General features: G+C 43.7%; 1 protein-coding gene across 1 annotated transcript; it reads left to right on the top strand.

Moving 5' to 3' along the window:
• Positions 1–25787: 25787 nt before the first annotated feature.
• On the top strand, positions 25788–121995 carry ISM1 (isthmin 1). Its single transcript, XM_022594126.2, has 6 exons — positions 25788–25992; positions 84266–84505; positions 93501–93765; positions 101692–101835; positions 105676–105765; positions 111511–121995. The coding sequence occupies exons 1-6, from the start codon at positions 25861–25863 to the stop codon at positions 112026–112028; spliced, it is 1389 nt and encodes a 462-aa protein (XP_022449834.1). The 5' UTR covers positions 25788–25860; the 3' UTR covers positions 112029–121995.
• The last annotated feature ends 11015 nt before the right edge of the window (positions 121996–133010 follow it).

Genomic DNA, 133010 nt, shown 5'->3' with positions numbered 1-133010 from the left:
GCTAGGCTCACTGAGGGGTCAAACATGGCCTGACTCCAGAGAAAGATGAAACACAAGCAATGGTCCCCAGATGTATATTTTACAAAGTCCTGTCCTGAAGATAGATAATGCTATTAGAACGCAGAATCTATAATTAGTATATTTATCAGTAAAAGACACACTAGACTGTGATGAATTTGCATGTTTGAAGGCAAAAGAAAAAAAAATATGTTCAATATGCATCCACTTACCCATTACTATTTTTTTGAAAAGTTTTGTTTTGCACTGAGTTCATTTTTATTATAATCAAGTGATTAAACTGAGCTGAACAGACCATTTCATTTAGACTCGTAAGAAATGATGGCCTGTTGTGTTATGTGAGCATTTTGAAAAAATAACTTGGTTTTAAACCATTTAGCAGGGCTGCATACAAGTGTTATAAATTGAATGTCTAGCTATATTTGTTTTCTTATTTTTCAGTTGAATTCAAATTTGTTTCAAAACTTAACCCTGCCTCAGGGCCTTTGCACTTTCCTTTTTTTTTTTTTGCGGTACGCGGGCCTCTCACTGTTGTGGCCTCTCCCGTTGCGGAGCACAGGATCCAGACGCGTAGGCTCAGCGGCCATGGCTCACAGGCCCAGCCTCTCCGCGGCATGTGGGATCCTCCCGAACCGGGGCACGAACCCGCGTCCCCTGCATCGGCAGGTGGACTCTCAACCACTGCGCCACCAGGGAAGCCCCTTTGCACTTTCTGATCCCTCTATCTGGAGTGTATATCTCTGCATGGCTGGCTCTTTCTCCTTATTTAGGTGGTAGAAAGTCCCTCTTCACCCACTATCTACTACTACGCTGTCCGATATAGTAGCCACTAGCCATATGTGGATGCTGAGCACTTCATAGGTGCCATATACGTGCCATATACAGAAAACATATGCTGAATTTTAAAGACTTAGTATGAAAAAAATCTATAAAACATCTCATTAATAATTTTTATATTACTTGTTGAAATGCTATTTTGGATATATTGAGTTAAATGTATATTATTAAAATTAATTTCGCCTGTTTCTTTCTACTTTTCTTAATGTGACCAGAAAATTTTAAATGTCATATGCGGCTTACATTTTGGCCCACATGATATTTCTGCTGTTCAGTGATGACCTAAAGTCAGGCCCACACCAACCTCAGCACTCTGCTTTATTGTCATCACAGCACTTTATCACTCTTACACAAGCCAATTCTAAACTAGTTACTTGTAAATGATGCCATTTGCAGCAACATGGATGGACCAAGAGATGATCATACTAAGTGAAGGAAGTCAGACAGAGAAAGGCATACCACATGATATCACTTATATGTGGAATCTAAAAATGTGATACAAATGAACTTATTTACAAAACAGAAATAGACTCACAGACATAGAAAACAAACTTATGGTTACCAAAGGGGAAAGGGGGGGAGAGATAAATTAGGAGCTTGGGATTAACTGGTACTTACTACCATATAAAAAATAGGTAACCAACAAGGACCTACTGTATAGCACAGGAAACTATATTCAATATCTTATAATAACCTATAATGGTAAAGAATCTGAAAAAATTATATACATATATAACTATATATGTATAGTTATATATGTACTATATAAAGTTATATGTGTGTGTGTGTATATATATATATATATATATATAACTGAATCATTTTGCTGTATACCTGAAACATTGTAAATCAACTATACTTCAATTTGAAAAATAAACTATTTATTTGTATACTAGAATTATACAAGTACATTGTAAATTGTTTACTTGTATACTGTAAGCTCCGAGGATTTTTGTCAGCTAAGCTTACCCTACACCAATGCCTAGAATACAAGAGAATTGAAAACATACTTTATGAAATGAATAGATGAAGGAATAAAGGAATGAGTGGACCAGGCACTCTGTTGTCCTGAGAGTTCCCCTGTGAATAGCAACCCAACTTCATTCAGTCCTTACCAGGTTGATGAGCTAGACCAGATCCCCCTGGAGAGAGAGAAAGGGCAGGCACACAAAAGAAACAGAACTTGCTTGCTGGCCATTTCTCAATTCTATTTTGTGGTTTTCTTCATAAAATCGCAATCAGAAATACAAGACCATTTGGCTCATCTGGTAAGAATGACCAACACACCCAAGTTAGACCTAGCTGAGCAGAGGATTTGCTCGTTATTAGGAAACTAATGACTCAGTAACTAAGGTTATTGACCGGGATCAAAACTACTTTAACTGACCTTCTGCTTAGCGAACAATCATTACAACAATCAAGAAACTGGAGGTACTTCGTTGGGCTAGAAGTCACCGTTAATTGCTGGCCTCTAAGTCCCATAACTGCCATCAAATGACTGCCAGTGATATAATTAAACTTCATAGTTGACAACCCCATTAGGATGAATGGGAAAGTTCACATTTTACTCACTACTATTATTTTTAGATTTACCTGTCTAAAGACTCAAAGACTTTGTCCAGACCAAGTCAAACCTACTTATCCTTTGTTCACTGAATTGGCTCTGTCCCGTACAGAAAGTCAAGAGTTAGGCAACCATCATGCAACCATCATGCTCTACAAGTTACATGATAAATTGAACTTTTTCTCCTTATTACCCTAGAATAGAGATTTCTATATTCAAAGAACAGAGAAGGTATGTAGTTTTCAGCTCAGATCCAGAGAGTCTAGGGTTCAAATTTTATCCTGGCTAATGATTTACAGGAAGGTTTTAAACACATTTTTAACCCCTTTCTGTTTCTCTTTCCTGATTTTGGATATGCCCACACCAAAATTTGGGTTGGCCAAAAAGTTCGTTAGGGTTTTTGCGCGAGACCTTACTTTAGTTGCCATGGGAAAAAAAAAAATTGATTTTCATGTAATAATTATGCCTTTCCTAAGATACAAATTATTTCCAAAAAATTAATTGAAAATATCATCTAGTATGAATATATAAATAGCAAAGCCTGGAAAATTTTCAGCCTAATTAATATTTTGATATTATTCTCCATATATCACAAATATGCAGTTGCTTGGGAATGTCTGAATTTTTTAATTTTTCGGTTTTAATTAGATTCTCATTATTAAGTAGACATGACCTAATAAAGTGCAACTCTCTCTTCCTACGTCATACCTAAATGCCTGGAACTTGGGCCCATGCTCTCTTTTTGGGGGGGCAATAACTCCACCTCATCCACAAATCCACAAAACTACATATTAATTTTCATTCCTTTTCTTGTCATTTTCCTCCACTAGAATGTTCTTCCTTTTCCCATCTGTTTCTCCATCCTGCCATTAGATGCTTATTCATCGCCTTCCTCCTTAGAAACCTGCCCATGTTAACTGGCTTCTATTTGAATAACAACAGCATGGAATGGATAGTTTAATTCATTTCTTCCTTCCTTCCTTCTTTCCTTCCTTCCTTCTTTCCTTCCTTCCTTCTTTCCTCGCTCCGTTCCTCCATGCATTCAAAAACATATGTATTGAGCTTCTACTATTCACTAAGACGCAAACTGAGTGAAACAGACCTGGTTCCTGCCCTCCTGAAGCTCCTCTAGTGGAAGAGACAAACATGAACATATTTATCTCAACTCCATAGCTCACTCACCAGCCCCTTGAGGCGAGGAACGCTTTTCATGCTGTGGGACAGAGGAGATCCTGAGGAATGCCTCTTAAATCCTTTTCATTCCGTGGGACAGAGGAGATTCTGAGGAATGCCTCTTAAATTGACTGAGATCCTGTAAGTGAATTTGATATTTATGTTGATAACTGACATGTGTATTTGCCTCTATAACTCTAACTCTGGTTTTCAGTGAACAGTAGCCCACCATCCCCGAGGCAGCATCCTCAACCTTTCTGGGGGATACAAAGGAAGTGAAGAGGGGAGAGGCTGTCCTCAAGAAGCCGCCAAGATGGTGCCCAGTCTAGGGATTCACAAGTCAAGACATTGCTTGCACTCCAGTTTCGGGGATTCTTCCTCTTCCGAGCGAGGGTGGCCTGTGCTGTAGATTAACTCCTTTAACCAAAGGTGTTAAAGGCCACCCTGTGCACGGCCCAGTCCCGAGGCCCAATTTGAGAACTCTTACACTTAGGTAGCTTTACCGGCAGTGATAAAACCCAGTTTCAAAAGCATGTGAATTTATCCTTACAAGATCCTTTTAAACTCCATTGTCCCTCTTCAAAATGATTGCAAATAAAGCAGCAAGTTTCTCCAACTTGTACAAATGTGAGTTGATTTCCCAAAACTCAAATAATAAATCATTTTAAAATAAATTCACAAAGGCACGGTGGCTCCTTCACTGACGTTTTTGCAGTTGCATCCTTCCTGATCTCCAAAATCAAGCAAAGGAGCTGAGACATAAAGAGAAGAAATGAAGAGGGTAATTTAAAATTTTCATTTGCACCATAATCTGTGTTAAGGAAACAGGGCTCCTTGTGAATGCTGTTGGTTGTTGAGTTTCCCACTTGGAGATGATGCATCTTTTCCGTTAAACTGTAATTTTCCCAGAGTAGAGACCTACTGAGGGTGTCTTCTCTAGTGCAGTGAGCACTAAATATGTTCCCAGAAGTTGGTCAACCCCAAGACTAAACAATAAACCTCAATATGATGAGAACCATCATTATAAACTCCAAGTCACCTTCTAGTAAAAGCTTCTCTCTCTGTCTGTCTCCGTCTCTCTCTCTCTCTCCCCACCCCCCCCCCTTCTCTTTCTCTCTCTCTGGCTCTTTGGGTCTCATTTCCCAACCAAGGAAACAGTGGAATCACAGGGTCTGAGGCTGGAGAAAAGCACTGCGTTTAGAACATGTTTTGCTTATTTTACCATAAACCCAGTTAGTCCAGCTACATCCAATGCGTACTTAAAAAAAGAAGAAAAAAAACCTAAAAATACTAATAGAGTGACCAAAGAAGGAAAGTGACATTTGAGTTAAATTGCCACCTTCTCTGGATTATGTTACCAGGGCAGCTCTCCACGCCCCCAGTGAGGGGGAGGGGTTGGCATGGAGCTTCATTAGCCATAATGATAATTACATGCACTTTCAAAGAAGCTTTTATCCCCAAAGCTTGAAGTGCTCTATAAACATTAATTAATTTAAGCTCCTGGTAGCTCAGTGCCATTATGTCTTTTGTAAAGAAGAGTAAACAGAAGTGCAGGAAGTTAAGTGGTTTCACTAGGCTCCTTTGGCCGGGGCCAGCCGGTTGCATAGCTGTGAACAAAATCGGGTCTGAACGGCAGCCTCCCAAGCCAGTCTCAGGCAAGGCAGGCTTGGGGCGAGAGGGGGCAGTGTAGGGGGGAGGTAGGAGAGATTCAGCAAAATCAGGGAAAGTGAGGAAATGGCTAAATTTTAAACAAAGTCACAGGTAAGCAGTGCAGCTCAGCTGATAAGATGGACATCAGCATTTAGACCACTGGCCCTCATCTTTTTAAGGCAGGGCTTCTCTAAATTTAATGTGCAGACAAATCTCCTGGGGCACCTTGCTGACCTATGGATCCCGATGCAGCAGGTCCCTGGTGAGGACTGAGTGTCTTCGCATCTAAACAAGCTCTCAGGGAATGCTGATGGATGCTGCTGGCCTTGGACCACATTGTGTGATAATTGCCTCTGTAGGTTTTTTTTTTTTTAATTGTTAAGTTTTTTTCTTCATCCCATTCTGTACTACTTGACTAGTTTCAGTACCCATGTGTTATCTTTTTTTTCTCCTTTTAAAATTACTGTATGATATTTGAAAGGGGAAGTACATAGGTCTTGAAGTACTTGATTCTATGAGTTCTAACAAACACGTGCACCTAGGTGATCCACAATCCTATCAGCATGGAGATCATTGCCATCACCCCAGGAAGTTCACAGCCCCGTTCTTTGTAGCCAAGGTATAGGATATTTCTGTAAAAGGTCAAAATAAAAAGGGATATTGGAACTTCTAAAATGAGAAGCAAGTTACTTTTCCAAGCATTTTAAGTTAAGACAATGGAGTCACACAACCCCACTCATTTCACGGTGACCTTCTTTGGAATTTGGAGGCAGAGCAGCAAACACATTATGCTGTAAAAATCAGGCTGGAATCTAGGTCACTTGCCCTTTGACCCTGACATGGAGAGACTGCCAGTCCTTTGAGCAGGTCTGCCTTGGCTCTTCCTACAAAATGTGCAAAAGGAATTTCACTTCAGGACATTTATTATTCAATGTTAGTATTTGTAGTGTTTCTCAGCCTTTCCTTAAAGAGGAAACCCTAAATTTTTTAAAGATGGTTTTTAAAGAGGAAGCATTAGACTGAGGCAAATTTGTGCTCCTGGAGCAAGGGAAACTGAAAAGAAACAAACCAGGGGACTGTGTTTAAACAGCTCTAAACCACCAAGATGAAAAGGAAAGACATCTAATCATTCATTCAGAGTTTTCTTTTTTTCTTCCATGAAGATAAACACCTGGACATTTGGAAACATTTGGGTAATTAACTCAGTTTTTCAGTTTTTCATCATAAACAAATTAATTGATCAACTTTTACTGAGAGCAGGGTTATTTACAAAGCGTGCTGCTGGGTTCCTCGGGGATGTAGGGTTGTTTGGGCTCTGGAAAAGTTTCTGGTCCACTTTACAGTTGCATTCAGCAAGGTAAGAGCCTTTAAGAAGGCACCAGAGGGAGGAGGAAGGTTCGATAAAGGGCACACCATCAGGGAAGACCAGGGGAATGCTCATGGAGGTGAGCTCACGGGAAAGCATTTGCGACGGGACCTTGTGGACAGCAGGGGGTGGAGCGGCAGCCGATAAGTAGAGATATAAAAGTGGGAAGACATGCATGCAAGTGTTGGGAAACAAATTCTTGTTATCTTGTCAGAAGAGAAAAAAGTAAAATGAGGGTTATTTTCATTTGAAAGTGGTAGTTACAGTAACATGTAACTCTGGGCTTAAAGAAATCTTCACACGTGGCCACACTTCCATCTTTCATTCAGGAAGTGTTTCTGAGAGCCCACCGTGCTTCCAGCACTGTGCTCAGCTTTGGGTGGGCTCGGATGGAACGGACGTGGCCCCTGAGCTCACGGGGCTTACAGACTAGTTAGGGAACCATACAAAAGACAAGTAAGTAAACTAATACACATTGACAAATGATGAAAACTGCTGTAAATGAAGGAGACATAGACTTCTGGTGAAGACATATCAGAGGAGGGACATATTTTATACTGAATGATCAAGGAAGACCCCTCCGAGGAGGTGACATTTCAGCTCAGATCTGCAGGACTTCAGAATTGAGAGTTTGAAGTATAGTGGCTTTTCATTGGCTGGGTTGTGACAGTCTCATTGGCTGAGCGCTTGCCAGGCAAGGAAAGGAAGTCTTTCTTCTTTCTCTTGGGCTTGGTTACTGTTGTCCTAGGGCATGAGAGCTCCCCCTTCTGGCCTCCAACTCTATTTTAATTGAAGTTTCTGTTTATTAATTTTTACAGCCCTAAGACAGAAGAGAATGGATGTATTCCAGGAACTGTCAGAAGAACAATGACCCTGGAGGTTAGAAAGCCAGGGGGAGAATGGCCCAAGATGAGGTGGGGCAAACAGGCAAAGATCAGATCTTGTAGAGTCTTGTGGGCCACGGCAAGGAATTTGCATTTTATTCTAAGTGCAATTCACAACCCCAGTGGGTTTTAAGAGGGGAGTGACATGGTCCGATTGGCATTCCTATAGCTAAGTCCTAGAGACCTACTATATAGCATAGTGCCAATAGTTACCAATACTGTATTGTAGACTTTAAAGTTTGCTAAGAGGGTAGATCACAAGAGTGTTCTTATCAGACACACACACACACACACACACACACACACACAAATAATAAAGAGGGTGGGAGGAAACTTTTGGAAATGATAAATATGTTTATGGCATAGGTTGTGGTGATGGTTTTACAAATGCATACTTATGCTTTTTTGTATGTCAGTGATTACTCAAAGTGATTTTTAATGGAAAAAATAGGATTAATGTATTCTGAAAAAAATAAAAGGTCATTCCTACTATGAGAGAAGGGGAAGAATGAAAATGAGGTCAAGACTGTTGGAGGAGCCTGGATGAGAGCTGATGGAGGTCTGGCTGAGGGTCTGGCATTGGGGGTGAGAAGTCAGTGGATTTCAGATGTATTTTTGGAGGTAAAGAACCAGCAAGGCTTGCTGATGGATAGGCTGTGGAGGGTGAGGGGAAGGATAAATGTGAGTACCTGGGTGGATGGTGGTGTTTAATTTGATGTTATTTTGTATTTGTATCCAGGCCATAGCTCCCTGTATTAGTACACAGCTTTAAACATTATCAATCAATGAAAAAAGAAAGAAATGTAATATCCAATTCTCCTCTGAATTCCTAAAATGCTACTCACATGCTACCAAAAGCTAACTATCTAAATGTTTATGTGCAAAGAAAGAAAATAAGGGAAAATACATGCAGATTTCACTCTGAGTTATCAGAAATATCACGATATGAGTTCAGTTTTCCCTGATGTAATGACCTGTGAAAACTTAAATGTGAAGAAAAATTAGGGATGAAGCAATAAAACATTGTAGACTCTTTTAGATGATAAACTTTTTGAAGATATCCACCCCTCCCAATTCCCCCTGCAGCCCAGACAGAGTCAGTGGTGTGCTGATAAATATTTATTTTGGGGGGAAGGAGGCTTGATGGGGAGAGTAGAGAATGAGAGGAGCCCTGACTTGTATATTTGCTAATTTCTATGGTATAAATATGCCCTCCATGGCTGATTTCAGTTACCAACATAAATAATGTCACTGAACACAGAGTTGAGAGGAGATGTACAAAAGCACACCGTTATATAGTATTTCCACCATATAGCTGCAACAGACAGGAATAAATTCAAGACCATAGGTAATTGTAAAATGGAAAATAATGAGGAAATAAATTTTGAGCATTACCTTTGCTTTTAATATAACTTATTTAATTGTTCATTTGTGTAATTAAATTCTTAAAAATGGCCGTGTTTAAAAGCAAGCTTACAAAATTCCTGGAAATTTAACACTTGACTGTCGCACGTCAGTCTGTCTTTCTCCAACACAGCACTGATCGTTCACTGTAACTCGTGACACATACCAATGAATGTGTGTTGAATGACCACTGGCCTCCCTGGACTAAGAAAACATCTCACTATCTTCTCATTCAAATTCTAGAAAAGATCTATCCTAACTGAATATTCATTAATAAGCCGTTACTAAGCATTAGCTACATGCTCAATAACTAGGGGATGGAGAATATAAGTGGCATATATTGAATGTTACTGTGCATAGATTTTTAACTGAATTAATACCTGCAACCGTAGTAACTACAAGCAGATACTATTACTGTCCCCATTTTATGAGGAAAATTGGAGCACAGATGTCAGTAGATTGAAAACATGACAGTTTGAACCCTTTCTCTAAAGTTAAGATAAATAAATAAAAATGAAGCAAAATCTCTCCTTCAGCAATCTCAGGATGATCCATGTGCATATGTATCTATTTCATATGTAAACACTCATCTTAATGTCCACGGATCAAACTTTCCTATCTTGTTCAGATACTGGAAGTGTTTTTGCATCTTTAACTGCCTCGGTGCTCTTGAAATAGTGGTCTATTTTCATGAAATGTGCCTTTACGGATTGAAAAAATGAGTTTAGTTAAATGACAATATGAAAAAACAATTATTGGATTCAGTTAACATGGCCAATACTTGCATTTTTAATCAGCAGCGATTTATCATACATTTTTTATAGCCTTTGACTATTTCTCTTCATGCCACAACTTGTAGAGATTTAGGTTATAAAAATAGTTTATATGCCTATAAAAACCAGAAGCTCTGTTCCATGGAAAACAAAGAAAGTAATTTGTACTGTCAAACCATCCTTTTAAACTTCAGAGTAAGGCTGGGGGCTGGGAGCTTCAGACTAAGAAATGCAAGAACTACAAGGATAAGCTCACCTTTTAAAACAATTTCTGACCCAACTCTTTAAACCCATTTTGAAACGACAATAAATGGGTCTCTCAGAGGGAAACATAGTGTTTATCCAAGTGCTTGTCACTTTGGCTCACACCAAAAACAGCTTTGCAAAATCATTTCGCATAAACCTTAACAGCGTCGTAAGGCTTCTCAGAACCCTCATGAATACAATAACTCAAATAATATTACCCCAGCATCTATATGTTTAAAGATAGATTTAATCCATCTTTTGAGTACTGATTGGTTTTGGATTTCCATAGTTTTATTTTAATTTTGAGACGTCTTATTTCCAAGTCTTGAACGACCTAATTGCTTTCATAACAGAATTCCCCACCTTGGAAGGGAGTGGGGTGACAGAGGCTCCCCTCAGAGCACTAAGTCGGTCTGGGCCACTTTTAGTCAATTATTTTACGTCTACAGCTCACAATTCCCCCCTCCGCACCTCCCCCCCCCCGACCCCCGCCATCTCCAGGATCCCTTGTTGGAGTTTTCAAGGGCCCATTCTGTCGACCTTTGTAATAGAATTCTTCCCCTGGGCATGAAAATATGGCCGGAGCCTCCTTTAATAATTTTAACAGGGTGTGGTACAAAAAGATAATTATGTCTTGTGAGGCCTAGCGTGGGGGAAATGCCTTTTTAATCATGGCTCACATTTTCTTCCCCATTGAATTGAGTCCACTTTGGATTTGGTATGAGGTAGCTTGCAGTTCAAGGGGCTTAAAACAGAAGAGGGCCCAAGGTATCGGGTTAGAAAGCAGTTGGGGTGTCTTTGCCCATCCAAGGCCACTTTTACTGCCTATTCTGGCTGGAAGGAGCCCCAGACAGACCGCAGTGAGCATGGCAGACAAGGAACAGGGGGCGGGGGGCTGTCAGTATGTGTGGAGCTGCAAGTGACGGCTGCCTCCCCATCAAAAGGGCCAGTGCCTTGGGTCCCACATCTTCTGGAAAAGTCTGTCACTGAACTTCAGAAACATAAATCAAGTTAAGTGGCTCCTCTGCTTGACCTGAGGAGCTTTGCTGGCTTCCCATCTTTCTTAGGGCACATTCAAACCTCTGTGCAGCAGTCTAGCCCATACCCACCTCTCTCAGAGCTCCCCGCACCGTCCACCCGCTTGCTTCTGCCATACAGGCCCCCTTGCTAGGCCTTGGGTGTGCCAGGCCCTTCCCACCTCCAGGACCGTTTTAAGTGCCTGACACTGTCTCTCCTCAAATTCCCGACTCTGTTCAAAAGTCACCTCCTCTGAGGTGCCTTCCTTCATGCTGTCTGCCAGGGCCTGTGGGGAAGGGGGGGTGAGAGTGAGGGCAGGGCGTGGAGAGTGGTGTTAGAGGGCAGTACCCCTGGGGGCTGCGGGGGCTCAGCCCCTCTGAACACCCACTGGGACACTGTGTAGAAGAGACCTCGAAGGAAGGAAGTGGTGGTATTTGCCCACCACCTCCTGTGTGTGCTTTGGTGGAGGGCAGCTCCCAGAGACACAGGGGATCAAAGCGGGGAGTCCCCGGCATCTATCAGTGGCACCAAGGAAATACGGGGCGTCGGCAGTGTCAGTGACAGTGACCGACACTTCCCTAATCCTGAGGAGACTAAATCCATGGACAGCGTTCCTGGAATATATCCAGTCTGCGACTTGAGCTCCTGCTCTAGCTCACTGTGCATGCTTGGGCGGCACCTTCCCTCTCAGGGGCTCAGTTTCTTTGACTGTCAAAGGGGGATTTGGATCAGAGCGGTGCTTCTAAAGTGGGGCATCTGGATCACAGGTGGCACAGAGGTAAGCTTAGGTGATAAGTGGATGGATATGTTCTCATTTTAAGGGTTATGTATTTTTATTAGATAGGTACCTCTAACTGCTAAAACAAATACCTCCTGAATTCCCAGTAGCTTAACACAGTAAGCACTCATTTCTCACTCCTGGATGGTCCAGGGCAGGCTGGTGGGGTTGGAGGAGGGGTGGAAGGGATGTGGGAAGACCTCTGACCTACAAGGTGGTTTAAAAATCAGGGTTCCTTCCCTCTACTGACTCTGCAATTTTCAAGGACCCTAGAGTCCTAAACTACATTCTTTGCATCCGGGCAGTACACAAGAAAAGAGAGAGAGATAGTGCAGGAGATTTCGGGAACTGAGTCTAGAAATGAATAAATCAGTACTGCTGACCCTGACTATTCTTGATCTAAGTATTCTTGGCCAGAATTCAATCACACGGCCCCAGTTAGCTTGGAAATGCAATCTTTCTATGTGCCCAGAAAAATAACAAATGAGCTTTGATGAATGCACACATAGAATGATAACTGCCACAGTATGTATCAACAGATACGTATACACATATAGATACAGGTACCGATAGAGATATGAAAAATTTAACACATCAAACTTTAATTTCATGAATGTTATTGCTTGGATATGGGTAGGTGGAAATACTGATCTAAATGACTGATTTAAAATTAAGTCAAAGAAAGGGATTAGGTTAATACTAATGGAGGAGTTATGTAGATGTGACAAATTGTAAAGATGGGATACCATTATCTTCCAGCTATACAATTTTACATATAATTTGTTTATTCAATTTTTTTTTTTTTTTTTTTTTTTTTTTTTGCGGTACGCGGGCCTCTCACTGTTGTGGCCTCTCCCGTTGCGGAGCACAGGCTCCGGACGTGCAGGCTCAGCGGCCATGGCTCACAGGCCCAGCCGCTCCGTGGCATGTGGGATCTTCCCAGACCGGGGCACGAACCGATGTCCCCTGCATCCACAGGCGGACTCCCAACCACTGCGCCACCAGGGAAGCCCTATTCAAATTTTGTGTCAGTAATTGTGAACCTGAGTCAAGGACAAACAATTCGGGTCATTTTTCTGGAAATTTTAGGAATCAGATAACTAGTTCTACGCTAATGCTGGATAACAATCCCCCTAAAATTCAGTGGCTTAAAACAATAATCAACTATTCACATGTCTGCAGAGCAGGTGGGGGTTGCGTGACTTACGCAGGCCTAGCTGGCCCTGGCCCCAGGGCTGCTCTTCTCACATCTCTCACCCTCCTTAGGGCAGTAGCTGCCCCAGGGCAGAAGCACAAGAGGGTGAGAAGAAACACACAGTATCTCTTAAGGCCCGGCCTCAGAACTGACACACCTCTGCTTCTGCCTACATGCCACAAGCCAAGGCAAGTCGCACGGCTAAAGTGTGTGTAATAGAAAAAGAAATTATAGACTTTTAGAAAAAAATATGCTATTTAATTCAAAATAGCATTTTTTTAGAAATTATGAGATTACTGTATACTTTGGAATTTATAAGAAATGTAGTGCCAACCTATCTTCAAAGATGTATCACACAGTATTTTTTTTCCCTATGTGTGTTAGTAAACCTTTATTGTTTAAGCTATTTATTATTTATTTATTTGTGCGTGTGCCTGGCTGCACCGCACGGCATGTGGGATCTTAGTTCCCTGACCAGGGATCGAACCCGTGCCGCCTACAGAGGAAGCACTGGAGTCTTAACCACTGGACTGCCAGGGAAGTTCCAGTCACACAGTATTTTCATTCTTATTTCTGTTTATAGAGGTACAACTTATCAGCACCCAGATCAAAAAATAGAAGACTTCTAGTATTCTGAAGGTTTCCTCGGGCTCCTTCCCAGTCTACACTCCTCCCAAGACACTATTCTGATCATTCATCACTTTAGATTAGTTGGACCTATTCTTGAATTTCATATAGATGTAGTGATATAGAATGCATTCCTTTGTATCTATTTTTCCAATTAATCATCATGTCCGTGAGAATCACCCATATTGTTTACATGCAGCAGCCAGCCACTAATGCTATTCCACTGTATGGATATATTGAAATTTGTTTATCCATTCTAAAATTGATACACATTTGGATTGTTTCCAGTTGCAGATTATTAGGAACAAAGCTGCTATGAATATTCCTACATACATCTTTTTGTTGATATAAGCGCTTATTTTGTTGGGTATATCTCTCTTAATGAGCATTTTAATTAAGGGGATTTTGTACAACATGTGTCCAAAACTAGAAGTTAGGCTAATTAAATTACAATATATTCATACAAGATAATACGCTGCAGCCATTAAAAGTTTTCTTTTAGAGGATTTTTAATAACCATATGCAATATGGTTTCAATCATGTCCCCAAACTATGTATAAATATCTAAATAGGCAGGCGGGCTGTGTATATTTGTGCGTGCATATATATGTATGTGTTTGGTGTGTGTATATGTGTGTGTAAACAGAAAATATCTATACCAGAAGGCTAACAGTGATCATATTTAGGTGACAGAAATGTACCTAATTTCAATTTTCCTTTTTTTATAATTTTCCACATTTTCAGCAGTGAAAATATATTACTTTCATAATTACAAAAATGTTTAATAAAAGACATGATTAAGAGTAAAACAGAAATCTACTCATTAGTAAAATCTTGTACTACAAACCACATTTTTTCAATGCTCTTTTTTATGTATTACTTTTACTTAATCTAAATGATATATAAAATCTTAGCCGTTAGCATACCAACTAATGAGTCAGAATAGATGTGGTCAAGCCAAGCAGACATCCTCCTCCGTGGCTCATCCTAGACTATTCTGTGAGTCCAGATTCTCATTATTTATTATACAGTTGTATAATAACCAGGAAAAATAACTACCTTAACACCAGGAGAGAAGGAAGCGCAAGAAGAAAGGCAACATCTGAGTGCTTAATTGAGATCACAGATTAGTAGATGAATCTCAATAAACATAGTCATTACAAAGTGCCTAGAAAATCTTAGCATGATATAACTGTGCATTATGTTACAGAAGCAAACCCTTTTATACTGACCTACAGGTTTACTATATTTTGAAATATAATCGAGTATTTCCTATTATTATCCAGTTTAGAGTAAATTTTTTTTAACTGCTATCTCCTGTAACTGTTGTCACACAAAACTGTTGTTTAATTCTGCCTAATCTTCATAACCTCAATTAAGTCTATATTCTCCTATAATTTGCCGTAAAAGGTTATCTGAAAAACTCAACTAATGTCAAAATCAGCTTAGGAAGAATCTGAGAAACAGAAAATCCTGCAGTGCTGAATATTTCCTTTTAGAATTTATCTAGACCAGGGGTCAGCAAACTATGGCCCACAGGCCACAACAAGCCCACACTGTTTCTTTTTCTACTGTCCCTGAGCTAAGAATGGTTTTCACATTTTTAAGCAGTTACATTTTAAATGGTTATAAAAGTACATACATAATGTACTTAATATTTCTTCTTTTCCCACAAAGCTGAAAATGTTTAGTATCCAGCCCTTTAAATAAAAATGTTAACCCCTGCTCTATCTAACCCACCCATGACACTACAAGCTTTTGTTCACATACTGGTGAAAATGAGTGGTATCTTGGCAGAGATAATTCTATATGGAAACAGCACCATGCATTCAACATAGCCATTTTATTTTTCTCCTAGACATACAGGAATTCTACATTTCCCAGCTCTTCTTGCAGTTAGGTGGAGCCATGTGACTGAGTTTTGGCCAATGGCATAAGGTCTGGCCCTTAAAGCTTCCTGAGCGATCTTCCATGTATCCTTTCTCTCTTCCCTTGTCTGCTGGATAAAGGTTCTAGAAAATGCATAGCCACCAAATAGAAGGAGCCTGGGCCCTTTAATCGAAGGAAGGTATTCATAGTGTTCATAGTATCGAATACCAAGGTATTCATAGTATTACAGTACAAGCAAGAAAATAAATTTTTATTGTGTTAAGTCATTGAGCTTTGGGGCAATGTTTCTTACAGCAGCCAATGTTACTTTGGCTGGTTATACCTGGCTGGAATACGTAGATTTTTTTTTGTTTTTCAATATTGCTGGGCCTGATATCACCGTATTTACTCACATACACACACATACAAATGTGAGAATAGTTTATCCTTCAGTCTTTGTCAGTAACCAAAACATCCCTTGAAAAGATTATTTGGCTTTCATATACCCAACAAATAAAAGCTTTATTCCCAAGTGCTACTTTTGTCGCATGGATAAAACCGAACTACAATTTGAGAACCAAATTAGACACCAGGTAAATAAAGGAAAAATCCTGATCTTTGTAAAATAACAACCGCCCCAAATTTGATCTCCAAAAATGTGTAAACAGCTTTTCCATGCTTATTCCTCCACAGGGCCATTTCATATCTAACTTTCATCATCCTGTTTACCAAGTGAGAATTTTCAGATTTCAGTTTAGACACATCTGGTTCACAAATGAGCCACAACATCCCCAGTCATTGTGAAATCCTGGCCGCAAGCATTAGTGATGAGCTCTCGTGTTTATTAGTAAAGATGTGAGAACCAGTCGGTTGCAAAGCTGTTTTGAGTGGAGAGGGCTCTGATGTGGCTTCTTAGAGGTGTCAGCTTGATCTTTCTCTGCTGAAGAACTGCTGTCATTAAATTCACTTCTAAATGCAAATTAACCAGTTTTAGCTTTCTTGCAGATATAAGCTCACCTGGAGCTGTTGAAAAAATATTTCAACTGCTCTTTAGTTGTTAAAAAAGAGTTAACATGACCAATCTGTTGGTGTTTTCTTCATTTCTTTTAAACTTCCCTAGGTATTTTTAGATTCCCTGCAATTTTTTAAAAGATGCATCATAAAGCTAAGTCATCACTGAAGTCAAGGGTGATGAATAATAAGTATATTTATTTTTTGCCTTATATCAAGTCTGGCTTACTAACAAAAAGAAAAGGAGAGAGAGGGAGAGAGAGAGAAGAGACAGAAAGAGAGAGAGATTGAAGCTAAACTATTAAGAATTAATTGATAATGACTTTTGATCAGAGCAAACAAAAAATAACTGATTCAAAAATAGATATATATCTATATATATATATGTATAACGGAATCACTGTGCTGTACACCTGCAACTAACACAACTATAAATCAACTATATCTCAATTAAAAAAAATCAAACCTGTACCCCTCCCTGCAAAAAAACCCAGTCAACATTACTACATGAAGAAGTTCTTATTTTATGTAGTTTCCAAACAAGCGTCTTTATATTCCACAGAATTTCCAAGATGTTTGATTATGATCGTTAAAGGGCATATTTTGACTAAATAAACAAATACATAAATAACTGAGTCATATAGGAAAGTCACCTTCTAAAATGGTCACAAGGGGGCTGGACAAGGTTAACAAACAATTTAAAACAAAGTGGAGTAGGTTCCCGGGAAATTAGATGAACTCCCTTTCCACATAGGACAAATATAACATAAGTAACACACCAACAGATTCTCATTCAGGAACTCTTCCCATTTAATCAAGACCACTGCATCTTGAGAGGGATTCCCCAACAACCAGGCAATTAGGACGTGGACCCTGTGATGTGACGTACAGAGACGAGGACACCACTGGGGCAGTATTCCTGCCCAAAGTGCAGAATTGGAAATTAATCCTGAAGAAATAACCACACAAGTATAAACTGAAGGCCATTCTGCAAAATCAACTGACCTAGACTTTTTAAAATGTTGATGACATGGGACTTCTTTGATGGCGCAGGGCTTAAGAATCTGCCTGCCATTGCAGGGGACACGGGTTTGAGCCCTGGTCTGGGAAGATCCCACATACCGCAGAGCAACTAAGCCCCTGTGCGCCTCAACTACTGAGGCTGCACTCTAGAGCCCGCACGCCACAACTACTGAGCCCACGTGCCTAGAGCCTGTGCTCCGCACCAAGAGAAGCCACCGCAACGAGAAGCCCACACACCGCAATGAAGAGTAGCCCCCGCTTGCCACAACTAGAGAAAGCCTGTGCACAGCGACGAAGATCCAACACAGCCAAAAATTAATTAATTAATTAATTAATTTTTAAAAATGGTAATGACACAAAAGACCAAAGAAAAAGGGGATGGGGAGGAAATGGGGATTGTTCAAGACAGAGATAATGAGACGAAATGGAATAAGGAATTCTCACCTGAGTCCTGAATAGAAAAATATGAGCTATAAAGGCTATTGTAGGAACAATTAGAAAATTTTGAATATGGATGTGAATTAGATAGTATAATTGTATCAATGGTAAATGTCCTGAGCATAATTACATTGCAACGATGTAGGAGAATCTCTGTTCTTAGGAGATATGCACTGAAATATCTGCGGTAAAGGGTTGTATTGAGCATCTTTGTGTGTGACAAACCACCACAAGAGCAAACATGTATTTAGTTTATTTTTCCATTTAGACTCACCTCCCCTGGGGGGTTCCTGTGATCTCTATTGGGGTCCCTTATGTGATCAGCAGCCAACCAGTTGGGTGGCTCTGCTTCTGGGACTAGGCTGGTCATTGGCTGCAGTGACTAGGACCCTGTCCCTGTCCCTCCAGCAGGCTCGTCCTGGCTTATTCACGTGGCAGAGGCAAATTCCAAGACAGATAGAGAGAGAGAGAGAGGAAGCCTGCAAGGATTCTTGAGGCCTGATGGCAGAACAGACATAGCCTCACTCGTGCTGCATTTTCTTAGTCAATGCCAATCACAAGGCCTTCACAACAGAGTGGGAAAAGCTGAGAAGTCACATTGTAAAGGGCCTGGATATGATGAAGGGAAAACTGTGGTTGCTTGTGCCATCTACCACAAGGATGGACCGGTTGTCCCTTCAATGTTCCTATAGGTTTGAAAGTTTTCAACATAAAAAGTTGGAGAAAGTTGAAAGTTTTCAACATAAAAAGTTGGAGAGAGGGACGGAACATAGCACAAGAAGCCAGATGCCAAGAGAATATCCTGTAAAACTAAATTTATATTAATTGTCTAAGTCAATTCAAATGTATGGTGATGGAAGTCAGAATACTGGTAACATCTGGGCTTCTGGGGTGCTGGTATTATACTGTTTCTTGATCTGAACAGTAAAAATTCCATGGAGCTACATACACTTAGGATATGCACCCTTTTCTGTATGTATGTCATACTTTCATTTTTTAAACTTTACTTTGGAAAATAGAAAGAGCAATGGCCTTGGGGCTGGGAAACCTGATGCTGCCACCAAGTCCCTCTGCAATACTGAAAATGTCGATTTAATTCCCTGGGCCTCAGTTTCCTCATCTGTAAAAGGAAGCTGGATGAACTCTGGTTGGCCCCTTCCATCCTCTAGACTCTGAGACTCAACTCTGACTGAATAGTTTGCTCTCTTTTTGCCTGGAAATTATTTGTCAAGATATATAACATCATAATTATACAAATTATATATTTTCTCCTCCAGCTATAACATGTCCCTGAGATTTTATTTTGCTTTCCAGAATTTGCACAGAAATAATTATAGCAAAGCAGAAGTACTAAAGGGGTCTCTTTTAAGTACAAATGAGAGCTACAAGGGCTAGCTATTTGCAGAAGAAATCAGTGGACAGGCAGGACATCACATTTTAATATCACGCTGGAAATGCAGTAAAGGACCCTGCCACATAAGGAAGAACCATCATGAACCCTTTCAAAAAGCAACCCTGTTTTGCCACCACTCCTGCCCGTGCCTGGGAAGGACAGCCCTCATCCGGGAATGCAGCTTCTCCACCTCCTAGGTCATACACTCAGGGGAGTCATGGGTCCTTTGTACATAGGGGCTCTTATGATGAAGTGAAGAGAGACACAAGCATCCCCTTGGTTCTCACATGTTATGTGTGTGTGTGCGTGTGTGTGTGTTAGAGCCTTAGAAATTGGAACGATGCTGGAGGTCCAGGTGTCCCACCAGCCTAGCTGTTGCTTTAGCGGGGAGAGTCCCCAGGAGCACCTCTGAGCCTCTGAGGGTGGTGATTTTCTCACTTGTGAGCACTGTGACCCCTGCACAGTTCAAAGGACTCTAATGGAACATTTTGGAGTTTTTGTTTGTGTTTCCTCTAGGGATTAGAGTTTACCTCTTGGGCTCCTAACGGCTACATTTTTCAGCAGTTTTCTAAAAGTTGCCTCCATGGAACAAATATTCATGAAGTGATGTGACTTCAGAAGTGAATGAGACAGACCAGCTCCCTGCCCTCATGTCCTTCGTCTATTGGACAGAGAGACCTGGAAGCACTCATCTTGTCTTCTGTGGGAGTGATAGTGGAAGTTCACAACAGCCCTAGAGGAGGCATTCTTAGCTCCAATTTACAGATGAGGAAACTGAGACTCAGAGAGCTAAAATAACTTTCCTGAGACGTTACACGGCTAGTAAGTAGAATCCATTCAACCCCATTTTGCTACAATTCCTCCATGTATGGCTCCTGAGACGAGGTGGTAAAGTACGCCCATCTCTTAGAACAGGCACTGGCGAACTAAGTCACGTGCTCCAGCTGTCTGTTTGTGTACACAAAGTCTTATTAAAACACAGCCACACCCACTCGTTCACACATTTTCTTTGACTGCTTTCCCACTGCAACAGCAGAGCTGAGTAGTGGCAACAGAGACCCGACCGCCCACAAGGACAAAAATATTTGCTATCTGGCCCTCCAAAGAAAAGATTTGTCACCCCTCCTTCACAGAACGTATTAGTCAGGGCAATGTAAGCACATGAAGCAAACCCTCCAATTTTAGTGGCTTAACATATTTTTCTAAAAGTTTATCTCTCCTTAAAAAACTAAAAATAGAGTTGCTATATGATCCCGCAGTCCCATTCCTAGGCATATATCTGGAGAAAACTCTAATTCGAAAGGATACATGCACCCCAATGTTCATAGCAGCACTATTCATAATAGCCAAGACATGGAAGCAACCTAAATGTCCATCAACAGATGAATGGAAAAAGAAGATGTGGTACATACATACAATGGAATACTTCTCAGCCATAAAAAAGAAAGAATGCCATTTGCAGCAACATGGATGGACCTAGAGATTATCATATTTAGCAAAGTAAGTCAGAAAGAGAAAGACAAATACTATATTATACCACTTATATGTAGAATCTAAACTATGATACAAATGAACTTATTTACAAAACAGAAACAGACTCACATAGAAAACAAACTTATGATTACCAAAGGGGAAAGGGGGTAGGGGATAGGAGTTTGGGATTAGCAGATACAAACTACTATATATAAAATAGATAACCAACAAGGTCCTACTGTATAGAAAAGGGAACTATATTCAATATCCTGTAATAAACCATAATGGAAAAGAATATGAAAAAGAATATGTATATATGTATAACTGAATCCTTTGCTGTACACCAGAAACTAACACAACATTGTAAATCAACTATACTTCAGGTTTTTTTTTTTTAAAAAAAGCATATTTCTAATCACAAAATAGCCTAGATAGGGTGTTCTGGGCAGAGCTGGAATGGGATGCCTGTTCCAACTAATCATTCCTCTCAGGTCATCCCGGACAGAAACATCCAGCCGGCAGACAAGGGAAAAAAGAGAGGCTCACACACACAGGAGATTTTTATGGGCTAGATATGAAAGTGGCATCCATCACTTCCACCCACATCCTATTGGCCTGAACCCAGTCACGTGGCTGTATCTAACTGCAGAGGATATTGGGCAATGTAGTCTACTGTTAGGTCGAGGAAGAAGAGGAAACAGGTTTTGGTGAACACCTAGCAGCCTCCACCACAATCCCTAAATGCTAATTATTCTTACACCCAGAAAAAGTCTCTTGTTTTGACTTTGTAAATCTGTTTTACACCTCACATAGAGTATGCATGTGTTTAACATTTTTTTGATTCAGTCCTTATCTTTTTGGGATACATACTGAAATATGTACCAGTGAAATGATATGATGTCATGGATGTGCTTCAAAATAATCTGAGAATAGAGAGTGAGAATACAAATGAGACAAGAATGGTCATGAGTTTTGTTGAAGCTGGGTTATTTATTATAGTCTCTTTAGTTTTGTATATATTTTTTAAATTTTCCATAATAAAAAGGTTTTTTTTTAAAGAGTACACTAAAACTACTCTTTGCTGTCTTCCAACAGTTTTTAGAAAAAAATACATAGTAAAAACAATAAAATCCTGACCATAATAGACTACAAGATTGTCTTCAATGACATTTACTATAGGTACACTGGCTTATTAATTTCTCTTGCTTTACCCAACTATTCCAGTAAAATAAGCTTGTCTGCAAAAGAAATGGACCAATAATAAAAGATAACGTCTGTGAGATAATAGTATAATCAAGACAGAAGAGTTAATATTCCTAGGTCAGCTACTTATAGTAGGAACAGCTTAAGAAGAGTTAATTTACTGGGTAGGGTCTGTATAAAAACCACATTTGTTACATTCATTAAATAAACATGGATTTAGCATCTACTCCATGCAAGGCACTGTGCTCAGCACTAGAAATATAATGATGAGGAGGCAGCCGTCCCTGTCTTGACGATTGTACTTGTCAGGACGGGTTGAACTAGCTGCATAGCAAACATCCCCAAATCACCCTGGCCTTGAACAACAAAGCGTATTTCTCACTGTGCAAGGTTAAATGCAGGTGTTCCTGGTAGCTCTCTTTTGAGCAGTAACTCAGAGATTTGGGCTCCCTCCACCTCAGAGTCCTCTGCCACGTAGAAAGCAAAGAGAGAGTGTGATAGACGATCACTCGGGATGTTTTATGGCCAGACCTGAAAGTGACAGAGCTCTCCACAGTCCCATCTAGACCCAGTGTTGCTGGAAAATGTCCTCTAGCTGTGAACACAGGAAGAAGAAAACTGGATACTGGGGTAAGGGGGATGCACTCTGGAATGTTCTACCATAAAGGTGACACAGGTTTAGTGAAAATGCAAACATGCAAACAGACCCATTCTACTAGGGCATAGTAAGATCAATAATAAAGATATGAATAAGGTGCTGTGGGAACTCTGTAGAAGGAGGTAGGATTTTAAAAACTTTTATCAGCTATTGGTATATGATTTCCTAAATGTGCTTGAAACTTAATTTGCTTGGGCTACTAAATTTGTAATTCTTTTTTCCCAAAAATTACAATCCAGTTTTCCCTAACTCCTCAAAAGTGGAGCACTGCTGGTAGCCTGTTTGGCAGTGGTAGTCACAGAGCATGGAGGTTTATCAATACTAGTTATGTGTACTTACTAGAACATAAACTCACCTGGAATCTGGATCTCACAGCATGTAAGAATTTTAATAGGATTCATTCATACATTTGTTCAACATTTTATAAAGACTTCTGTCCCCAAAATTCAATTTACAATTTTTACAACGTTTTACAAAGACTTTGATCTCCAACCCTCCTTTTATAAATTTACAAGAATTTACACTCACTGCAAGGATTTCTTTCCAAGGTTTTTTTAAAAGTTATTTTTCCTTGGGATAGAAAAATGTTAATTTTAGATGAGAGTAGAGGTCGTTGAGGCTCACATGTGGGGACTGTGTGTGATGGAAATGCAGGATAACAGCAGTAGCACCTGGATTCTAGTTTAGACCAGCCTGCCTCAGGCAACAGAAAAGTCATTTGTCCCTGTGTGCCCACATCACAGTCTGGCACAACTGGGGGTTAGAGCCAGCATTAAACTCTCTCTGCATACAGGATTCTAGTTTGCCATCTTAATTTATATATTCCATCCCTGTGCTGATTATCCTGCACTCCCCCACCCTTTTCTAAGTGATTCTAATTAGAAAACACGCAGGAGGAACTTTGTGGGATCGCAAAACCGCTGCGATCTCCTCTTTGATCTGCCATCTGAACCAGGGACCGCGTATTGTTTCAAATTCTTCCCCAGCGCTGCAGTTGACAATTATTGGCATCTTAGAGCCTGGGGATTGCAGTAAGATGCCTGACAGGACCGGCTGCCTAAACATTTAAAGCACTCACTCCCTCCAAACATCTCCCCCTTCCCAACGTCCCCCACAAAAAAAAAATTACTGAAAAGGAAAGAAATCGAATGCTTTAAAAAGCTGTCCATTTCTTAATAAGATGCTAGGGTTGGTTGGGATTTTAAAGATGCTCACAACGCATCTCTAGAGTAGCAACTAGCCCTTCTTGACCCTGATACAAATAAAACCAACCAGCATACCATACCTTAACCACCGCCACGGTGGCCCGAGGAACTTTCGGAATGATGAAAGTGTATTTTTGTCTTAATTTGGGTAAGAGTTGGGTGAGGTGCCTTGCGTAAAGACGTGAACTCGGAAGGTAGTTGACTTAAGAACCTTACTTCAGTTTGTAGGGATGGGGGCGGGGGGAGGGGGCGTGCCGGAGAGAAAGGTTTGTTTATTTATTTAATTTCAGTCCCCAAGGGAGAATGGAGAGGATCCATTCCGGGGACACTGGATTCCAGAATGCGAGATGGGCTTGGAAATTTGCGAAATTTGTGAATGCCTAGGTTGAAGGCTCCGCTCACGGGGAGGAAAGGACTGGGCGGGCACAGGGGAGGAGAGAAGGAGGAAACCGAGGGGGCGGTGGAGGAACAGCAGTATAAAAGGCCCCAGCCAGAGCGAGCGCCAGCCACTCCGAGCCTCCTGGAGAAGGCGGGAGCCCGAGCAGGACACGCCGGTGCCGCTGCGGTGATCTGAGCCTGGCACTGGACCCGGTTCTCTCTTGCATCCGAGGAGAGGATCCCTTGCCCTCTGCTCGACCCTGGAGCCCTTCCACTCGCCGGCTGCCCCCTGCAAGGCATGAGCTGCGCTCGGGAGCCCGAGGCTTCAGCGCGGTCATGAGGCGCTGGCCCGGGAGCGGCGGCTGTGCGACGGCAGCCCCCAGGTCCCCTCCGGGCGCGGCGCCTCCGGGATGAGACCCCCGACACGCGACTGCCTGAGCTGAGATTTACCCCCAGTGCCCCACCTCCGTTCTGCGCGCCTGAGCCCGCGGGCACTCGGCCCCTGCAGCTTCCCGCCGAGACACCTGCGCCCTGGACCTGACGGACGCCCAGCGAATCGGACTCGCCTGCCTTCCCAGGCTCTACCCCGCGCCGCGGACGCCTGAGCAGAGGTGCTCAGAGAGCGGGCGGCCCACCGTGCGGGAGCGAGTGTCAAGACCTTTCTGGAACGAAACTTTATCTTCCCCCTAATACATACGCACGCCAGCTTGAGGGAGGGGCGCACAGTCGCAGACAGACACCTGGCTGGTCCGGCACCCTCTCCGTCTCCAACACCACAACTCCCAACTCCACCTTGTCAATAAAGGTTTCTAAACTCGCCCAGGCACCCCCCCCTCCGCCCCGCTACCCACAGCCCCGAAGCGCAGTGCGCACAGGGCTCGGCCCTCACCGCCCACAGCGACCTCGGCAGCGGTGGCGCACAGCCCAGCAGGCGGACGCGGACTCTGGAGGGGCGCGCAGGTCACCTCCAGACAGTGACAGCCCCCGGGTCCCGGAGCCCCCATCCAGAGCCGGCTCACCCTAGGACTCGGCGGCGGGGCGGCGCGGCCCGCGGCCCGAAGGAGCGCAGGGAGGAGGGGAGGTGGTTCGTCGGGTGAGTGGCTCCGGGCGGCAAGGGCGGGGGAGCCCAGCGTGGAGGTAACTCTGGGCCGCCACTGAAGCCCTCCTCCTCCTCCTTCTCCTCCTCCTCCTTCTCCTCCTCCTCCTCCTCCCCGCGCTCCTCTGGCGGCCGCTCCCGCTCCAGCTGCGGCGCCGCGGCCACATCTGGGGCGCCCATGTGCGCTCGGGGGCTCGGCTGCGCCCGCCCCGCCGCCGCCCCCGCTGCCCCCTGCCCGCAGGGTGGTCCCCGGCCCGGCCCGGGCCCCTGGCGGCCCGTCGTCCCCACCGCCGCCGCCGCCGCCGCCGCCGCCGCCGGGGAGCGCCGGGGTTTGCTCCGCAGCCAGTTTGGACGCCCCCGGCCCCGCCGTGGCTCCGCCGTGGTGCGGCGGCGGCGGCGGCTCCTGCTCCCCCGGCCCGGCGCGCCCCGCCGCGCCCAGGGCCAGCCCCGCGGGCTCGGGGAGCGGGGCCCCGGCGGGGGCCGAGGCGGGAGCCGCGCCGCCGGGCTCCCGGGCTCCGACTCCTCCTCCCCCGCCGCCGCCGCCCGCCGCGCCGGGTCCTAAAGCCGCGCGCCTCAGGAGGATGGTACGCCTGGCGGCCGAGCTGCTGCTGCTGCTGGGGCTGCTGCTGCTCACGCTGCACATCACGGTGCTGCGCGGTTCGGGAGCCGCCGACGGGCCGACCGCGGCCAACGCCAGCCGGACGCAGCTGCAGGTGAGTGCGCTGCCGGAGAGGGGCGCGCGTGGCAGCGGGGAGCCGGGTGGCGGGGAGCTGACCTAGCTAGCACCTGATGGTAGCGAGGAGGCGGGTCCCCGCCCCACCGAAGAGCATCTGTTTTGGCAGCAGTTTTGCCGGGGCCACAGATCTCCGGCTGAGGCGGAGCGGGGTACGTGCCTGGAGCCTGGGCCGCTTTGGAGGCCTGGCAGGCACGCTCCTCCAGGTCGTCTGTCACCAGGTACCTGAGGGTGCTAGCTTGAGATGGGCGGAGGAAGTGTGGAGTATGTCTGCGTTTGCTTTGGGGTGCTGCCACTCTTTGGTTACCCTTTAGAGGCTGAGTAACGTTACTCTGGGAGGAGGGGGGAGCGGAAGGAGACTTTAGGATAAATCCCCAAACTGGGTTTGGGAGGAAGAACCCCAGTGAATCTGCCCCCTCAGAAAGCTACGCAAAGATCAGCAAATAATTTCCCCGAAAAGAATGGCCAGACATCCCCTGTTCGCCCACGTGGTCCCCATGCCTCCCTTATACCTCCTCAGCCGGGCGGAGGGCGTGGAGTCAAGCCACCGGTTGTAGTTTGGTCCGGCGTTACCTGGGGCTTTTAAACTTACAGCAAAGACTTCTTCCAGCGTTCTGCCCCTGTTGAAGGTCTCCTTAGGAATGGAATTCTGATGGTCTGTGCAGCTCCAAGGCAGGGGAGGGGGTCGCAACTGGGGAGCGGGTAGTGGGCGTCAGACACAAGAGGAATTCTCTGGTTTCCAAATAAAGGATTGTCCAGGTAGGGATTTCCTGCCATTGTCTTGGGAAGAAGCGCCTTTCCTTGGCTCTATCAGACGTGTGACAACTGTCAACTTGGGGCATGGGTAGAAGTCAGCAGGGATTTTCCCAGGAAGCAGCGGGAATTCTCCCCTAAAATCTCCTCCTCAAACAAGCCCCTCTAAAACTCTTTATGTCGAGATAAGCATTATTCATTGTTCCCAAAGGGCTTTAAGACCATTGCCCCTATTAGTTCATTTCTCACATCTTTATGTAATTTGTTGCCTGAAAACCCTACTGTTGTAGAGAGAAGGAATTCACTTAAACACTTCCACAGTGCTTACCATGTGCTAGTTTTAAGTGCTTTACAGAACTTAACCGATTTAATGATGTACTATGCTGTTAATATCCTCCCCTGATAGATGCAAAAACTGAGGTACAGAGGTTAAGAAACTTGCAAGGTTTACACATTCCAAACTCTTGATTAGTTACATCATGTTTTCTCTCTGCCAGGATGTTATATAGACTAAAGCAAGGTGATCCTTACACACAAATGCAAAACCAGGAATGAAAAAGTATGCACCCCAGAGCCTAAAGTTCTTTTAAATTGGGAACATTTCCGAAAATGTCCTAACTTTATGAGGCCCTCTTCTCTTCTCCTGTGGGCAAACAGGTACAGTGACAGCCTGACGGGATTCCTTTGGGGAAATTGAAGACACCCCATTCTGTAGATGGTGGTACACCGACCCACTCTAACACTGTAAGAACAATTCCTAATATCTTCAAGATTTCTGGAAGTCACATTTTATACATGATGCTTTCTTTCCTCGTGGACTCATGAAAAGCTGTAAAAATGATGTTCTATGGAAAAGTAAATTTGGCAGATTCCTTTATGAGGTGTTTGCTATCATTAGAATAACCTAGGCTTGGCCTTTTCTGTTTGACTGGTAAGGTGATGAGAGAAGCAGCTGGTGGAAGTGGCAACTGCAAAGGGGAAGTGGATTAAATTCTCAAAAGAGCGTGTGGCTGAAGAACTGTCCCAAGAGGGCAAAAGAAATGGGGGATTTAGAAAGAGTAACGCTCCCAGGAGTATCTTGGGTCCCAAGTAGCTGCTAATCCATCAGCTTTCAGCTTGTTTTGTAATCGTGTTTGGTTATTCTGTCCACTCAATGAACTTATTCAGGCAGAATGATGAGTTTAACAGTTTAGTTCATAATTTTACTCTCTTTTGTAATTTGTTATTATAAAAGTTTTATATTCTTCCTGACTAAAGTTATTTCTTTGGCCCTCTGACACTCCAAACGTATTATGATTCAAATGGAGAGAATATATTCCTTCAAGTGAGGAGGTCTGCAAAAGACATTTATTAGTTTATCGTTTTCAGGGCCCAGGATGTGAATTAGCTAGTAGCAGGTGTATTTGAAAACAAAATTGTGGGTGCCATATTCTTTCTGTTTACCAGTCATGTTTAACCTATCTTTTTTTTTTTTTTTTTTTTTCCCGCTTCATTGGGTCTTTGTTGCGGCGCGCAGGCTTCTCATTGTGGTGGCTTCTCTTGTGGAGCATGGGCTCTAGGCGCATGGGCTTCAGTAGTTGTGGTGCTCAGGCTCAGTAGTTGTGGCACCCGGGCTTAGTTGCTCCGCGACATGTGGGATTTTCCCGGACCAGGGATTGAACCTGTGTCCCCTGCATTGGCAGGTGGATTCTTAACCACTGCGCCACCAGGGAAGTCATAACATATCTTAACTAACTACATTTAAACTTAAGTTTGCTGCCTCTGGGTTATCTTAAGCTGCTAAAATCATTCTTTGTAACCGGAAAGTTCATCAATCCTTATATTACATTATTTGTGTTGTTATCTCTGCTTAAAATATTCTGAAATATGAGGTTGGAGTCAGAAATACACAATGGTAGCTTTCTTTTCCCAAATTGTAGTATATTTGGGAACATTTAAAAGAGAATGCACCTTTATTAGAGATCTGGCATATCAAGGGCACCCAACAGTAAGAATAACAATAGTAGCTAAGATTTGTCAAGTGCCTTTTATGTGTCAGACACTGTTCTTAGCACTTTTCATATATTTTCTTTTTAAATCCTCACAAAAATCTCGTGAATTAGGCATTATCGTTATCCCTGTTTCAAATGAAAAAACTGAGGTTGGGAAACTTGCCCACAGCTGCAGAGCCAGAAGCTGCTTAATTTGTTGTTGTTATTTTATAAGTTTAAAAATCTTTGAAGAATATTTGTATTCCAAGTTCTTGAGAAAGTCATCCTGCTGGCTAAAAAAGAGAAAAAGTCTTTTAAGAATTTACATTTTCTTTCTTTTTTTTTTTTCAGGGCTTAGGTTTTGGGGGGTTTATTTATTTTTATTTTTGGCTGTATTGGGTCTTTGTTGCTGTACTCGGGCTTTCTCTAGTTGCGGCGAGCGGGGGCTTCTCATTTGCGGCCGCTTCTCTTGTTGTGGCACACGAGCTCTAGGTGAGCGGACTTTAGTAGTTGTGGCTCGCAGGCTCGAGAACGCAGCCTCAGTAGTTGTGGCGCCCGGGCTTAGTTGCTGGGTGGCATGTGGGATCTTCCCGGACCAGGCCTCAAACCCGTGTCCCCTGTGTTGGCAGGCGGATTCTAACCACTGCACCACCAGGGAAGTCCCTAACAATTTACATTTTCGAACACATCTTGACAGTCTTAGTGTGTCAAATATGAGCACATCTATCTATCTATCTATCTAAATTATATATACATACATAAACACACATATATAAACATGATCTAACATGATTTTTTTGGTAGTTTCAACATAGTAGGAGATATGTTTTTTGACTCTGTAAGTGACTGTCCCTGTACTCTTAGGTATACTGTTATGAGGTGGTAGTAAAATGCTTTGAACACACTATTTCTAGTGGTTATGTGGCTCATAAAAATAATAAATAATGATGTTAGTCTTTGTACTGTTTTCAGTATTTTAAAACATCTAATAAGAAATTTTACAGTGGTCTGCAACAGCTGTATAAAAATGCACAGAAAAATCAACTTTTTTCACTTTTGAATGAAATCTTATCTCCTCTGGTGTCATGTTGATCAGATACTCAGCTTAGTTCTTTCATATGTCTTTAATTGATAATAGTAAGAAAACAAATATATATATATTAAAAAAGCAGTCTGGAAGACAGAATATCCCAAAATATAGAACCACAGGCAATGATATGAATAATGATAATAATAGTATCCCTTTTACTTGAAATTCAAATGAGTGTCTCTCTACTAAATCTCAGATTCAGAAGCATGAATTTCTACAGATTTTACATAGTAAAGCTAGAACTCATTAAAACAATGAGATTTAAGGAAGTGTTAGAAATCATCACATTGATCATTTTTACAATAACATTAAAGCAAACCAAACTCTGAAATGTAACTAAATGTCTTTGTTCTCTAATTCCTAACTACCATCTTTATCAGTACATTCCTCCTTCATCCCTCTACTTGCCTTCAACAAAACTGCTCAGCATCTTGTACTCACTGCTTCAGACTCACAAGTTGATCTGAGCTATATTAATAACAGTAAAAGCAAAAGCAACATTTATTTGTACTTAATGCTACTGAGTTTCCTTACAATGACCCTATGAGATAGATAGTATTTATATACCCATTTCACAGATGATGAAATTGAGACCTGGAGAGATTTGAGTAACTTGCCCAAGGCCACACAACCAAGGTTGGCAGGGCCAGGATTCAGACCCAGGGAGGCAGGAATTCTTGTTCCAGTTCATCAACAAGATGCCTCCAGCTCTGATACAAGTCAACAGCCATTGTGTTTCTCGTTTCATGACTTGCCTTGCCCATTTTCCAGGCAGGCTGTCTGCTTTTATCTCAGGTATTCTTTATAAATTATGAATAACTGTCCCACTTAGCTATTGCTATATAACAAACCATCCCAAAGCACAGTGGCTTAAAACAATCACATTTTATTTGCTCATGACTTTGTGTGTTAGCAGTTTACCCTGGGCTCAGCTGGGTGGTTCTTCTGTTGATCTTGCTTAGGTTTATTCATGTGGCTATAGCTTTCTGTTGGCTTGACGTGGGCTAGATGGTCTAAAAGGGCCTCACTCCAGACACTATAAAACTCTTAGAGGAAAACATAGGCAGAACACTCTATGACATAAATCACAGCAAGATCCTTTTTGAACCACCTCCTAGAGAAATGGAAATAAAAACAAAAATACACAAATGGGACCTAATGAAACTTAAAAGCTTTTGCACAGCAAAGGAAACTGTAAACAAGACGAAAAGACAACCCTCAGAATGGGAGAAAATATTTGCAAATGAAGCAACTGACAAAGGATTAATTTTCAAAATTTACAAGCAGCTCATGCAGCTCAATATCAAAAAAAAACAAACAACCCAATCCAAAAATGGGCAGGACACCTAAATAGACATTTCTCCAAAGAAGACATACAGATTGCCAACAAACACATGAAAGGATGCTCAACACCACTGATCATTAGAGAAATGCAAATCAAAACTACAATGAGATATCACCTCACACCAGTCAGAATGGCCATCATAAAAAATCTACAAACAATAAATGCTGGAGAGGGTGTGGAGAAAACGGAATCCTCATGCACTGTTGGTGGGAATGTAAATTGACACAGCCACTATGGAGAACAGGATGGAGGTTCCTTAAAAAACTAAAAATAGAACTACCATATGACCCAGCAAACCCACTCCTGGGCATATACTTTGAGAAAACCATAACACAAAAAGAGATATGTACCACAATGTTCATTGCAGCACTATTTACAATAGCCAGGACATGGAAGCAACCTAAGTGTCCATTGACAGATGAATGGATAAAGAAGATGTGGCACATATATACAATGGAATATTACTCAGCCATAAAAAGGAATGAACTTGAGTTATTTGTAGTAAAGTGGATGGACCTAGAGTCTGTCCTACAGAGTGAAGTAAGTCAGAAAGAGAAAGACAAATACCGTATGCTAACACATATATATAGATCTAAAAAAAAAATGGTTCTGACAAACCTAGGGGCAGGACAGGAATAAAGACACAGATGTAGAGAATGCACTTGAGGACAAGGGAAGGGGGAAGGGTAAGCTGGGACGAAGTGAGAGTGGCATGGACATGTATACACTACCAAATGTAAAATAGATAGCTAGTGGGAAGCAGCCACATAGCACAGGGAGATCAGCTCGGTGCTTTGTGACCACCTAGAGGGGTGGGATAGGGAGGGGAGGGGGAGATGCAAGAGGAAGGAGATATGGGGATATATGTATATGTATAGCTGATTCACTTTGTTATAAAGCAGAAACTAACACACCATTGTAAAGCAATTATACTCCAATAAAGATGTTAAAAAAATAAAAGGGCCTCACTCATATGTTTGATGGTTGGTGCTGGCTGTCACCTATGCTCTCTCTTCATCCTCAAGGAAGTTATTCCACATGTCTTTACGTGGTGGACTCAGAGCAGCAAGAGAGTAAATCAGAAATTGCAAGGTCTCTTGATGAACTTGTACAACTTCAGCCACATTCTACTGGCCAAACATACCACTTGGTCATCTCAGATTCTAGGGGACCAGAAATAGACTCCTCTTGATGGGAGGACCAGCAAAATAACATTGCAAAAGAGTGTGTATTCAGCGATGGGAGGAGTCATTGTGGCTGTCTTTGCAAAATAGCTACCATATTGACCTTTTATCTCATATACTTCGCAAATGTTGAACCAGTCTTTCACTCATTTTTTAATTGTTTATGCTACTTTTGGCCATGCACAAACTTTCCACTCTAAATATAATCAAATCTGAATCATTTCCATTATGACTTTTTGTTTTCTTGCCTTACTTGAGAAAGGGTTACTCAAATAAGGATTGTCAAAATCTTTAAATATATTTTGTTCTAACAGTTTTATAGTGTTTTTGTTGTTGTTTAGAACTACAATCTACTTTGAAGTTATTTGTGGGTTTTAGGTTTAAGATAAAGATATAACTTTGTTTTTTGTCCGAGTAGCCACTTCTCCTATCGTATTTGGTAAATACTCCATTCTATATTTGTTGGTACAAAATACCAGTTTTATCACATGTTAAAATTTTCACATGTTAGTCTATTTCTTTACCTTCATTTTTCTATTCATGTACAAACACCACACTTTTATTTCATGTAGCTTCACAGTATTTTTTAATAGGGCAAATGCCCTGTCATTAACATTCTTTTTCTTTTTTTATTTTTAAGTATTAAAAAGCATGTATTCTTGAGCAGTGATTTGGATGGAAGTAGTATTTGAGAAACTTTTTTTTTTCCCTTAGGATAATGAAGCTATTTTAGTATTATTTAAAATAAGAACAACCTTTAAACCGTATGAAGTGGGCAATAGGGGAGAAGCACGCCTTCCTGAGAAGGGTCCTCCGAAAAGGGTCTTCTCAGGGGCAAAGGCAGCAAGGGTGGGTGAGCAGGAGGGAGTGCAGGCCTGGACGTCAGCGGTGCTTCCTCGGGGTGGGCTCTGCAGGTAAGAGAGGTGGCTCTGGGACTTGGCAGCTCCTGGCTGGAGTGGAGGGAGCTGGCCTGGCGGTCCGTGCCAGTGACTCAGGCAGGGGTAGGGCAGGAGTCAGCTGGGTAAAAGAAATGTGGGTTTGAGTGTCAGGAGGAGGTGGCCTTGGCTCTCAGGACTCAAGGGGGACATCAGGCTGCAGGAGGCCTAGGCCCAGGAGTGCTGATCCGCCCCCCAACTCTCCAGCGAGGCTATGTGACTGTGCCCTCGGCGGGTGGGGGGTGGGGGGGCCTCACAGCAGGGTGGGCGGCAGACAGGGAAGGCTCAGGCAGGGCTGCTGGTCAGGCCGGGGCTCAGTGTCCTCTTCTCGGAGGCGCTTGCACTCGGAGCAGATGCTTCTTCTCAGAGGCCCCGGCCTGGGCACAAAGACAGGAACCACTCCATTCCTCACCACGGGCCGGAAGGCCGACAGCCTGGGCTCGGGGCTCTCAGACCTGAGAGGCCCGTCGAGCCGCCTTTGTCCTTCCTCGCATCGGCTGAGGGCCCTCAGCTCGGTCTCCTTGGCACAGCGGTCCGGGGACTCCTGGCTGGGTGGACACGTGGACAAGCTGCTTAGGCTTTCAACGGGGGCGGTACGGATGTCCACCAGGCTCTGCGTGTGGCAGAAGAGGCGGGCGTTCCACTGGGACCTCATCGTGAAACCGTTGCCACATGGCCGGAAAACCCCAGGCCTGAGAAGGTACGGAGGGGCGGCCCGCTGGGAAGGCGCCTCCAGCCTTGGGGCACCGAGGACCCGTGGACCGGGTAGTACTTCCAGCTGCGCAGGGCGGCGGGGAGCGGCCGCCTGCTGCGGAACCAGAGCCCGTGATCCTGGTGGCGGCGGCGGCAGCACAGGATTTGGCACCCGTCCCGGCCCATCGGGAGGCAGGTGCTGCGGGCGGGCCCGGTCCATGGGAACCATGGGGACCAGCGCTTCCGGGCGTGGGCTGGCTACGTGGCCTTGGCCGTGCCCAGGTACATGCTCAAGTAGCTGCCCATGCTCGCGGGTCAGCGGGGTCGGACCTTCGACGGGCTTTGGCTTCTGGGCGGCCCCGAAGTCTGTAGACGCGAAGCTTACGGCGCTGAGGCGACCGTTGGCATCGGGGTGTGGGACGGTTCGTGGGGCGTCAGAACCTCTGGGCACGAGGTCCTGCGCGCGCTAGGCCGGGGCCTCACGGACTCACTCGGGGCCTCGCGGACCCACCCGGGGCCTCGCGGACCCGGGGCCTCCCGGACCCGGGGCCTCGCGGGGCACCCCTGTGTTCTGAGCACAGGGGATCCTTCAGCTCCCACTGCTGGCCCAGGCGCTTGGCTCTGGGTGGCGGGGGAGCCCTCCACATTTTGCCCTTGACATTTAAAGGGAGAAAATATAATAATTTGTACCAGGTCCTGAAAATTGACTGAAGGGCACTCTCTTTCATTACTGTAAAAATGAACAAAATGCACTTGAATGCTCCTTTAAGGAAAAAGAGCGAATTTACTTGTATTTCTACAGAGGCTGTGTGCTTCTTCTAGAATGGTTGTTAATGTCACTTTTTGTAATTTTATTCTTTTTTTTTTTAACATCTTTATTGGGGTATAATTGCTTTACAATGGTGTGTTAGTTTCTGCTTTATAACAAAGTGAATCAGTTATACATATACATATGTTCCCATATCTCTTCCCTCTTGCATCTCCCTCCCTCCCACCCACCCTATCCCACCCCTCCAGGCGGTCACAAAGCACCGAGCCGATATCCCTGTGCCATGCGGCTGCTTCCCACTAGCTATCTACTTTACGTTTGTTAGTGTATATATGTCCATGCCTCTCTCTCGCCCTGTCACAGCTCACCCTTCCCCCTCCCCATATCCTCAAGTCCGTTCTCCAGTAGGTCTGTGTCTTTATTCCTGTCTTACTCCTAGGTTCTTCATGACATTTTTTTTTCTTAAATTCCATACATATGTGTTAGCATACGGTATTTGTCTTTCTCTTTCTGACTTACTTCACTCTGTACGACAGACTCTAGGTCTATCCACCTCATTACAAATAGCTCAATTTCGTTTCTTTTTATGGCTGAGTAATATTCCATTGTATATATGTGCCACATCTTCTTCATCCATTCATCCGATGATGGGCATTTAGGTTGTTTCCATCTCCGGGCTATTGTAAATAGAGCTGCAATGAATATTTTGGTACATGACTCTTTTTGAATTTTGGTTTACTCAGGGTATATGCCCAGTAGTGGGATTGCTGGGTCATATGGTAGTTCTATTTGTAGTTTTTTAAGGAACCTCCATACTGCTCTCCATAGTGGCTGTACCAATTCACATTCCCACCAGCAGTGCAAGAGTGTTCCCTTTTCTCCACACCCTCTCCAGCATTTATTGTTTCCAGATTTTTTGATGATGGCCATTCTGACTGGTGTGAGGTGATATCTCATTGTAGTTTTGATTTGCATTTCTCTAATGATTAATGATGTTGAGCATTCTTTCATGTGTTTGTTGGCAGTCTGTATATCTTCTTTGGAGAATTGTCCATTTAGGTCTTCTTCCCATTTTTGGATTGGGTTGTTTGTTTTTTTGTTATTGAGCTGCATGAGCTGCTTGTAAATTTTGGAAATTAATCCTTTGTCAGTTGCTTCATTTGCAAATACTTTCTCCCATTCTGAGGGTTGTCTTTTGGTCTTGTTTATGATTTCCTTTGCTGTGCAAAAGCTTTTAAGTTTCATTAGGTCCCATTTGTGTATTTTTGTTTTTATTTCCATTTCTCTAGGAGGTGGTTCAAAAAGGATCTTGCTGTGATTTATGTCATAGAGTGTTCTGCCTATGTTTTCCTCTAAGAGTTTGATAGTTTCTGGCTTACATTTAGGTCTTTAATCCATTTTGAGCTTATTTTTGTGTATGGTGTTAGGGAGTGATCTAATCTCATACTTTTACATGTACCTGTCCAGTTTTCCCAGCACCACTTATTGAAGAGGCTGTCCTTTCTCCACTGTACATTCCTGACACCTTTATCAAAGATAAGGTGTCCATATGTGCGTGGGTTTATCTCTGGGCTTTGTATCCTGTTCCATTGATCTATCTTTCTGTTTTTGTGCCAGTACCATACTGTCTTGTTACTGTAGCTTTGTAGTATAGTCTGAGATCAGGGAGCCTGATTCCTCCACCTCCGTTTTTCGTTCTCAAGATTGCTTTGGCTATTCGGGGTCTTTTGTGTTTCCATACAAATTGTGAAATTTTTTGTTCTAGTTCTGTGAAAAATGCCAGTGGTAATTTGATAGGGATTGCATTGAATCTATAGGTTGCTTTGGGTAGTAGAGTCATTTTCACAATGTTGATTCTTCCAATCCAAGAACATGGTATATCTCTCCATCTATTTGTATCATCTTTAATTTCTTTCATCAGTGTCTTATAATTTTCTGCATACAGGTCTTTTGTCTCCTTAGGTAGGTTTACTCCTAGATATTTTATTCTTTTTGTTGCAATGGTAAATGGGAGTGTTTTCTTGACTTCACTTTCAAATTTTTCATCATTAGTATACAGGAATGCCAGAGATTTCTGTGCATTAATTTTGTATCCTGCTACTTTACCAAATTCATTGATTAGCTGTAGTAGTTTTCTGGTAGCATCTTTAGGATTCTCTACGTATAGTATCATGTCATCTGCAAACAGTGACAGCTTTACTTCTTCTTTTCCGATTTGGATTCCTTTTATTTCCTTTTCTTCTCTGATTGCTGTGGCTAAAACTTTCAAAACTATGTTGAATAAGAGTGGTGAGAGTAGGCAGCCTTGTCTTGTTCCTGATCTTAGTGGAAATGCTTTCAGTTTTTCACCATTGAGGATGATGTTGGCTGTGGGCTTGTCATATATGGCCTTTATTATGTTGAGGAAAGTTCCCTCTATGCCTACTTTCTGCAGGGTTTTTATCATAAATGGGTGTTGAATTTTGTCAAAAGCTTTCTCTGCATCTATTGAGATGATCATATGGTTTTTCTCCTTCAATTTGTTAATATGGTTTATCACATTGATAGATTTGCGTATATTGAAGAATCCTTGCACTCCTGGAATAAATCCCACTTGATCATGGTGTATGATCCTTTTAATGTGCTGTTGGATTCTCTTTGCTAGTATTTTGTTGAGGATTTTTGCATCTATGTTCATCAGTGATATTGACGTGTAGTTTTTCTTTGTGACATCCTTGTCTGGTTTTGGTATCAAGGTGATGGTGGCCTCGTAGAAGGAATTTGGGAGTGTTCCTCCCTCTGCTATATTTTGGAAGAGTTTGAGAAGGATAGGTGTTAGCTCTTCTCTAAATGTTTGATAGAATTCACCTGTGAAGCCAACTGGTCCTGGGCTTTTGTTTGTTGGAGGATTTTTAGTCACAGTTTCAATTTCAGTGCTTGTGATTGGTCTGTTCATATTTTCTATTTCTTCCTGATTCAGTCTTGGCAGGTTGTGCATTTCTAAGAATTTGTCCATTTCTTCCAGATTGTCCATTTTATTGGCATAGAGTTGCTTGTAGTATTCTCTCATGATCTTTTTTATTTCTGCAGTGTCAGTTGTTACTTCTCCTTTTTTATTTCTAATTCTGTTGATTTGAGTCTTCTCCCTTTTTTTCTTGATGAGTCTGGCTAATGGTTTATCTATTTTGTTTATCTTCTCAAAGAACCATCTTTTAGTTTTATTGATCTTTGCTATTGTTTCCTTCATTTCTTTTTCATTTATTTCTGATCTGATTTTTGTGATTTCTTTCCTTCTGCTAACTTTGGGGTTTTTTTGTTCTTTCTCTAATTGCTTGAGGTGCAAGGTTAGGTTGTTTATTCGAGATGTTTCCTGCTTCTTAAGGTGAGCTTGTATTGCTATAAACTTCCCTCTTAGAACTGCTTTTGCTGCATCCCATAGGTTTTGGGTCGTTGTGTCTCCATTGTCATTTGTTTCTAGGTATTTTTTAATTTCCTCTTTGATTTCTTCAGCGATCACTTCGTTATTAAGTAGCGTATTGTTTAGCCTCCATGTGTTTGTATTTTTTACAGATCTTTTCCTGTAATTGATATCTAGTCTCATGGTGTTGTGGTCGGAAAAGATACTTGATACAATTTCAATTTTCTTAAATTTACCAAGGCTTGATTTGTGACCCAAGTTGTGATCTATCCTGGAGAATGTTCCATGAGCACTAGAGAAAAATGTGTATTCTGTTGTTTTTGGATGGAATGTCCTATAAATATCAATTAAGTCCATCTTGTTTAATGTATCATTTAAAGCTTGTGTTTCCTTATTTACTTCCATTTTGGATGATCTGTCCATTGGTGAAAGTGGGGTGTTAAAGTCCCCTACTATGAATGTGTTACTGTCGATTTCCCCTTTTATGGCTGTTAGCATTTGCCTTATGTATTGAGGTGCTCCTATGTTGGGTGCATAAATATTTACAATTGTTATATCTTCTTCTTGGATTGATCCCTTGATCATTATGTAGTGTCCTTCTTTGTCTCTTGTAATAGTCTTTATTTTAAAGTCTATTTTGTCTGATATGAGAATTGCTACTCCAGCTTTCTTTTGGTTTCCATTTGCGTGGAATATCTTTTTCCATCCCCTTACTTTCAGTCTGTATGTGTCTCTAGGTCTGAAGTGGGTCTCTTGTAGACAGCATATATAAGGGTCTTGTTTTTGTATCCATTCAGCCAATCTGTGTCTTTTGGTGGGAGCATTTAATCCATTTACATTTAAGGTAATTATCGATATGTATGTTCCTATTCCCATTTTCTAAATTGTTTTGGGTTCGTTATTATAGGTCTTTTCCTTCTCTTGTGTTTCTTGTCTAGAGAAGTTCCTTTAGCATTTGTTGTAAAGCTGGTTTGGTGGTGCTGAACTCTCTCAGCTTTTGCTTGTCTGTAAAACTTTTAATTTCTCCATCAAATCTGAATGAGATCCTTGCTGGGTAGAGTAATCTTGGTTGCAGGTTTTTCTCCTTCATCACTTTCAGTATGTCTTGCCATTCCCTTCTGGCTTGCAGAGTTTCTGCTGAAAGATCAGCTGTTAACCTTATGGGGATTCCCTTGTGTGTTATTTGTTGTTTTTCCCTTGCTGCTTTTAATATGCTTTCTTTGTATTTAATTTTTGACAGTTTGATTAATATGTGTCTTGGCGTATTTCTCCTTGGATTTATCCTGTGTGGGACTCTCTGTGCTTCCTGGCCTTGATTAACTATTTCCTTTCCCATATTAGGGAAGTTTTCAACTATAATCTCTTCAAATATTTTCTCAGTCCCTTTCTTTTTCTCTTCTTCTTCTGGAACCCCTATAATTCGAATGTTGGTGCATTTAATGTTGTCCCAGAGGTCTCTGAGACTGTCCTCAGTTCTTTTCATTCTTTTTTCTTTATTCTGCTCTGCAGTAGTTATTTCCACTATTTTATCTTCCAGGTCACTTATCCGTTCTTCTGCCTCAGTTATTCTGCTATTGATCCCATCTAGAGTATTTTTAATTTCATTTATTGTGGTGTTCATCATTGCTTGTTTCATCTTTATTTCTTCTAGGTCCTTGTTAAATGTTTCTTGCATTTTGTCCATTCTATTTCCAAGATTTTGGATCATCTTTACTATCATTATTCTGAATTCTTTTTCAGGTAGACTGCCTATTTCCTCTTCATTTGTTAGGTCTGGTGCATTTTTATCTTGCTCCTTCATCTGCTGTGTTTTTTTCTGTCTTCTCATTTTGCTTATCTTACTGTGTTTGGGGTCTCCTTTTTGCAGGCTTCAGGTTCGTAGTTCCCGTTGTTTTTGGTGTCTGTCTCCAGTGGCTAAGGTTGGTTCAGTGGGTTGTGTAGGCTTCCTGGTGGAGGGGACTAGTGCCTGTGTTGTTGTGGATGAGGCTGGATCTTGTCTCTCTAGTGGGTAGGTCCATATCTGGTGGTGTGTTTTGGGGTGTCTGTGGACTTATTATGATTTTAGGCAGCCTCTCTGCTAATGGGTGGGGTTGTGTTCCTGTTTTGCTAGTTGTTTGGCATAGGCTGTCCAGCACTGTAGCTTGCTGGTCGTTGAGTGAAGCTGGGTGCTGGTGTTAAGATGGAGGTCTCTGGGAGATTTTCGCCGTTTGATATTATGTGGAGCTGGGAGGTCTCTTGTTGGCCAGTGTCCTGAAGTTGGCTCTCCCACCTCAGAGGCAGAGCCCTGACTCCTGGCTGGAGCACCAAGAGCCTTTCATCCACACGGCTCAGAATAAAAGGGAGAAAAAGTAGATAGAATTAGTAGAAGTAGGAAGAAAGAAAGGAGGGAAGGAAGGAAGAAAGAAAGAAGAAAAGAAGGAAAGAAGGCAAGAAGGAAAGAAAGGAGGGAGGGAGGGAGGAAGGAAGGAAGGAGGGAAGGAAGGAAAAAAGACAGAAAGAAAGAAGATACAGTAAAATAAAATAAAGTATAATAAAGTTATTGAATTAAAAAATAATTATTTAGGAAAAAAAAAAGGGACAGATAGAACCTTAGGACAAATGGTGGAAGCAAAGCTATACAGACAAAATCTTACACAGAAGCATACACATACACCCTCACAAAAAGAGGTAAAGGGGAAAAAATAATAAATCTTGCTCTCGAAGTCCACCTCCTCAATTTGGGATGATTCGTTGTCTATTCATGTATTCCACAGATGCAGGGTACATCAAGTTGATTGTGGAGCTTTAATCCGCTGCTTCTGAGGCTGCTGGGAGAGATTTCCCTTTCTCTTCTTTGTTCTCACAGCTCACAGGGGCTCAGCTTTGGATTTGGCCCTACCTCTGCGTGTAGGTCGCTGGAGGGCGTCTGTTTTTTGCTCAGACAGGACGGGGTTAAAGGAGCCGCTGATTCGGGGGCTCTGGCGCACTCAGGCCGGGGGGAGGGAGGGGTATGGCGTGCGGGGTGAGCCTGTGGCGGCAGAGGCCGGCGTGACGTTGCACCAGCCTGAGGCCCGACGTGCGTTCTCCCGGGGAAGTTGTCCCTGGATCCCGGGAACCTGGCAGTGGCGGGCTGCACAGGCTCCCCGGAAGAGGGGTGTGGATAGTGACCTGTGCTCGCACACAGGCCCCTTGGTGGTGGCAGCAGCAGCCTTAGCGTCTCCCGCCCGTCTCTGGGGTCCGCGCTTTTAGCCGCGGCTCGCGCCCATCTCTGGAGTTCCTTTAAGCAGCACTCTTGATCCCTTCTCCTCATGCACCAGGAAACAAAGAGGGAAGAAAAAGTCTCTTGCCTCTTCGGCAGGTGCAGACTTTTCCCCGGACTTCCTCCCGCCTAGCTGTGGTGCACTTACCCCTTCAGGCTGTGTTTAAGCCGCCAACCCCAGTCCTCTCCCTGGCTCCGACTGAAGCCCGAGGCTCAGCTCGCAGCCCCGCCCGCCCCGGCAGGTGAGCAGACAAGCCTCTTGGGCTGGTGAGTGCCAGTCAGCACCGATCCTCTGTGCGGGAATCTCCCCGCTTTGCCCTCCGCACCCCTGTTGCTGTGCTCTCCTCCACGGCCCCGAAGCTCCCCGCTCCACCTCCCGCAGTCTCCGCCCACGAAGGGGCTTCCTAGTGTGTGGAAACCTTTCCTCCTTCACAGCTCCCTCCCACTGGTGCAGGACCCGTCCCTATTCTTTTGTCTCTGTTTTTTCTTTTTTTTCTTTTGCCCTACCCAGGTACGTGGGGAGTTTCTTGCCTTTTGGGAGGTCTGAGGTCTTCTGCCAGCATTCAGTAGGTGTTCTGTAGGAGTTGTTCCACGTGTAGATGTATTTCTGGTGTATCTGTGGGGAGGAAGATGATCTCCGCGTCTTACTCTTCCGCCATCTTCCCAGCATCCCCAACATTCTTTTTCTTAGAAATTTTTATAAAATGTTTTCTTTCAAACAGACTTTAGAATTATTTTGTTTAAAAATTCATTGAGCTTTTAATAGGAATTGCTATATATATTGGGGGGGTAAGTTTAGAAGAATTGAGAATTTTATAATATTTAATCCTCTTATTAAGGACATGGTTAAGGTATCTATTTCTTGAGTAAAGTTTTAGATTTTCTTCATCTTTTCACATTTCTTTTGACAAGCTCTTTTCTAGGTTTGATTGCTATTGTGAATTTTCTGTTTTATTTTCTGTTATATTCTCCAATTTGTTAGTTCCAGAATCCAGGAAAGCTATACTTAGCAGTATATGCTTACATTTTTCTTGGTGTGTACATGAGAACTAACAGTATCCATTTCAGTAGTGATATCATTATAGTTCCATGGCATTAATTGAAAACCCTTCTTTTTCCACTTTTGCACTTTAAATAATAAGAATTATCTGTTTCTTATAAGATTGTTAGAATTCACTCATTTTAGCTGTCTTGGGCTTGGTACCTCTTTGGTTGAGACCTCTGATTAATGTTCTATGTTATTCCATGGTCAGTAGCCTATTCAGATACTATAACTTTTCTCTAGTCATTTTTGATAATTTATATCTTCTCAGAAAATCATACATTCTACTGGAGTTTTACTTTATCAGTATAAAGTTTGTATGTAATACAAGCATATTTTAAAGCTATTTCATGACTGCATATTGTTTATGATGTACAGTCTTAAATCTCTTTATAATACCTGTCAGATCAAGATGGTTAATTATATTATGAAAACCCTTCAAATCTTGATTTATTTATTGTTTACTTAATCTGCTGATTCCTCAAAAAACTTAATTGCATTCTGACACTACCATTGTGGGTTTGTTTGTTTCTCCTTATTATCCCCTTAATTTTCACTTTACTTGTTTAGAATACATGGTGTTAGGGCATAAAATGTCTTTTTTTGATGGTTATATTTTTATCAAGGTGAAATTCCTTTATATATATCTTTTTATTGACATTTGTCTTGAACACATTTTTTTGTTTGATAGTAATTTTGCATCTCCTGTTTATTTTTTTTTCTCTTGCCATTAATTATGTGTCTTTTTCCAACCTTTATTTTCAACTTTTCTCTGCCTTTTTTGTTTGAATATCTCTCTTATTAATAACCAATAGCCAAATTTTCTTTTGCCATGTAATAGGTCAATGAATATAACCCATTTATACTTATTGATTACTAATAGATTTGAAGGTGTATTTTCAATTTTATTTGGTGTTTTCAAATTTCCAATTTTCTTCATTTTGCCTCCCACCTTCCAATTTATTATCTCGTACTTTGGCAAGAGAGTTAGCCTATGTCTAAACTTCCTCATCTGTAAAATAGGTATACAAAGACTATTTCCCAGTGTTGTTGTAAGGGTTAAAACACTGAATGCATGTAAGTGCTCTGTTAGAACTTGGCACTTAAACATTTAATAAGTATTTAAATATTATTTACTTTGCTCATAACCCCTCAAGTTTGGAAATTGTTCTATTTCTCTAACTCTTAACATTTTAACAAACAGATTTGAACTTACACTTTTCTTTCAATGCTGAGAGCCAGTCAGTATTTATAACGTAAACCTCCCCAAAACAAAATTCCAACATGCTTTTTCTTTCTCCTATCTCTATCTCTCAAATTTTAATCACATTATCTGAACATTTAGTGCTAGATCATTCCTTCTTCTTTGTTTCTTTTTTTCTTCCTTTTTTCTTTCATTCTTTTTCATTATATCTATCTTAGGAACAATTTCTTAGCAGTAGTATATTCTCCCAATAATTATTTAGACTTAACTATAAGATTTATTTATTTATTTATTTATTTATTTATCTGCTGCTGCTTCTGGAATCTCATATTCTCATCTTTTATTTTGCTAGAATACATTCTCAGTAAGTTCTCTCAGAAAGGTTTTATCAAAGGATAAGTTCTCTGAGATCCTAAATTTTTAAGCACACCTTTATTTACTTCTCACATTTAAATGCTAATTTGGCAGTTGGCTATGTTCTATCTTGTTTCCCCTTAGAATTTTGAAGATATAATGCATTTTTTTTTACACCGTCTCATGTTTCAGTGAAAAGTCTGATGATATTTCTTTGCAGGTGATTTTTTTTTTAAGTGGAAGACTTTAGGATTTTTCTCTTTATTCACAATGTTCAGAAATTTTATCTGTTTGTGTTTAGATTTAAGGCTTTAGTTGTTAGTCCTGTTCAGCACTTGGTGGACCCTTTCATTCTGAATCCTCAAGGTGGTCTTCAGCTTAAGAATATTTCTTCAGTAATTTCTTTGCTTATTTCCAATATCCTTGTCCTCTCCTTCTGGAACTCCTGTTAGACTTTGAAACTAATATTGGGATTTCAAGATCTATCAGTCTTCCATGTCTCAATTTTTTTCTCTTGTAGTTTTATCTCTTTGCATTTTTCTAATGTGTTTTATGTCTTACCTTAATCTTCCAGCTTTTGCCACCCTAGTACTAGCTTTTTCACTCTTTATCAGTTTCCTGTCCTCATCCTTTTCACCCAGCTTCTATAGCTTCTTCTCTTTTCTTCCCTTCTTTTCTCTTCCTTCACCCCTCCCCCTCCTCTCCTCCTCTTCTTTTTTCTCTCTTTACATTTTTTAAAGTTTTTTCATTATGAATAATTTACATACAATAAAATGAATGCATCTTAAAGATTCAGTTCCAGTTTTTCACAATTATATATACCTATGTAGCACCATCAAAATTAGAATATAGAACATCTCTATCATCCCAGAAAGTCTTCCAGTGCACCTTTGTATGCAATTTACTCCTCCCACAGGCAACCAGTCTCTGACTCCTATCACCATGGATTAGTTTGCCTCTTCTAAATCTTCATGTAGATGGAATCATACTGTGTGCATTTGTGTGTGTGTGTATGTGTGTGTGTCTGGGCTTCTTTTTCTTAATGTAGTATTTTTGACATTCATTCACATTGCTGTGTACATCAGCAGATTTCTCTTCTTTATTGTTGAGTGGTATTCCATTGTATGAGTATGCCACAATTTATTTGTCCATTTCCCCATTGATGGACATTTGGGTTGTTTCTAATGGTTTGGATATTATAAATAAGATCATGTTAACTTTCTTGTACAAGCCTTTCTGTGGACATAGGTTTTTATTTCTTGTGAGTAAATACCTGCTAGTGAAACTGACACAGGCTCAGTTCTTTATATTATTATGGGAATTCCTCTAAAGAAACTCATGTTTTTGGTGATCTTTCTCTCACTTTCTCAGTTCTGTAATGTTTCACTTTCAATTGGTTACCGTTGGTTTCATATCTACCAGAAATCATTCCTTCTTCTGTAGATGTTCCCCTCTCAGCTTTCCACTTCTGTTGGGGATTTATTTTCATATTTCATCTCCTTTTTCAGCAGAATTTGGAGAAAGAAAAGAAGTAAACAAAAATGCTTAGTCTGCCACCTTGAACAGAAACACCATAATTTTATTCCTTCCTTTTATTTTCCTGTATACAAACCAGAAGAAATTTCTATTATTTGTGCAGCTGCTTCATTCATTCTTTTCCAGCCATGTTCTAAAAGGCATTGATTTTTGAGGCCTGGGGACACCCTCAGAAGTCATGAGAACTGTCCATTCAGTAAAGAAGAATCTATTGTGGTTTTAAACCCTCCAAAGGAAAGAATCCCACTTGTATTGATTTGGCCAAAAAGTTCATTCGGGATTTCGGAAAAACCCGAGCAAACTTTTTGGCCAAGCCAGTACCTGTACAAGTACTTTTTAACAACCTTCAATGACAGAACGTTTTTTTCTCTGATGTGTCCTTTAAATCTTTTATGATACATCTTAATTTCATGTTTGCTTTTTTTCTTCCCACTATTCATTCACTTTTCAAGAAACATCTCATGCAGGACTTGAAGATTATTATTTAATAGTTCCTCTGTCTTCTCCAGATTTAATTATCTCAGTTTTTAAATTTGTCTTCACTGATCTTATTTTACAACGTTTTAATGGTTTCTGTGGTCCTCTTATTTCTCTCTCATCTGAGAACATCTTTCTTCTGCAATCCTTGGCTCAAGATTTTATGATTTATAAAGAAAGGATGGTGATGAAGCCCCTTTCTTCAGTGACAGCTAAGGGTGTCCCTCTGTCTATACGCATCCCCCAAGAGACAGAAGATTATTTAGGGAGTGGGAATGGGGTTGTCCATTTAATTCCTGGGACTGTATGCAACGATGTTAAAGAAATAGCAAGGGAGTGTGTTACTGAAAAAGTCTCATTCTGCATTTTACTTAAACTTTGTCTGTACTCCTCTTCCATAAGAACTTCATAAGAAGCCCTGAACATAAAAGATATAAAGCCTAATTTCTTTCTTTCTGTGGTGTATCAGTGCAAAGGTTGGATGGGGCACAATGCTAATAAAATGAAGTCAACATGCTAGTGCCCAGTGTTCCCCTTGGGATTAAGCACTCACAGCCCACTCTAGTCACAGACTTGATAACATAAACTTATGGCTCTTTACCTTCCCTACCCTCTTTCCCTTTCTCCTACCAGAGCTTCCTGGGGGCATCTCCCAAGTATACCACTTCCTCTTTGTCCCAGGGTTTGATTCTGGGAGAACCCAAACGAAAAAAAGCACTACTCAAACATTTGCCGTGGGAACATGGCCATTTCTCTAGGTAGTGATGACGTAGGAAAGGTACAGGGTGGAGTTTCCATGAGGCACCTGCTGCTTCTTGTCACTGTTAACAAAGCTGAAGTCTGTTAGCCTCAGAAATGGATGTGCTGCAGCAGCAACAGAATCAGGTTATGCCATCTTCTCCCAGAGCAGCTGGGAAGAGAGGAATTCCAAAATTGTAGGAATGGGAAAGTTCAGGCCTAGGGAAAGCCTACGAATTGCTGGTGTTTAGAGAGATGACTGTTGTTTTTCTCCTGAGAGCCTCGTCCGTCCCGTGCTTGTTTGCTATTTTAAGTGGGAGGATGAGCGACGATGGGAAGTCATCAGTGGTGTGTGGGACTGTCTTCTAACGCCTAAAAAAGGCAGAGGCTAGGGTGCTTTGATAAATGTAGCTTTGCATCAACTCCCCAGGCACAGACCAGCATGTGTCACTGGAAAGTTGTTTCTGTAAACTGAGTAGAAGTAAAAACAGTAGGTTAACTACCCCTTCTTCCTGTTGACCTGACCCATGCACATTTTAGTAAACCAAGTCATCTCACAGAGAGCATTGTCTATGGCTGACATACCTCCATTAGAGAGCAACACCCCTGGGCCCCCTGAAAGGAACAGTGCTGCAGGGCCAATGGAATAGGAGAATTCCAGCTTCGAGTATGGGGCTCTGGGCTGCGAGACTCACAGTTTGGGACACCCCGATCCCCAGATGTGCACCAGAAGTGACCTGGAAAAAGGAAGGTCAACTGTGAATTCAAGAGGCTACTTCCTACTGGATACCTCATCTCTATTTTTAAAAATAACAAGGTGTGGCTAGAATCTATATGAAGGATACAGGGAGGCTAGAAATGATGTCATAGGCCACCCAGATGTTACCTTACTCCCACCAGCATCCAGAGAGAGTATTTGTGCCAAAGCCAATGAAGCAAATAAAACACATGCCTTGGCTCCCAGCCACCTCTTAGAGATAGCGATGGGGAGACAATGAGGGGGGAAATGTGTTATTATTTTTTAAAATACAGCTTTACTGAGGTGTAATTGATATACAATGAACTGTGCATATTTAAAGTGAATAGTCTGAGGAGTTGACACCTGTGAAACCATCACCACCATCAAGATGATGAATAAATCTACCATCTCCAAAATCTTCCTTGTGCTCCTTGGGGATTTCTCCTTCATTTCCCATAAATCTCTACCACTGATCTGCCTTCTGTTTTTGCATTTCCTAGAGTTTTATATAAGTAGACTCATACAGAATGTACAGTACAGTGAGCTCCTTTGCTCACCATAATGGCTTTGGGATTCATCCATGTTGTTCGGTGCGTAAGAGTTTGATCCTTTTATTGCCAGTTATTGTTCCATTGTATGCACATACAATATACTTTTCCATTCACCCAATGAGGCACATTTAGGTTGTTTCCAACTTGGGCCTATTAAAATAAAGATGCTACCAACGTTCGGGTATAAGTCCATGCATGAATATATGCTTTCATTTCTTTTGTGTGAATACTTAGGAGAAGAATGGCTGTTTGTATGTTTACCTTATTAAAAATTGTGGCAATCTTTTAAAGGTACTCACATAGCATGTTTAGGATCTACGACAACCAAAGACACTGTTAGAAAACTTCAGAGAATTTGGAAGTTGAGTGTTAGGATGATATCTTCCTACAGCTAATACATAGGTGTATAATCGATAATATATTATGAAACGCTGAAGGAAGCGGGGAGAAGATACTGTTTCCTTGGAAAGAATTCTCCTATCTTTTCAGGATTCTCCAAGTACAAAAGTCTTATGGGGCTCAATTCTCCAGGTGATCGTGGTGCTGGTGGTGGTGATGGTGATGGTGGAAAGGAACGTAGTTGCTGGACTATGTTTGGAACCAGCTGGAAAAGTCTCCCAGCAGAAGACTCAGCTTCCTCCGTAAGCTGCTGTCTGATGTCCCAAGCCCTGCCTGACTGGAAATTAAGAAAACCAGAAATAGATTTTGTATCTCTCCTGCCTAGAGACACAATTACATTGTGACCTGGAAATCTGGTATTGGTTATGAGCCCAAAATTAATTGGAAGCCAGGTTTATTGCTGGGAACCTTCAAATTCCAGGAGGGGCAAAAATTACAAAGGGGAGATCTCATTAGTTGTTCCTAATCCTTAGCCCATGAAACAGGCTGCAGAAATGTTAACATGAGCTGACCCCCGACCACACTAGATATGAGAAGAGTGATGATTATTAGAAACCCACAGAGGATTCTCACCGGAGGGCAAGAACTGTCCTTCCCTTACACTTAAGGTGGCTCATCCACTGCCCCGAGTTCACCAGTCGTGACCCACAGGTACAGATGAGAAGCTCGGGGTGACTTCTCCGCACTTGCACCCACGGTGTGGTCCATAGAGTAGCAGGGGCAGCATCTCCTGGGAACTTGTCAGAAAATAAGAATCTCAGGCCCCACCCAGAATGACTGAATCAGGATCTGCAATTTAATCAGGGTCCCAGAGGAAACATATACACAGGTTAAGAAGCACTGGTTGAGATGCATGCTTTTCTTGCAAGTTACAAGTCCCAGAAAGCACTCAGTACAGATCGGGTATTATTTAGCTATCATCCAATTATGCTTCACAACAAACTATCCCAAAACTCAGTGGCCTGTGACAAGAAACACATATTCTCATGCTTGTGGGTCTATGGGTGGCTGGGTTTCAGTAGATCTAGGCGGGCTGGGTTCCAGGCTGAGGTTTGGGTCTGGGTTTCTTCCATGCATCTCCCAGATTACTGCAACCAGCAGGCTACCTGTCCTGCATTTCTCTCACGGTGATGAAAAATCACAGAAAGGCAGAGGCAAGCCCGATGGACAAGCACACCCCAGCCTTTGCTTGGGTCACACCTATTAGCATCCCATCAGCCAAAACGAGTCACAAGGCCCAATAAAGTGGCCAAAGGCATGGGCTTTGGATTTGTTTCAACTCAACATCTGTTTCTTATGTGTGTGCCCTTAGGCAAAAGTCTCACACCTCTCTGGGCCTCTGTGTCCTATTCAGAAAAATGAGATAATGAAAGTTATATCCCTGGGAGTTTATAATGCTGTAAGGACCATCCTTGGTGCATAGGAATGGTTTAACTCACGGATGCTGGTATTACAGAGCAGTAAAACCTTGGACAAGTCACTTCAACTCTTTGCATTTCATTTTCCTTATCTGAAAATAGACATCCTAAAAAAATAAAATTAAAAGAGACATCCTAATGGGATAATTCTACTGATTTTTGAACTTCACCTTCAAACCTGGTGATAATGATGGTGATGGTGATACAAAAGCTAACGTTGAGCCAAGCACTGCTGTAAGAACTTTAAATGTATTTGCACCTTTAATTCTCATTATAGCCCAATGAAGATTCTCTTCATTGTGCAGCTGAAGAAACTGAGGCAGAGCAATGTCAGGAAATCAAGGTTTAATGTCTGATTGTTCTGAGCACCTCCTATGCGGGGAAACATATCACAGAAGGGATGCAGTCCAGGCTGGCTCCATGTGCTGACACACATTGTGCCTCATGCCAATCAGCGATGCTTCTAAAAAGGTTATTCCTGGCTTCTTCTCTCATGTGGGAGAAGGAAAGGAAAGAGCAGGGACAGCTAAGGAGAAGAGACTGGGAAAGAGCTGGCCTCCTGGTTAAACAGCCCCTCTTCCCACCCCACCCACCATGTGGCCACGTCCAAGTCCACGTCCCGGGAAGCGGATGCTGGATGGACATGTGAACATCTCCAGTGGGAGCCAACCATTGCCCAAGGCTGTGTTGTGGAGCTGCTTAGCCTGACTCTGGGCTGCAGTCGAGCTGAGGGGAAGGGTGGGGCCCAAAGGACCCTGCCTCTGAGAAATCAGACCCAGAAAAGCCATGGGTTGCTCTGTCAGCACTGGATTCCACCAAAGGTTGTTTCTGAGTCAAGATACACACGTCGGGCTTCCCTGGTGGTGCAGTGGTTGAGAGTCCGCCTGCCGATGCAGGGTACAGGGGTTCGTGCCCTGGTCTGGGAAGATCCCACATGCCGCAGAGCGGCTGGGCCCGTGAGTCATGGCCGCTGAGCCTGTGCGTCCGGAGCCTGTGCTCCGGCAATGGGAGAGGCCACAACAGTGAGAGGCCCACGTACTGCAAAAACAAACAAAACAAACAAACAAAACAGATACACACGTCCCTCTCCTTCCATCTTCCTTCTGAATGGTTTCTCTTGTGCAGTGTTACTGCTTAAAAATCGCGTGTTCCATGGTAGGGATGGAACCGTGGCCGCAAATATGTTATTCATCACCCACTGAGCTTTAACAATCGAAGCCTGCAACCACTTTCCCTGACGAAGGGGCACCCTTTCCTACCTTCCTTTCCCAGACATAACAAGAGAAACAGGACATGCTTGGGGACAGGAGTTTCACAAGCTCTCTGAGCTGTATATTCTGCTTTCTAATTATGGTTGCTGGCCAGGAGAATCTCTTCCTTGTGACTAATCAGATTTTCCCTTTCCTCAGTGTGTCACAAAGTCTATTTCCTCAAGGTCTTCCGAGGAACAAGTGGTCAGGGTTTTTTAAATGTTTCCCATAGTTGAGAGGAGTATCATATTTCCTTTTTTGGTTATGGCATTACATTGCTAATATCTGATCAGCTTGTGGGTGACTCTGGTTCTAGATCTTTCTCTGTCATTCTTCCCAAGTCTCTGACTGCCCTGTACCCCCAGTGAATTTTATCCTTTCTTTTGCTTTGGTTCTGACAGAACTTGTCTCATACTTTGGATATGTTCTATAACACCCTCTCTCTTCTTCCTTTGCTCCCTAAATGTTGAGTTGGGACCAGTCTCATTTCAACGATCTTAATAGCTTATTAATTTTGTGATTGTCACAGGGGTTTGAGCACTGACTGGGTAGGTCGCTAAAATAGAAAAAATAACTTTTAATACCATATGACTGATAGAAATGTGAAATCACTATATTATCCCACCAGAATGGCAAATTGAAAACAAAAACAAAAACTGAAGACACCAGATGTTGGCAAGAATGTGGAGCACCCACAGTGAATATAAACTGATATGAACACTTTAGAAAATTGTTTTCCAGAGTAACTACTAAGACAGAATATATACATACCCTCTGACCCAGCAGTCCAATCCTGGGTATATACCCAATAGAAATGTATTCATCTGTGGACTTAAAAACTGGAAAAAGAATGCTCATAACAGTGCTAGTTAAAATAGCCCCAGACTAGAAACATCCAAAATGCCAATCAACAGTAGAATGGATAGTAAGGCAGTAAGTGTAAACACTGGGAAAGAGCAAACAACTGCACACAACATGTACAACTTCACAAATGTAGCGTCGAGTGGAAGAAGCCAGCCACAAAAGAGGACATGCAGGATCATTCTGTTTATGTTGAATAACCAGGAAAAGCTAATCTACGCTATTGGAAGAGAGGACGCCGGCTTCCTTGCCAAGGAAGTAACTAGAAGGGAGTACACGGGGGCCACCTTGGGGCTGGTAATGTTCTGTTTCTTGATCTGAGTGTTGGTTACACGGGTGTGTTCAGTTTGTGAAATCTCATTGAGCTCTATGGTTATATACGTGCATTTTTCCGTATGTATATCATACTTCAATTAAAAATACAGCAAAGAATGCAGCAGGCAGGGTAGATAGTAGAGAAGAGATGGCCATTTTTCACTGAGAAAGGCACCCGGTAGGCTGGAGTTCACTCCCTGTGCTCCCTCATGTGTGCTACCCCGCAGACTGGTCTCCAAATTTTAATGAGTGTGGACTAGTTTCGGTGTTAGGGGGCATCCTCCTCTGCCTCCGTAGCCCAGGGCTATTGTTATGACATCAAAGACCAACTGCTGGCCAAGATACAGTCCGTATGAAAAGAGTGACCAGCAAATTTACTGCTTGACTTCACTCCCTTTAAATGGAACTGGCCCCACGGTCCTCTTTCAAAGCTCAGTTGTGAACATATATCTTCTTTATAGGACACCGTGTACAATAAAGCGAGGCAGTAACTTAAATTTTTTTTTAAAAGAATACCTTTGAGAGCACTGCAAGATGGGCATTCCATCACTGTGGTTACATATGCCCAAACACTCCCCAAAGTCTAACCATTGGTCTGAGAGCCTTCTATTCAATATGGTGACTTTTTTGACTAATTGAGTTATATTTTTATGCTCCAACCCTTTCCCTAGGGTCTGCAAGGTCTTGGGAAAGTCATTCAAGAGAGGGGATCTGCCTCAAATCAAATCAGAGGGCCACCTCACCCAACTTGGGCAAAATGGCAAAGTTTATATACTGTTACTCATTAACTTATTTGAAGTTATCCTTCATGGAGTAAACATTTTTTAAGGACTGAGGCCAGACTAAGCTCCTGGATCAGTTCTATGCAGTCCCCCAATATCTACACGGACAGCATTTCTTTATATCACCCTGGTGCGGAAATCTCAGGGAGTTGTTAGCATTTACACATACTAGAACTGGGCGAGGAAGGAATGGAGCTGTTTGTACGACTCTCAGAAAATGAAGCACCTTATTCCCTAAGAGGGAAATATAGAGGGAAAATAGCTCCAAGCATACAAGTAAAATGACTTATAATTTAAAGGATGTCTTTGGCTTGACTTGGAGTCTTTCTCCAGGTGGTGGAGACTGAGGCACCTGCAATCAACATTACCAGCCCAAGCGGAATCATCCAGAACGGACCTTCCAATATACGATCACTTATTACAGCAGCGAATCCGTCCTCGGAGGTTACAGCATTTTAAAGAGTGGCCAAGTCAACCTGGCTCGGAGCTTCCCCTTCTGTTTAATCCATTACTCTTGAAAAGTTCAGCACGCCACACTTTGCTGGAAAAAGGCTAATGACTGGGCAGAACCTTTGCTTTCTGCTCCCCTGGCTGGCACGTTCCGGAAGACACACCAACCGTATGAATGGCTGCAATCTTCCTGCTGAGATTTTGATGGAGGCCAAATACTCAATTCCAAAGACACCTAGGAAATGAGATCAGTCTCACCTTTAAATAAGAATGAGCATCACCTGGAAGACATTGGAAGTATTTGGAGAGGCCGTGGAATCCCAAGAAAGTGACTGCGATATTGAACTTCAGGTGGGAGTGATGGGAGCCAGGCTCCCTGGAAGGCACCTGCGCAGGCAGCTTTCCTGTTCCAGGTTCTCCCCGCTGGCCTCGCCACCCTGAAGCACCATCCAGTGTGGTCCCCAGGCCCCACAGGGCTTCTGTCACTGCGTATTCTCTGCCCCGTGCTAGGCTCTGCAATAACCCCCAAATGAACGTCAATATCCTTGGCCTTAAACTTGCTCAGAAATGGGGAAGGAGGGGAATAAGAGAAGGGAAGTGGGCCTGCTCAGACCCAGTAAACTCAATTACAGAATGATGTGGCCCCAAGTCAGAGGAGACATGTGTGCCGCGGGGCCAGGAAGAGCATGATTCACATCATCCTCATGTGAATGAAGGACGGGGATGTGAACACAGGGGAAAACAAAGAGAGAGAATCACAGCTTCAAAGAGCTACCCTCTAATTAAGGAGACGCATCTTTTCCCTGGGCCTCTGAATGGTTGCTCCAAGATTGCTCAAACCACTAACTCAATTTACTTTGCTCGGAGGGCTCCCGGGTGTGTCCATTGTTCCTTTGGGTTGGGGTTCTTCGTGCCACTTAGGATGGGGTATACAAGAAGCGCCGTGGAAACCTGCCAGTGCAGTGGGGGCTGCCTGGATGCCGGGAGCTGCCAGAACACTACACAGACTCCCTTTAAAAGAAAAATTCGGCGCCCACAAAACCCCACGTGTTCAGCCTGGAGTGACCTCGGGGGGCCATCTGTGGGCTCCCCCTGGAGATCCAAGGAAAGCTGGATGCTGGCAGGGAATGGCTATGGCTGTGCCCCTGGAAGTTTCTGTCTTGGTCCTACAATATGACTAGGATGCCTTTTGTGTCTACAGGATATGTGGGCACATGGCAGGTGCTCGTGTATACAAGGCTCACTACACACGGCTGCGCACATGCTCAGTGCCCTGCTCTCTGGGCTGAACGGGCTCCTCTAAGTTCAACGCCAGCCCCACAACCACGGTGAGGCGCTCTGCTTAGGAGGCAGGTTGCAGACACTCACCAAATCCTAGAATTTCACTGTTGGCAAAAACCTGGAAAACTGAGTCCTGACATCTCTTATATACGAGGAATCAAAAACCCAGAGAAATGAAAGGACTTGCCCAAGACCATAATACTCATTCCAGGGTGACTGACCCCGTTCCTCCTTCACAAAGCTGCACAACCCCATTTCTGAACATCTGTAAGAGTTTTCATGGTCTTTTTTTGCCAAAGGGAATTGCAGCAAATGTCCATCTCAGATGCCCAGACTCTGCCATGTTACAGCTGCTGTTTGATTGTTAAGGGTGTTGAAAGGAAATTAAATGAACATGAATTGTGTCTCTTATTTCAGAGACAACCAGACGGCAGTCAAGTAAATGAAATAATGTACATATAAGTATAGGACACGACCCAACCGTATAGTAAGCATTCCACGATTCCGTTCATTCATTCAGGACTCACATACTGAGTGCCTACTGTATGCAGGTGTTGCACCAGACGCTGGAGATTAATAGAGAGCAAGCTTATGTTCCAGATGGGGAGATTGAAAAAAAATTAATTCATAAATAAAGTAATTATTATAGATTGTGATAGGTGCTTATCAGGACATAAATGGGAGCAAAGATAGAAAATGCCTGGGGGTACCTACTAAAAGAGGGTGGCCAAGGAAGGACTTGGTTGAAAAGTGACACCTAAGTCCTGAGCTGGGGAATAAGAAAGAGCCAGATCTTCAAAGAACAAGGGGGAGAGCAGGTCAGGCAGGTGGAATCACAGGTACTGAAGCCTTAAGGTGGAAGGGACTTCAGCTTGACTAATGGACAGAAAAGAGACTGAAGAACACTGTGTTAGGAACTTGCAGAAGAGTGTGGGGCCTTGTAGGCCACGGTGAAGAATCTGCCCGTTCTTTTGAGATCAGCAAGAAAGGAGACATTCAAGAGATTTTGAGTGACGGCTCTGTCTGCTTTGTGGAGAAGGGAAGGAAGGATGCAGACATGTCAGTAGGCAAGAGAGGAAGGGACATGGACCAGGGTGGAGAGGGGTCGATGGCTAACAGAGGCAAGATACAGTTCTCATGCAGAGCCAGCAGGATGTGATGATGAATCGGGACTTCAGAGTCCCAGACAACTTCCAGTTTTATGGGGGCGGGGGCGTACATGTCAGTGGATCTATATGGGACATATGGCATTTGAGATATCTGTGGATGTCTAGGTGAAGATGATGAGCAGCGAAGTGGTCAAACGGACCAGGAATTGAGACTGGGACGTCATGACCAAAGTGGTAGGAGGAAAACCAAGGGTTGTGTCACAGAAACCAAGGGAGGAGACTGCCTTCAGTAAAGAGCCCTCCCTTTGAATGCTGTTGTCAGAGCAAAGAAGCTGAGGATAGAGAGGTGTCCGTGGGCAGCATGGCCATGGCTGGTGTCCTTGATGAGAGCGGTTTCAGAGGCATTATGGGACGAGATGTCAGCCTCTCCTGGGTAAAGGAGCACATGGGAAGTGAGGAAGTAAAAATAGAATCTAAGGGAAAGTCTTAGGAAAGTTTTGCTATGAAGGGGAAACATATGGACATGGGACTGAAGGAGGGGGTTTTGGTTCATTTGTTTTAAGATCAGAGATACCAGGGCATCATTGATGCTGATGAAACTGAGCCAGTAGAAAGGGAGAAATTAATGATGCCATATAGAGAGAGGAGGACTGGGGAGTAAATTCCTCGAGAAGGCAAGATCGTGAGTGTGGGAATTGGCCTTTGATAGAAGCAGGGATGATCATTCCATGTAACAGCTGAGATGAGGGAGAAGGTGAGCATGCCGCTGGGAGTGCAGACCTAGTGGCGGGAATGTGAGCATTACCATTCAATGGGTGACTCCTGTTCCTTCAGTGAATATGCAGTGAGGAAAAGTAGGAAATTTGGAGACAGAAGATATTAAGCCGTCATCTTGGATACTGGAGAAGGCGAGGTTCTGAGGAAAGGGCAGTGGGCTTTGCAACAGTCCTGAGTGCTCACCTGAGGTCTGAGAACATGAATCCAAAATGGACCGAGGTTTTCAAGTTGGGCTATTTTATTTTTCCCATCACCCATCTACTTGCCCACTAACCTAGAGAAGTTGAATAATTGGGTTCAACCAGAACTGAAGTTTTGCTGGTGAATAGATCAGAGGGAGAGAAGGGGACAAGGAGAGTTGAGGGCAGTTGCAAAAGAATGGTTACAATGAAAGAACATGTGTTGTATAAGCACAAGTAAGAGAAAGCTGAAGGATGGTGAGAAAATGGTAGTGGAATGAGGATCTCATTGAGTTTGAAAACTAGGGAAATGAGCTGATAGAGCCTCTGATGTCTTCTTAACCATATCAGCTCAGAAGGGACACACATCACTTCTGCCCGCATCAATCATACTTGAGGCAAAGTTGCTGGGAAATTCATTCCCTGGGGGTTGGGGCAGGGGGCTGCCTCTACTTTGGAGCAGGAGTGCCTATGTTTGGTGGACAATTGGCCCTCTCTGCCGTATTGCTCACGGTGGCTCGTGCTTTCAGGACTCTGTATGTATACTTCTGGGTACCATACCTGGGCCTGGACTGTCATCTGTTTGCCTTCTGACTGCCTCACCTCTCGGTTCTCTCATCACATGACCAATAACTGACCATTACCTGCCATGCAACCCATCACTTCTCAGAAAACAAAGCCTGAGTCAAGAGAAAACCTAGTCCTTCCCCAGTGCCAAAACCCAGGGAAGAAATTAAGCACGCCCAGAATTTGAAGCCATATTCATCACCTGTAAGCATCTATTTGCACTGTGAATATTTATCCAGATACTAATCAGTGAAACACAGTTTGGGTAGGACTTGTTATAACCTATCTGATAGGGAGTACAAGACTTAGAAATTCACGTTATTTCTGCAGTTAGAGTAGCAGGTGCAGTTTCCCTGAATTAGTCAGGTGTTTGAAGGAAAGATGGACTTATTTCCTCAATTATCCAGATAATAGGTTTGCTTTAGTGGAATGGACAGAAGCCTCAGAGCTCAAGGTGTTTGCAGAAGGGAATGTTTATCTGTTACCACAGCTGCAGTGGAGGCAGTGCTCATCCCACACAGGTCAGGAAGAGAGATACACCCTTAGCCAGTTTTAAAAGGTAACACTTATGAACAAGCGCAAACGGGGTGCTTTTCTCTTTTCCTTCACTCACGGACAGGGGAGGTAAACTCAGGCAGAGAGAAAATTGGCCTCAGTCTTGGACTAAATGCAAAGGTCTGCTCGCCCTTTCAAAGGCTGAAAAGTCTACGTAGCAGGAGATGATTCAGAACAGCTCACCTCTGAATGGTTTGCAAGTGACAGTCCCTCAGCACTGAGAGGACCACCAATCTCACTGAGGTGTCAAGCTCAAGTACGGAGGCTCTGTTTTCCACTACCATGCAAAACCAGCCTTAGCTGATAAAAAGAGTGTGGTTAATTATTTGGACGTTACATATCTTTAAGTTCTACAAACTATGTGGCAAGAGAGTTCTTCAATTTCTTTTACTCACAGCAAAAAATGGGTGAAAAGAATTTAACTACAACTAATTATGCTTCATATAAAAAACATAATAGAAAGGTTAGCATGGAGGTTTATCTCACAGGCACAATATTTTCTAAATATGTCTATAATTCAAACATAAATGAAGAGATAATGAGATTTCTTAAAAACCCCTTGGCCAAGTTTTTTTTAACTATCATTCAAGTATTTTGGTGCCACTCATGCATTTCTGGAATGAGTCATTTTATATTGAAAGGATGTGTCCCCCTTTCCCAGGCCCCCCAAAACAAATACCAGTGTAAAATCAAAAGAGTGTAAGATGTGTACACAGGAAAGGTGTGCTTCACCTACGTGTCAGCTTCAGAAGCATCTGCCTTGCCTGGTGTGTATGGCATTAATTTCCTGACGCTTTTCTATTGAATGCCCCTCTGAGTCGCTTGAAATTGAAAATCAAGTCATGTTTCTTTAATCAGCCCTAGGAAACAGTGAAAGAAAGGGGTGGTGGAGAGGTTTCTTTTTATGAAAAGTTTCTAAAATCAACAAAGTCTAGAAGAAAGAGTATGTACAACTTCGGCCCATGAGTCTGGGATTCTAATCTCAGAGAGCATCTGTTCCTCAACATCCAGGTCAGTTAAGTATCTTCCTCCCTGTATTGGTTGTCTCTTGTTCCAATATTTAGCAGCTTAAAAAACAGACACTTAGAATTTCTGTGGATTGGGGCACAGCTTAGCTGGTCACCCCCGGTCCAGGGCCTCTCCCAGGCTGATCCAGTGTATCAGATAGGGCTGCAGTCATATCCAGGTGTGGCTGGTGGAAGACTGGCTTCCGAGCTCACTCGCTGGGTGAGGACTCCGTTTTCTCCATTTTCTTGAGGGCTGTTAGCCAGAGGGTACCCTCAGCTCCTTGCCATGTGGACCTCTCCATGGGGCAGCCCAACTATGGCAGCTGGCTTCATCAGAGCCAGAGAGTACTAGCAAGATGAAATCCATGGATTTCTGCTGCCTAATCTCAGTGACCCCCAATCACTTTTGCCTCATTCTGTTTATTAGAAGCAAGTCACTTGCTCCATCCCACACTCAAAGGGAGTGAACTGCACAAAGGTGCGAATTCCAGGAGATGGAATCACACTCCCCTCCAAACAGACATCGGTCCCTACCCATTTCTGTTGTCCCGATAGTGACAATTCCCCTTCGCTCTCTGGCGTGGCGACCTGTGTCTTTACTTTCTCAGATCTCCTTTTCAATTCCAGTGTCTCTCTTCTCATACTCATCAAAATATAATAAATACTCAGCTTCATCTTCTTAAAAGTTGTTGCCCTCCCTGCTTAAGAAGTCCAGTGGTTCCCCCCACCCCATTTCTTGCCTGAAAACATGTATTGAGGAGCTGTGTATCTGGAATTAATCAACTTTTCTTGCCCTTTGCTTTATACGCTGTATTTGCAGCCAAATTAGACTCTTACTAGACTTTGTGCCCTCCCCATGCTCTGTTGCCTCTCTGCTCAAGCTACAACTAACTTCTCCCTCTTTCCAGCTGCAAAAATTCTGGACAAGCCACAGAAACTTTCCTGTGAACTGTCGACGTAGAAATGGCTCATTTCTGAACACTTACAGCATTGCACATCCATTAAGCGAGGGTTACATTCCTCCTTATATACGGTTATCTATCTAATCTATATCTATACAATGCAATCATAGATATATGTGTATATATAGTTGTATATATACATATGTATATATGTATATACATATGTATATATACATATATATGTGTATATATAAAAGATACAAAACATCCCTACTCCCCACTCTGCCTGCCAAAATGGAGTAAGGGAACAGGATGGTAACTTACTTCTCTTTCATACCCCACGGCATATACTGTAGCCCCTGGCATATAGCACCTGTTTGGTAAAATCAGATATGTCACTTAGTGTTGTGCTTTCCAAAATGCCTTCCCCACATTTGGGGAGTGGATATTGTTATTTTCATTTTATACATGAAGAAACTGAGACCTGGAAGGTTTACCTATTTGCTAACAGCAGACAGCGACAGAGCCCTGATTAAATTCCCGAGTTCCAAGGTATCGCCCAATCTCCCAGTGGCCTGGCCTATAAGCAGGAAGTGACTGGTTTGGGCTTCTCTGTTCATATTTGTTTTCTTCTTCTAAATGTAAAACCACCTAACTTGACCTGATTTTTTAATGGAACAATTCAGTCACTCACCAACCCCTACACTGTAATGAATATGCTACTCTTTGATTTTTTTCACCACTCCAGGGCAAAGGATGGAGTAGAACAGAGATTTTTTTTTCAATAAATAAATAAAAGACCATCAGGGCAGGAGGAGGGCCTGGATCTGCAATTCTTGTTCTTCTGTGAATTAACCATTTCAACTTACCCAAAAAAGCAATGTCAGGAAACATCATGTTTTAAAATGTCACTTTGTATGTCTCTTGCTGTCCCCTGATTCACTTCTGACCATGAGATGAAGTAAGGTGTCATGCAGCTCGTAGCCTGCACAGGTCAGGAATGTTCTAGTGACTTAGGATCTCTTTGCCAGATGCCTTGGCAGGAACCACAGGCATTTTTGTCAGGAACGTGGTGTGTGTGTGTGTGTGTGTCTGTCTGTCTGTTGGTGTGTGTGTGTCTGTATGTGTCTGTTCATGTGTGTGTGTTTGTGTGTGTGTGTGTGTGCGTGTGCATGCATGTTCACAGAAGGAAGAATAATTTAAAAGGGGGACTAAGGCATGAGGGATAATTATTTCTTTTTTTTTTTTTTTTTGCGGTACACGGGCCTCTCACTGTTGTGGCCTCTCCCGTTGCGGAGCACAGGCTCCGGATGCGCAGGCTCAGCGGCCATGGCTCACAGGCCCAGCTGCTCCGCGGCATGTGGGATCCTCCCGGACCGGGGCACGAACCCGTGTCCCCTGCATCGGCAGGCGGACTCTCAACCACTGCACCACCAGGGAAGCCCAGGGATAATTATTTCTTAAACCCCACTGTCCAGACTCTACGGGCAACATTCTGAATTCAAAATGACTTTCAGTCAAGTCATCTTTGCACCTGGGAACTGTGAAAAGGATTGAAAGCTTCTAGAGGAAATGAAACTTGACCACGACAGGAAGTGACTTACAGCCCCAGAGGCTCAGATGTATTGACATAAGGTAGTGAAGTAGGAAAGAATTATGGTTGTCAAAAAGAAGTCGCTCTTGGCCTTTCTTTTATTGCAGTATGATGTGTGTGTCCTAGAATAAAACCCTGTAACCACAGTGCAAAATTGACATTAATGCAGCAGGCGTGGTTTGAATCCCTTGCTTTTGTGCATCTGACACTGAGGAAAGTCGAAATTTCCTCTACGACTTTTTCATCCTGTGTCAGTATTGTGGTTTCCAAACACTGTGTGAATCTGATTTTCCAAGTTGCAGGTGGGCGATGTGTTGCTTATGGCAGTGGCTGAAAGAATTATCTAGAGTCGCTGGGTTACTCGGAGACTGAGGCTGTGGCTGCCCAGTCCATATTAGAATCTTTTTTTGTACATGAATCGTCAGAAACCTTTATTCTCTAACATTTCTTCACTCCATTCTCCTTCAAGAACATTTCTTATTGCTCCACTTGAATTAGGGGCCTGATGTCCAGTAGCAGGTGATTATCCAAAAAGCTGAGCGTGAACTGTGTAGCTGGTATATGAACTGACTCAGAGTGGCCATGGCCAATTGGCAAATTAGATATAATTTTGACAAGTGGGTGGATCATTCATCTTAGCAGTGAGACATCTACATGCCATAGGAAGCTATTTTTATGTTACCTTTTGCCTGACATACTGCTGAGGTCTGTTTCAGGAGGATCTCAGGTTTAGCGAAAGTATGCTCCATCATTTCCTGGCGGGTGACTTCATGATACACGACACCATTGAACTTCACCTATTGAGCCAGGTCCCGTAACCCTAATAATTTCTACCACTGTTCTTCTCATGCTCCCTGGGTGAACTGCACTGATTCTGTTTCCCCTTTCAGCCCACTTCTTTCCCCCTCCTTCACCCAATCCCAGTGCTAGAGGAAAAACTTCTGATATCTTAAAGGGATGTCACATGATGACTTTTGATGCCACCCCTTAGATCCCACAAGATGTTTTCCTGTTCTGCATTACCAGCTGTTTGGAAGGAAAAGAAAAAAAAAACTGTAGAATAAATATATTTTCATCTACAAAGCATAGCACTGGCTTTGAATTTGACGTGAAGATGCAAATGGAAGGCAGGTTAAAAGTATATGATGTAAGGGAGAGGGTTGATAAACATGAAAATGGTAGCAAACCTTGTTATTTCTTAATCTGCTTGTATAGGAGAGAAAGCTATTTATATTTGGGTGAGATTGGCTTAACACCATGGGCCAAACTCTGGTCCCAAGTACGTGTGGCAAGCCCATGAGCCCTGGAAAAAAGCTGGCTTTGCCTTTATCCAAATATTAGTCATTTCTGGGTGGACGTTTTTAGGATGATCTTTTTGGAAAAGATGAATAAAATAAGGATGCAAAGACCTGGAAGAAAAGCCAAGTCTCACAGGGAACAGGGCTCCTAAGGCTCTTCCCCTCTCCCCACCACTGAGAGGGATGGGAACAGGCCTGAGTGGGAGCCAGCGGTGAACCAGCCCATTTCACAGATGGACCAGGACTTGGGAGTGGGTGCAGCCAGTTGAGGCGCAGCGCCTCCTGCTTCCCCATCCCTGGTTCTGTCCCCTAGACTGCTGCCACCAGACCAGACGTGAAGCAAGAGTGGGCCTGCTTGAACCCCTCCATGCCCCAAGTGGATGGACACGGAGGGACCACACAGAGTCCATTCTTCCCCAGCAAAGCAGTGATGTGTTCCAGGCAAAAACCCAATCTGGGATGTTTTGGCCCAAAGGAAACATTTACAACCAAATCATACACCTCAGAAAACAAATGAGCTTTCATTTTGGAAGGAAATCCGGCCAGGCTCTTTATTATTTGCACCACAATCATAAAGTTGGTTTTAATCTCTATAGTGGAATGCTGCTGAGTTAGCCAACTGGCAGCTCTGGTGGCTTGAGTGCAGACCACTTCACCCTTAAGAAGGCGCGATGGGAAGCAGGGGGACCTCCTTCTCCTAAAACATTTTTCTCAAGATCCATATTTGTTTTGTTTTGTTTTATTTTGTTTTCTGGCATGGTCATTGCAACTTCAAAGCAGACTCCTCTTTTCTTTCTCTTTTCCTTTATTCTCATTTTTGAAAACTCCTGGGGACTTCCAGAAAAAAAAAAAAAAGACTTATTGTAACATTTCCTTTCTAAATTGATGAAAATCCAGGAGTAGGTCCAAGAAAGTCTATAATGGATTTCCATTGGTCACTTGAAGGACATCAAAGCTCAGAGAGAACGGAAGGCAAAGGCTTAAGAAGCAAGTTCCCTTTTTCAAACTTAACAAAGAAATCGTGTGATTTAAGCCTGCTGGGAGTCTGCTCCCAGGATTCATACCATGAAATGACCTTGTCAATACAGCAACCAGGGGACTTAGGGCTTCTGGGATGGCCTGGGTTTCAAATATTTTATACCATGATCATATCAGGTGCAGGGTAATATGTCCTGATTTGGGGTTTGGATTAAGGAAGTTTCTCTACCAGCGTGTGAGGATGTGGCTAGTCCTTTCAGTTAGGAAACTCCCTGGGAAGAGATCCGAGAGGATTGAGCTTACAGAGAATTTTGTCCTTGCACCGAAGATGTTAGGATGCAGTCTTTGCGGCACGTGTCATTTCACAGAGCTGAGGAGGAGCTGCCGTGGGCCAGGCTTCCACGCCCACCATTCAGGCCAATCGTGTCAACACAGTTAAAACTCCTATGTTGTCCCCAAACTTTGCTGCACATTGGAGTCCCCTAGGGATCTTTTAAAAGTGCTAGTACCTGGATCCTACCCAGACACCTTGATTTAAATGGCGTGGGGTGTGACCTGGACATCAGGAGGTGAGCAAAGTTTAAGAACTGCCGCTGGAGACTGTAAACCCCATGAGGGCAAGGACTGTCCCTGTCTCCCCTCTGTTGTATTCCCAGCACTTGGAACAGAGCAATTGGCTCTCAGTAATTATATGTTGCATGAATAAGTGAGTAAGTGAATAAGGTTTCTGATGCTTATCTGCCCACACACCATCAAAATAAATCCCAGCTAATTAGATGATTTCAGCACATAAATATTTGACATGGTTGAGGGTGGAGTGTGGCTGCAGTTCAAGGTCTTCCTTGCCTCCATCTATTTCACCCTCTGCTTCCTCCTACTTATAGCATCCTGAGAATGATTGTATAGCCTCTTCATGGACCACTTTTAATTTTTGCGATCTCATAACTTAGGACCATTGATGGCTTTGTGTTTTTCATAGGTCAGGAATTTATACCTGAGCTACCCTGCTCCTTGAATTTCCCTGTCTCTCCCTGTAATCCTTTAACTCTCCAGGGATGGATCCATGCAGGTCTTTGGCAGCCACACCATGGGGGCATCCTTCACCCAGCAGCTGGACGTTCAGCACTTGTTCTCTTGTTCTGATGCTCAGGGTTTCCACGTTCCCCCTCCCACAGACACTGAATGCTGGCACTGGATAAGTCGGCTTTTACTGTAACTATGTTTATGGAGACTGTCAGTTCTTAACCTTAAAACTGAACCATGCTGTTTGTATTTTTCCAAGTGATGGAGAGTGTGAAGGACTAATGAGAATGGAGCGTGAAGAGATCAAACGTGTGCCGGGGAATCTTTCTTCAAGACCTGGAACGAGCGAAATTCTGCTTGGGGGCGGGGGCGAGGATTCCGAGGACAGGAATCTTCTATTCCTGGGGCTTTAGGCCTGAGATCATGATCCGGCAGAGAGAGAGCAAGGTGTGAGGGAGGGAGGGAACCAGGACCGGGCAAAAGATTCTTCCTTTCTCTTTGGAAAAGCTAGAAACTATTTCCTTTGGTCAGAGAGGGAACAGATCCACTTGTAACAAACTGTCTCCTGACCTTCTGGAGGCTGCTTTCAAAATCAGGATTTTGAAAGAAGCCATTCATAAGTTCATGAAATGGGCCAAGGTAGAGAACTTTCTGCCGACAGCGTGCCTTTTCTGTAGGCCCTGGGGAGGGTGTTTGGAGCTTTTAGTGACTGAATACCCAGGGCTCTGGTTAAAAATGGGTTTGGCTCTATCTAAAAACCAGTGCTTCTATGTGCAGACGTGGAGAGTGAATAGGAAAGATTTGGAGTTCAAGCAGACACATGGCGTTGTCAATGAACGAGGGATAAATTTGCTAGCGGAGAGCAAAGCTCTGGTCGCTACATGAGCCTTTCCAGTTGGGGCCTGTGTGACTTGTTTGAAGAGACCATTTTGTAGGGGTGGATTCCTGGCAGGAGTGGACACTGCCTACAGGGACTTCAGACCCCCAGGGTGAAGGCGTCCATCAGGCTTCTGTTTGCCGGAAGATCACCCTGAAGAACCAGGAACAGGTGTGCAAGTTGGTGACTGAACGCTGTCCCTTCAAGAAGGAACCTTTGGCTTAGACGGTGACTGAGGTGGATGTGTTGGGGACAGATAGATTTTGCTTCTTCAACTTCACACGAGTCTTTGCTTAAGTCTCCCAGAAAACTGCAAGTTAGGGGTTGGATGGTCTCTGATTGATCCTTGCCAATGGGTTTGCGGGTGGAAGGGCTTGATGGGCACCATGGAGCTCTCAGGTGAAAAAGGAGCCATCTGCAAACCATGGGAACAGGCACCTTGGCATCGGGACACCTGGAGAAACTCTTTGTCCGACTCTCTACCTCCCACCATCTCTCTTCCACATATCTCAAAAACTGATGGATAATTTCTCTCTCTTAGGCCTGCCTGAGGGCCCCCTTCCAGGCCTTGTTTAATCCTCTGCCAGCCCCCTGAGCTAGAAAAGTTTATCCAGTTGCCAATCAGGACACAAGCCTGTCCTTCCCCACGGACCCATGCAGCTTGTTCGGAGACAGACACACAGTGAGGGAGAAATCAGCCAGAAACCCTCTGGTGCCCCATGGGGGGCACTTGCTACCCAAGCGAGCATGATGAGACAGGAAGGCACGGATGCCGGGGAAAGTGGGAAGCCAGTCGAGTTGTGTGGTTCACCCTCCATCTTCGGGGCTTGGTCTCTTCACCTTGTGTGTTGGTGTCGAATGTCACTTGACTCAGGGACCCTCACAGTGTCCTCATCGTGGGGGTATCCCTGACTGCTCAGAGGGTCTCCCCAGGCTAGACTTGGTGCTTGGGGCTCATTTGCTGTTTCCCTGCTTACATTTCCCCTAAGAAAAGTACACCAACCCTTTGAGAGCCCTTCGTTTTCTGGAAATCTTTCCCTTTGCCAAAGTGACCCTCAGAAGAATAGCTCCTAACTACTGCTCAGCTGCCCGTTCCTCATCTTCCCCTGGTTTGAGCTGAGGGTCTCAGATGTTGGCCTGCGTCAGAATCACTGGGAGAACTTGTTAAAACACAGGCTACTGGGCCCTACCCCAGAGACTCTGATTCTGCAGGGTGACGGTGGGTCCTGAGAATCAGCATTTTTAACAAGTGGCCAGATGCTGCTGTTCTGAGGATGGCACTTTGAGAACAACTACGTTAAAGTGATAATTTTGCATTATTACCATATTTTCTCTGAGCTTGGTTAGGAGAGAGTGGGCTACTTAGGATACCTTTAAATTAAAAATTAAAATTAAAACACACCTATCCATATGTGTATGTATAAATATGTGTGTATATTTATACACATATATGTACTTATATACATGGTTATATACACAAATAGATATTTATGTACACATAAGAATGTGCATTTATAAATAAATATGTATATAGATATACATCTATATAAAGTCTTTGAATTATTTGACATTGAAGAGAAGCAAGTAGATTCAGAGAATGTTCAGGGTCAGAAATGAGTTCCAAAGAGCAAAATACCTGGGTCCCTGTGCTTCGTCTCCTTCAGAGTCTCCTTTTGGCCCCTGCTTCCCAATCCCACTGTTCCCTGAGCTCCACCAGGGCTGCTCCTTGCTGCACTGGCTGGGTGTTGAGCGGTGAATCGGTCCCACCCAGGCATCTGTCACCATTGGTACCCCCAGCGCAGTCTCCACATTCTCTCTCTGGGCAAAGGGAGGCACCAGGCATTGCTCATGACATGACTTGGGTGGAAGTGACTGTGCCAGGACTTGCAGTCACCATGCAAGTGCAGAACAATCCAGGAACCAAGCCAGGGAGACCTTCCTCACTCCCACACCCCAGGACCCAGATGTGGTTCCAGACATGTAGGGTGAGTAAAGTGTGCCTAGCCTATCAGACTTTGAAATCCTGTTTGTCCATTTATTCATCCATCCATCCATTCATTCAGAGGGCAGCAGTGAGGTCCTAGTGTGTGCCGGGCTCTGGGCTAAGTGCCAAGACATGGAAGTGACAGAACAGACACAATCCCTGCTTCAAGGAGGTGACACTCCGAAGGGAGCCGACAACAAAGTAGAAAGCCTATAAATGGAAACGTTTTGGCTTGTGACAAATACTATAAAGGAAATAAGCAGAATGATGGAAGGGAACTGGCTGGGGGGAGAGACACTACTTAGATGATTGGGGAAGTCCTCCCTCTCTGGAGGTGATATTTAAGCTGAGATTTGAAAGACAGAGGAGAAAGTCATGATGGTAGCCTGGACTAGGGCGATGGCAGAAGAATTTCAGAAATAGACAAAACACCCTTTGTGCTGTCAGCAGGGATGAATGGACTTGAAGAAGCTAACATGGCTAATATAATTTACCCCTTGTGCAGCTAAGTTTGCAGTTCAGTCACTTTTTGTATGCCTTTATTAGCCAGAAACTGGACAAAAATGAAAAAATTCTAATAACGTATAAAAATACAATAAAAAAGTATGTATAAGGTATGGAAAGTAATGCAGAGCAAGGAGAGACTAATTCTGCTGAAGCTCAGAGAATCTTCACAAAGAAGGCAATATCTAAACAGGGTTTTTAAGGATGCATAGGAGTTTTCTATGTAGCCAAGGGAAAGAAAGTCTTTGCAGCTAGAGGAGACAGAGAGATTTGACCCAAAGGCATCTATGAGCACCTCTTAGCCTCTATATGAGTTACACAGCAAGGCACTCTGTCTGGGCAGACAGCACCCCTTCCTCCAGTCTCAATTTCAACCCCTACTTGCCCCCCACCAGACTCTTTTCTTCCATGCACAGATTACACCACTTGCATGGTGGCCCTGAATGAAACCACAGGGAGTCAGCTGCGCCCACACCCATCAGGCTTTGAAATTCTGTTTTTTCATCCATCCATGGATGGATATCCATCCATCCATTCACTCAGAGAGCATTTAGCGAGGTCCAGATTTTTTGGTGTGACTGCAATTCTAAAGGGAAAGGCTAACGTTTTGTAATTCAATCTTGGGAAAGCGTGGAGGGCAATGGGACAGCCGGAGCAGCCAGTTCAATAGGAAGAGCACCAGGCTGGGAGGCAGACACCCTGTATCCCGGGGCCAGGCCAGATACCCTCTCATGTGCCGCCCCTGCCCAACGAACCCCCCGCACCATGTTCTGTAAAGATGGGGCATTGAATCCTGGGACCCACCTTGTGTCCTGCTCCTGCCTGGCAGGTCTGGTGTAACTATTCTCAGGACTAGCTGTATTTTAGCATGGATTGTAGAGATGAAAATGGCTTTAAAATTCAAAAGACTAATGCACCGGCCTCCCCATCCTTCCCGAAGTCGGGCCTCTTTGGAGAGAGGCCAGCGTCTAGGTCGTCCCTCTGTATCCTGGCCACTCTTGGCACTGGGGTGGTTGAAAGAGATATCGACATTCTTTCCCGTGGCTTCAGCCAACACAGGCTGCTTTCCCTTGTCTCCACTGGTCCAGCATGAACCCCATCAGCACCTGCCTGTCAGCCAGATTTCACAGTCATGGTCAGTCCCCACTGGACCCTTTAGGAGCTGGTGACTTTGGTAACATTCTCAGCTTTGGTTTTCTCATCTGTACAATAGGGGTGATGATAATTGTACCCATCTGGTGGGGAGCTTCGGGAGACATTGATTGAGATGATCCATAAAGAGTGTTTGGACAAGACTATGGGACAACACTGGGAAAGATAGTGGAGGTGGAGGTGCAGGTGGAGGTTTGGACTAGGGAAGGTGGGAGCTGGACCTGAGAAGAAAACATTCAAGAGAAAAGATAACAAGGTAAGAGTGAGTCCTAGGAAAGACCAATGGGAGAGGGGATAATAAAGGGGAGAAAAGAAGTGTTTTTATTACAGAGATGCTCCTCATTTTAGAGGTGAGAACACTAGGTCATAGGGAAACAATGGGCGGAGTGGAGGCCCTCGTGTTTCAAATACCATATTTTCCTGCATCGTTTAACTGTTCAGAAAATAGCAGTAACAGAAGCTTGGTGTCTTTAAGAAATCTCTGTGACCTCGCCAACTGCCATTTCTCTATGATTCCCTTTCTATTTTATTTTCCCTTGTGTTTTTGGTAGTTATATAAGTTCCGTAGATAAGTCGCCTGCATACAGAAAGGAGCACAGATCATACGTGTACAGCTCAACAAATTCCCCTAAGCGAACACCTCGTGTAACCAGCTGCCAGATCAAGAAACAGAATATGGCTACTCCTCCCAGACATCCCCCTCCCCGGGCTCCCCTCTGGTCACCAGCACCCCAGGGTCACCACTGTCCTGACTCCTAACAACATTGGTTAGTTTTACCTGCTTCTGAACTTTGTATAAATAGAATCATATGTTTTATCTGGATTGTTCAACCTTTCATTTGAGAGCTTCATTGATAATATTTCATTCTATAACTATTGTATGCATACACCTTCCTTATACATTCTACTGTGGATGGCCATTTGGGTCCCTGTCACTTTCAAAGTTCACCCCAAATGCTTAGCAAATCTCAGGAGGAATGTGATGACCCCAAAAGCTAATAACCAAAGCGATAGTTTGGAACCTGGCTCTTTGTGACCTACTTTCTCCATTCTCTGGCCCACCGAAATAACTCCCATAATGTTTGCATGAAGTGCTATGTGCCATTTCATTCCTGTCTTCTTCCATCACGAGTTTGCTGCCATTATTGTAATTCGGCCTCATTATACCAACCGTTTTTGTTGACCAGCACTAACTGGACCTGCGAAGTCATCAGCCTGCACAAGCCAAGCAGCTTTGGGCTGGACTGGTATCTACGTAGGAGTTTTCCTAAGAAAATGCGGCCAGGACCCCCCTACCAAACAAGGTAGGGGAGCAGAGTTGAGGATTAAATCAACAGTGCACTGCAGGCCAGTGTGCCTGAACCAGGCCTCTTGGACCTGTTACCTGGGCGAGGGCTGCAGCTGGGGGAAGATGGGAACTCCAAGGGGGCTGCAGATCCTTTTACTCTAAATAACACCCCCAGGAGAGAAATTAGGACAGCACCGTGCAGTGGAAGGAACGGGGCTATGGTGCCTACTTGCCATCCAGGGGCCTCTGGGATTCAATTTCCTTCTCCCTGGAACACGGGTGCTCGTGTCTCCTTCAAAGGGATGTTGTGAAGATTAAACTTCCAGTGCCTGGCCTGGGTGATAGTGCGGTTCCTCCCAGACATGTCCTGTGTGCTCAGTATCTTCCATTCACCTCTAGATCCACCTTTCACCCTTCTCCATCCTAACTTGTGCCTCAGATGTGTGATCGGAATGTGTCCCACCAATGGGCTCCCTTACTCTTGAGCTTCTGTTTGGACTTGGCCAATGGTAAAGGTGGCAAGAGAGGAGAGGAAGAGGAGAGGGAGGTTGCAGTATTTAGTAAGGCCCCAATGTGCATGTGTATGCACACACACACACAGCCACACCTCTCTCTCCCTTTGGGGAACAGTAACGTCTCCCTTTCCTTGCCTCTTCAGGCCTGGGAGTGTAAGATCTCCCTGGCTTTCCTGGCATACTACAGCATCTTTGGTGGTTCCCAGCCTCTTTGTCCAGACATCTGTCAATTGTTCCTTCATTAAGCTCCCTTGGTCACCCATACATACCTCAGTGCCATCCATTTGCTGCCCAGATTCAGATGGATACACCCTAGTACTGTGATGTTTATCCTGGGGAGAGTAGTAACATGTAAGTACGTGCTCTATCATACCCCGCCTTTCATGACCATCCCCAAAAGAAAGCCCCTGAGAAACTTGCTCTTCTCTTTCCTTGAAGCTCAGCTGAGTTCTAGTGGAAGAATGATCTTTGTTGAGAAAAAAACTAGTAGGTGCTTTGTTTCTCTAAGGTCAGAGTAGGAAATTGTATGGGGGAAGGGAGGTAATAAAATGGTTGAAAGTGGGGAGGGGGGTGTGCCCTCTGCCATCTGACACTTGGCCTTCTGCCCTCCCCAGTAAAAGAACCCCACAAAAAGTCCTGCTCACAAACCGTTCTTCTCCATACTTATTTCAGCTTGTTATTACATTGGACCGGTATCTATTGATAGATACAGGTCTTTTAGAGAAGATGAAAGAAGAATATGTGGTGGTTGTTAAAGATTCAATAGATGGTGAGTTGTGGAATCATAATTAGAAGTATGGATAATTTCACTTCCTGACGCTGAACTCTTTCACTCCTAGAGAATTTCTCACTTTCTACCTGGCATTTTATATGTAAGCATTTCTTAACTTCCCCACTGGAGTCTGAAGTCCTTCAAGACAAAACCTTCTCCAAATATGATTTTCATAATGTTAAAAATGTCTCATATAAAAGGAATACATGTCAAAGCCTTATTTAACTAATTAGTGAGGGAACTAGGGACATGCTAATTCTAGTTCAGAGCATGTGAGGGACAGATATTTATAAAATTTGTGGGGAAAATCATGACAAAGTAAATTTGCAAGTTAGAAGCAAAACTGGTTAATGTCCTATAGGGCAATAAAACAGTAAGCTTTGAGTTATTGCTTCTTTTTCTCCCAGTTTTATTGAGATATAATTGACATATAACACTGCATAAGTTCCAGGTGTACAACATAATGATCTGATATATGATATATTTTGAGGGATTAGCGCAGTACGTTTAGTTAACATCCATCACCTCGCATACTTTCAATTTTTTTCCCTTGTGATGAGAACTTTTAATGAGTTATTTTTTCTACCAGACCAAAAAAAAATTTTTATATTTCTACAGGGTGAAAATCACCAAGTTAGCATGTAACTTTTACCCTAGGCCCTAAGCAATAGTAAATCATGAGTGAAACAAAGGTCCATTCTCCTAGAAAAGTAGGACAGTCCTGTCATACTATGTCCTGCTATGAACTAATCAACTTGCAATCATCCTTTTGCTTTATTTCCAAGTTTTGGATCATTTCTCTTAACAAGGTATATGCTGTTGACTGTCTCATCCCAGCAAGGCACCTGGCACAAAGTGTTGTGTTGGTCAAAACATCCGTTTGGTTTTTTCTATAAGATGGCTCTGGTACCGTTTAGTTGCCTTTAACTTCATTCGAAACAATTTTGTTAGATTGTATTATGACAGCTGTCATATTAGCGTGCATTTAAAAAAAAACTTATCAGAAGTGGTGAATTTTTGTGTAGCCATTTTCATATTGAAGATGGAAAAAAAAAGCAACATTTTCGGCATATTATGCTTTATTATTTCAAGAAAGGTAAAAACGCAACTGAAACACAAAAAAAGATTTGCGCAGTGTATGGAGAAGGTCCTGTGACTGATCAAACATGTCAAAAGTGGTTTGCGAAGTTTCGTGCTAGAGATTTCCCGCTGGACGAGGCTCCATGGTTGGAGGTTGGTAGAGATCAAATCGAGACATTAATTGAGAACAATCGCGGGAGATTGTTACACCACGCGGGAGATAGCCGACATACTCCAAATATCCAAATCAAGCATTAAAAATCATTTGCACCAGCTTGGTTATGTTCATCGCTTTGATGTTTGGGTTCCACATAAGTTAAGCGAAAAAAACCTTCTTGACCGTATTTCCGCATGGAATTCTCTACTGAAACATAACGAAAACGTTCCATTTTTAAAACAAATTGTGACAGGCGATGAAAAGTGGATGCTGTACAATAATGTGGAATGGAAGAGATCGTGGGGCAAGCGAAATGAACCGCCACCAACCACACCAAAGACTGGTCTTCATCCAAAGAAGATGATGTTGTGTATATGGTGGGAATGGAAGGAAGTCCTCTATTATGAGCTCCTTCCAGAAAACCAAACGATTAATTCCAACAAGTACTGCTTCCAATTAGACCAACTGAAAGCAGCACTTGATGAAAAGCGTCCGGAATTAGTCAACAGAAAACACATAATCTTCCATCAGGATAACGCAAGACCGCATGTTTCTTTGATGACCAGGCAAAAACTGTTACAGCTTGGCTGGGAAGTTCTGATTCATCCGCCATATTCACCAGACATTGCACCTTCAATTTACATTTATTTAGGTCTTTACAAAATTCTTTTAATGGAAAAAATGTCAATTACCTGGAAGACTGTAAAAGGCAACTGGAACAGTTCTTTGCTCAAAAAGATAAAAAGTTTTGGGAAGATGGAATTATGAAGTTGCCTGAAAAATGGCAGAAGGTAGTGGAACAAAACAGTGAATACGTTGTTCAATAATGTCCTTGGTGAAAATGAAGAACGTGTCTTTTATTTTTACTTTAAAACCGAAGGAACTTTTTGGCCAAGCCATAGATGCCCAGAAAGTGTTTGTTGAGTGAATCTATAAACAGAACAAAACTCCATCCATTTATAGAGAAAGATTAGCCAAGCTAAGTCCAGGGCCCACAATCACATCAGCTGCCAGCTTTCCAAGCAGGGATCAAACAGTTTCCCTGGAGGAGAACAGACAGGAGTCCAAATAAGAACAATCTGTGCGGACAGGTGGGAAAGGGAACCGGGCCTGGTGGTGTACAGCTTTCTCTTCACCCCAGGCTATAGCTGCTCTATGATGGCTCTATTATTGTTTTATAGTGTCAGTAGGGTTTCCCTAATAAATGAGCATTACTAGTTTCTGAGAGCCAACAAAGCCATACAGGTGCATCATGAAAGTGTGAGGGAGAATTGTTAAGTCTCAGCTCCGAATCTTTGAAACACTGACCTTGGAGCTGTTAACAGAGCAGCACATGTAAATGATGGAAGCAGTAGGCAGAGGGATGTTTTCCAACAGATTTGACCCAGCTTTGAGTCAGCAGGTAGAAGGATGGGAGAAAGAAGGAAGCGTGCTCGACATTGAAGATAGTATTTGCACTTCATGCATTTAGAACCATCACATTTTTGTTTAATTTCCCCACTCTCAGTTTGATGTTTTTAGCATTTGGTATCAGGTTTTTTTCTTTAATTGTTAGAAAACACTTTCTCCAGGACAAGTGTCTCTTGAGGCTTCCATTCCTAGGAGGTCAGAGCTAGATGGATTGAGAGGTTTTCTCTAGTTCCCATCCTACGTCGCCACACCCATTTTACAGAAGAAATAACTGAAGTCCTGTTATCAGTTAGCTTTTGCTAACTGATCAGTTAGCTTTTGCCATGTAACAAACCACTCTGAATTCATTAGCTTAAAACCACCAATGTTGATCATTTCTCACGATTCCATGGGTCAGCTGGGTGGCTTTCCTAGTCTGGACCGGCTCAGCTGGGTCCAGATGGTCTAGGATGGTCTCCATTTGAGTGATTGGTCATTGGCAGGCTGTTCAGTCTGGGGTAGATCGTCTCTGTTCCACATGTCTGTCCTCATCCCACAGGCTAGCCCAGGCCTTGAGATTGCAAAGAGCAATAAAAAAAAAAAAGGCAAGCTCTAAGACACACTTATCTCTGCTTATCCAACAGCCAAAGTAAGTCACATGACCAGATGCAAAGGCAGTGTAGGAGACAACTACCCAATGCATAGATATATACAGAAAGAGGACGTTTTTGCAAACCCTACCAATCTAGGTGCAAAGCTTATAGAGCTAGGTAGGGGCAATGCTTATAAAGCTAGGTAGCTTATAAAGCCTAAGCTTATAAAGCTAGTTAGGGGCAATGCTGAGACGTAGACCGGGCCTCATACCTCCTAGCCTAGGACCCTTCCTCAACACCATGAACCCTTCTCTAGGATTCCAAGGTTAAAGTCCAGTTCCCTTTAAAACCTAGTTTAGAGGTACTTGGAGCAGAAAGATTTGTGGTAGGTTTCAGTGATGGGTCTTAACTTTGCGTGTTGAGAGAAATCCATCCTCTTAATTAAAACAATAAGCTGGGCAAGGGTCCCCAAGGCCACCACCCCCCACCCAGGCCAGCCTGAACTCTGCCAGTCTTTGCCCTTCAACTTGCCTTCCAGGTTCTGCCTTGCGACAGCGGACACCAGCCTTGCCTTGGCCTTGGGTGTCCCGCAGGCCATGTGGGGAGGCGCAGAATCACTGCAGGGGGCATTCACCTCCGGGGTCTCCTTGTCCTGTTTGACACTCTCCCTCTGGTCAAGGGAGGACTTAGATAGTTGGGCCATTTAGGCACGCTAATAATTTGGTACCTCTTCAAACTGGGCTCCAGAAAAGGATCTGGATAGCTACCGCTCTGTTTACTTCCCAGATATGGAGAAAGCACAATTTGAAAAATCCACAGTACTCCACACTCATTCAATATTTGCTCAAAGTTTGACTTAGAGGGGAGGCTGAGCTCCACGTGGCTGAAGCCCCCTGGTGGCCACACTTGACCTGTTCTTTATAGCCTTGAGCAAGTTAGTGCCGCCCTCAAATTCAAATACCCCTCTCAGCAGACAAAATCTTCCCTCAGCTTACTGGGGAGCAGGTTTGTCTCACACCCCAAGAGAACTTATACAAGCGTCCCTTCTAGGCAGTTCCCCCATTTGCCCGGAGAAGGAGTCCGGAAAATACCATTTCTCCATCCCCCTCCGTTGGCAGAGATGGTTTAGATGATGGCTGAAGGTTTCTTTAGCCAAATTGGCTTTCCAGCCTTGGACTCTACTTCTCACATGTTTTCTTAGACTTAAAAAAATAATTTGTGTCTCATTTCTGTTCATTCTTCAGCCTAACAGGACATAAAGGAAATGGGGCCCGGGTGGTTCTCACTCTGTTTTCTTTGCCAGCAGTGGAGAAAGTACAACTTGAAAAATCACCAATAATCCGCACATTTTCAAGATCAAAGCTGTTTACAGAAGTATCGGAGACGAGCTAGTGGGGCGTTGACTTCCATTTTGTCAGCCGGCCCCAAGAGACTTCGATCAAGAAGGAAACACAGGGGTGGGAGACCCACACCAGCGGCCCCTTCCCCTGTGGAGCCAGCTCCCTGCCCAAGTGCAAGGAGTCGGCCATTCTTCATTCCTTCCAAAGCATCGCCTGAGATCATAAGCAAGGTCACTCCCAAGCCCTAGAGTAAACAGCCTTCTGATACATTCTGCCCCCATAACAGAAGATTCCTCAGCTATTAGTCAGACTTTCAACAGAGGGCTCCATTCCCAACCAAGATGAAACACTCCTGCATTCTTGAAACACGATGTGCCTATGTCACTAGCTGCCAGGATTGTCTTCAGGATCCGACAGCAAAGATTGAAGCACAGTTCTGGCCACTTCCCTCGGCCAGGAATTTGTACTTTCCTGCAAAGGGGCATTGCATGTTCATGCTTGCCATAAAATAGAGCCACGTGTATTTGTTCCTGCTGCCTGAAGGGGTGTGATTACCGTCACACACCGCTAGAGAGAAAAGAAGGTGGCTGACCTCACCATCGGTGTGTTCAACAGTGCGAGGACCTCCCCATGGATCCTGGTTCCTCCTCTCCGACACTGCACTGAACAAGCCTCCGCCACCTCTGCTTCCGTTCCTGTGATCACCATCTCTCTGCCATCTTCCCAAGCCCTAAGAACGAGCGCACCCCCTGAGAAAGCAGGTTTTCCCGTCTGAAATTCACGTTGTTCACTCTCCTGGTTTTCTCTTCCTGGGAGCGCTTGCTCCCTAGTCATGTGTAAAGATAATCAGAGTACCCTTTTATTCTTTTTTTCTCCCCAAACAGGGAAATTTTTGCTCTTCCCTTTGAAATACCACCCATGGCATTCTTGAACTTATTTTTAGACGTGTGGAAATATTCCAGACAAAAATCGATGCCCAACACAGATAAAGCCCCGAGTGTGTTTATCGTGGGGAGAAGAATATGGAGTGTTTTAATGTGGAAGGAGTGTGGCCATATGCCTGGGTGCAGCATGGCTGCCTTTAATCTGGAAAAAGGAAACAAGCATTGTCGATAATAATATGCAGATGTCCAGCCCCAAATGAGGACATATTGCTAATTAGCTATATTGTTAATATATTTTAAGGGGAGAGGCTGCAGTGACGTTAATTATAATCTTTGTTGTTTGTTGTTCAAAGTCTATGAGACCAAAAGCATTGCTAATAATATCTTCTTTAATATCTTCAATATAACAGTCTTGGATTTTTTTTTTTTTCTTTAGAATCCCACATAAAAGCCACATTAGGGGTAATGAGGCCTGTAGCCTGAGCCTAATTAAAACAAAATCTAACTAGGCCCGTGGCCATCATTATCATCAACTAGTACTTATTGGGTGCCCCCCGAGCTTGTGGAATTGGAGGGTGTGGGGTTTGAGATTGTAGATACGGCCTGTTCTTTGCCCTCCAGAAATCTGCCATCCCATCTGCCTCCAAGAAGTCTGCCTGGTTGTGTTAATCTGGGAATAGTTACCACAGCCTTAAAAAAAAAAAAGCACTAAAACTGTCCAAGCCAGCCACAATTTGGTACCAGCTTGTGCCTCTCCTGGAGGTTCTGGAAGTGGTCACATTAGCCCAGTTTTTCATGCTCCAGCCTTTGGTTGATGTTTGTGGAACAGGGCAGGTGGCTGGCTGCAGACTTGGGACAATGATGCTTAGCACGCTTCTTCCAAAGGTGGACCCATCGCCCGTTTTCACACCTTGATTGTCCCCCTCGAGCTGATCGCCCTAATTTCCCCTGTGACTTGGTTCTCCAAAGAACCCCTCCCTCTCTCGCTCGCTCCTATGTCAAATGACCAGCTGGCAACTCTGTCCACTGTGACCATGCTGACCTTGATGTGGCTGTGGTGATCCACCTTGGTCACAAGGACAGCCAAAATGAGCGAGTCCACGCCGCAGGGGCTAAGGGCGTTTGCTGGGCATCCTTGGTCTTGGGCCAGGGATGTCCTGGGGAGAAAGGACATGAATGACAAAGTGCCTGGGCTTGTTATCTTAGAAACTGTACCTGGTCTGCCGATGAGAGGTTTTCTCTTCTCAGCACATCTTCACAGAGCTTTCCCAGGGGCATCCAGGGCCAGCCGATGAGAGCCAGGGGGGCGATCCCCACACATAAAGCTTAGCAAGACTCCAGACGACCCAGAGAATGCCAGTGGGGAAGTGGGGACCTAACGGAAAACTCACAGCACAGTAGGGTAGAAAGCTTTCAGACCGAAGGCTGGTGGGTCCAGACGTCTGGGTTTGGGCCTAGCACTTGTATTATTTACTCAGTGATCGCTTACTAAGACAGCAGACTGGCACTGAGCCTAACACCCACTCCATTCCAGCTCTGATAGCCTTTGGGCCTCTGCGCCAGGCCCTGGGAGGCCTCAGGGAGCCTGCACCCACCGTATCCTTTGCCAGGATCGCAGTGCTCCCTGGCCCATCTCCCCCTCTGCCCCGTCCTCTTCACCTGCTTCACGGGCTTCATTTTACCTGTGTTTTTCAATCTCAGTTCAAACTTTATTTCCTTAGACAAAACTCTACTTCTTTTTAATACAAATGTTCAAAGTAAGGAGTTTTATAATCCCTACCTCGAATGGGGGTGATGGTTTTTCTGGCTTCCTCTCTTTTATGAGTATCATCATAGGCTCATGGAATGTCATAGATGCAATGTATGGCAGTCAACGACAACCTTTTTGTTTTAACGCCCAAACTGTCTAATCCTGGTGCAGGGTGGGCCCTTCAATCTGGCTCCTGTGTTCTTTGAAGAGGACACATTAATCACTGAAGTCTTCCTGGCTTTCTGACACAGCAAAATATCCCAAACTCACCTTGACTTCCCTGCCCAAGTTCTGGGATCAGCCATTTGTCCAAGGATCTCTGGATCCTTTGAGGGCAAAGTCCTTGAACTTTAATGATAGTATTTTTGGATAAATTAAAGGAAATATTACATTACCCAGTGAGTAATAGATTTGAGAAATGTAAGATATAGATGCTGAAATAATAGAAGATTCTATACGTATACAGAGAAGGGGGTAGAGGGCAGATTTGGAAAAGGATATTATGAAAATTAGCAGCAGAGCTGAGTACCCATAACCTGGTTGCCATTGTGAAGGTCACGGTGATGGTTCACTATATGCCCTGTTGGTACTTCCTACAGCTGGGGATGGTACCCAATCTTGAGTCACTTTGCTGAACAGGGCTTTTCCCTTGTTATTGGCAGTCACGGCTCTCAAATTAGAATCGTACAGGGAACATTGCTACTAGGGCTGCAGTATTGTCAATACTACTGCTTGTATCAAGGGTACAAGAAGTTCAGAGGTCATCATTCCAGGACTAGTATGAAGGCTCTGCCATGCTATCGGGGACCCCGGTTCCTCTATCTTTCCACTCAGCCACCTTTGGTGTGTATCTTCAGCCTCTTGCCAGTGGCATCATTTCACTTCCAATGCTACTATCCACACTTCAGCCAGGAGAAAATGGAAGACGGAAAAGAGGCAAAAGGCAAACTGACTCTGCCTTCTGTCCAATAGTACCATCAGGCACCTTCCACTTACATCTCATTGGGTAGAACCGTGTCACGTGGTCATCCCTAGCTGCAGTGGATGCTAGGACATGTAGTTTTAGCCAGGCACGTTGCCACCTGAAATAAACACTGAGTAAAAAAAAAAAAAAAGTGGGGAGTGGATATGGGGGAGGAAACTACAGTATCTGCCACAATAATACTGCCATCTAAGGCAAAACTCCAGGCTGCACGAGCATGAAGCCTAGCTTATGATTTTATTATTACTGTTAACACTTTACAATAGTAGTACTTTACTCCTATTTTAAATAAGAATAAGTTGTAAAACAATGGAGGGACAGGAGCTATGCCCAAAGATGGGGAGCGTTAAGCAGCAGCTGGACAATTTGGCCACCACAGGTCACCTTCCTTGGCAGTGGAACACTGCATGCGTATAGACCGCCAACTAGCTTTAGTTCTTCTATCTCTCTTTATTAGTAGTCACAGCTCGCAGATTAGAGAGAACGTTGCTCCTGGAGCTGCAGCACTGTCACAGATTGAAAGTCAACTCAAAGACACATTGTGGGTAAAGAAATATTTTCCCAAACTGAGCAGATGCCCTCATGTCACTTGAATTTAAACAAAATGAATCCTGCAGCACCTTGGAAAGAATGGTGATATTTCTTTCCTTCAATCCCTGGACTGTCCAAAGCTCATGTCTTCAGAGAATAATGTCTGCTTTTCTGAATAACATACAAACTGTTTAAATCTTCATTTTGAGATCCACCCTTCCTGAGAATCTTTACTCTGCTAGAATAAGTAAGTGAATCTCTTGGTGAGTGGGCTTGGTGCATCAACCATGACCTCCAGTGGGGCCTCTACAAGGAAGCTGTACAGTGGGTCTTTGAGAAAGAATGAAGAAGAGGTGTTTTCCTGCCTTGTTAGCAGATCCTGTCTACTGTCTCCCGCCCCAGATTTAAATTCTTGATTACCAAAATAATGGTTACTCCCTGAATCTTGTCATTGATTGAATAAAGTGGAGCTTCATTTCATATGATGCACTGTGAGGCACCCTCCCCCTACCGTAGAGCTTCCAGTTTCTGAACAGTCTGGGGGCATGCCACGGTTTCGAGGGAGCCAAGATTTCCAGATAAATATGTTTTTGTAAAAATGCAAGAATAATTCAGAGATCGTGATTAGCATTTTTTATTATTCCCATTCTCATCTTCCAAATGTTGTTTGAGGGGTGGGAGGATGAGAATTGGGGAAAGATGGAGAAATGCCACAACTGTGTGCATAATTCAAGCCAAAATGTACTTTAGCCCCCGTCTTCGCGGCAGAGGCACTTGAGGCCTGAATCGTCCAGCCCAGTTGCCCTAACTCTACATTTCTCTTTTCAAGTATAGTCACAACCCACCCTGAGTTCTCTTGACCATCCTGCTGGGACAGCATGGGATTCTCCTTATCGTCTGCTTTGTTTTACATGGAGGATTATTGAGCCACAGAGAGTTTAAGGGGTTTTCTTGGTCCCTGTCTAAGCCAGGATCACTCTGGGGTAGTGTGTCTCCTCTCAGGAAAAATTCCAGAGTCAGATCAAGAAACCCATCATATTCAGTCCTTGTTTTTTCAGCCGTCTAAGTGAAATGCCAAATAAGCAGCACAGATACCTTTCCTATCTCTTCTTCTAAAATACAAGTTTTTCTGGAATTCCCTGGCAGTCCAGTGGTTGGGACTCTTCACTTCCACTGCAGGGGGCATGGGTTCAATCCCTGGTTGGGGAACTAAGATCCCACATGCCATGCGGTGTGGCCAAAAAACAAAAGTACCAAATATAAAATAAAATATAAGTTTTCATAGTAGAAAGAGTGCTTCATCACAGGGAAAAGTAAAAAGAGCTCCATCTTTAACAGAGTTAAACAGTATGTCCCAGTTGCTATAATGAAGTGAGGGCTGGATTTGCAGGGGATCCCTCAAGCCATGGACAAGCAAATCCTGGGTCCCTTCTGAGACTTAGATTCCCAAACCCTGTGCAATAAATTCTCCATGAGAAGTCAACTGTCCTTACTAACATTGTTGAGGATCCAGGGAGAAAAACAAGGGAACAGTTGCATTCAGTTATCTTACCCTGGGCTATGATAGAGAGGTCTTACGTTGAGGAAAGAATTAGTATGTCTCTGTCTCTGTCTCTCTCTCTCTATGTGCTGGATAATATAATCTCAGCATAATACATTTGGCCTCTGTTGCATTGAGCAATGCCTGGGGATGGCAGGGCAACTCCCCCTAGGAGGAAGTGCCAGGAGATGAAAACATGGCAGAAAGGTGACAGGAGAGGTGAACAAAGACACTGCCCCTGGCCACATCTCCTGAGCAAAGGAGAAAGGCAAGCAAAGACATGATGAAGAGCAGCCCACTTCCCCTGCCGTAACTGCACATGTTAAGGAAGAGACAGCAGACATGCTTCTTTCTAGCTCAGCCTCTTCTTGGCCTCTGGGAACATTCACATGGTCTCTGCACAAGTGAGTTTATTCCTCACAGCCCCATGTCTGTTCAAAGAGAGAAAAATCCATCCCCTCAGGTCAGCTCTCTAATAAGATCATTACCCACTGCATGTGTTTCATCCTCAGGCCATTCTTGACCTTGGGGAGTGTTTTGATACCAGGTGTAACCCCTTGACTGGGTCAAAGACGCTGCTGTGAGAGGGGGCAGGGAGTGTGTGTGGAGGCAATGTGCCGGAATATTCACTCCAAAACCCCCAAACACGCCCAAGAATAACAAGAACATTAACCACTGACCCAAACACTGGTGAAATTCTATCTCCACATCTCCCTCCACCAGTAAACATGAAAATGCTGCCCCTGAAGGGATGGAGGAAACATCAACAAGAGGGTCCAGGAAGAGTGAGAGCAGAAGAAGGGCTGCTCTGAGAAAGAAGTCCAGCAACTACTACACGCTCCAGTCACTGGAAAAAATGTCCCCTGGTGACAACTAAACACGGACATTTTCTGCTAGTTTGGAAAAACAACAGACTTGGACCTTTCTTTCCGGGATAAAGACATTCGATTTCAGGATGCCTTTCTGTCGCTTTTTCTTGGCCTGTCTCCACCTCTTCATCCCCATCTTGGGTCGTTCTCCCTTCCTTCACTCCATCCCAGCCTCACTGGCCTTCTCTGTGTTTCTCAAATGAGACAAGCCATCCCTACCTCAGGACTGTCTTACTTGCTGTTCCCTCTGCTAGAATGTTCTTCCCCCAGATAATTACAGGTGTTCAGGTTTCACTTCAGATGTCACCTTCTCAGGAAGGTCTTCCCCAGCTACCTATCTAAAGTTGCCCTGACCACTCTATCTCATTTTCTTCTTCCTTTTCTTCTTAGCAATCACCATTCTCTGACCTGATCTTATTTATGTGTGTATTTATTGTTTATTCCCCCCAACTAGACATACTCTCTAAGAGAATAGGACCCGTGCCTGTCTTGTTCATGGCTTTCCTGTGCCTAGCATGTGGTTGACACTTGTTGATTGTGTGGATGAATGGACGGATAAATGGATGGAAGGATGGATGAGTAGATGAATGAAAGAATTGAAGGAAGGAGGAATGAAAGTTAAATAGGTTAGTGAGTGGATGGATGAAAAAAATGGTTGGATGGATGGTTAGAAATAATCAATGATTTATTTGGCTGAAGTACTTTACCCAGTTTGGTGAAGGATGGATGAGTAGATGAATGAAAGAATTGAAGGAAGGAGGAAAGAAAGTTAAATAGGTTAGTGAGTGGATGGATGAAAAAAATGGTTGGATGGATGGTTAGAAATAATCAATGATTTATTTGGCTGAAGTACTTTACCCAGTTTGGTCAGATCTTCTGCTGACCCACAACAAAGAAACAAACACTGGATACTGGGGCTATAACTCAAGCCAGAGTGGTTAATCAATTGAAGCTGTGATAAGGAAACCATAATTTGATTCCAGTTCTAAATGAGCACCTAGTCTCCTTCAAATTAGCACTTTCTGTTGATATGCTTTGATGTTTGATTAATATCTCATCACACATTAGCCCTCAGAAAATTCCCAAGTAGCAGGCTAGGAAAATTTCCTGATGATTTAGCTTTTTGAAGATAGAAAAACTAAGCCATGGAAGGAAAACAAGTTGGGAATACCATCCTGGCTTAATTCCAGCTCCTGAAATTGTCCTTGTCCTGAATTTTTAAGGGTGGCATTTCTAAATCATGCCTCTCCTATTTATTTTTTCATTTGCTTGTTCGTTTGTTTTAGAATAACCTCAACATGGAAAGTGCCTCGACATCGGAAACCAGCTCTCCTCTCTCCAAAGAAACACCAGGGGAGCATTCGGACCACCAGTCTGCACACCAACCATTCCCCAGACAGCAATTCCAGCAAGAGGCTGGGCCCCCTTCATTGCAAAGAGATGGCCCCAGATCCTTTCTCCTTGATCTACCAAACTTTCCAGATCTTTCCAAAGCTGATATCAATGGGCAGAATCCAAATATCCAGGTAATGCTTAGCAACTGAAAGGTGAAAGAAAATGAAACGGCCCATGTCTTTGTTTCCTGATCTGATTCCAAAGCAACTGCTACCTTACCTCACTTTTCTCCTTGACCCCTTAATGAATCCTGCTGACAAGCATGTTATCTCTATAAGAGCAGTGTTGTATTTCATCTGTGTAACACCCTGGATTATGAGATGCATCATTATTTTATCAACCACTGAAAAAAGAAAGCAGTGCTAATTAGAGTATGACACACCAATGATTATAAGATACATCCTGATTTCAGAGCTGTTGAAATGTAAAAACAGGGACTTCCCTGCAGGTCCAGCAGTTAAGACTTCGCCTTCCAATGCAGGGGGTGCGGGTTCAATCCCTGGTCGGGGAGCTAAGATCCTACATGCCTCACAGCCAAAAAACCAAAACATAAAACAGAAGCAGTACTGTAACAAATTCAATAAAGACTTTAAAAATGGTCCGCATCAAAAAAAAAAAAAAAGAAATGTGAAAACAAAACAAAATAATATGCCCTGAAATTGATGAAATATGTTAGCTATAGAGAAAGGCCAATCAGACACATGAGTAGATGAGGCAGATCATAGTGTGATTTCTAAGATGCTCAGGAAGACACTGTCTCTCAAATGCCTCTCTAGCTTGCCTTAGACACCAGAAATTCCTTTAGGCACTGACAACACTTCAGTTGCTCCAAAGTGTAAATGACTGATAAAAAATTTTTAATAAGAGGAAAGGAGGTGATAACAGAAGTTTCTAGGGGAGAGAGGAATACATATCACTAAGATGAGCTGGGGTGACGCTGAAGGAAATGGGAGATTAGGAAAGAGGTGCCTGGAACTGAAAATAAGAACTCTCACCTGCGCTGAAATAGCACAATTTACTTTACAAAGTAAAGGTGGATCCAGTTTGACTCTCCCAATACTCTTATGGAGCCCACGTCATTCCTCCAATATTATCAATAATGCAACTGACTCTCAGGAAGTTCCCATTTGGTTTGCCCAAGGCCACATGGCTAGTAAACAGTAGTTGGGGCTCAAATCCAGTCTCTCAGGCTCCCAAGAATACTCTGCCTACCATTTCATGTTTCAAAAACAAACTCCTCATTTTGAATTTTGCTTGTGCCTCCCACTGTTTCTTCCCAGAGACGGTACCCATGGCGTCCGAGGGCAGCTCATCCCCCTGGGCAGCCTGGCCCTGTGCAGCCCGAGTCCTCAGGTGCCTGCTTCCATACTTTTAAGTTTATCCTCAACTCTTTTCGTTGGATGAAGGGCAGCTTGTCCTTATTCTTTCTCTGCATCAAATTCCAATTAGCTTCCATGGCAGAAAGTTCCTGAACCTGACCTTGGAACAATTGATCCATAATTAGGTTAGTGGTCTCTCTCGCAAGGCTAACGCTGTCTGTGTGACACCCTTTTAGATCAGATTTCCTTGGCCAGAGTTGTTTTGCTCCTAACGCCAGTGTTGTTATGACTACTGAATGTCCCTGAGAATACACCTCAATGCCGTGTTAGCTTCTGGGAAGTTAAGAAATGCAAGGTGTTCTCCCTCCAGGAAATGACGTAGGTGTAAAGATCCCGGCTACCGCCCAAGATAGTGCCAGAAGGATTGTGGAGACAGAGGCAGAAAAACCGCCGAGTTCCATGGAGGACAGACCTGAATAGATGGGATATTTGGGAAGATTAGGGCAGGGCAGCGTTGAGGGTACATAAGTGAAAGATGTTTCGGAGGTCACTCTTTGACAACCCATGTGCCGAAATCACTGCATGGACCAATTAATATTTCCAATAAGTCTTGGACTGTTCTAATTGATTAATAGGGAAAACAGGCCTTTCGATCCACTGCCCTCTCTCCGGGAACTGGCCACATGGCTCTCCGATAAAGAACAAAGGATCCACTTGGGGGAGGTGCAGATTGGCAAAAAAAGGTACAGACATGTCCTTACTGTTGCTCAAAGAGGCTCCCCATGACGCCTTCATTGACAGGAAGTGATTTTTCCTTGTTGATAGATTTTTATGGTTCTGGGACTAAACCACCCTTATCCCAAGGATGCTTAGATCATGCCCACAACAATTTTAGGTTTGCTGTAGCTTGCATTTTTTTTCCAGAGATGGGAAATGTCGCTGTGGGGCTTAATGCTGAGGACTGAGCTATTAATATAATCGATTTAAGAGTTACTAATGTAAACTTACAAGAAAAGACCTGGATGCAGGGGACTGGAAGGCTGCAGTCTCCTCATTAGAAATTTACTAAGCGCATGGAGCTCCACCTAGAACCGAATTTCTAACAAAATTTCTCAGGATCCCCTTTTTCTCTCCCAGATAAATCCATCTATCAGGAAGTCCTCAGACCCCACTTGGGCCTTTTTAAAACATTAACCTGACTGTCAGGGAAGAACAGTGGGGCAAAAGTGGTTGGGATCCTCAGATCTGGGGAGCCCAAATGACTTTTCCATAAAAAGAAAAGGGCAGCCATGAAGCGATGGATTTGTGCATGAGCTCAGTAAAACCCCCGAGCTCGCAATACATTTTTCATCAGAATAAGCTGTGTTGTCTAGCCAGACGCAAAGTGAAGAGTTCTTTGGAACAGTTCCGCTGGGCTTCCTGAGGGATGAGAGGGTGGTTGGAGTTTATGGGTGTGGAGAGAACTATAAAGTGAGACAAGGGAACAGAGGATAAGTGGAGGATGAGTTATGAGATCACCACACTTGAGACTCTCCAACAAAGCCTCTTGGACTTTTATAAAACGCAGCTTCCCCTTGTGCCGTCACAAGGATGGCAGCGGAGATGGGACAAATGGAAATCATTCATCCTTGTCCCCTCTGAGCCCACAGTCACCTGTTTGTATAGACTTCTAACAGGTGCAAAGGAATCCCCACTTTGTCTTCACTCTGTCTCAGCACCGCCCCAGCACATACAAGAAGTTTGCCTCCAGGAGCTGCTTCGGAAAGGGATGCTTTGGAGCACAAGGCGGGAAGGGGACCAGGCGACTCCTATGACGTCCCTATATGTTTCTTGAGTTACCCTTTGGACAGAATAAATCACTATACCTCTCAAGAGTGTAGGTTTCCCCGTTGCTCCAAATATCAGGGTTTCTGGCAAAATGGACCCGAAACGAATGAGGCTTCAACCCAGATGCCATCAGAATCAAAAACCAGGCCAGTGCTGTCCTGTTGCCCGCCGGCCAGTTGGTTCATCCAATTTCTGCCTTGCACAAGCCCTGTGTCTGTTAACCTTCCGCAGGCAGTCGGCGGGGTGGGGTAGGGCAGCCTATGTTTTATTGATCTGATGATGGAACACTGAACTGCATTCCTGTCCTTTCTCTTTCTGGAAGATTATGAAAGGGGAGTGTTAGTGACTCAGAAAGATGCTCAAAGAAAGACTGACGCAGCTGCTACCCCCGGGAGCCCCAGCCCTAGGTCTGAGTGTGAGTGTGTGTGAGGGCACGTACATACACACAAACTCTCACACGCACACACACACACACACACACACACACACACGCAGCACTGGCCGCTGTAGCCTCATGCCCCACTGCACTTGAGTAAACCAGCTCCCCGGTGGTCCTTTAAAAGATGAGGTGCTTTCTAAAAGGGGTGATGGTTTTCACGTTGTCAGCCCTCGCCCCTTCCTCAGAGCTCTGGTCTTTTGTTGAAATCCACTGGTTTGACACAGGGCCGATTCAGCCAAGCAGACAGTCCCACCGGTCACCCCGGGCCGTCCAAGCATTGCCTCTCCCTGGGGAGTGGACTGAAAACAGGTGAAGGCATATCAGTAGGTCGGCTTCCGCTGCCAGGGCCCCTGGCCTGGTCTCCCCCCATCCCCTGGCAACCTGCCCCTCACCCCCACTTAGGCAGCCCTCACTGGAGCCGGGAGCTACCCAGGAATCTGATACCCATCTCTCTGAACCTCCCCCCAGCCCCCCTGTGTCTGCAAGCATTTCCCACGCTCCAAGGCTGGGGTCTGCTCTGCCCCCCTGCCAAACCGCCCACACCTTTCCAAAGTGACAATGCTGAGCTCTTGGGCCTCTTGACTTTTAGGAAGGGAAATCCTTTAAAAAGCCCAGCTTTTTGGAGCTTTTTTTTTTTTTTAAACCCCTGAAGCCAGGTGGCCTCTGTCCCAAGTGGATTGGGCTCTCCATTTTAAGACTGGCTTCAGGCTGTGGAAGTGAGTGAGGGGAAAAAAAAAACAATGCACAAAAGAGAAAGAAATAGCCTCAAACTCCTGAACCCAATCTCCATATTAAATTTAAAACAAAACTAGAAGTTGGGGTTTTGGCAACGAATAAATAAATAAATAAATCACTCAGGAAAGAAAGTAAATCTCCCAGGAGAAGTTCAACTTGAACTTCGGTATCCTTGGCTAAGTTTCTGGTCTGCAGCTGATGGTCAGATAGCAAAGACAAAAATCTCTAAAATAAACTCATTATTAGGCTCACTGCATCAATTCATGACCACAGTGGCTATTCACCACCAAATAGTTCTCTTTTCTGGGTCAATCTGAGATCTGTATTCATTTCAACCAATGTATTTATTTCTTTTCTTCCATTGAGGCAGACACAAAAATAGTCAGCTAAAGGCCTTTTTTTTCCCCTCGCACAGACTTATTTACACGGCCGTAGACCTCTTGATACAATCAGATGAGTTGGCCAGGGCTGCAGGTGTTGTACGTGCTTCTACTTCTGATTTCCCCTCCTCCGTTTTTCCTAAAATCCTTTTGGAATGGCAGGCCTGGCCAAGTAAGAACCAAGAAATCTCTGTGCCCAAGAGATGGTCCCACACACTCCAGGGGACAAGCCGGTATTGTTCAGATTCTTATGGGGGCCCCGCAGTCCCCATCATGAGCTAGAGTCCACCAACCTGCCCTTGGGCTCTGGTACCACAGTTTTGTTGACCAGGCTTGGCCTCTATGGCTGCATGCAGGTTACTCGACCTCTCTATGCCTCAATTTCCTTGTCTATACAATGGGAATGATAACACAACCTGTGAGTAGTACCTCTGCAGTACAATACTCTGTAGTAGTAGGGTTGTTGTGAGGATTAAATGAAATCATCCACGCGAAGCACTCAGCACAGAGACAGGAATATGGGAAGATTCCCCAGACTGGTGGATGCTGGTTGGTGATGTCAGTGAGCATGAAGATGACAGAGGAAACGTATAAAATAATTAAGAATCAGGAGTTTTGAGTCCAGCTCTCCACCTTCCTTGCTGTTCACCTCAGGAACGTGAATTCTCTAGGCCAGTTTCTATGCCTGAATTGTGGGTTTAACTTGTGTAGAACAAGCAATGATATTTGAACGAGCACGCTGCAAATCTCAAAGCATTAACCACACTTACTGGAGCTGCCAGAGTTGTTTTTAGAGCATCAGTGGGTCTGAGAGGGAGGGATTATATATCTACTTAGTCCTTTGTGTTCTTTCTTCGGCAATTGTCAAGGAAGAAGGGGTACATAATCGGGGGTCTAACCCTTTGCTGGAGACTGTCGTCGTGTCCCCGGATGCTCTGTGCTTTTGAGGAATCATTTCACCTCCCAGGCCTCATTTTCCTCTCTGGGAAATAAATACGAACCCAAATCTGCCTAGTCACCATAGCTCTCGAGGCTTAGAGGACCAAGTTAGAAGCTTCTAGAAGATTCTCCTGAGTTCAGAAAGTCAAGGCTTCTGTATTCCCAGTGTCATTAGTTTATTATCAGTTAAACTAAGAATTGTGTTAGTTTCCCAGTGGAAAGTGCTTTTCAGAGCAAGAGTAAAGAGTTTATTTCTAATAAATGTTTAAACTCTCAAGAGAAAGAAAGAAACAGGTAATATTACAAAGGATTTTATCCTCCTTTCCTAATTTTGGATGGAATTCTCCAAATTGGCACCTATTCTAGACTCTCTTTCTTAGAGCTGACAAGATTCTGCCAGAAGTTGGAGTTGGGTCTTTTGGAAAAGTTCTCTTTCTTTTACTATCTTGATTCATGGTACAGAAAAGTCCAGAAGAAACCAGTGTACTAGAAATGCTTCAATTCTGTGTATTAAGGATGCAAAAAGATGGTAAGATCTATCAGCTTGGAAACCTGCTGTGCTCACTACCACACCTTCAGCTCATCACACCTATTATTGTTCAAGACATTTTTAGGAACAGATTCTTTGATGCTAAAGAACATGTAAATATAATAAGAGCGACAGGAAACATAAAACTAATCCGCACCATTCGAGAAGTCATGATCGTGCTCATTAAGCCTTTTTAATTGGATGCCTATGAAATTTCAGGCTCAAGATTACATTTCTTCATTTGATGTCTGTATGAGGTTTCCATATTCTTAACTGCAGGGAAGGGTGGATCCTAAGGTTTGTGTGTTTTTTATTTTGTGTGTGTGTGTGTGTTTTTTATTTTCTAATTCAGTTGGAGCAGTGGCTAAAAATGAAAGGGGAAAAAGAAACCTCTAAACAGATGAGATTTAGTCATCAATATAGTTTTTGGAGTAAATTCATATTTTGCTACTCACTGCCTGGCCAGGCAACAAATCTATTTTCTTTGGATCTGAGCAGTAGTTTGCGGGGGGAAAAAAATCATATTGACGGTAATAGCTTAAAACATGAAATTGTTTTGATTCCCAGCTTGGAGAAATTGCAGGGCACGTTTTGTTTAGGCAATCCCTTTGACTCCAGTCTGGATACAAATGCAATACCAAAACTGTCCAGCCCATTCCCCCTTATCTCCTACCCAGAGCCTGATTTCATTACCATAATTGCAGGCTTGCCTGACTCTTGGCAGCTTCTCCCCTCCAAAACCCTTAATAGCCTTGCAGACGATTGTTGCGGCTCAGTTGTTCTGTCTGCAGGCACAGGGGGCCTGGACTACAGAGGAGAAAGGTTGTCTTCAAAGGCTCGGCATCACTGCGTCACTGCCCAGCTCAGGTCTGCGCAGCCCAGCGGTGTATTTCTTCCGCGTTGCCCTTACAGCGTTGCGTGTGGGTCCAGGTCCCCGTCCCTTTCCAACAACCATCCCTTCAGCAAACAGCAATGATACAAGGCAAATGATGTAATTCTTTCTTTTCTTTTTTCCTTTTCGGGGATTACTAAACGTCCCATAATTATTTACAAATATGCAAGGGATGCTTATGAGACTGGGGTAATGGTGGTGGCATGGAAGCAAGCCAGTGGTGCCCTTCTAGGCATCCCACACCAGAGGAAGAGATGCACTCGGCCTGCCACAGCCCAAGTATAATCTGGGATGGAAGGCCACACCCTTAACTTTGTGACTGGACCACACAAGGCCACAGCCCAGGCCCACCATGAGCTGGGCAACTTCTTTAAAATGTCAAAGCAAGTAGAATTCAAACCTTCCCATTCCTAAGACAAAAGGAAGGGTCTGTTTGTCTCAGGGATTGGCACGACCTGGTGCAATGTGGCAGAGTATGTCAGCAAATCTCTCAGATGTCCGGTTAGGGCAAAACTGGAAAAGCATCTGCCCAGTACATCTTGCGCTGATTACTTGGAACGCATGTTTCTGATTCATTTGCACACAACTCATCCAGGGGGTGTTGCAAGAGCTATGCGATGGCCAAAGGAACCCAAGGAGTCTTTTATTATGTTTTTTAAACAAGTTTCTCTATGTTGATTGTCTCTCGAAGCCAAGAAGCTGCATTCCTTCAGCCCCGTGACTTCCAAACTAGGCTCCATAAATCCAAGAGCAAGTTCTGACCTTGACTCTGGAACTACCTGCTCTGACCCTGAGGGTCGGGTAAGGAGTGTGTGCTGGGTCTGGACTAGGGATGAGTGAAGCTCAAGCTGTGACATCCTGGACCTTGAGGACCTTGTGCTCACATCTCTACACGACTTGTGGCATCCAGCCCCCACCAGCGTCAGTGGCCTCTTTGCTCACTTGGTCACAGGAGGGGACACTACCTCGGTGACTGACTTTTTGAGAGGCAGTACGGCAAAGTCGGTAAGAGCGTGGGCTCTGGAGCTAGACTTCCCATGGCTGCCAGTTACTAGCTCTGTGACCTTAGGCAAGTTGTTAACTTCTCTGTGTGCCAGTTTCCCTGTCTATAAAAAGCTGTCTAGCAACCATCCCAAAACTTAATAGCTTAAAGCAACAACCACTGGATTGCTCACTGTCCTGTTGGTCAGGAGTTTGAGCAGGGCTCAGCCAGGAGAGCTCATCTCTGCTCCACGTGGTATCAGCTAGGGTGACTCAACTGGGCCTGGAGGATCCAAAATGACCCCACACACAAGACCGGGGCCTCAGAGCTGGCCAGTGACTGAGAGGACTCTTTGTTCTCCTCTATGTGCCCTGCCTCTTCACATGGCGGCTCTGTGAGCAGCGGTCTAGGCTGGGCTTCTGTACATAATGGTAGGAACATGCCAAGAGAATGAAAATGGAAATTGCAAGACCTCGTAAGGCTTGTCACATTGTCACACCTAACACATTCTACTGGATACAGTGAGTCACAAGGCCAGCCCAGACTGAAAGGGAGGGGAAACAAACTCCACCTCTTGATGAGAGGTGTGGCACACACATACCAGAATGGGAGGAATTGCCGGGGACATCTTTGGAGATCAGCAGCCACAAGGGCCAATCAATAGAACCAACCTTATAAGGCTGTTCTGAGGATTAAATAAATTAATATATGTAGAGCCTTTAAAACAGTCCCTGGTGCAGAGTTAGTACTCAGTAAGCATTCAGTTTTATTTTAATTATTCTTGTGCCACTTCAAGAACATACACGGTACATGTTTACTCCTTGAATTAAAGGCTTCCCAGCAACACAGTCGTCAGTAAATCAGGGACCCTAGTGATGCATTGCTTCCTCCCAACCCGAGGCCCGTGTGCATCCGTTCCTTTGGGCGTCCCTGGAGGTTTTCCATTCTGTGTCACCGTGCAGCCTCAGCTTTCCTTTGTGAGGGATGCACATTTCCCTCCGTTCTCTCAGACTGTCTTCCAAGGGTCACCCGGCTTAGAGGCTGTTGACTCCTCATTGACCCTGGCCTGTTCTGAATTCTTCAGGTCACCATAGAGGTGGTGGACGGTCCTGACTCTGAAGCAGATAAAGATCAGCATCCGGAGAATAAGCCCAGCTGGTCAGTCCCATCCCCCGACTGGCGGGCCTGGTGGCAGAGGTCCTTGTCCTTGGCAAGGGCCAACGGCGGGGACCAGGACTACAAGTACGACAGTACCTCAGACGACAGCAACTTCCTCAACCCCCCTGGGGGGTGGGACCGTCCGGCCCCAGGCCACCGGACTTTTGAATCCAAAGAGCAGCCAGAATATGGTGAGTTTACCACCCAGTAATATAAAATTGGTGCGGAGAATAAATGAGACGATGAGGCCCAGCAGACGTGGAGCCAAACAAAAGCCCGTTTACAGTGTGTGGCTTTGGGTCTTCAGTGAGGCAGACCTCATACAGACTCTGTCCGCTCTGTCCACAGAAGCCCCAAGAGGCCCCCAAAGCCACATTTTTCTGGAAAGACTATAATTTTAAAATAATACCAATTATCCTAGGAGAGAATTTTTTTTTTCAGTTAGGGGTCTTAGAGGTTCTGCCTTCTTTTTCCCAAAAATTTTCTTTTCTTTTTTTCCAAAATGACAGAATCACCAAGTTCACTTCCTCATATGTTTGACTGTAAAAATTCATACTAAAAATCAACTTAGTAAAAGAGATGTACCCCGCTGTCTCCTTTGACCAGGCAACTGTGTTATGTTTATCGTAGGCAGTGGAGTGGCCCTTGGAAACCCTCATGGACATGTATGTCACGAGTTGTCAAAGCGAGGCCTCCCCACCAGTAAATTTCAAGACCCCAAATTGGGACTTAGAGTTTCCCCTGCTTTTAGAGTAGGATAGTTGAGATAACAAGCAATTTCTAAGTTCAATGACTTAAAATCATGAAAGTTCTTTTCTCACCTAAGCTGGGATGGGAGACAGGGTCTGGGGAATTCTGCTCCACTCAGTCATTCAGGGACCCAGGCTCCTTCCATCTTGAAGCTCCACCAACTGTAAGGGCCTGCAAATTATCCACTGGATGCTCTGCATCTGGCTGGAAGACAGTAGAGAGATAGAGCCTAGAAAAGGCACACACGCTCTTAACCCCCTCAGCCTGGAGATGACACACATCACATCTGCTCAAATTCTATCGGCAAGACCTCATCATATGGCCCCACGTAGATGCAAGGGAGGCTGGGAAATGGTTTTTGTGTGGCCTAGATGAAGAGGAAACAGATTCAGAAAGCATCTGGCCAGGCTTCAGGAGGAATCAGGCAGTGTGCCTTGTGTTATAATGAGAGTATTTGATATCTTACAAATGCATCTACCATCGTGATGTTCTTGTGGTTCAGCCTCAGCAGACTTAAGCGAACACTCTATGAGGATGACTTGTCTAGCACCATTTGCATTCTCACTCTTACCCCCATTTTTCAGCAGAAAGACCAGTTGTATATTGGAGAGTTGTTTCTACCTGCTAATAGATGATCCTAGGCAACTTCCAAAAGAGTAAGACCATTTTTTTCCCAGCCACATCATTTAGTTGTTCAACTGACATTGAACACGTCTTATGCCCATCACTGTGCTAGGTTCTGGGAATCCAAAACTGATTAAGACACAGTCCTTCTCTAAAGAGCATCTCACCTATCTATGGACAAAAGGAGAAAAGTTAACTGATAGAGCAAAGGGTGCCACAGCAGAGATATACACCAAATGCTAGGGGAGCAGAAAGAGAGCTCCCAGACCCCACCCAATCAGGAGGCTTGTAAAACCTTCTCCTTTCCCAGAAGAGGTCCAATTTATTTTCCAAGACAAAGGATTGGGAACAGTAGCCAACCTTTCTACAGCACCTGCCTTTCACAGTTCCTCTTCATAGCAGCTCTCACAGATTAGCTCATTTAATCAGCTCACTGAGGCAGGGACCCATTTTACAGATGGGGAAACTGAAGCCTGGAGAAGTTAAACAACTTTGAACTCAAGGGTCAAGACCTAGGATCCATCTCAGACAGTCTGGGTCCAGAGTCTGTCCTCTTAACTACTATGTTATTCTGCCTCTCTGGAAAAATAAATAAATAGCACATCTTTTAGGACAGTAAAGTGTATTTAGAAATGAGACAGTTAGATTGGAAGATAGGAATGGGAGGAAAAGGTCAGTGTGGAACTGAACCTGGGCTCAGGACTAAAGCTGAGCCTGTCTGCCCAAGCCACATGGAACAAGGTCTCTCTGACTGGGGCTCAGACCCTGGACCTCAGAATCCCTCCTTTGCCTGTTAAAATTTAACACCCATCCTGGGCCCCAGCCCCTTCCCTATATACCAATGGTTTTCCAGGTGTGTCTCCCAAGCCAGTTGATCAGCATCACCCAAGACCGTGATAGAAATGCAAATTTTCAGACCCCACTCCAGGCCTACTGAATCAGACTCTCTGGGGTGGGTCTCAAAAATCTGTTTGAACAAGCCCTCCAGCAGGCTCTGATCTGAAACAGTGGGGTCCAAAGCACCAGTGTTTCTTAGTATGGTTGCTCATACGCACCTAAGCAATTTTTTTAAAATCCCGATGGCTGGACTTCTCTCTAGATCAATTAACTTGGGATCTCTGGGGGTGGAGCCCAAGCATCAGTGTTTTTTAAAGCTCTGTGGGTGACTCCAATGTGAAGTCCAGGTCAAGGGTCACTGCTGTCCTTCTGCTGAACCAGAATATACAGGAGTGAGACCTGGGGTCTTTCTTGGCTTCTTTGTTTATTTCTTTTTTCAACCAAGGTCACCAGGTGATTCTCATGCTTACTAAAGTTTGGAGACCACTACTTAGAAACAACTTTTTCATCTAAAGCTTTTACAGAATATATTCTGCCAAATGTATGAACATTAAGAATACTCCCTCCATTTCAGTCTTGAGGGTAGAATTTGCCTCTGCTGGGGCAATTACTGTGGCTACCAGAGCCACCTTCACCCCAGCTTTCTAGATCTATAATACCTGGGGAGTGAGTGCCCTGCATCTGGATCTTACAGCATCCCTGGGTCATGGGGAAACTCCCATCTTTGATGATTTTAGAGTCTCTTTTAGTAACGTCACCGTCGTTAGACTAGACATCAGGATTGCTACTTTATAAAGAAAATCTTGTCCCTTATCATACCTCTAAAGCAGTGCTTCTCAGACTTTTATGTGCACAGAAATCACCTGGGGCTCTTGGTAAAGGCAGCTTCTGAAGCCGTAGATGCCAGAAAGGGCCAGGAGCCCTGGTGAAGCTGACACTGCTGGCCCTCGGACCACACTTTTAGAAGCGAGACCATAGGTGTGTAGCTTACACGCTACAGTAACTCAGTAGCATTTGCAACATGGATGAATAATTACTGCTTGTCAGTCCGACTCACAGGGAACATGTGATTTCCAGAATTCTTTACAGCATCAGATGAGCTAAGTCCTCTTTTATTTCAATCAACAAGAAAGTATAGAGCAATTTCTAAGTATTTATCCTTGTGTCGGGTGCTGTGGAGGATACAAGGAGAGAATATACAGCCCAGGAAGGTGAGGTCCATGCAGTGGCAAAGCAGGGCGCGTCACTGAACCTGAGGACTTGCTGCCTCGTCTGAGAACAGCTACAATTGCCACAGGAACTGGCCTTAGTGGAAGATGTCTATCTCAAATATTTGAAGGTAGGATTTTTAATAAGAATGTAAATGTCTGTGGCCAAAGAGTATTTCAAAAAATCCTAGATGAATAAGTAGAACATAACAGCATCTGTAGAATAAATTATAAAATACACAACAGAAGACAGTTAGACCGAATTTGTGATTGAGTCTGCTCAACTTTGGACCGTATGTGTTTGAGATACTTAAGGTATCATCCAGGGCAAAGAAAGAGTCCAAATAAATATTTTTCTTTCAAATAGTAGTATACCATTCCCCAGATTGCTCTGAATAACCTGCATAATGAAATCAGATGGACACGGCTTAGTGTGGGCTGGGACTCAGTCCTTTGCAATTCTCTGACGGGTCGTGGTCTTATTTTAATAGATCCCACAGTGATTTTTTGCAAGGGTTTTTCTTTGTAACGTTAAATTATGGCCACATAAGTGAGTATCTTAAGGAAGGGCTGCTGGGGCCGGAATCAAAGTTGCTGGAATATCAGGATATAGAACAGGATATGGCCAGAGTGGGCAGATCTCAGATCTACTCCCAGCTCTGCCAAGTTTGAGCTGTGTGACCTTAATCAAGTACCTTAACCTCTCTGAGCCTCAGTTTCCTTATCCATAAAAGGAGAGTGTTTCTACCTACCTTGCAGGATTGTTATAGGAGTTCAATCAGGGTGTGTTGACAGAGGAGCTGGTTAAGGACAGGCCCTCAATAACTGGCAGCCACTATCATCTAGGATTAGGGTAGAGGCTTTCCAATGGCCGAGCCAAGACCCAAGTCACTTCAGTTGCCCAAACACTATAACTGGCCCACAGAACTCTAGTGCCCTGAAAGTATATAATGACCACTTTAAAATTTCAGACAACATCCCTGTAACCCAGCCCTCAGCCCACTGCCCTGTGGATTGTTCTCTGCCCTCACCAAGCTCTTTGATGTCACAGATAGGGGCTGTCTAAGCACCACAGAAATGTTCACAGGGACTGTTTTCTGCTGTCTTTGTTGTCATCTTTGTAACTACTGCAGCTCAAGTTCATCTTCTGCTCTGAGTGATGCCCTGGTAGGTGAGCCAATGAGAACAGGCTTATTTTATTATAGGAGAAAGGAATACTGCCCTCAAAGCTTTGTCCCTCAGTCAGAAATTCCCTTTCTCTCCCGCAAACACATTAAACAAATAGAAATCCCCACGAGGAGGGGCTTGGATGGGGTGTTTGTCGGGGGCTGTATGCCACAGACACTTCCAGAGAAAGGGCTGACGTGCCCACTTTTCCCCAAGAGGTTGTTTCACTTCGTTGCTAGCCCAATAGAAATGATCAGCCACGTGGCTGTATACATGTTCTGTGCCTAACTTTGGGGGAGCAGTATTTTAAAATGTTTGGAAAATAAATGACTTTGTGAGCATTTAAAATAAAGACATGGCCTTGGTGTGGTCTTTTCCATGTTTCTTGTGCTAGGGGTTTGTTGCATTTTTGGATCTGTGGGTCTACAGTTTACATTATGTTTGGGAAATATGGGGCCATTATTTCTTCAAATATTTTTTCTATTACCCCCACTTCCACCCCTGCCCTCCCACTTTGGGGACTATAATTACATGTGTATTTGGATGCTTTAGGTTGTTCCACAATTCATCAATGCTCTGTTCATTTTAATCCATCTTTTTCTCCCTGTTTCATTTTGGATAGTTTCTATCGTTATGTCTTCAAGTTTACCAATCTTTTTTTTTTTTTTGCTGTGTTGAATCTGCCATTAATCCTATCCATTAAAAAATGAATAAACCTCAGGTTTAGTAGTTTTTAATCTCATTAAATGTGATTTGGATCTTTAAAAAGAAAATAAATAAATAAATAAATAAAATAAAGACATGGAGGCAGCCACTTAGTGAAGTAATAAATCTGTCATGGTTCCAGGGTCTGCTAGCCATCCAGAGAGCATAGCATAGGGAGGGTTGTTATAGTGTATTTGTGACAGTTAGCTTTTGCTGCTTTAGAAACCGCCCCTAAAACTTAGTGGCTTAAAAGAACAAATGCCTTCTCTCTCAAGAGTCTGAAGATTGTCTGGACTGTTGTTCTGCTCAGGGCTGGCTTGGCTGGGGCTGCACGGTTTAGCATGGCTTCATTCACAATGCTGGGGTCCCAGCTGGACAGCGGGGGGGTGCTGGGATGATATCTGGGCCTCTCTTCTCCTGGTCCCTCACCCTCCAGGATGCTAGTCCAGGCTCTTCATGTGGTGGTGGAAGACTTCTCTACAGTGAGAAGGCAAGCCCTAATGCACAAGCACTTTTCTAGCCTCTGTTTGCATTATACTTGCTATTTTCTCATTGGCCAGAGCAAGTCACATGGCCCAGACTGGGGTTGGTGTGAAAAGGTAGTAACCAAGGGGGTGGATACAGGGAGAAGAATTATGGAAGTCATTTTTCACATCATCAGACACAGTATTAGCATTCAGTAATTCAGATCCAAGAAACCAAAATAAGACATTACCTCCGGCAGAGATTCCAAAATGGTGTGTTTAATGCTAAAATCTCAAAGTTCAGGGACGATATTTCCCAAAATTATTGCACCGGGGGGAAAGGTCGCCAGAAATTTCTAGATAGTTGAGGCCCCGTTGCTTCTACTGAGCCAAGCAGGACACCTCTTGGCATCATTGGATCATGTCTTAGGCCAGTACCCACCCCACAGGTGACAGGGACTCTACCTGTGTGATATAATCAGCTTTTTCCGACTGACCCACTGCCCCCTTCTTATGAGTCTAAGAACAGTACCATCTTTACTGGTGACTTTTTGGTGTGGTGGTTGTTCCCTTTAACAAAATCTGGTACGGGTGATTCACACAGGAGGCTCTGAGTGTGTTCACATGTGCGTATAACCCGCTACACATGGATACACCGGCTGACAGGAGTGCTATCCTGTGATTGTTCCAGGCACATCCCTCGTGTTCTCGGAGAGTTTACCAAGAGGTCTGGGAGGGAGTAGCCACGGCCCCCTCCTCAGCGGTCTGTCCAGTTCCACTACGTTGACGCCCAGGAGGAGATGGGAGAGACGGAGGCAGCTGACGGGGGGAAGCAGGCCCACCTCTCTCACACGAGGCAGTAGTTTCAAACATCTGCTTGTCCCTGTGGTTGGAAAACCATGTCTTAGAAAGAAATCAAAGTTTGGAAAACTCCCTTTTGGGAAGTGGGGAGAAACGGATGGGGCCCCTGGGAGCAGGTGAGGTGTGAGCAGACTCTTGGCTCTGGGTTAGGAAAGAGGACCAGGAATCCCCCCACCAACTTTGCATGATGGGCTGAGACTTAGCGGCCCTGGGTTTGCCTGAGCAGCGTTCAGAGTGATCACCCTGTAAACAACGGCCTGGGAGCCTGGCACGGGGCCCAAGTTCCAGGTAGAAACATGTGTGGACTGCATTCTTGCCAGACCTAAGTAATAATGATCACCGCGACCTGTTCTGAGCAGAGCGGACCCCTTCCCTGCGATGCACATGTCCGGGGCTCTGTGCTTGGCCCTGGCAGAGGCCCCAAATCTGGAGGAAGATTTGGATAAAGGGGGAAAAAGTAGTTCAGAGGGGAGTTGCTGCAGAAAAGGTCAAGCTTTAGAGATCAAGGATTTAGCACCAGGGCCCAAGCTTTCCTTCCTCTTACCCTTATGACCTTGAATGGGTCACCCAAGCACTCCAGGACTTAGTTTCCTTACTTTTTAAAAGAGGAAGTTAGTCTAGATAACATACCAACCTCTCTCACGGCTCTCACATTCCCAGGCCCCCCTAGTCTGGTCCACTTCTCCTTTTTCCATACCACTCATCGATTTCTGATATATTGTATAATTTACTCATTTTTTTGTGTTTATTGATTATTGTCTGAATCTTCTCACAAAAATATTAGTACCACAGGGCAGAGACCTTTGAAAGCTTTATTTAATGATATATCTCACATACCCTGATTTGTGCTTGGCACATAATAGGGGCTCAGTATTTGTTGAATGGATGTTGAGTGATGACCTCAAGGACCATTTCTAGCTTTACCATTATGTGTCAGTTATCTACTGCTGCATAACAAACCACTCCAAAATTTGGTGACTAAAACATCAGCAGTGTATTATTTCTCATGATTCTGTGGCTTAGGAGTTCAGGTGGGGCCCCACTGGGCATCTCTTCTACTGCCAATGGCATCAGCTGTCCACTGAGAAGTGCCTGGAAGGTCCAAGAGGGCTTCATTCCCATGTGTAGTGTTTTGGGGGCCCTTCGTGTGACTCCTCTCCTTGTGTGTGAAGGAACTGATGGTGGTCATTTTGGAAAATCCTTACCATATTATTCCATGGCTCCATACTCTGTGAATGTACACATTCTCAACAAGCACTTACTGGGCACCTTCTAGGGGGCAGGCCCTGGCCATGTGCCCAAAACCTCAGACAGAGTCCCTGCCATTACTAAGCTAATCCTTAAAATGAACCCTGGAGCCATAGGCTTTTGACTTCAGCTGGCATCTGGCCCCCTCTAACAGTGGGAACGTAAGAAATGGACAGTTGGCTGGCAGTTCAATGGGGGAGATTTGGGGACTCTTTGGCGAAGGCTGGTGACCACCTCCCTGGTTCCGTTCCAGATTCCACAGACGGTGAGGGAGACTGGAGTCTCTGGTCTGTTTGCAGCGTCACCTGTGGGAACGGCAACCAGAAACGGACCAGGTCTTGTGGCTATGCGTGCACTGCAACCGAATCTAGGACGTGTGACCGTCCAAACTGCCCAGGTGGGTTTACGCAGGGGTGTGGCTCCACATTAAAGGGCAGCTTTTTTTAATTTTATTGTTTTATCTTTTAATACAATTTTTAAGGGTTACACTCCATTTACAGTTATTACAAAATATTAGCTATATTCCGCATGTTGTATACAATATATCCCTGTAGCTTAGCTTATACCCAATAGTTTGTACCTACCACCCCTCAACCCCTATACTGCCCCCCCCCCGCACTGGTAACCACTAATTTGTTCTCTATATCTGTGAGTCTGGGGAAGCTTCTAGTTTATATTTAAAAACTTATAGAAATTGACTTCCTACAGGGCAACTATTTTCCTAAGAATTCTGACTGGACTGGGACAAGAGACGAGTAATGAGCTTAGTGGATGAAAAGATGGATTTTCTGAGCCTTATACACAATTGCAGTAACTGTGACTTAGAAGACAATGCCACCATGTACTTAATTTAAAGGAGGGATTCTGGTTAATTTGAGCCTTTGATGTGGGGTGGGTTGTACCTTGAAGAGACACATGAAGACAGGTGTTCATGGTCTAATAAGGAAGCCAGGACCAGAGGCTTAATGGCCGTCTACAGAAAAACCATGTGTTAGCCTGAGAGTTGCTGAAGGCTCCAGAGGGAGCAAATTGGGGCAACTTGGCAGTTAAGTATCACTTTAAACTGCATTGTCAGTGTTTTGAAAACTTAACTAATTACAAACTTGGTGAGAGGCCATATTGGGGTGAAAAATAATTGTGTCTATAGCAGTAGTTATCAAACCACGGCCCATATCAGTATGGCCCACACATTTTTAAAGGGTTATGAAGAAGGAAGAAGAGGAAGAAGAGAGAGAAGAGGAGGAAGAATATGCAACCAAGACCGTATGTGAAATGAACTTATTTACAAAACAAAAATAGACTCGGAGACATAGAAAGCAAACTTACAGTTACCAACAGGGAGGGATAAATTAGGAATTTGGCATTAACAGATACAAACTACTATATATAAATAGATAAACAACAAGGACCTACTGTATAGCACAGGGAATTATATTCAATATCTTGTAATAACCTATAATGGAAAATTATATATATATATATACCTGTATATATATATCTGAATCACTTTGCTACACACCTGAAATTAACACAACATTGTGAATCAACTATACTTCAATAACAAAAGACCATATGTGAACCACAAAGCCTAAAATAATTACTTTCTGACCCTTTACATAAAAGTTTACCAACTCCTTGGTCTATAGTTTTCCATCTACCATGTGTTCCCCATGGTCAGGTAGAAAACGAGCCTAAAATACTATCTCGGGCTCATCCAAGAAATCACACGCTCCCAATGGCTTCCTCCGAAAGAAATTTCAGAGGCAGAACATTTGAACCCCACACCCCAGACTTCCTTTTTCTACCCCTAGAAACTCTGTTCTAAATCTCTCAGGCTGAGATTTAGAACAAAAAAGTGGAAGAGCAAAGGGATTTCTGCGGAGAGAGAAGATCAGATTGGCGATGTGTGTGATAGCAAAGGGGTGTGTGCAGAAAACAGGGCTGATGGTATGAGAAGAGGCATTTCTAGCCCCTGTCAGCCATGCAGGTGGATTTCCAAAAGTGGAACAACCATCAAGATGCTTGTCCTGATCTTTCCCGTGTTCATCATAATGAAGCTGAGTTAGAAGTCTGGTGGGATGGGATTTGGATGGGTAGAAATCAATAAATAATAATATTATGAGAAGGGAGAAGAGGAGGAAGGCAGGAAGAAATGAAGAGAAGGAGGAGAAGAAGAAGAAGATGATGATGAAGATAAGATGAAACCAAAGAAAGTGAAGATAAAGATGAAGATTGGGAAGATGAAGACGGAAAAAAGATGATAACGAGGTTCATGAAGAGTAGGACCTTTTGAGTATTTAAGTATCAAGCAAATTTCTAAGGTCTTTGCATGTGTGTTACTTCATCTAATCCTCACAATAACCTCATGAACTAGCTATTGATGATGGTACTCATTTGGCAGCTGTGGAAACTGGGACACACAGGCTAACTTGCCTAGTCACACAGGCAGCAAGTGGTCCAGCTGAGATTTGAATCCAGGCAGTCTGATTCCAGAATCCATGTTCTTAACCATTAGATTCTTACACCTCTGTCAAGGGGAAGGGTATCGGGCTCAGCCACACGTGAATACAGACAGCATTTAATGTCAGGGCTTGAGCGGGCTTGCTTGCTGCTTTCTCTCCCAGAGCTGGCACCCAGACCTAAAGCAGTAGACCTAGATATCTTGATAGCAGGTATCTTCCCTGCCGCCATTTTGAATGTTTCCTTCTCGTTTTCTCTCACTACTGAGAGCAGCATGGCCAGCAGCCCTGTTCATACGTTTTCTTCTCATCTGAACTTGCCCTCCTTCCATCCTTTCTGCCTTTCTGTTCTTGACTCTTCCAGCTTTTCAAGGCTCCCTTGAACATGAAGGATCTCCTTTTGCAGGATCTCTTTCCTTTTTTGGTATCTTGATTCTCAGCTCTACTGGGAAAACTCATGGGACAGGCCGTCTCCCTGGCCTGTCAGTGATTACACTGTAAAAGTTTGTCCCTTAGGCTGACCACACAAGTTCTAGGGGCCTCACATAAAACCAGAGAGAGCCCCTTAAAGGAAATCAACCCATGCTTAGCAAGACAGTCAAGGTTCTCCAACAAATAGCACGTTCCACTGCTCCTCTCTCTCCTGACTGGCCCCCATCTGCAGGAGATTCCTGTATGCAAAGGAAGCCTGGGTGGGGGTGGTCATTTGAGGAAGGGAGAGAGCCAGGAAGTTTGAGGCAAGCTAGGTTCAGTTGCTCAGAGCAAGTAATAACAAGCCCAGGTTATTCTTTTTTTTTTTCAACGTTGAATTTGGGTTTTTTAAAAAAATTTATTTCATTCAAGTATAGTTGATTTACAATGTTGTGTTAACTTCTGCTGTACAGCAAAGTGACTCAGTTATACATATACATAAATTCTTTTTCATATTCTTTTCTATTATGGTTTATCACAGGATATTGACTATAGTTCCCTGTGCTACACAGTAAGACCTTGCTGTTTATCCATTCTATATATAATAGTTTGCATTTGCTAATCCCAATTCATCGCTCCCCCAGCTTATTCTTTTTGAAACGTCATCAGCAATGCTAAAAGTCCCAGCATATGAGAGATCTGGTCTTTAGCTACGGACTGCTGTATCCTCAAAATGAACTAGACAAATGTTCAAGGGGAAAATGTCAGCCAACACTTACCACTTGGTACTCTATGTGCTTTCTTTACACATAACTCATTTAATTCATTCAGCACTATGAGGTGGGTCATTGGTCCTCCCCATTTACGGATGTGAAAACTGAGTCACACAGATGTTCCAGGGCTTGCCCAAGGTCACACAGCTAGTAATGATTTGGACCCAGTGAGTCAGGCCTTAAGACTTGTGTTGACCACGAGACAAGTTGTTAACCACTACACTCTACAGCCTCTAGTTTAGTTTGCCATCCTGACACCTCTAGATAGACAGCCATCCTGACGCGTATCCCGTACCGCCCAAAATCCCATTCCTAGGCCCAAGGAATGAGTTCCTTAGGCACATTCAGGCACTTTTGGATCGGATTTCATGCTGCACATGGTATCTGGAGTTTTAATATATTTTACGCTCTATACCTACTTTTTACTGTTTCCTCGGTTGGCAAGTTTCTGCCCGTGAGTAGTAATGAATACAAAAAAGGCTTTATTCAAGTGTATTTTTTTTTTTTTATTTGCCAGTGGGGCGGGGGTGGGGTGGGGTGGAGGGCTGACTTTTTCCATGTAACTAGGGAAAATGAGCTCCTGTCTGTGTTTAGGTATCGAAGACACCTTCAGGACAGCTGCCACCGAAGTGAGTCTGCTTGCAGGAAGTGAAGAGTTTAATGCCACCAAACTGTTCGAAGTTGGTAAGGAAAGGTTTTTTGTTTTTTTTTTTGCTTTTCCATCCAAATATTGATCTAGCGTTTTGGAGATTCCTTCTGCCTTTGCCGTGCCATCCTTGGATCCATTTAAATGTTTCGTTTTCCTCTTACGGGGTCCAATTTTCTCAGCATACTTCTTGCTCGCTGAATATACACCAAGCGAGAGAGAGCAGCCGCCCCATTCCTCCTGCACCAGATGGAGCCCAGCAGCCCTGCTGTATCTGCCACACCAGCCACGCAGCATCCATAGCACGTGGGTGGGGCGCCCTGCCCCTAGCTCGGGATCCGTCCACACTCGGGCCTCTAGCCTCAGGGCATCTCTTCTTCCAACTCTCACCCAGTGTCCCCAGTAAAATCAAGAAATGGTGATGTCAGTTTTCCAGCAGAAGGACGGGGGGAGGAAGGAAGAGAATGGGAACTTTCTCGACATTATGCCTCCCCCATCTCACTCCCCGCCATGTGAATCTTTCGTAACTTCGGTACACCCTGCTACTGATCTGCTCGAAAACGCTAGCTCAAGTACACTGAACGTGGACCAAACACAATTGAAAGTGTCTGTTCAGCAAGGGGAATGCTTGCTGAATAAAAATAGCTCCACGTGCTTCTGGATGTAATTCTATATTACAGAACAATAAGACTCCTTCTGCCCCATTTCTTTTTGCCACCCCCGCAAAGCCCTTTCCTCACCTCTTCACTCTGCCCTCCTCAGCCACACTGGAGTCAGTTTGGAAATTCTGTTGCCCGGGGTTTCCGTCACAGTCCTTCACATGCAACCAAAACGTTAGCAGGAGCCTTCTGCACACACAATGCATTTGACCGAAAAAAAAAAAAAAAAAATTAAAGACTACATGCGGGAATTTTGCATAAAATGATAAAACAACAAGATGGGCTTTTGGGGAAGAGAGCGTCTCAGACCTCCCCATATCTCACCCCACAGGCAGGCAGCTGTTTGCCCTTTCACAGGGAATGGGACCAGCTGCACCCAATGGGCAGCTGAGAACACACAGGGATGAGGGGGGATGGTGGGTCAGGCAGGTTCTGGGCAGGAACAGACAAGGCTCACACGCAGATCAGGTAATAGAGGAGCATTTGATGAGGGCCTTTTGGCAAAGGTGTGAGCAGGTAGATGGAAACCAAGAAGGGCTTGTACAGAACCCTGGGGCTGGCAAGCGTGGGGAGCCCTTACCTCCCACTGGCCTGAAGGGACCAAGGGAAGGATTGGTTCCCAGAGCCACTGTGTAGAGAGGGCTGCCTGACAGCACTTCCAGCTCCCAGAAGGAAGTAGCCAACTTGTAACAGTGAGGGAGGAGCCTTGGGAACAATACCCTGACTTCGCTCCTCCCTCCCTCTGGTCCCTCACCCGGTCCTCCCATTGGCTCACCCCAATTAGAAACCAGGGCTCAGGGAGCCCACAGATCTGGTGCATACAGGGCAGCCTTCCATGGCAAGGAAAAATGTGGAATAAGGATGTAGAAGGACAAACGGAAGATGCCCAGCAGAGATGAGAAAAGCTTGACTAGCACAAGGTCAAGTTTCTTAACCTACTTCTGCCTCAGTTTTCTGACCTGTAAAATGGTCTAAGGTAATGGTGCCTACCTCCTAGACCTATTTTAGAGTGAAATGAGTTAATGCTTGTAAAACATTGAGAACATTCACACTGAATACTCCATATAAATTTGATAAAAAATAAGTCGAAGGACCTATGTCCTGTACATGAATTATGATGACCTTCTACTCTGGAGGAAAAATACAAAGCTATTTTCTGGGACCTCGCTGAATTTTGTTTCTGAAAACCCTGCCCTCTGAGGGAGACCCCCACTGGCTTTGCAGACACATACTTTCCAGGATGGACCCTCCAATCTCTATGCAACTGCTCAGTCAGGGACTCTCAGGGGTGGAATCATAGCACTCAGCCCACCCCCGCAGGCAGCATCCTCAACCCTGTTCTGTGGACTCCCTGCTTTCCCTCTGGTTTAATCCTCATTGCACTTTTTGAGATCGGTGTAATTTTTATACCCAGTTTAGAGATGAGAAAACTGAAGCACAGTGAGGTAGAACACCTTGCTCAAGGTCACAGAGCCACTAAATACTTGAGTTGGGATTCGATCCCAGGCAGTCTGGCAGAAGAGCCCAGGTGTTTCATCTTAGACCAGGCCTTTCCAAGCTCCTGGGAGGTGCCCCAGCTCTCTCTTTCTCATATCCCTCAAGAGAAACCTGAGCACCCCTGCAAGCTGCCCCGCAAGCCTGATCATTTGATTTTCACTCATGACACCACCAGCCTCCCAGGCACCTGGGTCAGAGCTGGAGAGTCACTTCTGATACCTTCCTCCCTTCCCCCCAAGCCCACCAAGGCCTGGCAGCCCTACCTCCCTGACTACTCTTGATCTCACCAGCTGTTCCCTCCCAGAGTATCTCACCTGGACTCTTAAAATTGACATCAGCACTGAATCTTTCTTCCTACTGCATAGCTCAGTGAAGAGCTCACTGTCACTCAGAAACCTTCCGTGGTTCCCTAGTGCCCTCTGAAACGAGCCTAAACCACACTGAAGACCCCATGACCTGACACTAACAACCTTCCTTCCCTATATCCTCTGCTCCAGGGAAACTGAACATGCACCCTGCCCCCAGACTTCTTCTGCTTAACTGTGGTTTGCACAGTTAATACCAACCTGGATGGCCTTCCCCTCACCCGGCCCCATCTCTGCTCTTGTATGTAGTCTGAGTCAGGTCCAGCCTTCTGAGATGGGATTGGACATTCAAGAGATTCACTGGGGAAGAGCCCGGGAAGGATAGAGGGGAAGCAGCAGAAGTAGGCAGGGAAGGCTTTCAGACCAAGATGCAGGCCTGACCCCTGCAAAGGGAGGGAGGGAAGGAAGGAGGACTGGGAAGCAAGGGCCTCAAAGCAGCTTGAGAAAGTCTCGACCATGCCAACGGGCACCCCCCAGCAAAGGCTGCCTGACAAAGGGGTCCCCCGTTGGGCAGCACCCACACCAGGCTCAGTCATCGACTGAGAGCAGCCCCAGGGGAGCACAGCCTGGATGTGGAAACCACAGCAGATCCACAGCCGCTACAGCTGGAGGCCACCAGGCAGCAAAGTGCCCCCAGCAGGCTTCCTTGCAGGAGCTCTGAGCAGGACACTTGTGGCCACCATGCAGCCCTGAAGAGCCACAGGGCCAGCCCGGTGTCACACACTCCTTGAAGAACCCCCTGACTTGCACTGATAGATATGACACTTTTTAGCACCGGTGGGACTTTTTGCTTTGGCCCCCTTAACGCACCCCACATGGTGGGCAGCCTTAGATATGGCTCATCTTACCCGCTGCAGCTTCCTGAGCCACACGCGATAGGAAACCTGCCACTGCCCACACCACGTCCCTACACCCCAGCAGCCCCTGTGGTTCTTTGCCTGACGGTGTGCTCTGGCCCCCAGAGCCACCAGCCCATGAATCCATGGTCATCCAGAAGTCCAGGAGCAGCCCCCTACCAGTGATTGATGGGAACTAGTGGATAATAACCAGATCCCGCCAAGTAAAAAAACAACATCTCTCTTCAAAGACTGTATTCAAAGGATTATTGCAAAAGGGAAAGGGCCAATTTGCAATAGAGAAAACACTGTGTCTATAGGCCTGCAAGCCTCTCAAGGGTTAGGCGAAAGGGTTTTCTTTTACAGAGGACTAAATAAGGCTAGAAGAACCCCACGTGAGGCAGTGGGATGGAAGGCTGGTGAGATCAGATAGGGCATCAGAGAATGTTCTGCCCTGAGACCAGCCTATTTTCGGTAGGGACCCCTAAGGAGAGGCTATATGCTGGCCCAGGCAGAGGGTAGGTCAAAGTTCAGGGGCTTGAGAAATATAATATGATATCGCTTATATGCGGAATCTAAAAAGAAATGATACAAATGAACGTATTTACAAAACAGAAACGGACTCACAGACTTATAGAATGAACTTATGGTTACAGGGACAGAAGGGTGGAGGAAAGGGATGGTTAGGGAGCTTGGGGTTGACATGTACACACTGCTATATCTAAAAAGGGCAACCAGCAAGGACCTTCTGTATAGCACAGGGAACTCTGTTCAATGTTATGTGGCAGCCTGGATGGGAGGGGAGTCTGGGGGAGAATGGATACATGTATATGTATGGCTGAGTCCCTTTGCTGTGCACCTGAAACTATCACAACATTGTTAATTGGCTATACTCCAATACAAAATAAAAAGTTAAAAAAAAAAAGTTCAGGGGCTTGAAAGAAGGGGAGAATATTAACTAAAGTTTAGTTGGGATGCGTTTTATTCTGATTGGGGATGAGCAGTTTAGCTAATCGTTTATGAGACCAAGAAAGGGAATCTGGAGGGTCTGTGTCTGGTTTTGTCATAGGTAAACAAGGCAGCAGCTGTGAGTCTTATCAAGTCCTGTGGGGAAGAGGGTTCTTACAGTAAGTGGTTTTCCAGAATGCGCAAGGGTGGGGGAAAGTCTTAACCTTGGCTGTTTCCCAGAATCACGGGGCTTGGGTAAAGTTCCACCCTGTCACTGGGTGTGTTTCCGAGGTCCAAGGGGAAGATGCTGCAGTTTCTACAGTGGTTGCTTGTTTGATCCACATCCCATATTGCCACCCTCCCTTCCCTGTCCCACCTCCATGCTCCCTGCTGGTGTTTCCCAGAATCACTTCCCAAAGGACCATTTTCACTGGCATCTTTGTCTCAGGGTCTGGGAAAATACAAACTGAGACATTCACTAAACCAGGGGTCCTGAACTCTCATGACTAAGGGACCAAGAGCAAACACCCATGAGTGACGGGATCAGGTAGAGACTGTGGGGAACTGGGGACCTCCTGTCTTGACCAAGGAGTGGTCACTGGTTACCTGTTCACAAGGCAATGCAGGACTGACGTCAACCTATCTTTGGGATTTTCAAATGAAACCAGGAATCTACATTAATAAGTGGAATCACATAATTCTTAAACGTTGGCAATTAATTCAATATTTTTTAATACTGTAAGGCCAAACACTACACACTTCTTGGGGCAGGTTCTGGCTCAAAGTCTATAGGTCAGTGTCCTCTGGCCTAAATATTAAATTCCCTAAAAGCAGGGACCACCAGCCTCTTCCTCTTTGAGACCTCTTATCACAGGGATTTGCATGTAACGGTTGTTAACTCTTTCCTGCCTAAGGTTAAGAGGTTAGGCCACTAGCCTAGTTTAAACCAGTCAGTGAGTGGCAGAAATAAAACTTAGTCCTACAAATATCCCTTTGAGGCATTCTCCGCCACTCATCGCTTATTTAGAGAGGAGATTCAAAATGGCCCTCTGAATTATTGTTCATTTTGTTATGGGTGATAATGGGGTTATGGTTATCTAGGAAAACATAGAAAATATGGTTTAATTATCCTCCTATTTTTGTAGATGCCTACTAAAACTTAGGGGTAATAATATCATATCTTTCCAAAAAAATTTTAATGAGGGATATACAATGATTAAGTCTAGGTGATGGCATCTGGGTAGTCATTGTATACGTATATTCTCTCCACTTTTCTATGTATGTGAAAAGTTTTCATAATATAAAGTAAGGAGTTGGTGGGGCCGAGAACAAAGTTCCCAAGTTCAAGGGCCATGATCGTGTTCACCGATGGCCTGGGGGTTCCAGGGGCTGCCCGTCAGGGAAGGGAGAGGTGGACTTTAAAGTCATCAGGCAGCCGGTTTTGCATGCGATCAGAGGGTTTCTCTGGCCCCTTTCAGACACGGACAGCTGTGAGCGCTGGATGAGCTGCAAGAGCGAGTTCCTAAAGAAGTACATGCACAAGGTGATCAACGACCTGCCCAGCTGCCCCTGCTCCTACCCCACCGAGGTGGCCTACAGCACGGCCGACATCTTCGACCGCATCAAGCGCAAGGACTTCCGCTGGAAGGATGCCAGCGGGCCCAAGGAGAAGCTGGAGATCTACAAGCCCACGGCCCGGTACTGCATTCGCTCCATGCTGTCCCTGGAGAGCACCACACTGGCCGCCCAGCACTGTTGCTATGGCGACAACATGCAGCTCATCACCAGGGGCAAAGGGGCGGGGACGCCCAATCTCATCAGCACTGAATTCTCAGCGGAGCTCCACTACAAGGTGGACATCCTGCCCTGGATTATCTGCAAGGGCGACTGGAGCAGGTATAACGAGGCCCGACCTCCCAACAACGGACAGAAGTGCACAGAGAGCCCCTCGGACGAAGATTATATCAAGCAGTTTCAAGAGGCCAGAGAGTATTAAAGAGACACCACCTCTGTTGGTCGTGACACAAACACACTGCACTGATCCGCCACCTGGCAGAGTCCGTCTTACCCGCATACATGTATATGTACATATAGCACGTGAGTATTTGTCATAAGTTACACTAGGGGTGTGTGCCAGGCCCTTGTGACTGCCATCTGAAGCCACCGTTGCCTCTTCCATGTCAACGGCTTCCTTGGAACTCTTCCTAGGCATGTCCTCAGGAGGATGGGGAGAAAGGAGCTGGAAGAAGAACCTGGAGGTCATAGCAGGTGGGATTCAACTCACACCCCGGATCCAGCGTTTCCGAGAGAAGCAAAGGGGCAAAGAGAAGGAAGTTGTAAACGTGATAAGCAGTTTTTATATATAACTTATTTAATATGAATGTGACTTATACGTCACCTTTTCTCTGGAGTTGTCATCGTGAAACTATTTAATCACTTCCATGAGAGTTCAGAAAGGGGCTTAGGGAGATGGAAGAGAGAGGGAATTTTGTAGTAATGACTTCTTTAAAAATAAAGAATTCAACAGAAAGATATCAAAACAAGAAAACACCCACCTGAAACCAAGTGTTAGTTAGCCAGTGAGGTACCTTGATAAGTCTCAGCTTCCAAATGCCCTTGCCTCAGCCTGGGTAGGGAGTGGGGGGCAAATGGGTATTTTAGGAGAAAATCTGAGGCCTGGTTTTAAGTGGACTTTAAAACAAAGGCCAGTATTAACACAATGCTATGATTCTATTAAAAGACCCCAGAATAGAATTTCTGCTCGTGCCTTAATAGGTTCAGAAGGCTACAGGAAGGTCAGACATAAAAACAAGGAGTAGCACTTTTCCAAAGAAAAAATGCAAAACAAATGGGGGGAGAACATGAACTTCATCTATTTTATTTTAATACCATCGTAACAATTTTTTTTCTCCACAATATATTCTCAGTAAATAAATATAAAAACAAAGAGAGGAACTCAAGTCTAAAACCCTAATTTTTTTATGTTTTAAGAAAGAAAAAAATACATTATTTTTGTAAAGTATTTATTGAGTCACTGAGTCTTGTGCATCAAGCAATTGTAATATGGCCTGGTTCTGTAGGGTGGAACTTAGGACAAATAAAGAGTTGGTTCTTATGCAATCTTTACTTGCAAAACTCCAGGAAAAGAGGTTACATAATAAAATCATAATAAAATGTGTTACCTACAGTAAATGTGTTACCTGCAAATATTTATGATACAAATTCCATAAATAGCCCTAGTAAAGCAGGGCTTCAAGGCAGGGGAGAGGAAGGTTCAAACCAGGTAGAATAAAAGGCTCATTGATTGATGTGATGGTGGGTGGTATAAGTCATAGCATCTTTGGCACCAAGAATATCAACCCTGCCCCGAGGAGGCTAGAGCTCACTGATACACGTGCAACTTTTTGCCCACCCAGAGCTAAGAAAGAGCTAAGAAATCCAAGCCAGAGCAAAGGCTTAAGACAGCCCAGGTGAGCGGGACTGCTTCCAGACAAAATTCTGCAATTACAGTAATAAGTAGAACTCCTCATTGTGCAAATAATTCCATTTCGAGTTGAGGAAACCAAAGCTCAGAAAAAAATAGATCACGTTGGATCTATCATTCATTTCCTAGTCCAGTGCTCTATCCACTATATCAGCCTACCCTTAGGTTCTCATAATAAAACCTTGTTTTAATGGAAAAGCTCTTATCAGTCATTTACACTTTAGAATGAGTTATCCATGTATTGCCCACTCTCAGGATATTTATATTTAAGACCTATTTCTAATTATGGAATGAGAATCCTTATTCACACCTGAAGGAAGTTTAGGCAAGTGAACTGGGAAGGAGAAAATCAGTAGGTCCGTGTATCAGGGGAGCAGATTTGGTTCCTAATTATAGGAAAACCATTTTCGCCAAGAGAATTGGTTGCAATGGAATGCATTGCCTTTGGGATGGTGAGTACCCTGCCAGGACAGGTATTCAAGCAGAGCTGGAGAGGAATCACATGAGAAGCTCATTTTAGTGAGCAGGAGAGACAAAAATGTACAGCAATAACCCCCTCTGATAAGTGTTCTATAAAGGGTAAGTGGAAAGTACTCTGGGAAAATAGAGGCAGGAATCAGGGAAGTACCTGCTAGACCTAATGGAGGAGTGGTATTTCACAAAGCGGAGAAGGGTGGGGGGGCAAGTAGATGCATTTGGAGTAAGAAAACAGTATGGGCAAAGGCAAGGAACTACGCAAGAGCTTGGTGTTTTCTGAAAACTGGGATGTTTACAGTGATGAGCCAGAGGGACAAGAATGGCAAGTTATGGAGTTGTGTCTAAGGTGTTTTTGTTAAGGATTTAGCGTGGAAAATTAAAGCTGTTTCCTAATACAGTGAGAATGACTGATATGAGCCATGTTTCCAATGGGCTATTTGCCTCTTTATATCAGACCTTCCTGACATAACGAACCGAGAGTTGGAAGGCAGGGTGAATTAGGAGCTGGGGAGGGCTCCTGGGCTCCTGGCCTACTGAGAACACTGCTAGTTTCCCATCCATCATCCAGATGGTGCCACCCCTCTGGAAATTTGCTGAACTATAACCTGCCTCTATGCAGTTGTATCTCATTTACTATAGGGCCCCAAGCCAGCCCCAGTGTAACCCTGGGTAATTCCTTCATGGAAAGGGGATCATGTGAGCAAGTGCCAACTTTGCCCACCACAGAGTAGGCTGTCTGCTCCCTCACCTGCAGCCCCTGTTTATTGGACCCCTCAGCAACTGCTCTACAGACGCCTCTCATCGAATGCTTTGCTCCTTTGCTGCTCCTTGGAAAGAGATCCCTTTTTCTAGTGACCCACTGGGCCTCTCATGTGCCACGTCTGAGCAAGCCAATAGTGACAGACAGAGAAGTCAAGGCCCTCTGGTGGCCGCACATGGGAAGGATGAGGGCAGGGCCCCAGAAGCGCTGGGCAACCTCCTCACCCCATTCAATTATTATCCACCATGATTAGTCTCCAAGCCTTTCCATCTTTGTAGCTCAGTGGCCAGGGGGTAGATTTCCCCAAGGATCAAAGAATAGGTACGATACCAGCCACCCTTCCTGAGCACATACTTTGTGCCTCTGTGCTAATCACTTTACCATGGGAGGCAAGCAGGTTACATCCATTTTACAGATAAGGCAAAAGAAGCCCAACAAGGTCTTCTAACCTGCCCAAGTTATAAGGCTCTGTACATGGCAAAGCTGGTTGAAGACTGTGTTCTTAACCTTAACCTCTACTCGACTGTCTTCCTAACTCTTCCCAACACACAGGATCAGGATTTTGCCTCCGACTCACTCTGCCTTTGCTCCAATTGTTCAAATCCACCAAATGTCCCTGCATCACCATTTACGTGTCTCGCGTTGGTGACAGTGGATCTGGCTTTAGCTCTATATAGTCTGCTCAGTTCTCTCATATTCCATAAGAGGATTTGAATCCTGTATCTGTGCCCTTGCTCAGGTTGGCTGAGTAGCAGAGCCTAGCTTTCTAGAAGATAGCCTGCTCCATGGATAAGAATGAGACTGGTCTGTTTTCCCTGCTGCACTCAAGCCCCATGTCAACTGTTGCCTGTTGGGTCGACCTGAAGGGCAGGTGCCATGTCTCATGCTTTCTACACCCCCAGCCCCTAGCTCTGTACCTGGCAGATATCATCAGGCAAGGTACAGAGGGCGGAAGAATTTGAGAGTTGAGTCAGACCACCTAGATTCCAATCCTGGCTCCCTCAGTTGCCTGCTGGGTACCACTGGATAAGTTAATCAGCCTGCGTATATTCCAGTTTCCCCATACAGTTTTTCGGAGAATAAAATAAGAGATATGAAGTTCCTAGCATAGGGCCTGTCATGTACCATGTGCGTCGGTGTTGAGTCATTGGAGAAATATTTATTGAGCGTATACTAGTTGCCAGGCATTGTTCTAGATGCCAGAGATACAGCAGTGTACAAATCCAAGTTTTCCTGGTGGAGGGGAGACGGCTGATAAATAAATAAGTACATAATCTGAAATAATGGTAAGTGATATCAAGAAAAATAAATTATTTGATCATACGTGTATGTTGCATTATTTAAAGTAATGCTAGTTGCTGTAATAGATAAGCCTTAAAATCACAATGGCTTAACACAAAAACCTCTAAAGGTATGTTTCCAGTCAAGTGGCTCTCCTCTAAGTGATGACCCAAGGACCCAAACTTTCCATCTTCAAGGCTTGACTCTCTAGGGTGCCCTGCAGGTCATCTCTATTCCAGGAGGCTTAAGGAGTAAAAAGCAGGGAGAATATGGGCAATAACTTATATAGGTGGCCCAGGGAAGTACAGCTGTTTCATGCCACACTCTTCTACAAGGGAGACTGGGAAATGGAGTACAGTCGGGGGCCCAGGAAGCAGAGATCGGCTGTGTGAGCACCCGATCAGTCTCTGCCAAATAGGTAGACCACCAACTAATTAATTACACAAGGCAAGAGAGAAAGCTAGTGAAAGGGGTTCTGGATGGGCCCAAAGTTAGTGATCAAAGGGAGTGATCCTTTTCATCTCATTTAGACCAGCTCAGCTTTCAACTGGCAGCTCCTGCAAGCCCTTACCTGATGGTTTTCTCTAACCAGGGCCCACACAGCTCGCACAGATGGGGCTGAAGTGCCAGGGAGCGAACAGTGCCTCCCAGGAGGCTTAACAGGACCTTGGTGGATGAATACCCCATCTCTCTCATCCCGCGAGTGGGGCAATTCTGAAGCGTGTTTTATACCATTCCCGAGCTCCCAGTGAGACTGAGGTCCTGCCACCCTCGGTGGGGACCTGCTTGCTAACATGCCAATTACTGGCCTCCTTCCCTTCCCTGTCTTTCCTCCCCACTCCCCTACTGTCGCTCACTGGAATTGTCTCCCAAATAAGCTACTTGCCCAGGTCCTTCTCTCTGGATCTGCTTCTGAGTGGTCCCAAACCAACACATCACTTCGTGCTTTAATATTCAAATAAATTAAGTGTATCATAATATTATTGCCATCGAGCTCATGTGAGACGAGGTCTTGTGTTGCTGACAGCTCTTCCAAAAAAGAAAACTCACTCTCATCCTGGCCAGAGATAGAAACTCTATTAGATTTCAATTCCATTTCGTTTTTACAAAATGAAGATAAACCCCCAGTTTTTATGATTAGGTCCAACAGGGAGAAGAGGATTCCACCAAATACCTCTAAACATTTATGAACGTCTTTTCTTAATTTTTGACTTCATCTCCTTGCTGACTAAAGACCAGTCCTGCTCTAAGGACCACACTTTGAGTAGCACTGTTCTAATTACCTGAGCGACAGTGATCAACACCCCATGAGCATTGAGTTGATTCTGGCCTGATGGACAGAGTCATGAAAAAGCTTCCCAGGAAGGGGGCGGGGGAGGCCTGGGTTCTTTCGTTGTCATCCATTTACAATTTCCAATGGAAAAATGTGTGGGTTGTCACCATTATGCCTGCACGGTTTCGGACAAATTAAAGGCTTGCATCCGTAATTACTGGGTGGGTATATACAGAAACATACATCCATGTCTACAGATCCTGAATACAGTGGTGTAAATGAAGGCAGAAAGCTTACAGCCAGTTGATTTTCTGAGGTTTAGCATTGGTTTACTCTATGGGATTAGAAGAAAAGGGACATTTTCCGGGACCAGAAGGTAAGAATTTTCAGGAACAAATTTATGGGACCAGCAACTTTTTGTTGAACCAGAACAGACTCTTTTTTTTTTCCAGACCTTCATGTAGAGATTTAGAAAGCCAACATACAAAGACTAGTGCCTTGCCTGTAATGGCAAAAGTAACATCATCCTTAACCATTTTAGTGGCAGGGGAACTGGTGGGAGACTGGATTGAGACACAGCTGCAATAGCAAAGCTGGGTAAAAAGTTTATGACTTTGCTAATTTTCTATCTGTTCTGGGAGTCATAAATGTGCCCTTATAGATATTCATGATTGCCCTTAAAATGAAAAAAAAAAAAAAAACAACTTTTAAATGGCACAGAAAAGCCTTTCATTCCCGAGGCATGTAATTCATGGATGATTTTCAAAATGTCATGTTTGAATTGGGAAGGTAACATTTCTTGAACTAATCAGCCAATTGCTTCAAGAATATGACTCAAAGGATATAAAAATTTCAAGGCTGACTTTTAAAAAAGAAAGAGGAATTCTCTTTTCTATGCAAGTTCCTAAGTTATTTTTTCACAAAGGTCATGGCTAAATGTTAGGTTTATTTGCCATGGAAGAGAACAGTCTAAGTGAAGTAAACTTTTAATTCTTTAGTGACAGGGAATGGTAGCAGATCTTGAAAAGCACCATTTTAAAATTTTACACCATTAGCCAGGGAGTTTCTATTTGGTTAGCTGTAACCCCCTTTAGACCCCACTTGGCTGTGTTTTTGGTTTGTTTGGGGGGGGTTGGGTGTTTTTTTTTTTTTTTTTAATCTTTGGAGAGCTGAACAAATGGAGAAGGAGAAAGGCAAGAGAAAAGAAAAGAAAAGCAAAACCCAGGATCTCCCAGGATGAAAGTCTCTTTGGAACCTCTAAAATAACTCACTGTCCCTGTTATTAACGTAACAAAGGTGGGATCTTCACAAACAGTAGATTGGAGAGACCCACACCATTGATGCTCCTGACCCCACAGAGCCTTCCAATCCCCCCTCAGGGATGGCTGGGTCCTGCCCAGACAAGACCAGGAAGAGATTTCCAAAGACCTCATGACTTAAAGTCACATGACCAGGACTCTTCCAGTCAAAAGAGAGCAAGGTGTCCTATGCTGATTGGCTGTGGAGGGTAGAATTTTCTGAGAGGAACATTTCAAGTCCCCTTTCCTGGGGACTCCTCTGAGTCAGGAAGAAGCCTGCCTCTGAGCCACTGTTAAGTGCTCCCTCCTACTATTACAGTATATTATAAAGAGAAAAAAAAAAGGAGGAGGGCAATGATCCAGTGCTAGAAATATAAAGCCTGGTTCACCACTCACCAGCAGCAAAGGTAAGAAGCTAAAGCTTGAGATAAAACTGCAGACTCACTTGTTTCCTTTTCACTGCTTTTTCTATACTGCACAGCCCAGTCACCTTCCTGATTGCTCCTCTCCCATCCCCTCTGCCACCCAGTTGACCATCTTGCAGCCAATTGCCATTTTTGTAGCCAATCTTTTGTTAAAGATGCTTTTCGAACACAATTACAATTAAGCATGCATTCAGAAAAAAATGCACACATATCATAAGTGCACAGCTCAGTGAATTTTCACAAAGTGAACAACCACGTGTAACCAACACCCATGAAAAAAGTCAAGAAATGGAGCATAAGGCTCATGAGAGGCTTTCGGGGATGATAGAAATGTTCTAAGTGTTGACTATGGTGATGGCTACACAACCGTATGCATTTGTCAAAACTCACTGAATTGTGCACTAAAGAAAATTGAATTTCATTGTATGTAAATATTACCCCAATATGAAGTAAATAAATAAAACATTACCAGCACTCTGTCCCCTTCCAGTCAGTACCCACTTCCCACCAAAAGTAATAAGTATCACAACTTCTGCACTAGATTAATTTTGCCTGATTTTGAACTTCAAGTCAGTGGAATCACACAGCATGTGCTCCTTGAGATCTGTCACCTTTTGCTCCACATCATATCGTGAGATTTTCCCACATTGCTCCTTGCAGCTATAGGTCCTGCCTGCCCATCGCTGCCAAGTATGGCACATGTCTATTTAACCGTTCTACCATGTGTGGGCATGTGGGTGGTTGCTGGCTTGGAGCTTTTACAAATAGTGCTGCTATGAACAGTCCAGGGTGTGTCTTTGGGGCTCATACACACAACATTTCTATTGGAAGTGAAATTGGTAGGTCAGAGGACATGCTCAGTCTAGCAGATACTGCCCCCAGGGTTTTCCAAAGTGGTTACATTGGTTGACACTCTATCCAGGAGTGTTTGAAGGTTCTGATTCTTGGACCAATCCTGGTTCTACCCCTTTCACTAAGTCTTCCCTGACTGTTCTGTTCTTTGATCTCTTTATTCTTATATTTAAGTCAACACATGTGTACTGAACACTAAGTAAGTGTGTGCCAGTCACTATTTACATGCTGGGTACCTACTGGATATACAAAAAAAAGGTGGACAGGAACCCTGTCCCGTGGGGATGACTAACTCAGATGACTATAATACATTGTGAGAGGTACTATGGGAACAGATGAGGACATGATTAACCAGGGCAATTGTAACTAACAAGCCAGAGTTGCCACATTTTATTTAGGAAAACAAGTCTGATAATACCAAGTGTTGGCAAGAGGGTGTGAAAACAGAAACTCTTTATCACCTCTGCTTGTGGTGATGTAAACTGGAGAATAATTTGACTATACCTAGTAGAGTTGAAGCTGAAATGTAGCAAAATTCACTAATTTCCCTCCTGAGGGTCTTTTTTCTATTATCAAAAATAAGAGGGACTTCCCTGGTGGCACAGTGGTTAAGAATCCGCCTGCCAATGCAGGGCACATGGGTTCGAGCCCTGGTCCAGGAAGATCCCACATGCTGTGGTGCAACTAAGCCCGTGTGCCACAACTACTGAGCCTACGCTCTAGGGCCCAGGAACCACAACTACTGAGCCCGCGTGCCACAACTACTGAAGCCCACATGCCTAGAGCCCATGCTCTGCAACAAGAGAAGCCACAGCAATGAGAAGCCCATGCACCGCAATGAAGAGTAGCCTCCACTCACCATAACTAGCGAAAGCCCTCACACAGCAACGAAGACCCAATGCAACCAAAAATAATAATAAATTTTTTTTAAAAAATTAGGAATAAGTAAAATTGTTCACCAACAGAGGAATGAACAAACACACCATGTTACATTCATAGGATAGAATGCCATCCAGCTAATAAATGATCTAGAGCTAGGCATAGGCTCACAGATGTGTCACAAAAATATAATGTGTATAAAAGAAAATTGCAAATGGATATGAAAGTATTATACAGTCTTCAACCATTTAAAAATTCACAAAACAATACCGTATTATGACTGGACACTGACACAGGGAATTAAAGTTTTAATTATGCATGGGAGGATTAACAGCCAACCTCAAGATAACAGTTACCTCTGGGTATGGCTGACAGTGAGTGGGTGGGGAAGCAGAGAAACTTTACAGATAATATTTTATTTCTTTTTTAAAAAAGAGACCTAGCATTGGGAGCAAGGATGAGAGCGTGGAGGCAGGGAGTAGTTGGGAGCCACATAAAAATCCTATGGGAGACCAGGGGAGTTGGGAAGATGGCGGAAGAGTAAGACGCGGAGATCGCCTTCCTCCCCACGGATACACCAGAAATACATCTACACGTGGAACAACTCCTACAGAGCACCTACTGAAGGCTGGCAGAAGACCTCAGACCTCCCAAAAGGCAAGAAACTCCCCACGTACCTGGGTAGGGAAAAAGAAAAAAAGAAAAAACAGAGACAAAAGAATAAGGACGGAACCTGCACCAGTGGGAGGGAGCTGTGAAGGAGGAAAAGTTTCCACACACTAGGAAGCCCCTCCGCGGGCGGAGACTGCGGGAGGCGGAGGGGGGAGCTTCGGGACCGCGGAGGAGTGCACAGCGACGGGTGCGTAGGGCAAAGCGGGAGATTCCCGCACAGAGGATCGGTGCCGACCGGCACTCACCAGCCCGAGAGGCTTGTCTGCTCACCCGCCGGGGCGGGCGGGGCTGCGACCTGGGGCTCGGGTTTCGGTTTTGGACTGAGCGCAGGGAGAGGACTGGGGTTGGCGGCTTGAACATAGCCTGAAGGGGTTAGTGCACCACGACTAGCCGGGAGGGAGTCCGGGGAAAAGCCTGCACCTGCCGAAGAGGCAAGAGACTTTTTCTTCCCTCTTTGTTTCCTGGTGCGCGAGGAGAGGGGTTTAAGAGCGCTGCTTAAAGGAACTCCAGAGACGGGCGCGAGCCGCGGCTAAAAGCGCAAACCCCAGAGACGGGCGCGAGCCGCGGCTGAAAGCGCGGACCCAGAGACGGGCGCGAGCCGCGGCTGAAAGCGCGGACCCAGAGACGGGCGCGAGCCGCGGCTGAAAGCGCGGACCCCAGAGACGGGCGGGAGACGCTGGGGCTGCTGCTGCCGCCACCAAGGGGCCTGTGTGCGAGCACAGGTCACTCTCCACACCCCCCTTCCGCGGAGCCTGAGCAGCCCGCCACTGCCAGGTTCCCGGGAACCAGGGACAACTCCCCTGGGAGAACGCACAGCGGGCCTCAGGCTGGTGCAACGTCACGCCGGCCTCTGCCGCAACGTCACGCCGCCTCTGACGCCGCAGGCCCGCCCCGCACGCAGTGCCCCTCCTTCCCCCTCCTCACCCCCGGCCTGAGTGAGCCAGAGCCCCCAAATCAGCGGCTCCTTTAACCCTGTCCTGTCTGAGCAAAAAACAGACGCCCTCCAGCGACCTACACGCAGAGGCAGGGCCAAATCCAAAGCTGAGCTCCTGTGAGCTGTGAGAACAAAGAAGAGAAAGGGAAATCTCTCCCAGCAGCCTCAGAAGCAGCGGATTAAAACTCCACAATCAACTTGATATACCCTGCATCTATGGAATACCTGAATAGACAAGGAATGATCCCAAATTGAAGAGGTGGAATTTAGGAGCGAGATCTATGATTTTTTTCCCTTTTCCTCTTTTTGTGAATGTGTACGTGTATGCTTCTGTGTGAGATCTTGTCTGTATACTCTTGCTTCCACCATTTGTCCTAGGGCTCTATCCGTCCATGGTTTTTAAAAAAATTTTTTTTTCTCAATAATTAATTTTATTTGTAATAACTTTATTATACTTTACCTTCGTTCTTTCTTTCTTTCTTTCCTTCCTTCCCTCCTTTAGACAACGAATCACCCCAAATTGAGGAGGTGGTCTCTGAGAGCAAGATTTATGATTTTTCCCCCTTTACCTCTTTTTGTGAAGGTGTATGTGTATGTGTATGCTTCTGTGTAAGATTTTCTCTGTATAGCTTTGCTTCCAACATTTGTCCTAAGGTTCTATCCATCCCTTTTTTTTTTTTCTAAATATTTTTTAATTCAATAACTATATTATACTTTATTTTATTTTTACTGTATCTTCTTTCTTTCTGTCTTTTTTCCTTCTTTCCCTCCTTCCTTCCTTCCTTCCTCCCTCCCTCCCTCCCTCCTGTCTTTCCTTCTTTGCTTCTTTCTTCCTTCCTTCCTTTCCTCCTTTCCTTCTTTCTTTCCTCATACTTCTACTAATTCTCTCTACTTTTTCTCCCTTTTATTCTGAGCCGTGTGGATGAAAGGCTCTTGGTGCTCCAGCCAGGAGTCAGGGCTCTGCCTCTGAGGTAGGAGAGCCAACTTCAGGACACTGGTCAACAAGAGACCTCCCAGCTCCACATAATATTAAACGGCGGAAATCTCCCAGTGACCTCCATCTTAACACTAGCACCCAGCTTCACTCAACGACCAGCAATCCACAGTGCTAGACAACCTATGCCAAACAACTAGCAAAACAGGAACACAACCCCACCCATTAGCAGAGAGGCTGCCTAAAATAATAATAAGGCCACAGACACCCCAAAACACACCACCAGACGTGAACCTGCCCACTAAAGAGACAAGATCCATCCTCATCCACCACAACACAGGCACTAGTACCCTCCACCAGGAAGCCTACACAACCCACTGAAACAACCTTAGCCACTGGAGACAGACATCAAAAACAACGGGAACTACGAATGTGCAGCCTGCAAAAAGGAGACCCCAAACACAGTAAGATAAGCAAAATGAGAAGACAGAAAAACACACAGCAGATGAAGGAGCAAGATAAAAATGCACCAGACCTAACAAATGAAGAGGAAATAGGCAGTCTACCTGAAAAAGAATTCAGAATAATGATAGTAAGGATGATCCGAAATCTTGGAAGTAGAATGGACAAAATGCAAGAAACAGTTAACAAGGACCTAGAAGAAATAAAGATGAAACAAGCAACGATGAACAACGCAATAAATGAAATTAAAAGTACTCTAGATGGGATCAATAACAGAATAACTGAGGCAGAAGAACGGATAAGTGACCTGGAAGATAAAATAGTGGAAATAACTACTGCAGAGCAGAATAAAGAAAAAAGAATGAAAAGAACTGAGGACAGTCTCAGAGACCTCTGGGACAACATTAAACGCACCAACATTCGAATTATAGGGGTTCCAGAAGAAGAAGAGAAAAAGAAAGGGACTGAGAAAATATTTGAAGAGATTATAGTTGAAAACTTCCCTAATATGGGAAAGGAAATAGTTAATCAAGTCCAGGAAGCACAGAGAGTTCCATACAGGATAAATACAAGGAGAAATACGCCAAGACACATATTAACCAAACTGTCAAAAATTAAATACAAGGATAGCATATTAAAAGCAGCAAGGGAAAAACAACAAATAACACACAAGGGAATCCCCATAAGGTTAACAGCTGATCTCTCAGCAGAAACCCTACAAGCCAGAAGGGAGTGGCAGGACATACTGAAAGTGATGAAGGAGAAAAACCTGCAACCAAGACTACTCTACCCAGCAAGGATCTCATTCAGATTTGATGGAGAAATTAAAACCTTTACAGACAAGCAAAAGCTGAGAGAGTTCAGCACCACCAAACCAGCTTTACAACAAATGCTAAAGGAACTTCTCTAGACAAGGAACACAAGAGGAGGAAAAGACCTATAATAACGAACCCAAAACAATATAGAAAATGGGAATAGGAACATACATATCGATAATTACCTTAAATGTAAATGGACTAAATGCTCCCACCAAAAGACACAGATTGGCTGAATGGATACAAAAACAAGACCCTTATATATGCTGTCTACAAGAGACCCACTTCAGACCTAGAGACACATACAGACTGAAAATAAAGGGATGGAAAAAGATATTCCATGCAAATGGAAACCAAAAGAAAGCTGGAGTAGCAATTCTCATATCAAACAAAATAGACTTTAAAATAAGGACTATTACAAGAGACAAAGAAGGACACTACATAATGATCAAGGGATCGATCCAAGAAGAAGATATAACAATTGTAAATATTTATGCACCCAACATAGGAGCAGCTCAATACATAAGGCAAATACTAACAGCCATAAAAGGGGAGATCGACAGTAACACATTCATAGTAGGGGACTTTAACACCCCACTTTCACCCATGGACAGATCATCCAAAATGAAAATAAATAAGGAAACACAAGCTTTAAATGATACATTAAACAAGATGGACTTAATTGATATTTATAGGACACTCCATCCAAAAACAACAGAATACACATTTTTCTCAAGTGCTCATGGAACATTCTCCAGGATAGATCATATCTTGGGTCACAAATCAAGCCTTGGTAAATTTAAGAAAATTGAAATTGTATCAAGTATCTTTTCTGACCACAACGCCATGAGACTAGATATCAATTACAGGAAAAGATCTGTAAAAAATACAAACACATGGAGGCTAAACAATACACTACTTAATAATGAAGTGATCACTGAAGAAATCAAAGAGGAAATAAAAAAATACCTAGAAACAAATGACAATGGAGACACGACGACCCAAAACCTATGGGATGCAGCAAAAGCAGTTCTAAGGCGGAAGTTTATAGCAATACAAGCCCACCTTAAGAAGCAGGAAACATCTCGAATAAACAACCTAACCTTGCACCTCAAGCAATTAGAGAAAGAAGAACAAAAAAACCCCAAAGCTAGCAGAAGGAAAGAAATCATAAAAATCAGATCAGAAATAAATGAAAAAGAAATGAAGGAAACGATAGCAAAGATCAATAAAACTAAAAGCTGGTTCTTTGAGAAGATAAACAAAATAGATAAACCACTAGCCAGACTCATCAAGAAAAAAAGGGAGAAGACTCAAATCAATAGAATTAGAAATAAAAAAGGAGAAGTAACAACTGACACTGCAGAAATAAAAAAAATCATGAGAGATTACTACAAGCAACTCTATGCCAATAAAATGGACAATCTGGAAGAAATGGACAAATTCTTAGAAATGCACAACCTGCCAAGACTGAATCAGGAAGAAATAGAAAATATGAACAGACCAATCACAAGCACTGAAATTGAAACTGTGATTAAAAATCTTCCAACAAACAAAAGCCCAGGACCAGATGGCTTCACAGGCGAATTCTATCAAACGTTTAGAGAAGAGCTAACACCTATCCTTCTCAAACTCTTCCAAAATATAGCAGAGGGAGGAACACTCCCAAATTCCTTCTACGAGGCCACCATCACCTTGATACCAAAACCAGACAAGGATGTCACAAAGAAAGAAAACTACAGGCCAATATCACTGATGAACATAGATGCAAAAATCCTCAACAAAATACTAGCAAACAGAATCCAACAGCACATTAAAAGGATCATACACCATGATCAAGTGGGGTTTATTCCAGGAATGCAAGGATTCTTCAATATATGCAAATCTATCAATGTGATAAACCATATTAACAAATTGAAGGAGAAAAACCATATGATCATCTCAATAGATGCAGAGAAAGCTTTTGACAAAATTCAACACCCATTTATGATAAAAACCCTGCAGAAAGTAGGCATAGAGGGAACTTTCCTCAACATAATAAAGGCCATATATGACAAGCCCACAGCAAACATCATCCTCAATGGTGAAAAACTGAAAGCATTTCCACTAAGATCAGGAACAAGACAAGGTTGCCCACTCTCACCACTATTATTCAACATAGTTTTGGAAGTTTTAGCCACAGCAATCAGAGAAGAAAAGGAAATAAAAGGAATCCAAATCGGAAAAGAAGAAGTAAAGCTGTCACTGTTTGCAGATGACATGATACTATACATAGAGAATCCTAAAGATACTACCAGAAAACTACTAGAGCTAATCAATGAATTTGGTAAAGTAGCAGGATACAAAGTTAATGCACAGAAATCTCTGGCATTCCTATATACTAATGATGAAAAATCTGAAAGTGAAATCAAGAAAACACTCCCATTTACCATTGCAACAAAAAGGATAAAATATCTAGGAATAAACCTACCTAAGGAGACGAAAGACCTGTATGCAGAAAATTATAAGACACTGATGAAAGAAATTAAAGATGATACAAATAGATGGAGAGATATATCATGTTCTTGGATGGGAAGAATCAACATTGTGAAAATGACTCTACTACCCAAAGCAATCTACAGATTCAATGCAATCCCTATCAAACTACCACTGGCATTTTTCACAGAACTAGAACAAAAAATTTCGCAATTTGTATGGAAACACAAAAGACCCCGAATAGCCAAAGCAATCTTGAGAACAAGAAAAGGAGCTGGAGGAATCAGGCTCCCTGACTTCAGACTATACTACAAAGCTACAGTAATCAAGACAGTATGGTACTGGCACAAAAACAGAAAGATAGATCAATGGAACAGGATAGAAAGCCCAGAGATAAACCCACGCACATATGGACACCTTATCTTTGATAAAGGTGGCAGGAATGTACAGTGGAGAAAGGACAGCCTCTTCAATAAATGGTGCTGGGAAAACTGGACAGGTACATGTAAAAGTATGAGATTAGATCACTCCCTAACACCATACACAAAAATAAGCTCAAAATGGATTAAAGACCTAAATGTAAGGCCAGAAACTATCAAACTCTTAGAGGAAAACATAGGCAGAACACTCTATGACATAAATCACAGCAAGATCCTTTCTGACCCACCTCCTAGAGTAATGGAAATAAAAACAAAAATAAACAAATGGGACCTAATGAAACTTCAAAGCTTTTGCACAGCAAAGGAAACCATAATCAAGACCAAAAGACAACCCTCAGAATGGGAGAAAATATTTGCAAATGAAGCAAATGACAAAGGATTAATCTCCAAAATTTACAAGCAGCTCATGCAGCTCAATAACAAAAAAACAAACAACCCAATCCAAAAATGGGCAGAAGACCTAAATAGACATTTCTCCAAAGAAGATATACAGACTGCCAACAAACACATGAAAGAATGCTCAACATCATTAATCATTAGAGAAATGCAAATCAAAACTACAATGAGATATCATCTCACACCAGTCAGAATGGCCATCATCAAAAAATCTAGAAACAATAAATGCTGGAGAGGGTGTGGAGAAAAGGGAACACTCTTGCACTGCTGGTGGGAATGTGAATTGGTTCAGCCGCTATGGAGAACAGTATGGAGGTTCCTTAAAAAACTACAAATAGAATTACCATATGACCCAGCAATCCCACTACTGGGCATATACCCTGAGAAAACCAAAATTCAAAAAGAGTCATGTACCAAAATGTTCATTGCAGCTCTATTTACAATAGCCCGGAGATGGAAACAACCTAAGCACCCATCATCGGATGAATGGATAAAGAAAATGTGGCACATATATACAATGGAATATTACTCAGCCTTAAAAAGAAATGAAATTGAGCTATTTGTAATGAGATGGATAGACCTAGAGTCTGTCATACAGAGTGAAGTAAGTGAGAAAGAAAAAGACAAATACCGTATGCTAACACATATATATGGAATTTAAGGGGAAAAAAAATGTCATGAAGAACCTAGGGGTAAGACAGGAATAAAGACGCAGACCTACTGGAGAACGGACTTGAGGATATGGGGTGGGGGAGGGGTGAGCTTTGCCAGGGCGAGAGAGAGTCATGGACATATACACACTAACAAACGTAGTAAGGTAGATAGCTAGGGGGAAGCAGCCGCAAGGCACAGGGATATTAGCTCGGTGCTTTGTGACAGCCTGGAGGGGTGGGATAGGGAGAGTGGGAGGGAGGGAGACGCAAGAGGGAAGACATATGGGAACATATGTATATGTATAACTGATTCACTTTGTTATAAAGCAGAAACTAACACACCATTGTAAAGGAATTATACCCCAATAAAGATGTTTAAAAAAAAAAAAAAAGAGACCTAATATAAAACTATATATATAACATAAAACTTGTATATGTACATATGGCAAAATGTTAATATTGGTTAAATCTGAGTATTGGGTAAAGTTCAACTGTTACATTATTTTCTGTATATGTGACATATTTAAAACTAATTACTGAGATTGGTTCAAGACGGCGGAGTAGAAGGACGTGCTCTCACTCCCTCTTACGAGAGCACCGGAATCACAACTAACTGCTGAACAATCATTGACAGGAAGACACTGGAACTCACCAAAAAAGATACCCCACATCCAAAGACAAAGGAGAAGTCACAATGAGATTAAGGGGGGGGCAGAATCACAATAAAATCAAATCCCATAACTGCTGTGTGGGTGACTCACAAATTGGACAAAACTTGTACCACAGAAGTCCACCCACTGGAGTGAAGGTTCTGAGAGCCACATCAGGCTTCCCAACCTGGGGCTCCGGCAATGGGAGGAGGAATTCCTAGACAATCAGACTTTGAAGACTAGCGGGATTTGATTGCAGGACTTTGACAGGACAGAGGGAAACAGAGACTCCACTCCTGCAGGACACACACAAAGTAGTGTGTGCCTCGGGATCCAGGGGAAGGAGCAGTGACCCCATAGGAGACTGAAGCAGACATACCTGCTAGTGTTGGAGGGTATCCTGCAGAGCTGGGGGGTGGCTGTGTCTAATGGTGAAGACAAGGACACAGGCATCAGAAGTTCTGGGAAGTACTCCTTGGCGTGAGCCCTGCCTGAGCCTGCCATTAGCCCCACCAAAGAGCCCGTGTAGGGTCCAGCGTTGGGTTGCCTCAGGCCAAACACCAACAGGAAGGGAACCCAGCCACACCCATCAGCAGACAAGTGGATTAAAGTTTACTGAGCTCTGCGCACAAGAGCAACAGCCAGCTCTACCCACCACCAGTCCCTCCCATCAGGAAACTTTCACAAGCCTCTTAGATAGCCTCATCTACCAGAGGGCAGACAGCAGAAGCAAGAAGAACTACAATCCTGCAGCCTGTGGAACAAAAAACACATTCACAGAAAGACAGACAAAATGAAAAGGCAGAGGACTCTGTACCAGATGAAGGAACAAGATAAAACCCCAGAAAAACAACTGAATGAAGTGGAGATAGGCAACCTTCCAGAAAAAAGAATTCAGAATAATGATACTGAAGATGATCCAGGACCTCGGAAAAAGAATGGAGGCAAAGATCGAGAAGATGCAAGAAATGTTTAACAAAGATCAAGAAGAATTAAAGAACAAACAAACATAGATGAACAATACAGTAACTGAACTGAAAACTACACTAGAAGGAATCAATAGCAGAATAACTGAGGCAGAAGAACGGATAAGTGACCTGGAAGACAGAATGGTAGAATTCACTGCTGTGAAACAGAATAAAGAAAAAAGAATGAAAAGAAATGAAGACAGCCTAAGAGACCTCTGGGACAACATGAAACGCAACAACATTCGCATTATCGGGGTCCCAGAAGGAGAAGGGAGAGAGAAAGGACCCGAGAAAATATTTGAAGAGATTATAGTTGAAAACCTCCCTAACATGGGAAAGGAAATAGCTATCCAAGTCCAGGAAGCGCAGAGAGTCCCATATAGGATAAACCAAAGAAAAAACATAATGAGGCACATAGTAATCAAAACGGCAAAAATTACAGACAAAGAAAAATTATTGAAACCAACAAGGGAAAAACGACAAATAACATACAATGAAACTCCCATAACTTTAACAGCTGATTTATCAGAAAAAGCTCTACAAGCCAGAAGAGACTGGCATGACATATTTAAAATGATGAAAGGGAAGAACGTACAACCAAGATTACTCTAACCGGCAAGGATCTCATTCAGATTCAATGGAGAAATCAAAAGCTTTACAGACAAGCAAAAGCAAAGAGAATTCAGCACCACCAAACCAGCTCTACAACAAATGCTAAGGGAACTTCTCTAAGTGGGAAACACAAGAGAAGAAAAGGACTTACAAAAACAAACCCAAAACAATTAAGAAAATGGTCATAGGAACATATATATAGATAATTACCTTAAACATGAATGGATTAAATGTTCCAAAACAACCATACAGGCTCACAGAATGGATACAAAAATAAGACCCCTATATATGCTGACTACAAAAGACCCACTTTAGACCTAGGGACACCTACAGACTGAAAGTGAGGGGATGGAAAAAGATATTCCATGCAAATGGAAATTAAAAGAGAGCTGGAGGAGCAATACTCATATCAGATAAAATAAGCTTTAAAATAAAGAATGTTACAAGAGACAAGGAAGGAAACTACATAATGATCAAGGGATCAATCCAATAAGAAGATATAACAATTATAAATATATATGCACCCAACATAGGAGCACCTCAATACATATGGCAACTGCTAACAGCTATAAAAGAGGAAATCGACAGCAACACAATCATAGTGGGGGACTTTCACACCTCATTTACACCAATGGACACATCATCCAAAGAGAAAATTAATAAGGAAACAGAAGCTTTAAATGACACAATAGACCAGATACATTTAATTGATATTTATAGGACATTCCATCCAAAAACAGCAGATTACACTTTCTTCTCAAGTGCGCACGGAACATTCTCCAGGATAGATCACATCTTGGGTCACAAATCAAACCTCAGCATATTTTAAAAAATTGAAATCATATCAAGCATCTTTTCTGACCACAACTCTATGAGACCAGAAATGAATTACAGGGAAAAAAACGTAAAAAACACAAATAGATGGAGGCTAAACAATACGTTACTAAATAAACAAGAGATCACTGAAGAAATCAAAGAGGAAATCAAAAAATACCTAGAGACAAATGACAATGAAAGCACGACAATCCAAAACCTATGGGATGCAGCAAAAGCAGTTATAAGGGGGAAGTTTATAGTAATACAAGTCTACCTCAAGAAACAAGACAAATCTCAAATAAACAATCTAACCTTACATGTAACAGAACCTGAGAAAGAAGAACAAACAAAACCCAAAGTTAGTAGAAGGAAACAAATCATAAAGATCAGAGCAGAAATAAATGAAATAGAAACAAAGAAAACAGTTGTAAAGGTCAATAAAACTAAAAGCTTGTTCCCTGAGAAGACAAACAAAATGGATAAACCTTTAGCCAGCCTCATAAAGAAAAAGAGGGAAAGGACTCAAATCAATAAAATTACAAATGAAAAAGAAGTTACAATGGACACCGCAGAAACACAAAGCATAATAAGAGACTACTACAAGCAATTCTATGCCAATAAAATGGACAACCTGGAAGAAATGGACAAATTCTTAGAAACGTATGACCTTCCAAGACGGAACCAGGAAGAAATAGAAAATATGAAAAGACCAATCACAAGTAATGAAATTGAAACTGTGATTAAAAACTTCCAACAAACAAAAGTCCATGACCAGATGGCTTCACAGGTGAATTCTATCAAACATTTAGAGAAGAGCTAACACCCATCCTTCTCAAACTCTTCCAAAAATTGCAGAGGAAGGAACACTCCCAAACTCATTCAATGAGGCCACCATCACCCTGACACGAAAACCAGACAAAGTTACTACAAAAAAAGAAAACTACTGACCAATATCACTGATGAATATAGATGGAAAAATCCGCAACAAAATGCTAGCAAACAGAATCCAGCAACACATTAAAAGGATCATAGACCATGATCGAGTGGGATTTATCCCAGGGATGCAAGAATTCTTCAATATATGCAAATCAATCAATGTGATACACCATATTAACAAGTTGAAGAAGAAAAACCATATGATCATCTCAATAGATGCAGAAAAAGATTTTGACAAAATTCAACGCCCATTTATGATAAAAAATTCTTCAGAAAGTGGACATAGAGGGAACTTACCTCAACATAACAAAGGCCATATATGACACACCCAGAGCAAACATCATTCTCAATGGTGAAAAACTGGAACCATTTCCTCTAAGATCAGGACCAAGACAAGGATGTCCACTCTTGCCACTATTATTCAACCTAGTGTTGGAAGTCCTATCCATGGCAATCAGAGAAGAAAAAGAAATAAAAGGAATACAA

Source organism: Delphinapterus leucas, chromosome 15 (assembly GCF_059928025.1).
Source record: "Delphinapterus leucas isolate spDelLeu-1000000601 "Yukka" chromosome 15, BTC_Dleu_Yukka2, whole genome shotgun sequence".
Classification (NCBI taxonomy): Eukaryota; Metazoa; Chordata; class Mammalia; order Artiodactyla; family Monodontidae; genus Delphinapterus; species Delphinapterus leucas.
This window is presented reverse-complemented; position numbering and strand designations above follow the sequence as displayed.

Bases quoted from the DNA above. Each gene is read 5' to 3' on its own strand.
- ISM1 (XM_022594126.2), top strand. From the start codon at position 25,861: ATGGTACGCCTGGCGGCCGAGCTGCTGCTGCTGCTGGGGCTGCTGCTG. The intron at 93,766-101,691 runs GTGAGTTTACCA...GTTCCGTTCCAG, and splicing joins CAAAGAGCAGCCAGAATATG to ATTCCACAGACGGTGAGGGA. The intron at 101,836-105,675 runs GTGGGTTTACGC...GTCTGTGTTTAG, and splicing joins TGACCGTCCAAACTGCCCAG to GTATCGAAGACACCTTCAGG.